The sequence below is a fragment of the Muscardinus avellanarius genome (assembly GCF_963383645.1).
Source record: "Muscardinus avellanarius genome assembly, chromosome: 14".
Taxonomy (NCBI): domain Eukaryota; kingdom Metazoa; phylum Chordata; class Mammalia; order Rodentia; family Gliridae; genus Muscardinus; species Muscardinus avellanarius.
Window position 1 is genome coordinate 37,323,577 of NC_137800.1, and position 144,179 is coordinate 37,467,755.

The 144,179-nt window shown below is 38.6% G+C and overlaps 1 protein-coding gene across 1 annotated transcript; it reads right to left on the minus strand.

Annotated features, from left to right (window-relative positions):
• Nucleotides 1-3,621: 3,621 nt before the first annotated feature.
• FAT1 (FAT atypical cadherin 1) lies at nt 3,622-111,277 on the minus strand (the record flags this gene model as incomplete). The annotated part of the gene is made up of 26 exons (XM_080710535.1): nt 3,622-4,250; nt 11,029-11,166; nt 12,836-13,467; nt 14,946-15,056; nt 15,436-15,589; nt 17,636-18,098; nt 18,972-19,129; nt 20,500-20,631; nt 20,759-21,560; nt 22,114-22,311; nt 22,908-23,051; nt 25,899-26,036; nt 26,524-26,738; nt 29,053-29,442; nt 30,703-30,936; nt 31,652-31,805; nt 34,553-34,749; nt 35,443-39,510; nt 44,961-45,171; nt 45,300-45,575; nt 50,568-50,707; nt 53,526-53,736; nt 54,085-54,414; nt 57,242-57,303; nt 73,971-74,285; nt 108,013-111,277. 26 exons carry the CDS (start codon nt 111,275-111,277, stop codon nt 3,622-3,624), a joined length of 13,767 nt encoding a protein of 4,588 aa, XP_080566661.1.
• Between the last annotated feature and the right edge of the window lie 32,902 nt (nt 111,278-144,179).

The window sequence follows — 144,179 nt, forward strand, 5'->3', positions numbered from 1 at the left end:
ACAACTTGATTTCAACCTCATGAGATGGAGCAGAGAACCTAACTTTTGATCTGCAGAATCAGGCCGAGCAACTAGGGGTTGTGTTAAGCCACTAAATTTATGTAATTTGCTATGGTGCAATATAAAATTCATCTCTCGGTGTTCTTCCCAGAGCTAGAGACCAGTGGTCAAAAATTTATTATTGCAGACTTTAAGTTTAAGAGGGCAAACTATTACTTTTCTTTTCTTTTTTTTTTTTTTTGGTGGTACTTGGGTTGAAACCCAGGAGCATTCTACCTCCGAGCTACAACCCCAGCCCTATTTTTTATTCTTTATTTTGAAAGAGGGTCTCACTGCATTGCAAAGGGTCTAAGTAGCTGTTTACGAATAGTGATCCTCCTGTCTCAGCCTCTCGAATACATTTCTTGAAAAACAATCCCACTTTAAAATTGCTAAAAATAAATAAAACATAATTTTAAAAAGGGAAACCAACCCAAAACAGAAAAAGGGGAGAAAAGCAAGTCCATTTTTTAAAGAGCATTGTCAACTCCTAACTAAAGGACAGGATAGGAAAATGAATAGCAGGTAGAGTGAGAAAACAGGACTTAGCAGAGAAGAAAAACAAAGACAGACAAGTGGGTGAAGGATGGGGTGATTAGCAGTGTGTCTATTTTAATATTCCAGTCGTTAGACCCCTGGTGCCCAGCTCTCTCCAATTTGGAAACCACAGTAAAAAGTGCAGGGAATAGGAAGTTGCCCGGACTAAGAGAATGATAAGACTCCCAGTCAGCTGACCAACACTGAAAAGCATCTAGAAGGCCCCTCCCCTCCTCTAGGGAAATGGAGACCCTTCAAAAGGAAGACCTCCAGAAAAGTCAGTGTTAGCCACCTGTCCCGCCTCATCACAGGGAAGTCCAGGAGTCAATGAGCGCCACCTTAGCTTCAGTGGACTGGAGGGTCCCATGAAATAGAAAGCCAAGAGGAAAGCTTCCCAAGTGGGAATGAGTTCAAGGCCAACTAAAAGAAATGTTAAAACGTTCAAAAGATAACAGGCAAAATAAAGCAAAAAAAAAAAAAAAAAAACCAACAAAAAAACCCCCAAAACAATTAGAAACATGGTACTGTTATAGAAAAACACTATCCAGTCCAAGTCCAAAATCTGAAAAATTAAAAATGGTAGCTGGAATAGAAGCCTAATGTAAGGAGTAATCAGAATTAAGACTAAACTATTAAAAAATTTAAGCTACAATACCTAAAGCTGTGTGTGTGTGTGTGTGTTACTGGGGATGGAACCCAGGGGGCTTTTTTTTACCTCCAGAATACATTCCCAGACCTATTTTATATTTTATTTAGAAACAGCCTCATTAAGTTGCTGAGAGCCTCACTAAGTATCTGAGGCTGGCTTAGAACCTGCGCGCTCTTCCTGTTCTCAGCCTCCCATGTACTGGGATTACAAGTGTGTGCCACCACACCCGGCAAAATGTAGGTTTTAATGGAATGAATGGAAGATAGCATTGGAATGAGTCTTTAAGGAAGTAGAACACAAATACAAAGGTAGACAATGTGAATTCAGTAAAATATTAGGAGGGTCAATTTAGCAAGCCCAATAGCCCATAGTTATGAGTCTCAGGAAGAGAACTGAGAAGAGAGGCAAAGAAATTATCAAAGAAATAACACAGAAATACTCCCCCAAATGGGGGTCTCCACAATTAAATCTGAGTAAAAAGACAGCGATAAAGGCCACAGCAAGTACATACTCTGGAAACCCCACACCACTGGGGAGAGATTGTCCCAAAAAGAACATCCAGAGATTTGTGAGAATCTTAGGTCAGAAATAATAGGCTGAAGCCATTTTTCTTTTCCTGAGTTTCTATTCACACGGACTCTTCTCTTTGCCTGGAATGCCTGCTCACCAGGGACTCACCTGTTTTACCCCTCATCAATTTTAGGATTTAACGTGACACTGCTTGTAACAGTGGCCTTCTCAAAATGTCCATCTCTCTTCCCCTCCCCTAGGAGTTTCTGAAATCCAAATTTTTCCCCTTTAATACTCATTACTCTATACACTATTGTATATTTTATTTACTGACCACTACCTATCTCCACCAAACTGAAGTCCCAAGAAGGCAGAGATCTGTCTTTTTAAAGAGTACACATTAGGTAAACAAAAAATATTTTTGAATTAATAAATGAAATAAGCAACTGTGTAAGAATGAGAAGGCTGTAAATAGAAATAAAAACCATATACTACTTAGCTCAGCATATATACCTATATATATGTATATACACATATATATTTGGGAATATTTACATATAAAAAAAAACACTGGCTGCGCATGGTGGTTTATACCTGTAATCCCAGTACTTAGGAGCCCGAGACAGGAGGACTGCATGTTAGAGGCCAGCTTCAACAATTTAAAGAGGCCCTGAGCAACCCAGTGAGACCCTGGTTCTCTCTCTCCCTCTCCCTTTCTCTCCTCTCTCTCTTTCTCTCTCTCATTCACACACACAGAATCTAAAATGTATGCTGTAATTAATGGAACAATAAGATTAATGGAAATTTCATTAGAGAGAGGTGCTTCTAAATGGGCAATAAGTATTAATAAGTTAAAATGTACAAATGAAAATATTTATTATAAAAATTATCCTTTAATAACCACATACTGCCACCTAGTGGCTGCATTCGTAAATACAGCCTGGCTTTAGCAACCAGAAAGCAGCTTTTTAAGATTTAAGCCACAGAATACACGGATATCCGTCCTTCCATCTCAATTCACCACCTGAATCCTAAATAGAGACATAAATACAGAAGAAAAATAGGCAATAAGGCTAAAGTATTTTATTAATAATTTATTGTCAGTAAGAAAAGACTGGCTAATGGTAGTTTTCAGTAAAAACCTTTACAAGACCATTGCATCACAAATATACAGACACTATAAAAACTGTGTCATGATGGTTTTGGTCCTAAACAGGTCTGCAGAAGGTCCCCATACACTTTCCAAATAATGAAAAATGTTTATAATTCTAAAATACAGCAACCCATTTAAGACATGTCCATGTATCAGATCTTTCCTCATTCTATATGTACAGCAAGAAATAAGTTGACTATATTGAAATGTGTTAATGAAATGTCATACTTCAGTTGAAGGGAACATATAGTGAAACCCTGGTTACATTAAAAAAAAAATCAGGGTGCTAGGTAATGATATCAATACCACCAAAATGCAGCCGGTAACAAATGCACAAAGCAGCTTGAAAGCCTAGTTAAAACTATGAAAAATCAAATCTGTACAGAAAATTTACAAAAGACAGGAAAATTAAAATAACCAAAATCTATATAAATACATGAATCATGCTAACAAGATGGTAGGACTGATTTTTTGTTTCATTATTCAACAGACAAATGTAAATACAAAAAAAAAAAGGGGGGAAATGACAGCCGATGAAAATCTCATCCAATTACAGTAGGTTAGGACACTGGAAATGGCTAACATATCAAGAAGCGCGCGATCCAGTGCAGCCATGCCCGTGGGAGCTCACCGAGAGAAAGCGTAAGCACTGCTGCAAAGAACGACGCAGAAGATTATTGATATAATCTCTAGGTTTGTTGAAGTCCAGGCACTTTGGGGGGGAGTGTGAGCGTCAGACTTCGGTATGCTGTTGAGAATCGAGTGGGGGAACAGTCACCTCTTCAAAGTGGCCTTCGTCCCCACTCTCATAGTCACTCATCATGACCTCAGACTCCACTTCGCAGCACGCCGACACGTCAGAGCAGGAAGCTGTGGAGGCGTACACAGACATGGGCATGTTTTCTACAGTGGAGGGTTCAAAGTTTCTTTGATACCCTGGAGGGTAAGGGGCGTAGGGTTCTCTACAAGTACTGTTCTCGCCAGTGCCTTTTTTTTGAGGTTCGGACAAATCGACGGGATAGAAATTGGGCAGATACTGATTCAAGTTGAACCGCTGCCGGTTTCTGGATGAAGACCCCAAGCTACCCGCAGCGGGCATGTCTCTAGGTGGGTGGATGGATTCAAACTGATCGCCGAATTCTGGAGGCAACGGTGGTAATTCGTCAGGCGCAGGGAAGTCTTCCGGTGGTGGTGGAAAATCACTTTCAATGTCATAACCTCCAGGATAATAGTCTGTATCGATGGCATTCGGATCTGCTGAGTACAGGGGTGTGTGCTCATCAATGACCTCATAATTGGGGAACTCTTGTATATCTGGCAAAGGAACAGTCGGCATCCAATCTGATGTATCCCAGTGGTACCCTTGGTAAAAAAGAAAGAAAGAAATTTTAACGTGTTTTCTGCTAAGTGTTTGTGCCTTGGTAAAAGAGCTTAGTGTATGTATCAAAGACACAAAGAGACAAAAATATTTATGCATTCATTCAGAGCCGCATCGCTTTGGAAACCCTTTGTCTTTGCCTTGAAGACATGCCCCACCTCGACCCAGTTTTGAAGGTCTCTTATCAACTAGGTTTTATTTCTAAAACATGATCTTATGGTTTTCATACATATCCAACATTCAAGGAAATGAAAAGAGTTCCAACAGAAGCAAAGCGCAGCATCTAACATTGCATGCACTTACTACAAACGATTCCAATCGCCCTTTCAACTGTTCTGTAGTTGAGAATTCATTGCTCTCTATGACAAAAGTATTAACTCTGTCTTAGGACATTTGTTAAGAAGTTTTCTTCCTTCAGAAAGAAGGAGCCTTTAATGAGTAAACTAACAATGTCGCTGGAGCGGTACTACTTTGTCATTAAAAATATACATATACTAGTTAATGCAGCTTGTTGAAATAATAACCTTTAACATGCTAAAATCTAGAAAACTTCCTTTAGAATAATGTTGTACATCAAATATTTAAATGCAGTGTTATTTTTCATTAGCCCTAAATAAAATAATAAATTATCATAACACATGTATCTTTTAAAGCATGCTTCCCAATTCAAGCAACTATAAAATCAAGTGCTAAAAAAAAACTATTTTGATAGTCGACAATATTCTTTGCTACTTCTGAATGGACAAAGGACAGTGTTAGATTATATAAAAATATCATTACTGGGGACAAAAAAAACTTCCCCATTCAGGGATAGTTTTTTTTTTCCCCCTCTTTCTTAGGATTTTAAAATCCTCTGGCAAGCAATACGTGCTTAGAATGCAGTGTTCAACGGCCACGGACTTGTTGCTGCCACAAACACTGAACAAGCAAGTGAAGCAGGTCAGCTCTGAGGCCAAATCTTTACAGTTTTTTTAGTGATTATCAATGGACAACTGGCATGCATAAGTCACCTCTTGGTTTGCTGAGGTCAGGAGCAGCCAAAGATTCTTTTGGTGGCAGAGTAGAAAGAAAAGAAAACATGGATAATTAAAACAGATAGACAGCTGAAAAGGCAATAAAGATAAGTACACGGTACAATGTGAACTGTTTGTAAAGGCCCAGTCAGCCATAGACCAGGTCTTTATACCACTGCCCATCACAATTCCAAATGACTGAGCAATTTCTGTAGTACAAGTAATATGGGATTATGGGAGTGGAAGGAAAAGATGAGTGAGGATGAACTAGGGACTTGGCCAGGAAACTTAGTTGTTTTCATTTCCTTTCCTTGTTTCTGGCCATTTAAACCTGGAAACAATTTTCTTAGGAATAATTAGAATCTAGAGGCTCTAGCTGGGCATGGCGGCACACACTTGTAATCCCAGCATTTGGGAGGCTGAGACCAGAGGATCATGGTTCGCGGACAGCCTCCGCTACTTAGTGAGGCCCTCTGCAACTTAGTGAGACCCTGTTTCAAAATAAAGAATAAAAAATAGGCCAAGGGGTGTGGCTTGGAGGTCAAATGCCTCTGGGTTCCATCTCCCCAGACCCGCAAAAAAAAAAAAAAAAAAAAAAAAAAGAATCTAGAGGCTCTAAAACCTATAGGTTCTAATAAAATATAAACTCATCAGGTTATTCAGGTGATTCAAATATATTTAAAGCTACATAACATACTCAGAAAGTATAAAATTTATGAACTTAAATACTTATAGATAACTAAAAGCTAAAAATCTCTCCAAACCTTATTAATATAGAATATGCTGTTATATTTATACTGTTAGGCTTTCCCTAGAAAGATCAGTGTCTGTAGTTATTCTGCAACCTCCTCACACCTGATCGGTACTGACACTTTTTTCCAGGGATCTCATTTACACCAACTATGGCACCAAGTCAAAGGCAGGGGACGTAAACCTCAGGGTCATGAGACACTTACCCTGGCTAACTTTGGGATCTCACTGCAATGGAGTTAAATATTTCTTAAGAGTTGTTATGAATATTAAACAAGATGATGTAGATGAAGCACTGTTTCTGATAATTGTGAAAGGAGTAATCATGGCAAAAATATGGTCACTTGAGTGATTCCTAAACAAGGCCAGTGCCTTCAAGGCATTCTATAAAGTGCTTGAAAACCCCTGCATGTAACAAACTAATATGGAATAAATGATACTGGGTTCAAGGTTCTTTTCTAGGAATTCAAATAAAAAATTAAAAAGATTGTGATGGTTCTAAAAATTGAATAAATCACTATTTAGAAAACATATCAATATAATTTTTTGAAGTTTATTAAAAATATAGTACTTCCTCTAAAAAATGAGAATTGGCATTTTTTGTTACTACACAGGCAGTTGATAATCCTTAAAATTTAAGCTAGCTTTAACTTTATATTCTATTTCTTAGGTCAAGAATAATTTTCGGCGAAGGAGACTGCAATGAAGAATTTTTAAAATTCTGCTTCTTTAATCTCCACCAATATTTTTAAAATGTTGGAATGTCATTGTGTTAAAACTAAAATTTACTGGAAAAAAAAAAAGATAGCCCTGATTTACCAAGTAAAAACATGGTATTTCTTAGAAAAGTAGGTATGCCTCTCATCAGTAGCTTTAATTATTAAAAAGCTTGCCCCAGCCGGGTGTGATGGCGCATGCTTGTAATCCCCACGCTTGGGAGGAGGAGACAGGATGATTGCACAGGTTCGAAGCCAGCCGTGCTGGCTTGAGAGAACCTGTTTCCAAATAAAAAAAGTATAAAAACATAGGTCTGGGAGTGTAGCCGGGAAGTAGACGGGTTTCCAGGAACCCCAGTACTAGGAAAAAGAAAAAAAAAAAAAAAGCTTGCCCTACCTCACCCTATTAAATCTGGCAAGACTTCCATTTATGTCTTGAGCACACATTTTCTGGCAAAAAGGATCATTTGAGCTTTGTAGTAATGTTTGTGTACTACTGAAGGCCTATGCAAATAGCTCTTGAACTAGATCCCTAAATTAGAATTAAATGGGTCTTGTCAAAAATGTAAATTCTCAAGGGCCAGACCTACTGGATCAGAGGTTTTGGTGCTAGAAACCACCAGCAAGCAGACTTTTAATAAATTCCCTAGGTAATCTGATTTACATTACAGTTAGGACACTATTGGCCTGTGCATCTCACATGTACTCTAATCTGATAATTAGCACTAATACAGGGCTAATTAAATTTCAAGTAAGTTGAGGGAGGTGATCAATATTCTTTCTTAAAATCTAAACAGAAAACACTTCAAATAAAATGGCTTCACCAAATCAGGTATGAAAACCTACCCACCAAATCAGATATGAAAACCTACCTCTTACCACGTTCTACTCTTTTCTTTAACCACACTCAAAGAAAATCGAAAAGAGTCAGTTTTAGATAATTATAAAAGTTTTCTGGTATTTGATCTTATTTCTGTTCATAAAATAAATTTTACATTAAAAATTTTAGGTAGTTAAAATTACTTCTGAACTTCTTAGCCATGTACCCCATACAGACAAATTCTCAAAACCCTAAAGGTTATTTCTGATGTCAAGATAAATCACCACAAATAGTAAAAACTAACAAAAAGACATAACATACATAGAAATACTTTTGCAATGCACATGACAAATACACACGCCTTCACAGATTTAAAAGTACTGAAATGAAACCTCCACAAAGCATACACTACTTTCTTTTTTTAACCCCACATAGGCAAAAGCACATTACTCCAGGGATATGGTAAGGGTAACACAGAAACACAAAGCACAGGCATCTATACCTTCTTTATTCACCGTGTCAACTACAGCATTGACAAGGTGTATTACAGTCACTATGGAAGCTTGTAAAAAGGTACAAAAGGAGTCAATTAGGACAATCTTCAGTTAGTTAGAAAACAGTGCATGAATACAATTTCTTAATGTTGACTTCTGCTTTGTAACTTAAAAATACAAAATGAATGCTTTAATAAAACCCTATAATTTACATCTTATCCCTATAATTTTTCTGTTAGCTATGTCTCAGAGAGTATTCTAATAAAGTTGTTTATTTGCTATCAAAGGAATCAAAGGAATGGAGTAACTATGCTTTACTGGAATTGAGGAACATATTTTTATCTATAAACTGGGTTTTTTAAGAACTGGTTGGAGCACAACAATTCTTATTTTAATATTTCATGAAAAATGATTTCATATTAAGGAACTTGGTATATGGGCCTCTGAACAAAGACACGTAAGAAAATACACATGCAATATAAATTAAAAAAATGGTTTTACTCTTGTTTGCTCCCACCCCAGATTTCTTATCTTTTTTCAGATAGACTAACAGCTGGTAAGCTAACATACCAGCAGAGAAGTACACACTACTTGGCTATTTCCTGGGTAAATTCCTTTTTCATTTGTGTGTTCTATTTTTTAAGCAACATCTATGCCAAGATAAATACGTATGTGTGTGGTAAGTAGAAGAATGGCCCTCAAAGATGCCCGCACCCTGATCCTGGGAACCTGTGAAAACGTAACCATACATGGGGACACTAGCACAGTTAAGCTAAAGATCTCCTGATGGGGAGATGAGGAGTGTTCCTGAGTTATGTGTGTGGGTTAAATAAATTAACAAGGGCTTTTAAAGGAAAGAATCTTTCTCAGATACGGCTAGGGGGAGCCTTGATAACAGAGGACTGGTCAGTGATATGCAATGTTGCTGTATTTGAAAGATTAAAAAAGCCACCTCTAGAATCTGGAAAAAGAAGCAAAGAGAGTTTTCAGAGAGAAATGCAGCCCTGTGACACCATGACTTTAGACCATGGAGACAATAGGTCAACGTCAGGACAGGCTTAGAAAACTAATGATAAAATATTAAGTACAGAAGCCAGGCTTGGGGGTGCATGCTCAGATCCCAGTGAGACTGAGATAGTAGGACCACAGGTTTGAGGCCAGCCTCAGCAACTTAGTGAGGCCCTCAGCAATTCAGTGAGACCCGAGTTTTAAAATAAAGATATAAAATGGGCTAGGGATGTAACTCAGAGGTTGAATGCCCATGGGTTCAATCCCTAGTAGCAAAAAATTAAAACTTAAAAAATATATGTGTGGACTCTTGGCATGGACTTTAATTTTACCATAAAATGATTAAATTATGATAATTAAAATATGCCACTCCTCGCCAGGCATGGTGGCGCACACTTGTAATCCCTGTGCTTGGGAGGCAGAGACAGGAGGACTGTGCAGGTTTGAAGCCAGCCGCACGCTCTGGCTTAGGAGACCCTGTTTCCAAATAAGAAAAATGTAAAAATAGGTCTGGGAGTGTAGCCCGGAGGTAGAAGGGCTTCCAGGAACCCCAGTACTACCAAAAAAAAAAAAAAAAAAAAGCCACTCCTCGACTTGTCTTTTCCTTAGACTGTGTTATCTGGCAATTAATTTTTCATAACTAATTTGGTCATAATTTATTAGAAGTATTTAGGACTATTAATAGAAAAATGTGATTCCAACAAAACAACCTAAGGAAAGAAAGAAAACTACTGAGAAAACTCTGAAGTGTATTTATGAAGAATATTTAGGGGCCAAAATATAAATTATTATGTAAACTGGTAATATGAACTTTTTATACTTGAAACTAATGAAAAGAATTCTATTTTGTTTTTGTTGATTTCACAAGTGAAGCTGTATCTATATACCACCATACATAAACACAAGTATACTCTGGTATCATATATAATATCCTTAAAATGAGAAATGGATGGAACGTATTTATAAGTATCTTTAGTTTGGAAAAGAGCATTGTAATGTATTATGAATAATGAGGATTTATGAACTATACAAATAAATGCATTATGAACAATTTACTCGAGATTATGGACTATTATTACTTTGGATCAGATAATTATTAGTGGATTAATTCTTTCCACCAATCAAATGTTTACAGTATGCAAGCATTGTCATGTAAACATTATATTTTTATGCAAGAAAAATATTACAGTTAAGTCTATAAATTTTAATGGTCAAATACTTTAACTACAAATACACTTTACTGTGTTACTGAATACTGACAATTTTCTCTCCTGATATGTGTATAAATAAGGCAAAGCTGGTGATCAATGCAATTTACCCTAGGGACATCAGATAAACATAACTGGTGTCATGGAACCCGGTGTCCAATTTTCTTCATTAGAAATATAATCAAACTTACTAGCAATCTCTTAAACTGCTCTCAGTCAGTACGCTCTGATCCAAATGGGAGCTGGGGCCGCAGTGGGGTGGGGGGAAGAGACAAATAAAACCTTGTAATACCAAAGGTGCGACTGAAACCGAACATTTCAGACTATCACATCTCTCCCTAAAGGGTGCGTGCATACGTGTGTGTGTGTGTGTGTGTGTGTGTGTGTGTTGTGTGGTCAAAAAAGTTAAAACAGTTTCTGAAAAGACCCACAAAACTTCCATAAATTTTACTATTATGCAAAAGGGTAATACAAGATTAGTCAATGAGATAGAAATGATTTTCTAGTTAATTATATTTTCTTCTCTATGACTGACAGGTTGCCACAGTTAAAATACCTATTCATTAAGAACACTTTTCGTATTTTCCCCAGCAGATATTCATGCAAGTATGCAGAAGGTATTGTTTAAGGAAGCCAAGAGAAATGTGGCAGCATTTTTAACACTCAGGGGACCCAGTGCATCTACACTGAACATCCAAACACGAGCAGCACTGAGCACCGCACGCCAGCGCAGCCCGCAGCACCGCCACTCACCATTGTCCTCACAGGACTCAGACTGGAAGGAGCTCAGAGACTGCACTTCCGACAGGCTCTCGCGGGCACTGTATGTCTGAGAAGGCTTCTCTTCCAAGGGCTTCTTGGAGAGACAAGGATCGAGATCCACCACTTTAGCTGAAAAGAAAAGATGACAGACGAACAGTAAGTGCCATGTGGACCAGGGTTCTGTTTGTTCACTGCTGTGCTTTGCCAAGGGATAGCCTGATACTTATTTTGTTTTTTTGATGGAATCTACTTTAATAAACAGGTCATCTACATGTAATATAGTCACAGTATTTCCTGTATTACAACAGAGAAGGAGAAATAATATGGGCCTTCTTCAGATTGAAGGAAACATGATAATAAAGCAATTAGATTGAGTACTCCAACTCTGTGCTAGCAGAGAATGCAAGTAGACAAAGGCTGTGCTTTGATTAAAAATCAATTATTAGTGTATACTAATCTACCAAATTCTTCACCTAATAAACTTTCTTATGAGTCAAAAATATAAACTCACAGTCTAGGAATTATGTTTTCAACTGTTCTGAAGAGCAAAAATCATAATAAGCATTCCTAAGATAACAAAAATAAATGGCGGAACAAATATACTTCCTTACAAGTTTCACATAAAAAATTTTAAAATATAATCAATGTTTCTATGCTTTTAGTACTAATTTAATCCCAAGATTTCAAAAGTAACACAAAGTACTATTACATGAGAATGAGCTAATGGCAATTCAAAAATGATTAACCACTGGGCAATTTCAATAACAGGTTAAAAACCCAGGACATGACGACTTCTCTAGAAGGAATAAAAGATTTGTTTGTTTTGGTGGACAGTACTGGGAATTGAACCCAGGGGCATTCTACCTCTGAGCTACACCCTAGCCCTATTTTTCACTTTTTATTTCTGAAACAAGGTCTCACTAAGTTGCAGAGGGTCTCACTAAGTAGCTGAGTCTGGCTGCGAATCCACGATTCTCTTGTCTTAGCCTCCCAAGAACTGGAATCTAAGACAGGAGGATCTGACACTTACTTTATAAACTATGGAAAGAAAAAAAGAAACATCTTAAAAACAAAGCAACAAAACCTACAAATACTCTTGGAGGCTTACAGAATAGATTTTCTCTATAAATAAACCATGGATATCATTAGATGATAAAGAATACTAAAATTCTGTTTTAAAACAGCACAAAGCAGCAGTTCGTGGTGGTGTGCACCTGTAATCCAGCTAATCGGGAGGCTGAGGCAGGAGGATGGCAAGCTCACCTGGACAACTTAGCAAGCCCTTGACTCAAAATAAAAAAGGTTAGGGTGCTACAGCGCCCCTGGGTTCAATCACCACCACTGGGGTGGGCGGGAGGGAAGAAAATAGGGCTTTTTTCTTAAAGCATCAAATAAATGTGAAGCTGATAATATAAATACTGCTACTTGTTCTAGTCATGTCAAAAGAACAATTCTAGCATGAAAATGCTCCTCTCCAGTTATTTTTATTATAATTATAATAAGCCCACAAAGATCACAGTTGAGAACTTGTATCTGTTATGAGAATGAATATTTCTAGAATACTAATTGGATCGTGACTAGATTTTCAATTCCTTCCTTAAAATAACATCACAGCCACAATACTCAATCAGAACTCAAGGCATCCAAGAGTTTTTTCAAATCATCTGGATTTCAGATTTGGAGCATATTTATCTCTCACACAGACTCTGCATTTTGACGTGAACTGTCAGTGGCAAAACTCCTAATCTCACTGCTTATCATGGTGACATTTTAGGGAGATGCAAGCAGTTGCTCTTACTGTCATAGTCGAAGTCCCAGTTAGGCTTCTGTATGGAGTCACTGTCGGAAGGCGAGTTTGAAGGAGGCGGTGGAGGCAGGTTCGGGGCTACACTGCAGACGGCCACTGCTTTTCGGTGTCCGTGCATGGATTCAGGGTTGAAAGTACTGAATTCTGGGTGCTCTGGGATAGCAGATCCTTCAAAGGAATTTCGGTCAAGGTTGTTTCTGGAGTCACTCGGAATGCTAGGAGTGTAGGAAATAGGACGGACAGGCACCTGGGGTGGTATATCTGAATAAATGTTCTTATTGAGCTTTGAATCGAAATATGGCCTTTGCAAGAAGGTTGTGGTCGGTCCCAAGTGTTTGTCTTCAGGTTCAGGCTGATGTTTCTTCTTCTGATTAATCATCTTACGGCAGAGGACAAACACCACCACCAATAAAAATATCCCTGCTATAAAAACAACGATTCCTATTCCTTCGGCCAGCCCGATATTCCACGGAGTGGACACATACTGGTTGGGAGCAGAATCCTCACAGTGCTTGCCTCTGTACTCCTGGCTGCAGTTACAGTGATAGGAGCCGTGCGTGTTCTCACAAAGTGCCCCGTTGCGGCAGGGGTTTCCAGCACACTCGTCAATGTCACTCTGACACCTGCCAAGAAAGCCAGGAATGAACACACGCCTTGGCAACACAGGTCCCTGGCTTACAGTCCTTCAGACTAATGACTATAAATCCCTCCTTAGTAAGATACGCCCAAACAAAATCAAATATAAACAACCTGCAAACAAAATATCAACAACAATAACTACAACAAAATCAGGAAGTAATTAATCACTTGATTGGATGCTTGGAATGTGTATGGGACATAAACTCACTGAGCCAATATTTAACTGCCATTTCTTGAGGATTCGACAAATTACTAAATCCATTATCCCATCAGCTGAACACCAGTTTGTTTCTAGTTCCAATAGCCAAGCTATCTTTCAGAAACCTGGACTGTGCATGTTGGTATATTTGTACTCTGCTGTAAACTTCTAATAAGCTAAATTAAAATTTAAGAAAATGTTCCTATTTTAGAGTATGACAGAACCATAAAAAAAGTGAAAAGATAAAAAGCTATTCTGTTTACCATTTTAAAATGCTATGCCTTTATTAAAACCTTCTCAGGCTCCTCACCCCTTCAAAATAGGTCACAAGTAAGCACCCTCTGTTTTTCCAAACTATGTACTATATACTTATGTAGATATACCTGCTCCTTCTCAAACCTTTCTTCCTCCTTTAATAAACTTTATTTGCTATCCCTCATAAAAATTCTAATTACTATTAACATTTTTGTCAAATATATCCAGAGTACTCACTAACTACAATTAGAAAAGTCTATCTATGAATTAAGGTTATGGGACTAAGGGCAATATTCAGGATTATGACCATCACAAGGATAACTCTGTAGGGAATTCCTGGTAAGTAGGTCTCAGGAGCAGCCTAATAAGACTGATAGCAAAGGCTTATCTAAATGCACTCTACTAAGCACTTACAGATAGCATGCACTGAGTGATTTTTTATAATTAATTGGTGAGAAGTCTCACATAAAATAGCATCTGAAACTAAAATCTCTGATCCACTTTTTTAAAAGCATATAATGGGCACCTTCATGTCTTTTTTTTTATCACCTGGAAAATAATAACCACCTCTTAGGATTACAGTAAGGATTACAGAAGATAATGAGTTTAAAAAAAGGGTTCTTGATGCCATATCCATGTTAGTTCTAGCATATTATGAAAAAATAGCAGTCATTATCACTGCTCTCAGGCTGGGCTCAGCTTCACAGGCATTGCTTTAGAAAATGTAATAAACTCATGTCACAAGCACTCGCTGCCTGCCAAGAACCCATACGCTCTTTGTTTATAAACAACACTTCCAAAGTACTGAAGTAGGTTTCAAGTATAATACATATTTATCTGCTTGCTATTTTCTTCTATTTCAAAAAATAAAAAGATAAACTATAAAAATGTCAAGGATCAGCAAACTCTGAAGCAATATAGTCTGAATTAATTAAGTTTGGTTGTGTCTGCTAATGAGTATGACACTACAGAACGGTAGAAATGTAAATCTTGAAAAAAACCATTTACCTCTCTCCCCTAAAACCTGAATCACACTGACAAACAGCCCCATCCAAACTGTCAAAACATGTTCCTCCATTTTTACAGGGTTCATCTTTGCAGTACGGACTGAGCTGGCATCTGAAGAAAAAGGAAAACAAGATACATAAACCTCATGATTCCACAGCGGAACAGAAAATACAAGGGAAGAACCGAGGCTTTTCACATGCAGAAATCTACGTTCAAAAAGATTTGAAACCAGGCGTGGTGGTGCACACCTGTAATCTCAGCATTCGGGAGGCTGAGACAGGAGGATCGCAGTTCACAGACAGCCTCGGCTACTTAGTGAGACCCTGTTTCAAAATAATGAATAAAAAACAGGGCTGGGGGTGTCACTTGGAGGCAGAATGCCCATGAGTCCCATCCCCAGTTACACACACACACACACACACACACACACACACACACACACACACACACGATATTGTAATTCATTATGAAAGAAGAAAAATATACATACCTCTGGCCAGTGTATAATCCTCTACATTGGCAAACAAAGTCTCCATTGTCCACAACACATGTGCCACCGTAGAGGCAGGGGTTGGAGGAACACGGGTTGACGCTCACCTCACAGTATGTACCGATGTGTAAGGCGCTGCACTTGCAGTAATAACCTACATTAGTAAAAAGGGAACCAAAAAACCCCATCATTGGATGACTCAAAAAGTGTTATGATTTTATTGGTTTTTACCTTTATGTTTAAGTGAATATTTAGTTCTCCAAAATCTATAAAAGCTAGTAAAATTTCCATTCCCTTTGCGTGAAAGTTTGTCCATCTGGTCAAGCTTTCTTCTGCTGGTTCAGATTGGGTATCTCTTATCCAAGATGCTGGGACCAGAAGTATTTCAGATTTCTGAGTCTCTTGAATTTTGGAATATTTGCATAAACTTTATTGGTTAAGCACTCTTAACCTGGAAATTCAAAATCTAAAATGCTCCAAAACTTGAATTTTGAGTATCATGTTGATGCTTAAGAAGTTTTAGATTTCTGAAGAATTTCAAATTTTAGATTTCCTTTCTTTCTTTTTTTCTTTTTCTTCTTTTTTTGTGGTACTAGGGATGGAACCCAAGGGCTTTCTACCTTTGGGCTATACTCCCAAACCTATTTTATATTTTATTTGGAAACAGGGTCTCACTAGGTTGCTGAGAGCCTCACTAAGTAGCTGAGGTTGGCTTTGAACCTGGCATGATCCTCCTGTCTCAGCATCCCAAGTACTGGGATTACAAGTGTGTGTCACCATGCCCGGCTCAGATTTTAGATTTTCAGGTAGGGATGCTCAATCTATTTGACCACAACAGAAATAACTGAAGTATGAACTCATAACTAGCTTTTAAAAATTATAACTTATGTAAGATGATTCAGCCAAACATGAGCATGACTATGTACACAGTGACTATGTACACAGTGACCATGTGACTATGTACACAGACAATACTACTAACCATGTCAATTTATTTGTAGCTCACAAGCATTTAGGACTTCAATGAGATGCTAATTTAGGTGAAGAGCACTTTACAAACTATAAATTACCACTCAATTTTAAAAGGGAAAGCATCAAATCCATCAAATGAGCACAAGGAGTGAAGACTGCAACACTCAGGCAGCATGGTTGACCATTTCTAATGGTCCACCTTTAGGGAACATGGCAGGCTGGTATTTCCCTGCCTGCTTTTTGAAACCGGTCATGGTTGAGGTTTTTTCTTTGGTCAAAAGACTGTGGCACTTAGGGCTCAGTGCGTGAAGAGTCTGTGTGCTGGGTCACACCATGCTCCTTTTCTCTAGTTTCAAAGATCTTGGTAAAACACGTCACAGAATGCCTGTCTCGGCCTCGTCTCTAATGGACATAGTGAGGACAGCCTCCTTGCTGCCCTGATCTGGACGTGTACTTAATGTGAGCATAATGTAAGTTTTTGTTGTGTCATAACCATGAGATTTTCAGAGTACTAATGAAAAAACATGGCCTACTCTAACTTTAGTGAGTATACACTTCTGAAACAAAGCAATAGAAAACCATATCTTTTGAAATTTCACTTAAAAAGTATTATTTTCTTTTCTTTCTGAATTATACCAAGTTCTGTTTATATGGCAAAAGAACTATCATTTTTCCTAACTACATTCTATAAGTGGCCCAACAGGGATCCAGGATCCAGGAGCCTTATAATACCATATTAGGCTCAGGCTTCAAGACACAGATATGGCATTATTTCAGGAGGGTTTAGAGGTCTTCCAGAAAAATCATTCTCCCATCTCTTATGGCTAGCAAGACATTAGCAGGCCTCTGTACTGAGCCAACAGATAAAAGGTGATACAAAGAAACAAGAAATCAAGGACACTAATTCTAAATTCCCCTGGGTCAGCGTCTACAGAGAGTTAGTCTCTGGTTCCTGGTACAGGATGAGCTCTGTACAGAAATAGGTCCTGCATGAGCACCTGGGACATGACTGCAAAGGTCCAGCAGCCGGGGAAATTGATCCTTCAGCTCAGTTGCTGGGCAGAATTCTAAGCCCCACTCTGCTCTCTTACAACACATACTACTCAATCCTGACAGCAAGATCTGACAAGATTACTTCAAAGGAAAACCAGCAAAAAATATTTAGAGAACTTCCTCTTAAACACACACATGTGTAACACTTTGAAGATGGTAATATTATGAAACCTACCTCCAGTAGGTGATGGATTGCATATGCCTCCATTCTGACAAGGGTTACTTGAGCAGTCTTCTGTAGCTGTTAATAAGCACCCAGGAGATATATCCACCGACTCTTCGATGTGTGCATAGTTCCTTGGCTTGCTACTTAAGGGCAGCTCCTGCCCATTCAAATAAATGGAGTCCATGCAGCCCCGGAAACCATTACCAATTTGGGGACTTCTTCCATGTCTTGTTCCTTGTTGACGGATATGGCCACCAAAAAACACATAGTTATCCAGGTTCAGGGTTTTCAGAGTCCCGGGGGCTGTACCTGATGCGGTATGAACTTGGTCTAGAACCAGTTTAGCATAGTTTCCGTTCACTTCCAGAGATATTGCATGCCACTGTCCATCATTGACTTGAATGCTCTGAACAGACACAATTCCGGGGCCACTTCCACAGTCAAATTTATACTGCAGTCTTCCATTATGAATCTATGATAAAAATATTACTCTGATCGAACCTTCAATTATAGTCTCGGACCAAAACTCTATAGAAAAGTTGTGTTTAATGAATGAAGACAGAAAAAAAAAGGTCTTGCATTTAAGGACTACCAAGCAAATACTCATCTGTTTATTGTACAAATAATACAAATGGATCTTTTAGGGATATGAAATTTTAGCTAGACATCCAAAAGTATCATGGAAGTGACTAATAATTACCTGTAATTCAGCATATACGTCAACACACACACACACACACACACACACACACACACACACACACACACGGCAATCAGGAAATGGGAAAAGTTAAAATTCAATGTTAGAGAAAAGGCAGATATGAAAATTATCACTTCAAACATGCAAGATCTCTCTCTAAACTCATTATGACATTAATAGGATGCAATATCCAGGACTTGAATGTAACTATCACATATGTTTGTAAGAATCAGAAATAAATCTCTAAATTACTCCAGCACAAAAAGAACTTTTCATCCCACAAAGTATAAAACTTGTACAGCCAGCAATGAGCACTTTAAATGTGGAATTCACCCACCTTACATATTTTTTTTAAGTACACAATCAAAACATAAAATGGAATTTGTGTGTGTGTGTGTGTGTGTGTGTGTGTGGTACTGGGGTTCCTGGAAACCCTTCTACCTTGGGCTACATTCCCAGACTTATTTTATATTTTTATTTGGAAACAGGGTCTCTTAAGCCAGCAAGGCTGGCTTTGAACCAGCGCAATCCTCCTGTCTCTGCCTCCCAAGCGCAGGGATTACAAGCGTGCACCACCATGCCTGGCTGGAATTTGTATTTTTAAAGTTGTCACAACCTGAGGTACAAGTCTGTAGAAACACATACCTCCAAGATGCTATAGTCAGTTCCCCGAGCATACATCACAACTGCATGAGAAGAATAGGTTCTCAGCCTCATTGTCAATTTCATCTCTAATTTGTTTTCATTTTCCATTAGGCGGTATTTCACAAAGCTATTTCCAGTAAATGTCATAGATGAACTTCCTATGAATCAAAAAAATGAAAAATTATGTCACAACCAAATTTAAGCATATTTTCAAACTATAATTCTCCCTTAGAGACTGATATTTACGATTATATTATAAATTAAGCTCCATAAGCAAATGTCTGTTTAATAAGCAGTGTAACTGGCTCTCCATTTGGAAGAGAATAAATTAGACAACTGCATTAGAGATATGAATTCTAAAATAATGAAAGATCTAAATATAAAAATGTTCAGTTTAAATTATTAGAAGACAATTTCAGAAAATGGTTACATAGCCTCAAGGTAGTTTGATAAACCTTCAAGCAAAATAAAAAACAACCACCATTCTTCAGAGTAGACAAAAATGGTCTCTCTAGAGGTAAAAATTGTTAAGTAAAATTATACAGAATTGACTAGAAAGAAATTAAACTTCAAAATGATAAAAGATTTTTAACAAGCCCAAAATCAATAATATACAGAGAAAACTGTAACAAACTGAAGTTAATACTCATAATACACAGAGCTCTACACACTGATAATAAACATAAGATCATATGCTCTATCCATTCAATCAAACAAATAAACACAGGCAAGCCACACACGATAAAATGTTAATAGGCAATGGACTAATGAAAAGATAACTCCCACAAATGGCCAGAGAAGTAAAAATTAAATAATGAGACATCATCCTTGCCCATTAGATTGGGGTTGGGGGAGTGAAAGTTCTCAATACTAGCCAAAGACTCAGGAATGAGTCCTTCATACATGACTGGAACAAATAGGAATTTGTCCAACATTTTGGGAAACGAACACAATGGTATCTTAAATCTTTGACAGAGAAGATCCTAGTTTTACAATCTCCTGCAACAGAAATTAAAACACTAATATCTAAAGATACACGTTAAAGAATATTTTTAAAACAGAAGGAAACAACAGTAATTTGAACCACTATATATAAAGAAAATGTTAATTAAACCTGTTATAGCCAAGCTAGAAATACTATTTGGCTATTAAGAAATATTAGGTTTACGTATATTGGCTTAGAAAAATGTACTCAACATACTATTAAATGAAGGCAAAAAATAAGATGAGACTGACTGGGTAAATATAAGACACTTGAGTTTTTGTTGTTACTTCTTTTAAAAAGAAGAGAGAAAAAGGGAAAAGCTCTGATGTTCACATAAGGATTGATAACGCAGGAGTCACCGCGCTGGACAATGGGTGTGTGAAGGAAGCATTACTACTGTCATTCTTTACTCATGTCTACATTTGACCTGTTATAATAAACACACTTCATTTCATGCTTTTACTCCAATAACGAAAACAGTGATGAGAAACCCTAGAAGTGAATTTTTTGAAATAAAATTAAGCTTCGTCACTGAAGGCTCACCTGGGCACTGACCAAATCTGCCACCAGGACAGACACAGGTGTATGTCCCCTCTCTGGAGTCAGCAATGCATTCAGATCCTGCAGGGCATGGATTGTCTTCGCATCCAAGATGGACAGGGGGGCATTTTCCCTCTTCATTCGGAGAAAAGAGGGGATATAAAGAACAAGAATTTCAAGAAAATGATCGGTACTTGGAGCCCTCAAAGGCCAAACATCAAATATTCTCTAACACCTGTTTTGACATAATTCAGTGTATTACCTTTGCAGAGGCACACGGCTGCCCTATGGTGACGAGGAGTCACAAAACTCAATCTGGCCGTGCTATGCGTAGACATAACATTTTCATCCACAGATACCTTTTCATCGCAGAACTTCCAAGGGCAATCCAGTCCTGCACAGAGTTTCTGGAACACATTCAGTATCCTAACACCAATGATTTCCTCAATATCAGTCACAGAAGAATTAATCTTGTGCAGAAGTTGTTTTGTTGAAACCTGGGCACTATCTGATTTCTCCACAAAAAGTAAGACATCCAGATGTGGATGAGGTTCGGAAGGCTGCAAACTAACGATCTGTATGTCGTTCCTCCTCACGCCCAGGATGTTCCGTAGAGCTCGCTGGAAGTTGCGCCAGTAGTCACCAACAAACTCTTCTGGTGTTAGGTTGGCAAAGCGGATGGCGATGGTGTGGTTCAACATTTCTTGTGTTATTTGCCTGATATACACTGTGATGTCAGCCACTGTTGTAAACTTCCCATCTGTCACACTGACATTAAGAAGGTACTGTCCTATATCTAGCTTTTTGTGGGCGATCAGCTTGCCCCCCGTGCTGGAAACAGAGAACAGGTTGTCCATTTGGGGATCAAGACTGTAGGTTAAAGTGTCATATACATCTTGGTCAGTTGCATGAATCTTCCCAATGACACCACCGGAGTATTCCTCTCCAAAAGCAGTAATGAAAATCTCCAGTGGCAAAATAGCAGGAGGATGAATGCTCTCCTCGATGACCCTGATGTCAATATGTGTCAAAGATGACAACTGAGGTTTTCCATTATCTGCCACCTGCAAATAAAGAAAAATCAACTTTGTTTTGTTAATTACTCTTTAATAAAATATATTTACATCATCATCATGGTGGTACTGGGGATGGAACCCTCCGAGCTATTCTATTATTTTTATTCTTTATTTTGAAACAGGGTCTCGCTGAGTTGCAAAGCTTGCTAAGTAACTGAGGCTGGGTGTAAACTGTGATCCTCCTATCTCAGCCTCCCAAATGCTGAGATTACAAGTGTGTGCCACCATGCCTGGCTTTACATTAAATTCTAAAAAATGACCAACTAGTCGATGCCTATTCCTCATTGGCAGGCTTCTCATGGGCCATTTACTAATTCATACTGAAACTCAGTTCCATCATTTATGATGAAGAAATTAACCAAATGCCTAAGTGAGTCCCTCAAAGGTGGAGGGACAAAAATCAAGGTGTACCAAAACACAAAGACTGCAACTGTATAGTTTTTGCTTTCCCCCAAAATGTAGACTGTTTAACAAAAGAAGTTAACTGCTAGTAGCTCTCCTCTGTGAGTCCACCTAGAACCATCAAGAAAGACCTCAATACCTTAACATGCAGGAGGTAATGGTCCTTCACTTTCCTCTTTATGACAGCCGCAGTCAGGAGGACTCCTTGCTGGCTCACTTCAAAGGCGTTGTCTTCATTTCCACTCATAATAGTAAAGTAGAAGGGCGGGCCATTGTGAGAAGAATCTCTGTCTGTCACTACTAGCTGCAGGACACTGACACCCACTGGCTTATTTTCCTGTACAAAATTAAAAACAAAACTATTTCAACACAACCAAATGTACATGGTAAGAGACACATGAGTTTTTTTTAATAATATAAAGTATATGGGGGCGAGTCTTATTGCTGATCCATATAAAGTTAGAGGGAAAAGAGAAGTGGGGATGGGGGAGAAGAATATGGGGTAAGGGGCTTGTGTAAGAAGGGAGTGTGTGGGGAGGAGAGGGATATAATGGAGGACAGTAAAAGAGGGGTGAGGAGAAGAGGATGTAGCAGAAAACTGGCTGATGGAGAAAAAAATGAAAGGAAGAATAAAGGCCAAGGGAGGGCGGAAGGAGACAAAGTAACAGTGGCAGAGGACATAATTACTATGCAAGACTCTTAGTCCTAGGATGGCAAGGATATCTTAAAGACAAAGCACAAAAAGAAGGGAGATGAGAGCCTGAATTGTGAAAATACCCATCCTTTAATACTAACAGAGACTCTAATTTTACTTTTTCTGCCTTTCTAAAATGTAGTCTTTAGAAAAGAAAGCTATTTCAAGCAAACAACTGAGTCCGACAAAACAGCTCATTTCAACAGGACCCCAGGGACCCTGTGTCTGTCCTGGTTCACCTGGATGATCACACTGTAGTTTCCCTTGGAGAAGACAGGGGCATTGTCGTTGACATCAGACACATCAATATTCACGGTTGTTGTGTTGACTCTGGGTGGACTGCCATTGTCCGAAGCCTGAACTGTGAGTGTGTAACCTGAAATCTTTTTTGAAGAAAAGTCAGAGAATACAGATTCATTTTTTACAAGGTCATTTTCAGTCAGGATTAACTGTCATCATTTGCTTTATCCTGCTTCTGGGTAACTCCCTAACCTACAAACAAGTACACTACAAATAACATGCATTTTCTCAACAGAAAGAGCCATCAACAATGATTAGACTCCCCAATGCCTCTCAAAAAACACTCATCTTGTTAAAGAGCTTTAATCGTCAAAAACCTGTAGTTATATTAGCAGAAGACAGAAGCAATACAAATAATTAGAAACAAATGTTAACATTTCTCAAGTTCTGTTGCTTTAGTAACAACACAGAAGGCAGCCATCTCCAGGGCCAAAATTTTCTGTGGTTGTTTGCAGTACTGGGGATTGAACCCATGGGTGCTCTACCACTGAGATACATCCCCTACCTTTTTTATTTTGAGGCAGAGTCTCCTTAAATTTCTGACCTAGAACTTATGATCCTCCCGCCTTAGCCTACCAAGTAGCTGGTATTATAGGCCAGGTCGAGCTCCAAGGGCCCAAATCTTGTTCTTGACCAGAAGTGGAAAGACATGAGCTGCCTCTCACCCTCGAGTGCTGACTCCTGTCTGACACCTTAGGACCTGCACATCATCCTCACCCCTCCACTTCACACCTGCACCTGCACATCATCCTCACCCCTCCACTTCACACCTGGATCTGCACATCATCCTCACCCTTCCACTTCACACTTGGACCTACACATCATCCTCTCCCCTCCACTTCACACCTGGACCTGCACATCATCCTCTCCCCCCCACTTTACACCTGGACCTGCACATCATCCTCTCCCCCCACTTCACACCTGCACCTGCACATCATCCTCTCCCCTCCACTTCACACCTGCACCTGCACATCATCATCTCCCCCCACTTCACACCTGCACCTGCACATCATCCCCTCCCCCCACTTCACACCTGGACCTGCACATCATCCCCTCCCCCCACTTCACACCTGGACCTGCACATCATCCTCTCCCCTCCACTTCACACCTGCACCTACACATCATCCTCTCCCCCCACTTCACACCTGCACATCATCCTCTCCCCTCCACTTCACACCTGGACCTGCACATCATCCTCTCCCCCCACTTCACACCTGCACCTGCACATCATCCTCTCCCCTCCACTTCACACCTGGATTGTGCTCAGCTGTCTAAATTCCTCAAGATCATCTCTGTGGCCTCTTATAAAAGAATCAATTATTGACCTTCCCTGTCAGGACAGTTCCCTGTTAATCTCTCTCTTCTAGAATGAGTGGTGGAAAAAGCCAGAAAGCTGGCTGGATTCTAGAGTAATATTTGTAGAACAGCAGTCCTACAAAATGTTCCAACCAAAAAAGGTTGGGAGGACAAATCAACTCAGAAACTTTAGGGCCTTTGCTATCTCACAAGACAGAAGTCTACTGAAGGTCTGGTTTCTTCAGCCCAAAACACTAAATTCCAATGCTCAGCAGAACAGCAACCCTACATATAATAAGCATGCTTCCTAAATTTCTGCAAAGTCCCCAGCTAAAAATAACAGGTTAAAAATTAATAAATTGGGACTTTAATGAGATATTATCTCCTCTAATTCCTCTAATCTTAAATATACACACTTTTTCCCTGAAACTGCATCCTTTATTATCTCTTATATTCTTCCCATTCCACAGACCAAGGCGTCCTTCATTTTTTTCATCACTACTAGTGCGAGGTTGCTCCTGCTTTATTTTCTTTCATGTTGTTGGAGTGGGGAGAGCTAGGCTGGAGCTGGACAGTCAGTGGTGGGCCATTCAGTCGGGCCTGCCTCAGCTCATTTATTCACATGTATCTGAGTCCTTCAGAAAACTTCTACACTCAACAAGTGCAAAGGCTTGTAGGATACCCACATGTCCAGCTCTCAAGTCTCTAAGTTTGATTAAAATCTCCAAATACTGGCCAAATATGCCATTTCATGCTAAAAACCAGCATATCAAAAACTACACCCCTGAACTCCGCCTGGCCCCTACGAGTATATAGGTCATAACTTTCTGACCCCATAGCAAGACGGGCAGAGCTCTCTCATCTCTGATCCGCTGCTTTCCATACAAGGCTGTATGGACGCTAGTCTTTCCTTTACAAAGATTCTCCACTTGGCTTCTCATTCCACTCTAACTGCTCTTTTCCAGTTGAGGGTCTTGTTGCCTAAACTGACATAGTCTTCCTACCTCTCTGGGTTTCTGAGCACTCTAAAGTGCACTTGGATCTACTAAAGTCCGAGTCCTAATCTTCCAAAATGTTTTATTTTAACATAACTCAGCTCCCAAACATTCAATAATTCCCTAATTCCTGCAGCACTAAAAGTCTGAACCTCTGGTCCTGATCATGTGGCTTATTATTTGTTCCTAACCTCTGCTTCTTGGTATGATTACTCTAGTAGAACTGGGTAATATCCCTTAAATTAATTATTTTCTTTTTCCATGCTTTAGTTCAAGCACTTTCTCATAAGGAATTCCCTTCTCTCAACCCCAGTGGTTTTGCAAATCTCTTGCTATTATTTAAAATTCAGCTTCTAGTTAGGTGAAGTATCTTGGGATGCTGGAGCTGACTATAATTTCTTCCTGAATACAAACTTTTACTACCTAAACTTTATAATTAGTAAAAGCCTTATTTCTTATATTCTTGAGATTTTCACAGTGGAATTGCATTTCAAATATTTACATCTTGCTCCTCAGTTCCCGAAAAAAAGGCTGGTTCTACCCTTCTGGTACTTCACATTATATCCAGCATATAGGAACACAAGGTGCCTCTATTTATCAACTTGGTGATTTGTGAATAAATCAAACTTTTTCACTTACTGTTTCCCGGTCTAGAAGTTTGGTCACTTTCACTTCTCCCTTGACAGGGTCAATTGTAAACGGATTTCCTTGATTGCCTTCTATAATTGAATAGTGGATTTGGCTGTTTGAAGGTCCATCAGCATCATCAGCCACAACCTAAAATATCATACTCTTGTTTATGAGATAGCTAATGAAGGCACAGAAGGCTACAAATTCCTGGCATTAACTGCCAGCTGTTTTAAGGCAATTACTTATAATAAAGTTAGTAACCAACTTGCCTAACAAAAGACATGGTCATTTCTTCAATATATATTTTCTTTTCTTTTCTTTTTTTTTTTTTTTTTTTTGCGGTATTGGGGATGGAATCCAGGGGTATTCTACCTCCGAGCTACACCGCCAGCCCTATTTTTTATTCATTTTAAAACAGGGTCTCTGAGTTGCAAAGAGCCTCACTAAGTAGCTGAGGCTGTTCATGAACCGCGGTCCTCTGGTCTCAGCCTCCCGAATGCTGGGATTACAAGCGTGCATCACCACACCTGGCTTCCAATACATTTTCAAATAATGCCATTACAGAAATTGGATAGATTTTACTAAAAATTATTGCGAATATCTAGAAGAAAGCTATAGGCGGGTAAATACATACCGTAAGGACAGACTGCTCAAGGACAGCATCTTCACTGATCACCGTTGTGTAGGTGTCCTGGCTGAACACTGGGGTGTTATCGTTGATATCCGTCACGTTAACGTTCACAGTGGCGACATCACTGAGTGAAGGTGTGCCTCCATCAGTGGCTTCTACAGTCAGGTAATACTCGTGGGAGCTTTCATAATCCAGACTCTCAATGATAAATATGGCCCCTGCAAGAAAATCAAAATTACTTTTGGTACTTTATAAGGCCACCATTTTTTCTTACTATGACTAAAACAGGTAAACCTTTTAAACAAATTTAGTTTCCACTTTGAAAGTTTAAGTAATTATCACTTATGCATGTTTTCTAATTTCTTTTTCTTTCTCCCTCCTTTTCTTTCTTTCTTTCTTTCTTTCTTTCTTTCTTTCTTTCTTTCTTTCTTTCTTTCTTTCTTTCTTTCTTTCTTTCTTTCTCTTTCTGCAGTATTAGGGATTGAATCCAGGACCTCAAGCATGCTAGGTAATACTTTACCACTGAACTAAATTCCCTAGATCTTTTTAAATATTTTAAATTTTGAGACAGTGTCTCACTAAGTTGCCCAGGCTGACTTCAAATTTGCAATCCTCCTGCCTCTCTCTCCTAACTCTGCTTATAAGTGTGTGCCACTGCATCAAGCTGTGTTTTCTAACTTCTTTTGTTTCAGGGAAGGTGTTTACTGGTGACTGAACTAAAGGGGCATTTCATCTCTGAGCGATATCCCAGTGCTCTTTATTTTTATTTTCAAACAGGATCTTGCTAAATTGCTGAGGCTGGTCTTAAGTCTGTAATCCTCCTGCCTCAGCCTCTCAAGCACTGGGATCAAAGGCATAGACCATCATGGCTGGCATACTTTTTTCAACAAGTCAAAAATTAGGAATTTGTTCATCGCTGGATCCCTATTTATTTCTCTTATATATTTTCCTGATATTCCTTGTATATATATGTATGCATGCATTTATTGAGATAGTAGGTGTTAAAACTGGGAGGGGGGAGTTCTACCTCTGAGAGATACCCTCAGCTCTATTTTTTATTTTAAAATAGGGTCTAAGTTACCTTACACTGTTTTCAAACCTGTGAGCATCCTGTCCCAGCCTCCCAAGTACTAGAATTACTGGCATGTGTGCCACCATGCCCAGCCCTTATATTTATTTAATAATGCTTTACTTTAATATATTTATTTAATGGCTGCTTTTGCAGTCATTACCTACATTCATGCTATAAAAATGATCATCTCTCATCACTTTTTAGCCATAGTTACAACAAACTTTAATAAAATAAAATTCTAAAAACTTCAATTCTATGGGGTTTTTTTGTTTGTTTGTTTGTTTGTTTGTTTTTTTTTTTTTTTTGGTGGTACTGGGGTTCCTAGAAACCCTTCTACCTTTGGGCTACACTCCCAGACCTATTTTTATACTTTTTTATTTGGAAACAGGGTCTCTTTAAGCCAGCACGGCTGGCTTCGAACCTGCGCAATCCTCCTGTCTCTACCTCCTAAGCACAGGGACTACAAGCGTGCACCACCACGCCCGGCAATTCTATGCTTTTTGTTTCCTTTCCATTCTCATTCTTCATAGAAAATGAGAATTCTTGCATTACATATGTATGTATGTAGGCATGCAATTATTGAGATGGTGGGTGTTAAAATTGGGAAGGGTAAGTTCTCTGAACTATATACCCTTTTTGAAAAATATCTATAAAATAACCCTCTACTTACATTCTATCATTAAAAATTCCTTTTTAACAATTTTTCTAATATCTATCCTTGTCAGTCCATTACTGTCCATCCTACTTAAAAAATGGAATAAAAGAGCCCTAAACCTAATTCTATGAATTCTATGATACGTATTAAACATATCTTTTAAAATAATATCATCACACACCTATTCTTTATCTGAAAGTCATATACAACTAAATATGGTTGAAAGGAGCAACTTTTAAAAATGCCCTAAGACTAAAAGCTATTTCAGACCCACAGGTTAATAAGAAAAACCAGTGTTTATATAGCAGGAATCAATAGCACCTCTGACTTTTGACCTTGTTGGCAGTCAGCCTTCAGTATGATTCAAAAGACTTCCACTGTTATACATAACCACCATAAAAAAGACAAGTTAATGAACTGCCAGATACTCACTATAAAAGCTACGTTCCAAGAGGCTGAAACTATAGTTTTACCTGAGAAACAAGTTCATATATGGTTTGACATGGGGATAAGGGAGTAACTGCACAAGGTCCTTCACTATCAGCCAGTCTTATCTTTACTGACCTAGGACACTTTGCATTATCATTAAACTTTAAGAATGTGATACGTCAACCTGCTTTTAGTTTATAACAGATATGCCAGAAATGTACTTTTTAATAAACAACAACAAACAGAAAACTTGAGTTCTGTCTTTTTGAAAATCTACTAACCATGTGTCACTCGCAACTTTGTATAAGGTAGGCCAGGAAGATCTAATTATTGTGGTGAAACAAAGGGCTTCCTCTCATTTACAAGGTTAAGTTACCTGTTTTAGAATCTATGCTGAATTTTCCATGTTCATTTCCACTGATTATTGAGTAGGTGATTTCTGCATTTGCTTCAATATCCCGGCTTGCTGCATACACTTGGAGAACTTCTGTTCCAATTAGAATGTCCTCAGACACTGTGGCACCATATTCACGGTATTCAAATACAGGTGGGTTGTCATTTATATCCAAAACCGATACAACAACAGTGCCAGTAGCAGTTAACCTCCTTGGCAAACCTTGGTCTACAGCTTTCAAAGTAAGGGTATATACTGCATGTAGTTCTCTATCCAAAGGCTTCTCTAACTGGATAATTCCAGATAACTCATTAATGGAGAACTGGCCATCAGCAGAGTCCATCAGTGAGTAAGAAATCTTCCGATTTAGTCCTGTTGAGACACGAGATGTCAGAAACTTTAATATCAAGACACTTACATGTAAACTTAAAAGGGACACATATACAACATACTTTGAAGATGGTAAAATGCTAATATGCATTATTTTAAAGTTCTTATGAATACAATCTAGAAAAAGCAAACTCTTTGAATCACTAATTTAATGAGATAAAATCAATCTGATTTCATAGATTGTTGGCAGTATAGGCTAGTTTACAGAAGAGCCTTTCCTGTAGGACAAAACAGATCCTTTAAATATCTATTATTTAGCTATAATGGCAAAGAATTATATGAAAAGTAACATGGTATGTTATTCTTCAAATTCTTCAGTATTACTATGACCAGAAGAAGTTATTTTATTTTATTCTCTATCAAAATGCTAATATGTATCCTATACCATTATTTTGTCCAGGAAAATTTTTAAAAGATTTGTAAAACTGTAACAATGTATTAACTGTTTCTGTTACATTCTTGATACTAAAACTTCATGATACTAACAGTTTATTCACACACAAAAAAACCCACTACTAATTAAATCAATGAGATACAAAGATCAGTTCATGAAGTCCCTAACCAGAATTTGAGTTATACCAAATACCAAATGAAAGCAGTTACTTCACTAGGCAAAATTTTGAGATCAAATATTCATTAAAGCTAGATGTGGTGGCACATGCCTATAATCTCAGTACATAAGAGGCTGAGACAGGAGGATTGCAGGCTCAAGGACAGCCTTAGGAAGTAGTGAGACTGATCACACCTAGTGAGACTCTGTTTCAAAATAAAAAATAAAAATAAAATAAAATGGGGCTGCGGGTGTAGCTAGGAGATAAGAGTGGCCCTGGACTCCATCCCCAGTACCAAAACAAAACCCCAAATATTCATTAAAATAAATAAGTTATTCTGAAAACTTCATTTTTTTTTTTTTGGTGGTACTGGGGTTCCTGGAAGCCCTTCTACCTCCGGGCTACACTCCCAGACCTATTTTTACATTTTCATTTTTTTGGAAACAGGGTCTCCTAAACCAGCGCGCGCGGCTGGCTTCGAACCTGCGCGATCCTCCTGTCTCCGCCTCCCAAGCGCGGGGATTACAAGCGTGCGCTACCACGCCCGGCTGAAAACTTCATTCTTATGGGGACGAGCTCCTGCACTTGTACGAGGCACAGTGAGTTAAAAAGGGTGTACTTGGGATGCACTTTAAAACAGTGGCTCCTAAGTCCTGTATAGTGTAAAGGCACAGAAGCTTCTAGAAGATACCTGTGTCTGCATCGGTGGCCTGCACCCTGGTCAGCAATGTTCCAGGCTCCGTGTTTTCAAACACGGTAATGGTGTAAGGGTCGGCAGTGAATTCAGGAGCGTTGTCATTCACATCTTCTAACGTGAGCACAATATTAGCTTGACAGAATCTTCCACCTCCATCTGTGGCCTTGACAAAAAGATTATACACTGCTTCCTCCTCACGGTCCAGAGGGGCTAATGTTTTCAGTTCACCTAAAAGCAAACAAAAAGAAACGGACATACTTGACATTTAGGGTGCACCTTACTTTTTTCTCTTACCATTGCAAAATGTGAATAACCCCTTTTATCCAGAGAACAATTTTACAATGAAAGACACAGCCACTGCATGTGTGCACTCGGTTCCAGGTTTTCCAATCCTGCCAGGTGCTGGCTCTTCAAGCCACAGAGACTGAGGCCTGGGCCTCCTACACTACAGGCAATGCCCAAAAGAGAAACAGCTGCCTAATTTAGCAATTTTAAATGTTTAAAAACTGACTCAAAAATCAGACTCATGTGTTCACAATTAGTTAATTCTTCAGAGAGGAAATAAAGCTTAATAGAAAACTGTTACTTGATCCCAATTTTAGCACAATACAAACTGTAAGAGGAAAACAACTCTACTTAAGAAGAGTAATACATCATGGATCATTTTAATTATGGAAAATATTAAATTATAAACTTATGGTCACACAGTCAAAAGACATGCTTAATAAATAAAATATATAGAGCAAAAGTTGTATATCTCATCCCAAATTTTATACTTTGAATTACTGTTTAGATTTCTAAAAGATGCTAACTCCACAGCATCAGACACAATCTTAAATGTGCAAAATGTAATTTCAAATTCTGTAGTTTGTGAACGACAATCACCCACATACATAATTTTGTTGGAATACACAATTAAATTTTCCTCAAACTCCATCATTACCTGTGTCTGGATTTAGTTTGAATTTTTCTGCACCTGGACCAAATAGTGTGTAAGTAATTTCAGCGTTGGAACGGATATCTGCATCTGTAGCAGAGACCTGCATGATCAATTTCCCAGGAAGGGCGTCTTCAGGAATGGTGTCTGAGTAAAGAGTCTACAAAGATTTTAAACATTATGGTTAGAATAAAAACATTAGAAGTCAGCAGTGACTGCCAAGAGAATAATGGAAAAGAAATCATTTCATTTTGGCCGCAGAAAACACGAGAAATAACTGACGTTGAAACGCAAAGAGCTTTTAAAACCATTTCTCTTAAAAATTCATATATAAAGACCAGGAAATAGTTATACTACTTTCATACCCCTGAGTCTGACCTGACGTATAATCAACAGAATACTGAATAATATATGTTGTTGAGTCAGCTTCACATTTAAATTCTTATAAAAAAGTGTTCCATATTTATTTCAAAAATACTTATTATATCATAATTACATATTCCCAAGTATATGGATTTATTATGTCTAGTTGTTTGTCATATATAACCAAATAACTGCAGTTGGGAGAGAAGTGATCCTTGCATTGTAGGAGAAAACAAAGAATTCAACAAAAAATTCCCCGAGGCAACAGAGGGGACAGGCAAGGCTCAGACCCTTCCGTAATTCTGCTTGCTCCCCTCTCCTCATATCTGCCCTAGCCTTCAAACACAACAAACAGTTATTTCTAGCTCTGATAAAGGACTCCATGCCATATACGAAGCCTAAGAGAAACATTAAAATTTTGTTGAATTTGCTTTCTTAATATGCGCTTAGTTATATGTTATATAAATATATAATTAAACATATATATGTGTACATATATACATATCTGTAATATGTGCATCCTCTTCTTTTTTTTAGTTTCCTCCCAGAGGCAGGGATTGAACTCAGGGCTTTTGCACATGGTAGGCAAGTACTCTACGACTAAGCTATATCCCCAGGATATAAATCAGGATATTTTGTACTAGTGATTAATTCTCATAGTTTAGTGTCCTAATTTTATCATTCCCAAAGATGATATAGCATTACATTCAAATATAGGAAAGTGCTAAAAAACAAAATGCATATTGTTTCTCTAAGCGAAAATACAGAGTCTCTCCTCCCCCTCCCCCCAGTTACAAAAATTCAGGTTGGAATTAATTCCTGATCCTTCAGGAGTCTCACTTCCTCTCAAGATTGAATTTTAAGTAATCCTTTCCCTGAGAGCCATTCAGTGACTTCCCAAAGTGACTCTGCAAAGCTCTAACACATCTCAGACAGAATCTGCAGCATTCGCCACCTGCTCTGTCACTCTTCATAATCCCCTCCACCAGCCTCACAACCTAGCACATCCTTCTTCCTTCCTTCCTTCTCACACTTCTTCACTGGCCAAATCTACCTCCTCATTAATGTGCTCAGTGTGATCTGCAGCCCAGTGTTCCTCCACATGGCAACCCCGAGACCGCCCTCTCCAAGGCAGGCGCAGAATTCCATTTTTCTGAGCTATGAAATATCTCTACCTGCTCCCTACCTCTTACAACATCTCATTCTCACCCCTGATGACACTGCACCAGTATCATTTTCTTCTTTCCATCTCTTCTCTTGGGGAATACCCATCTCTTCTTTTTCTTTGCTCTTGTATCCTCTCCAATTAACTCAATTATCAGCTTCCATAAATACTGACAAGTTTATATATCCTTTCCTAATATCCATCATCCTCAATTCTACCATCTCTAAATGTCTAAAAATTACATTTAACTAAATGCCCCATTGCCCTAAATTTAACAAATCCAAAATGGAACTCGACATGCTTCCTCTAAAACCAACCCACGCCAGGCTTCTCTTTGCCACCGTGTTGCTCTCCCTCCAGATATTCCCACAGTAAGAGTTCCTGACCCAAGATGCTACGCTTGCTCTGCTGTCATCCAGGTTGGGACCGAGTAATAGCTCTCGTTTTATGTAGTGTCTGTGGGCCTTTCATTCTTCTGCTGCCTTCGCCTTACTATTACTCCCTGGCTTTCATTCTTCCTTATTCAAATAATGGACATCAACTACCAAACTGAACTCTCTTAAGGAACTTTTAGGTCATATCCTATCTTTCAAATGTAAAAGAATTGAGAGCCCCTCCCTATTTTCTCAAGGATAGAGCTCAAACTCCCTAGAATGACCTTCACATCCCTTCTTGATTCAGTTTATCCCTTTGCCTCCTCCCCTCTCTCCTCTCTTAGGATTCTTAACAGGATTCCCCACTTTTGGAAAACGATATTACCCTTCCCACACCTCTGTCCACTCTTCATGCCCCACCGGCTTTCTGCTTCTTTCTACTCCTGATCACTAAATCACTACCTCCTAAAAGCGGAGCCCAAGCTCTGCTCTATAGGAGCTGCCTTCATCTTCTAGCTCCTGTGATCACTTCTGCTTAAACCCCATGTCCTCATCTTAACCTTGGAGTGAAGAGGCTCTTTTCTGGGCTCTATGTAAAGCCCACAGGTACGGGAGGCATTTCACTAACTCTTGGTTTCTCTGGTAAAGAAGAACGAGTGCCCCAAATGATGTGTTAAAGCAAAATAGCTTTGCAGACCTGCTGGCCAGATAACCTCTAACTAACTTTACCCTTCCTAAAGTTTATAAGGCATTTTTAGAGTTAGACACAATTGTAATCCTGTCCATAAATTAGCTTTATTTAGAACAAGGCTTTTTGGCCTAGTTAGCATTTCCCAAAGTAGTTCTGCAGCTTTTCCCAGTTTTGTGCCATTTAACACGTACCTCTTCCTAAACAGTAAGTGATTATAACACATTTGAGTTACAACATGGCAATGGATGACAGTCCTCCAAAAGGATAAGAAATTTTAACTCATAATCTGCAAACTTAAGCAAAGAGCAGCCTACCTTTTCACAAACTGGACTGTTGTCATTTGCATCAAGAACTTTCACTTCAACTATCGCTTTGGAGGAGAAGGTTCCATCAGTTGCAGTGATAGTCAAAAGATAATTGTCCCTTTTTTCTCTGTCTAGAGGTTTCTTCACGTAGACCTTCCATTCATTCTGTATATTTTCAACAGCAAACTGTCCCAAAGCATCACCCCCTATTGTATTAATGAGGGAAAAATGAGTTACATTGGTTAAATTTTAAGAAAAATAAACTGTACAAAAGATGTACGTTATGCTTAAAAATTTCTTAAATAACTAATTTAAATTTGGTATATGCCAGCTTTTCTATTTACAAAAAAAAATATACTTTAAAATCTACCCATCTACCTAACTACCTACCGTACTGGGGACTGAACGTTCACCAGGGGCATTCTACCTCTGAGCTACACCCCCAGCTTTATTTTATTGTTATTTGGAAACAGGGCTCACTAAGTTGCTAAGAGCCTTGCTAAGTTGCTGAGGCTGGCCTGGAATCTGTGATACACCCATCTCAGTCTGTCAAGTACTGAGATTACTAGTGCGTGACACCACACCAGGCTTAAAATGTATATTTAAATACAGCATTAAGACTAATAAAATATAAAGACTATAAATATAAAGACACTGAAGCTGTAGTTATTTCCTTTTAAATTATTATATAGTAAATATAAAGCTCAACAGGATGAGTCAAAAAATCAAAAGCAATCTAATGAAACTAATAGATATGCTCAGGTAAAATATCGGAAATGCACCTTAACCGATGCTTATAGATATTCTTAACTAAAACTATCCCTTTACTGTATTTTGATAAAATACATACCTAACATGCTTCTGATACAATTTAACCCCATTGGTGTGAAATTTCTTACCTGTTATGAAATATGTAACTTGTCTGTTAATCTCTTCAGAATCAGCATCGGTGGTACTTAAGATGGCGATCACACCACCTGGTGGGTCATCTTCACTCACAGTTCCTTTGTAAATCTCTGCGGTGAACCGTGGAGGACTATCATTGACGTCAGTGACCGTAACATCCACGATGGCAGTAGAGGACAGCTGAACCTTTTCGCCATGATCTGATGCAACCACTTTAATTTGATAATTGTCCCGCTTTTCATGATCAAGTTCCTTTAGAGTTGTAATCCAGCCAGTTTCCACATTAATGGCAAATGATTCAATAATGTCTATACTTTGTGACTGATCTAGACTATACATAACTTGGCCATTAGTTCCTGAATCTAGGTCAGATGCCCTAATCTGGATGACTCTGCTTCCGCCTGGCAGGTTTTCAACAATAAATGCTTCATACGGATTGGATTCCAAGACGGGGCTGTTATCATTTGCATCTTTCACCTGGATACTAACATCTACAGAAGCTACCACCTCATAGTCATCATGAGCGCACCTGGCGAGGATGGAAAACTGATACCACTTAGTTGTCTCGTGGTCAAGACTTTTCTCCAATTTCAATCTCCCACTCTGTCTGTCAATGACAAAGAACTCGTCTCTATTACTTTCTGGAGTATTCCCTTTGATCAGGCTGTAAAGAACAGTCCCGCTGTGTTCTGCTCGGATGACATCTATTTCTGTTCCAATGGCCATGTCTTCTGAAACCGTGTAAGTATAAAATGGTTCTGAAAACTTTGGAAGCTGGGTTTCTGGTGGAAGGATTTTAACATAGACAGGAACAACAGATTCTTTTGGTGGGGACCCATTATCCACAGCACGAACAAAGAAAGTGAAGACCTCATTTTCTAAGCCAATTAAGCTTTCCTTTGTGGTAATTACGCCAGATAGTTTGTTAATTTCCAGGTTCTCCTTAACACTTTCAGAATCTGCTTCTATGGCGTAAGTGACATCGGCATTGGATCCCTCATCAGCATCACTTGCAAAAACTTTAATGACTGACGTCCCTTTGGCAGCATTGGATCTGATGTTCACTTCATACTTGGTTGCTCGAAACTGTGGCGCATTGTCATTGTCATCTGTTAGGATGACGTTAACGGTGCAAAAAGCAACTTTTCCTCCAGCATCCTTAGCCATTAAGCGAACTGAGATGACTTTCTCTGCTGGGGTCTCTCGATCAAGTTTTTCCAAAGTAAATATCTGTCCTCTCTCATTTGTGTAAAATCTGTCTTTGGCAAAGTCATTGACAATATGGTAAGTAATGTGACCATAAATACCAGAATCCCGATCAGTTGCTTTAACCTCAGTCACCAAGGTATGTAAAGGAGCGTTTTCCGCCAGTTCCACTTCATATTCATTCTGAAGAAAGACAGGACTGTGCAAATTGCCTCCAATTACGGTTACATGGACCTGGGCTGCACTCCTAAACACCCCGTCAGAAACAGAAATGTTAAGACCGTAAAATGGCTTCAATGTGTGCCGGCGCAGATTCGAGAGTGTGATAATCCCTGTTTTGCTGTCGATGATAAAATTTTTATGTTCATTGCCAGACAGGATGGAATATTCCAACTTGTCTAGGTCAGAACTGTCTGCATCATAGGCTCTCACACACATCACAAAATGCCCATGAGCGGCATGCTCGCTAATTTGGGCTTCATAAATGTGTTGGTCAAAGAGTGGTGGGTTATCATTGAGGTCAGTGACATCCACCATGACAATCACATCACTGCTCAGTGGGGGCATGCCTCCATCGAAAGCCCTTACAAAAATCCTGTGCTGCTGGAACTGCTCGTAATCCAGGGTTTTGATGAGTGAAATGAGACCAGTGCTGCTATCTATATGGAAATGGTCATGACTCTTGCTATGATTTCCAAACATTTGGTAGGAAATTCCTCTATTGGCTTCTGAATCAGAATCTGTTGCTCTAACTTGAATGACAGATGTTCCAATTACAGATGCCTCGGACAAGGTTGTGGTATAAGACTGCTGAACAAACACAGGAGGGTTATCGTTCACATCTTCTACTATTATGTCAACAAATACTTCAGCATGAGCACCAGTCAAGGAGTCTGTGGCTCGTATGCTCAGTTTATATGCTGGGTGGGACTCGAAATCCAGAGGGGCTATGACATTTATAACTCCAGTATTGAAGTTAATAGTAAACTGGCTGAAAGGATCTCCATCTGTGATGCTGTAGAACACTTTCAAGCCTTCTGGACTGTTGGCTTGTATGTGGACAACAGGGCTGTGCATTTGGATATTCTCTGGAATCTCTGCACTGTAGAAAGGTTTCTCAAACACAGGCATGGCTTTATTCATAACAGTGATTGGAACGATAACTTCAGCCGAGAATGCTGGATTTCCTCTGTCTTTTGCAACCACTGTGACAAGATATTCTTTATTTAAGGTATCAAGTTCAAATTGCTTTTTCAGGGAAATTTCACCTGAGGGTCCAATTTGGAAGTGGTCGTGATGTTCCTTAAGGAAGTAGTGCACTTCCCCATTTCTGCCACTGTCTCTGTCTACAGCAGTAACACAGCGAATGACATGGCCCACCACAGTGTCCACTTTAACAACAGCATAGTAGGGAAGGTTCACAAACACTGGTGCGTTGTCATTCTGGTCCTCTACAGTGACTTTCACAACAACATGGGCCACCACTGAGGGCTTATGTTCTTCTGTCACTTCTACGACCACATCAAAGGCTTCCTGCTGTTCGCGATCAAATGGTATGCCCGTGGTGGACAGCACTCCTGAGGTGCGGCTGATTTTAAACCTGCGATCTGGGTTAAGGATCTGATAAAACAAAGGCTCATTGATTGGATTCCCGATAGCGGTGATGACAGCTAATGTTTTGGCTTCAGTGGAGTTCTCTTTCACTACCGCGGAGTAGAAGTCTTGGGTAAACTTTAGTTGACTCTCTTTGCTTTCTTTCACATTAATTTTAACAGAGGTAAAGCTGGCAAATCTGCCATCAGAAGCTCGAACGGTTAACTCATAGCGGCTTCTTAACTGGGTTGTGTTTTGTACAGTTATAGTGCCAGTCTTGTAGTCCATAAAAAATTTCTCTCCGATGTTGCCTTCAGTGATGGAGTACATTAGCTGCGAGTATGCACTGGAATCAGCATCTGTAGCATTTACTGTGATGACTTTTACTCCTCTGTATGTTGGCAACAGGAGAGATGCTTCATATAGTGATTTGGAGAACAAAGGAGGACAGTCATTGATGTCAATTACATGTATAGTCACATTAGCTGAATGTTCAGCAAATAAACGTGGTGTTCCCATGTCATGCACTTGTACGGTAAAGTGAAAAACACTTGTTTCTTCATAGTCCAAACTTAGTACTGTATGAATAGCACCAGTGCTAGAATCAATAGCAAAATATTTGTGCGCAGATGGTTCAACAATGTGATAAACAAGCAGAGCATTTGATTCTCTATCTGCATCAGTTGCTCGAACCACAAGTGGGACATTCCTGTCTGTTAGGACCACACTGTTGATCGAAGCTGATTCGCTAATGAGTCCTGAATATTCTGCCTGCATAAAAACTGGCAAGTTGTCATTCTCATCCTGAAGATGCACTAAAACAGTTGTGTTAGCAGACAAGCCTGCCATGTTGGTTCCTTGGATTGTCAATGTATACATGGGCAAAGTTTCAAAATCCAGTGCTTTCCGAGTTATAATACTTCCAGAATGTGGATTAATATCAAAAGCATCACCTGTATTTCCATCTTTTATTTCATATACCACTGATGATTGACTATGGGCTGTAACCATTCCAACAAAACTCCCAATGCTAATAATTTCACTAATTTCAACAGAGTATTCTTTTGATGTAAACTTAGGAGAGGCATTGTCAGCAACAGTGACAAAGATGTGCACAGAAGTAATTTCACTCATTGGTGGACTGCCTTTATCTGTAGCTTTTACCATTAAATCATATTCCACTTGGTTACTTCGATCTAATTCTTTGGCAGTTTTTATAGAGCCCAAGATGGGATCAATTGTAAAAGAATTTCCAATATTTCCTAGAAGAGGAAAAAAAAAAAAAAAAAAACCAGACATACACACACACACATTAGAGAAAAATATAAGGAACAACAGAAGTAAAAGCTGGAAAAACAGAAACACAGAGATCTTTAAAAATTATATTCTGAAATTAAGCAGAAATACAGAGGATATCAGCATCTGAATGAAACTGTCAACTGTCTATTTAATTTTTATCCACATGCTTCCCAGAATTCTGGCTATAAATTATGAAAAGAAAGAAACAAGAAATATTACTTTGTACCTAGAGTTCAAATTCTCTCTCTGTTGGCTGAACTGGAAATGTACTGTGGAGGACATGGTTTTTCTTCCACAAAGAAAATGAGTTAATTATTTTCAAATGGTCCCTTAAGATCTTTCTGGAACATATTTCTATATTCAGCATATGTCATTTGCAAATTTTCAAGATTCTTATTCATTATGAAAGGGAAGATTCAAATTCACTAAGAAAATTTATATTAATCTTCAAGAGAGGTTGTCCGTTATTTTAAATATTCAGGGATCTGAGAAATAATTTTGTGTAATCCACCTTATTTATAGTTTTTGAGGATTTCACCAATAGTCCCTTAACTTTTTTTCTGGTCAATTTATCATGTTGTCAATGGTTCTCAACTAGGAGTGCTTTTGCTTGCAAAAGACAATGTCTGGACACACTCTGGGTTGTCAAAATCCAGAAGGAGAGAGCCACGCATGGTGGCGCATGCTCGTAATTCCAGCATCCAGGAGGCTGAAATCAGAAGATCACAGTTCGTGGACAGCCTCAGTTACTTAGTGAGGCCCTTCACAACTCAGTGAGACCTTATTTAAAAAAATAAAAGGACTAAAATAAAAAGTGTTACTGGCATCTAGTGGGTAGAGAACAGGGTCACTGCTGAATATTCTGACACACTGGAAAGCCCTCTACAACAACATTTTTCCTGGTCCAAAAATGTCAATGGTGCTACAGCTGCGAAACATAGGACTAGCACAGATTGTTTTGGCTGCTTTTCTTTGGATCTTTTCAGAATATACTATATATTTAACTGTAACCCAATGCCACAATATCCCATCGCTTTGAGTCTTAAACAATTACTTCTCTCTATAGCATTTTTTGATAGATCAGTGTGAGGGTACTTAGGTTGGAACTATCTACATACAAGTCCCTTTTCTGTTTCTTAAACAAGCATCCAGAATCCATTATCCTAGTCACTGACTTTCCCCAATGAACTATTACACTTTCTCAAAATAAAATCCACTCGCCACTTAATGGCTTTCTTAAATTCTTCGTTCTCTACTTAGTATGATCTGCAAACCAGAGATTAGCCAAACCCTTCTTTCTCCACATCATTAACAGTAAACACTTCCTCTATTGTCATCATTTCCTTCCTTTAATACATTTTCCAAAAATTCATGAAAATTTTGTGAAGCCAGACCCAGCCTGGTTTTCATTAAGTTGGCCTGGCTCTGGGTCCAGGCCCCAAGGCACTGCCTCAGTCCTCTACAGGGAGGAGGCCCTGGCTTCTCCAGGCCCCGAGGCTCTGGGCTGAACCCTGGCCCAAGAATGGGGTCCTGATGCCTCTGCCAGCTTACTCAGACACTAATTTCCGGCCTGTCTGTATTTAGGAGAGTCAATGATTCCAGATTCCCTATCATTGCCTTTTAAGCAGTCATCAGAGCTCAGAGCTCTTTCTCTCATCCTACCTGTGCATCCACAATTATGACAAGTCGACTGGCCTGATGTGGGGCAACAGTAAGCTTTGGCGGCTGCCCAATCCCTCAGACTCTCCTTTGTCTGCACTTAAAAAGCCGCTGACCTGACAAAGGTCACGTCCATCATCATATGTATCACCGTATGTATGTCTGCCTTATCTTTCTATAGTGAAATCTTATTTTGCTAGTAAACTTTCAAACACGCATGCCCTCAAATGAAGGAATGCATTAAGCTTCGTGGTGCCGAAGCATGCAGGCTGGCAGTATCACAACACCCTACTTCCTGCACAATTTGTTCTGAACCTCCAGCTACACGGGGATTCACTTTGCTCCTTCATCGGGAGAGCAACTCCCACCTCAGGGCATTTGCTTTTGGGGTGTCCTCTCTCAGAACTGACTTCCCTCACTTTTCTCAGTCTTCCTCTCTGTTTTTTACTCACTTATTCATTCATTCATTTATTCAGGTTTCACCTGAATGACGCCCACTGGTGAAGGCAAGGCCTTCCTTGACCCTCTGTATTCAGTATGCCTGTTTCTGTCCTTTACTTTTCCTTTATAGTATGCATGACAACCTTACTCTTTATCAGCCACGCGAAATTCAGAAAAATCTTTGTCATCTGAAGTACCTTGACTTTGATAAAGATGGCTGAATTTGTCACAGATTTAAAAAAATAAACAAGAACTCAGCTAGATTTAATATGTGGATCTCTCCACACCTATGTTAAGGCAGAAAGCATCAGATTTCTAGAGGGGAAAGCAACATCAAGCTTTTGTAAAAACAACGAGGGCTGCTGACTGGCTTAGGTATGCTCCTGCTAAAAGGTATATTCACCAAACACTGAAATACAAGTACGGTATTTATGAACCAATTAACACTGCAGTGAGTAGCAGAAGTTTGCACTAGGCTAGTGGCTTATTTCGCTTTAGCAGAACTATTAGAATCTTAGATTGTTCTCTGTATTTAAAAGGGAAATTATCTAGACAAACAAGCCAATTGTTGCTCCTATGCTACCACTATATTTTATCACCCTCACAGAGCACGTAAAAGAGATGGGCAGGGGCATCTGTTACTTCCCACAGTTGATGCACTGCACATGTTCATTAAGGGCCTGTTGCTACCAGTATGGCAACCTCTACCAGCTTCAACTGCAATTACATTTAACCTACGTCTGGAGAAGAAAAACAATTCTAATCAATAAATATATTTACTGAGTGTCTTCTACTTCCAAGTGTTTTAACAGTAGTGAAGCAGTGCTATAATAATATACTTTCTAAAATAACATAAAGAGAAACATGCTTCATATAGCCCAAAGTGTGGCACTGTTATGTCTCTGGTGCATAACCCAATCCTTACTGAAAATATCACTTAATTAAATTCCTTTTTCCCTAAAGACTTCTAATCAGACCAAACCTTTTGCTCAATAAATTGTTGCTAATTAAACATGCAGTGTTATGGATGGAATTTGCAACTAGTCCTTTGAACTTTATTAAATGTAATCTGACACAAATTAGAAGCAGCTGATTATGAATAAACTGCTAAGTGAAAGGCAGTATGAACGTTTGTAGTTCAGACTAAGACATATACACAATTCTACCGCATTTTAATGGTACTGGTTTCCTGTTAAATAATTGTTTAGCATAATTTTACACTAACAAAACCATAAAACTTTTAAGTCCTTACTCCACAGTGGAATGGCCCGTTGGTACTGTCTACTCTTTGAGGGGAGATGAGAGTTCCATTCTTAGAATACCGAATTACTAATCCCATCAGTCATTACAAGCATTTGAAGAATGCACATGCCTTTACTCAGACACCAACAATCATATTTTAACCACCCAGTTGTTGAAAATTATGTGAAAGCTAAGGGAAAGTTTAACATTTTCTCCTACATAAACCCCGTCAGTTTGTCTATGACAAAATTACTTTATTGAAATGCTCAGGCATGCACAAATGGAATGCACTGTTTTTCTAACTGCAAAATTTCTGAACCAGTAGAAAAACATTTCATCTTTATCCAAGAAACTAACTACACTACAATGCATTTTAACACTGCAATCACAGGCAGGACATAAAATCTTATTTATGAGTAATGAACTCAATTTGGTAGTTTTAAGGGAAACAAATGAAATCTCAACTATGTAAGGAAATAAAAATAGTTTAAGCACATAAAGCAGACTGGTAAATATTCTGTTAAAAATTACTCTCCATTACTCAGATTTTGGTTATATGACCTATAGATGATCAACACTGCTAAGAAATCTCATGCCTAGGAAACATCACTTCTAAACAGGTAGAGCTCTGGATGTAAGGACAGCAGCAGCAACAAAAAATGTCAAGGAAAGCAGACTTAGATTTTTTAAAGCCATTACAAAGAAAGAAGAGAGGCTGTACTTCCTGTACTAAAAATGGCAATGAAGTTGGAAAAGTAAACTGCCTTCTCAATATTCCATCACTACTCATCACTACTGCGGTATGAGCAGGGAAAGTTCCAAAGCAATGTAACTTCTAACTGTGTGGTTGTTTGCTCTAAAGCAGAGTTCTTTTAGAACACAGATAGCTGTGGACCAATGGTAACCTATACCTATCAAGCACAAGTTTGAATACTCTGATCATGGCAGCTGGCACCTAATATAAGCTTAAGCTGTCCAAGGAATAAACAAATGCATGAATAGCTGCATAAAAACAAAAACATTTCACACTGTCATAACTACTTTTTGATTGCTATCCCCATTATCACTGGCAAGACCCTGGATCTCTCGCCAGATCATCCCTCGAATCACCCAGGCCCAGGGTTCCACTTGGCCTTCTTGGCTACGGCTGCCTCGAGCCCAGTGATGACAGCGGCCCCTCAGCCTTTTCTGCATTTCTTCTAGTTCAGACCCTATACTATGGCCTACTGCAACAACCCAGTTCCATTTACGACACTCACATGTACATGGGGCTCTGTAAAAGCTGGGGGAGTGCAGCCAAACCTAGAAGGGGAAGGAGAGGCAGGATACTTTTCCTCTGGAAACTGACCCAAAAAGGATTTGATCAGTCAGTACTGTCATAGAATTCCTGGCTTAGTTCCAAAAGAAAATGCTGATTCTCTGACTGAAAATGCTAAATTATTAAGCCATTATTTTCCTGAGTGGCTCATAGTTTCGAGGTTAAAATATTTGAGAAATATTTAATTGGCCAAAGTTTTTCTTTTTTCCTGCATGACTTCTCAATCTTGAATTATGCTAATATTGTGAAACTCCAAGAACTCTTGGTACTCAAATGTATTAGGACTTGACCACTGCTTTCTGATGGGTTAAAAAGAAAAGAGGGGGCGGGGTGGTGGTGGAATGTTTCTTCTTTCTAATGTATAAAAAGGTGGCAAAAGATCAATTTAAGCAATTTTATTTATTTATTTTTGGTGGTACTAGGGGTGGAACCAGGGGCTTTCTACCTCCGGCCTATACTCCCAGACCTATTTTGTATTTTATTTGGAAACAGGGTCTCACTAAGTTGCTGAGAGCCTCACCAAGTAGCTGAGGCTCGCTTTGAACTTGTGCGATCCTCCTGTCTCGGCCTCCCAAGCCCAGGGATTACAAGAGTATGCCATCATGCCCGGCCAATTTAAGCAATTTTTGGAGTTGATATACATACACGATTTGATATCTTTAATTAATTTAAGAAAAGAAAAACTTTGATACTTTTAACTAACTTAAGAAAATACTCTGTAAAAAGTTAAAAATTTAGTGTTTCAAAAATTACCTGATTCAATTGAGTACTGTACTTCAGCATTTTTCCCTTTGTCCTTGTCCAGAGCTGTAACTTGCAACACAACTGAGCCCACAGCTGCTGATTCATAAACTCGCCCTTCATAGGAGGAACTCGTGAACCATGGGGCATGATCATTTGTGTCGCTGACGTTAATGACAATCCTTGCAAAGTTGCGCTTTACAGGGACATCCTGATCCCGTACCTAGAAGAATAAACATATTATCAATCCTGTTGGAGTTTACCTTTTCATGGGTTAAAAGTCATCATCACTCACAAACACATGGAACCTTCAGGAACTAAATGGAGACGGGCAAACAGGAGATGCCATACCATCACTGTGAGAACATGCTGGTGAATGGCTTCATGATCAAGCTTTTCAGAAGTATAGAGGGCGCCAGTTGCAGGATCAAGACGAAATTTCCTGAGACTCAGTGGGTCTATACTACTCTGCAGAGTGTAGATTAGTTTGTTTTTCTCATCCTTATCCACAGCACTGATCTGCAAAATTTCTGTTTCTGGCACTGTGTCTTCAGGAATAACAACTTCATATTTTGATGTAGAAAACTGAGGACGGTGGTCATTTGTGTCTATTACTTTAATGAATACCTATAATGAATAACAAAATGAATCATACAATGTCCTCCATTTTAAAAATCACATACACTGAAAACACTTAATATTTTAGCAAAATGAAATACAAATATGAGAAATAAAAGCAACGTAAGTCTATAAAAAACACCTTTATATTTTTTCATTGATATATTACTTATTAAAAATATGAGTAAGATAATGAAGACCTTCCTGAGTCCTTAAAACTAACTTTGGAGATTTGATGGTATTCACAGTTAACACTTCTTTCTGGTATGTAAATGTAATTTCTTTTAGGTCTCCACAAGGAGCACAGAATGTATGGAAGACTCCTTCCCTATATTAGATTTGAATCTGTAACTATGAGTCTACTGAGGAGAGTGAAATGTGATTATGCTATATAACTTTCTCATTCCAACCCCAGGTCTCCAAATTCCTGTGAAGTCTTTTCTTTGGTGGTACTGGGGATTGAACCCAGGAGCATTCTACCTCCATGTTACACCCTGTCCCTACTTTTTTTTTTTTTTAAACAGGTTCTAACTAAGTTGTGGAGAGCCTCACAAAGTAGCTGAGGGTGGCCACAAACCTGCAATCTTCCTGTCTCAGCCTCCCAAGTATTGGGATTACAAACATGTGCCACCACGCCCAGATTAACATTTTTAATATATAAAAAGAAACATTAGAAATGCTTTTGGACTGGATTTTTAACTCAGTAGTAGAGTATTTGCCTAGTATGCACGAGCCCGTAGGTTTTACTCCCGAACACCATCAAAAAAAAAAAAAAGAAAAAATACTTTTTAAATTGTATTTTTGTAAGTTCAAATCTGATATAAGTAGTACATATCTTTATTTCCTAAAAGTATTTTAAATATATTGAAAAGAAATCTCTCTTAAATGTCTTAATATAAGACAAAAGCTTTAGAGATAAAAAGAATGGATTTTGAAAAATTCGTGCCTAAGGTAAATTTAAAAACCAACAAAAAAAATTACTTTGACAGTGGATTGCTTTTTTGAATGAAAAAATATACAAGGCACAGTAGAAATATGTATCAATCACAGAAGATAGTTTATGAGCAAGAAACCTAATCTTCATTGGTTGCTATGGAACAAAGGAGTTTACTAGTCCAAGTGGCCAGCAGGCCCAAGTCGTAGCAATACACAGGCAAAGCTGTTCGGAGCACTGATGTAGGTGTATGAACAGCCGCAGTTTCATGAGACCATAGCAGAATTCTCACAAAACACTGCAACACCAATTACAGGTTTTTGGATATTAAATTTTACGTAAGTAAATTCCCCAAACAATGGAAAGATTTTATATGCAAGTTATGTAAACTTTTAAAACTGCAAATGCCTCCTTTTAAGGTCAAAGACAATCCAGAAGGCATGGCTGTAATCTCTTATAAAGAATCAAATCAAAATATATTCTTTTCTACTATAAATTTAAAACTTTTTTTTTACCATAGAGTAGATATTAGGAAGAGAAGTTTAATCCTACTCCAAGATCAACTAATCAATTAAAGGGAAATAGAAGAAAGCAAAAACAATCCGTTTTAACAATGCAATTTTAACTACAACATTCATTGGGCATTTAAATGCTCAGCAAATGCCTACATAGGACTGAGGGTGTAAAACAAGTGTGTAACGGTCCCTTGTCCTCATGAAGCTCTCAAGGTCACAGGCAATTTCTTGCACCCACAAAACCTACTCTGTCTCCTGTGCCATCAAGTAAGTTTTTAAGAGTCCAACGACCAACGGGTACATTCAAAAAGCAAGAAGTAACTTCTTTTTTGAGTAGGTTTGAGTTTGGTAGGTGAACATGTACTGGGAAGAGCTTGGTCAAGAACATAAATGAAGGAATGAGGAGAGATCAAACACCCTATCCTTTAAAGTATGAAAAGAAAGACTCAGAACCAAGTGATATATAGTAAAGCAGCAAGAATGTGGAATGAAATATGTATAGCCTTGCCTCCCAAGCTGAGAAACACACACACACACACACACACACACACACACACACACACACACACACTTCTCTGAACCTTTTGATCAGTGAGGTAGACTACTGGGGTAGCAGACAGTGCAAGATGAACTGTAATGGCAGACAGCGGAGAGAGGAAGGAGAATCAGGTGTCAGGGTAGGGTGAAGCAAAAGAGCCCTAAATGGTTGTGCTGATACACAGCTACTTCAAGGACACAGAAGGTGACAGGCCACAGTAGCTTTAAGAGCAAGCATTCTTTGTGTCATGTTTCTTAACTCTCTAAAAACTGCAAGGATCATTATCACTAAGTGGAGAGAGGGTTAAAGCTTGCTCAAGGATAAAAGCAAGAGGTGGAGACGAGATTCCAACAAGTTGCCCGCTACAGAGCATGCGATACTCATGCTCAGGAGAAAGTGAAAGAAAATCTGAAAGCAATGCTGTCCCAAGGCAGTCAGATGTTAACTGGATTTGGTGAGTTATCTGGAAAGACAAGATAAAGCAAAGTGGCTCAAGTTAAGGCTGGCTGGCATGCCAAGCAGAAAACCGCAGGACACGGAACAAGGAGAGGAGCGGCTTCAGCAGGGCAGCGGCCAGTACGCTGCCACCTTCCCACTCGCACTTTGCAGAAGACGCACGCTGCTTGCTGCCAGCGCTCTCACAATGTCTAAGACTTCTTAAATCTGACATCTGCTGCTACTGACCTGACTGCATAAAACCTGCTCTGCTGGTTCCTGAATGCTACCTACAAACTCAAACCTACCTGGCTGTGTCTCAGAGCCTTATCAGCACAGTTCACATTCCTGTGTTCCTCTCCATGTGGAATCTGCTCCTCCACTCTCTGCCAGATTCCTATCTCCCTGTTCTCAGTTCCAGACTAGAAACCTAAACCTAATTACTGATTGTTCCCTTTATTCCACCCCATGACGGATCAGCCTGGCCTCTGTAACCAGTCTCATATGCTGACTACTTTCCTTGACAGCAATTCACTAGGAATTATCGAGACCTTTGAAAAATGACTTAAAATAAGTTACAGAAGTATAAATGAATTGTTGAAACTTAAAGAGAAAATAAAACTAGAATATACTTGCTGTGTTTATAAAATTTTAGTAGATGTACACCATATTTGATACTAAACTTCTAACTGTACTATCTAAAAATACAATTGTGGGCAAGGGGGTCCATTGCTATTCTTATTGATAAATGCTGCAGGTGAATGTACTGTTGGTAGCGTTGAGAATGCTTGGCACACACAGACATTTCCATTGCTGATTAAGTTCCTGTTGCTAGATTTCTGGTTATACTCGTTAAACCTTTTTCTTAGAATTATCCTTTTATCCGGGTGCTTATAATCCCAGTACTGTGGAGGCTAGGACAGGAGGATAGTGGTTTGCAGATAACCACAGCTGCTTAGTGAGGCCTTCTGCAACTTAGTGAATTCTTCAAAATTAAGAATAAGAAATAGGGGTGGGGGTATAGCTTGGAGGTAGAATGTCCCTAGGTTCCATCCCTAGTACCACAAAAAAAAATAAATAGAAAATAAAAAAAAAAAGAATTATCCTGCTTGATTACACCCCCCCCCACCCAGTACTGGTGATTGAACCCAGGGGTGCTCTATGACTCTATAGCTATACCCCAGTACTTTTTATTTTTTTATTCTGAGACAGGTCTTTTGTTAAGTTGCTGAGGCAGGGCCACAAACTTGCCATCCTCCTGTCTCGGCCTCCCAAATCACTCGATTACAGGCATGTGCCATCACCCATGTTAGATTTATTACAACTTTTGGTTCTTATTTTTATAACTAACAGGTGAGAGAAAATCCATTGATTCTGCATGTCTTTAGAAAGAGAAAAGGCACCAACAAAATGAAAACTTTAATACTGTACTAGAACTTTAACATGGCAATCTCAAAATGAGCCCAGAAGCCTACTGTATAGCATACAATATCAATTTTACTAACATTAAATGTCAAAAATGTTAGGGGAAAGGAGTTTCCTTAAATGGCACAAACTGGCTAAAACATTATCACAACTGGCTTCAAGTTATCTATTCTTTTATTAATTAAAAATACAGATAATCTCTCACTTAGGATTTGAAATAGCAACATCTAGAGATATAAAACTGAAACTCAGAAGCATATTATTCTCTATCCTTTTAACTTTTTCTTTCTTTAAGGACATATATGTAAATCATACTCAAGTCTTAAGCTTCTACCACCCTCACGCAAGCTCCAAGGAGGCAGAATGTTTGCCTTTTGTTACCCACTATTTAGCTTCCCAAACAATACCTGGAACATAACACGTATTCAACAAGTATCTGTCAAATGACTCTATGAATAATGAATGAATGAATGAATGAATGAATGAATGCCTCTCTGCCTTCCCCTAAAACTCCTTAATGATTCTTCACCCAAGAACAGTTGTTCTTTTGGTAAGTTACAATAGCCCATACTAAGAAGCAGAGAAAATAAGAAAATTTAATTTATAGGGTTTTAACATTGAAGTTTGAAAGCTCAGCAATCTGGTCATGTCTTAACCATCAGATAGGAACAAATAAAGGATTAAAAAAATTGTTAAAACAATTTTACCGGTCATTTTTATACAACTTTAGTTAGCCGGGGATGGGGGGGATTTTTTTAAGGTGATCTAAAAGATTAACCATTTTAATCAGCTTTCATGAAAATAACTTGTACAATTCCTCATCAGTGATATACTCTACATTAATATAGTTCAAATGTAATTATAAAATTAAGAGGATTTTGATGCCATAACAACCATGTGGTTCTGTCTTAAGCCTTCTGTAAAAAATTTTTTATGGCTGCTTAATTACATGCAAAACCCAAACCAGGATTTGCAGTCAATTTTCTTTCTCTAAATAACAATTCTTGTTACATATGTGGTAAACATTGACATACTGACTTCTGGCTTTAGTACCTCTGTGAGCAAAATCAATGGCTGGTAATGTGTGTAGACCCCAAATGATGAGGTTATCTTAACCATCCTCTGACAAAAACACCATTAGTTAACTCACTTACCTGAGTAAAGATAGTGGTGGTTCCATCTGTGGCTTCGACCGTGAGGTTATAGTTTGAGTTTTGCTCTGCATCAAGAGGTTTGGCAACAATGATAGTCCCTGTGCTTTTATCCACATCAAAGTGACTGTCATAGTTGCCACCTAGTTTAAATAAAAACAATGATAAGAGTTAAAACAGGTTCACAATGAAAACTTGTCATTTATCTTGTGGCTTCTAATATTTAATGGCAGTGAAAAGAGACTCCTAATATTAGAATGATCAAAATGACTCCAAAGGGCCATCATTTTGAAAGGCAAGAAAAGAGTGGCCGGTTAGAAAAATAATGCCTGCAAGGCAAAACTGAGCCCTAATTGGCAAATCTGCCAGGAAAGCAACTCTGAAAATAAGAAAACACCGCCGATACTGCCATACTTCCAATCTGCTTCTTCAGAGAGTCTCAGTATTAATTTATATGTCAAGTAGGTATATCAAAATATCACTGGCCATTTAAAAGTTTGTTTAAAAAATATTTGAGTTTCTGCCTTAATCAACTACTAAAAACATGTTAACTTGAAAAACCATAGTAGTAGTTAACTCTAATCAAACATATTTTGAAATTTTTCTCATTCTTATCAAACAGAGCTTAATGAAGCAGTAGTTTCTGTCCTATTAATACAACCCAAATGTACACCCACTTATATTCTAAATACAGGTATCTTTAAATCCATTGAACTTGAGATGCTTATAGCAAATGAGATGACAGAAAATGAAATTAAAGGCTCAACATGACAATGAAGTTCTACTACTACATCCAACCAAAAAGCAAAACAAACACACACACAAGCAAGGTTTTAAACCAAACCTAAAACTACAGGTCTAGGGATGATGGAAAGTCAACATGTTCGAAATAAGAATGGGTGACCATGTGTACACTGTGAAAAGAAATGGCAATGGAAAGTCATTGGAAATAAAGTTCTCAGAAAAACCCATGCTTTTATCTTAGATCTCATAATCTGAGGCAAATTATGTGATCTCAGCAGATACCTTCTGCTGTACAGTTCAGGTCACAAGTCATCGGAAAGATGTAAAAAACTTCTCTAGCAAGTGTATCTCCTGGCACAGCCAAAAGAACAAGCAAGCATGGAAAGCAAGCAGAGAAGATCAGTCAAACCAGGTCCATACACAGCGAGAATGCAACAGTGAGGTCAGGTACTGCACAACAGCTCCCTGCTTGTCTGGAAATGCGATAAAAGTTAAGAGAAAGCACAAGAACTACTTTGATTGCAAGGTAACTATGAAAATAAATGAGCTTTTCTCCTTAAAATCAACTGTAATGGTTTCAGAGATGTCAACAGCTTCAGAAAATTGGGGGAAAGAGCCCAGCCATTTAGTGTGAATGTTCGAGGCAAAGCCTACACCCCATCTTTCCTGTGATTCCCACACCCTGTCCCCCACCAGCTCCAACTTTCTAAAACAGCACTTGGGTGCTGGGCTAAGGGGTAGGGGTGGGAGAGGGATATGACATTTCAATTGGAGATGAATCACAACACATACTTCTGATCGCCTTGTAACTAAAATACTGGAAAGAAACAATAAAAATATCCAAGATGTCATTCTTATGTAAATTTTTAAAAGTATGTTGGATAGGGTATTAATTCAATGTTGGAAGTGTTTTAAACATAAGAGGAAAATTTGAGCAAAGCATGTAAATTATATAAAAGGGTGAATTAATCTAATGGACAGTTTCCTGTTAAAAATGAGGCAAATAAAACTAAAAAGGCAAAGTTGAAACTGTAATTTTAAGTCATACAAATTAGAATGTATAAGCTTATTCCTTATTCAACATGGTCATATGATTGTCATTTAAGAAGAACTACTTCAAATTCTGTAGGCTTATTCTTTATTCAATATTGACATGAGACAGTCTTTACCTAAACATAGCTACCTGAAGTGTTCTAATCAAAATCACTAAAAATAACATACCATATGTTACACACACACACACACACACACACACACACACACACACACACACACAGAATTAAAGCCGGGCACTGTGGCACACAACAATAATCCCAGTACTTGAGTGGCTGATAGGACGATCACAGGTTCAAGACTAGCATAGTCACTTAATGAGATTTTGTTTCAAAATACAAAAATACAAGCTAAGAGTGGTGGTGCTTGCTTGTAATCCCAGCATTTGGGAGGCTAAGACGGAGCACTGCAGTTCGCAAACAGCCTCAACTATTTAAGTGAGGCCATTTGCAACTCAGTGAGAACCTGTTTCAAAATAAAGAATAAAAAATAGGGCTGGAGGTGTAGCTCAGAGGTAGAATGCCCCTGGGTTTAATCCCTAGTGCTGCAAAACAAACAAACATACAAACAAACAAAACCCTAAAAACCAAAAACTAAGAAATACAAAGAACTGCAGTGTAGCTCAGTGGTAGATTGTCCCTGAGTTCAATTCTCAGTACCACACACATACATAATAAAAATTTGGACCAAAACATTGAGGTTTCTAACTCCCTGATGTACTTAAAAATAATAACTTTAAAAAAATATTAGTGACTTGGTGGATAGAGTACTCTTTCAAAATTAGTGCATAATCAGTGTATATATATAAACACCACATGGTACTTCATAAGTACATACAATTTTAATATGCCAATTAAAATCATAAAATAAAAAGAATGCATTTAATAATAAAATTTTAAAAAATAAAATAAAATTAGTGCATAATAATTATAATTTTGGGGTTTCGTTGTGGAATGTTCATATATATTTTGAACAAATTTAATAAATGTTGTACATTGTAAAAAATTATTCAATCAAGATACTACAATTTAAAGTAAATTCTACACCTGTAAGTCTTGTCCCAATTTTAAACTCTAATATGTGTACAAAAATCAGGAAACCATATGCAGGTTTCTCCTGAGCGTGACCTAGACAAGATCACTGAGAATAATGATCATTACTTACCAATGATATCAAACCAAAGAGGGGTTCCAGGAGGCTCAACCGATATCACTCCAATCATATGAGCAACTGGGTCACTTTCCATTACTGTAAACGTGAAAAATGATTCTTCAAATGAAATTGGTTCCAGGGAAGGCTTGGGTTTGGAGATCCATTCAATATGGAGTCTAGTGGTTGATGACTTTTGAGGGTGACCATTATCAACTGCCTTAATCTATAGAACACGAAGAGAACAAATAAAAACAGCCAGTCTAAAGATACATCCTTTAACTGAAGCATAGCCTGGTTGTCTTAAACCGAGACAATTTCAAAATTTAAGATTTGCACGTAAGTATACCATGTATTTAATGCTCTATGAAAAGGTAAACTACTTCACGACCACATAGAACATAATTAATAAGCGGTTGGAGTGAGAGTTGAAAAGAAAAACCTTCATTTTCAAACATAAAGCACTGTTGGGTCAAAAACACTGAAGTCATTTACTAAATACAGAAAAGATAAGAGATACAAGACTAGCTTTATAATCAAATTGAAAAAATTCAAAGATAAGATCTGAACTCACTGAAAGAATATCATATTCTCTGGCTGCAGAGAACTTTTTGGATGAAACCACTCCAGTTTTGGGGTCAATAAAAAATTTTCCATGTTCATTTCCTTCCTCGATGCTGTAGAAGATTTCCGCATTGGGACCTTCATCTTTATCTGTAGCTATCACACGATACAGAGGCTCTCTTTTGACGCTTCTTTCTCGTTCTGGTTTTTCCCGCTCTGGGAGTCTGATTTTGTAGAACTTCTGCAGGAACTGAGGCTTGTTGTCATTTTCATCAAGGATTTTCACAATTACTCTTGCAATGGTTGATTTGGGCGGAGTACCATGGTCTGTCACAGTGACCTGTTTTGCAAAGGTAACAGAACAAATGTTTTAAGATATATAAAAAGTAAACACTGTTCTCCCTAATGAGAATCAGCATTTGTATAAGTTTCTACAGTTCACACAGCACTATGCCCCATACCATCTCCTCTTATCCTGATAACAACCCTGTGGAGAAAGTAAGGCAACTTTTCCCAGTTTTACAGATAGGGACACAGGAACCTGTAACTAACCAATAATCAGCTGTTACTCCTTACTCTTCTTAATCATGCAGTCTCTTCTCTTGCACTATTAAAACTGTAAAGTTAACTTTCCCAAAACAGTAAGCTACCAAAAACTTAATATATTTAGGTCATGGAAGAGATTATACATAAAGATCCTGCTTTAAATATTTACAGCCCTCTTAAAAATACATTGTGTATACTTAAACTCTCCATACACTGCATCTAAAACCTGTCAATTTAAGCTTCACCAATAAAATATGCTACCTCATCATTTTAAAGTAGGGGGTAAGTGTTACACATTTAAATACTAGTAACCATTTTATTTTGTTTGCCTGTTTCCTTGACACAGAAGTCTTTAATGTTTAAGGAGGTAGACATAAACACTGAAATTTAAGACCAACTTAACATTTTTAGTAAAAAAAATGTAAAATAACTTCCATTTTAAGTAACGAACCCATGCATTAAGTTTAGGGATAAAGATGGGAGATCCTTGAGGACAGCACTAGTGACTATTTCTTTATGTATAACTTAATTTCACCCTTAAAAGTCCACATTTACAGCAATGTGTACATTAAAAGTAATGACCTCAAGTAATGATGATTCTCCCCTCACCCACACTTCCAACCTCCTTCCAAATTACTAAACTCCTACCACCATTAATAGAGATGAAGTTTTCCATGAAACAATTTTCTCTTTAAAACTTGGTAGATGTAAATCCTACTTATAAATGTTAAGTACATCCTGATGATACTTGCCAAGAGTATTTAAATAAAGTAGTTTTACTACTGAGTTTTTTGTCAGAATAAAACAAAATAAAAATATTATTTTTAACCTTTCAAAACATTTCCTTTTGACCAGTTTTCATATGACCTTTTCAAAAAAAAGAAAAGCAAACAGAAATAACCAAGTGAAAACATATGCTTTATATCTTTTCCCACCCCACCTTTAACATTCATTGGGGAAAAAAAAAGAAGGGTGTTAGGAAGTGAGTCGACAATTAATGTGGAACTTGAGTCATAACCACGTGTGGATGGGAGTGAGATCCCAATGCTTGTGACCTACTATGCTCAACATTCTGCCATCTGCTTCTTTCTTCAATACTCTTCTCTTCTGTCAATTCCTATAGTAAGTGAATGAAAATTCACAACTCTGCTCTACCATACAGAACATAAATTCAAGGAAACTATACAACTTATGAAATAAAATCTCAGATGTGATACACAAATTACCAATGAGGAGAGCACTGTGAAGCCACCTTTTCTTGAGAAGATATTTAAACTCATGCAAATAGATATACTGCATAGCTATTTAAAACTATTTTACTGATAAAGTTGGGGAGAAATGAAATTAAGTAGACAGTATTATGAACAATCATATAAACAGAGGATTAAAGAAATGACCAGTTAGAATTGCTTTTATTACCCTCTATGTTAGAATGAAGAGATGCACAAGTTGCTTTACAATTAAAGGAAAGCGTCTAGCTTTTCCAGGTCTGATTCCAATAATCAATGATAGCTTTCAATATGCGATAGGGAAATGTCCACAGAGGTATAGGTTTGTTCTGCTGGGTTTTCCTTTGCCACAGTGCCTTTCTCTTGGCTTTTCTGGGTTTTTAAACAATAGCACCCAGCACTGCCATGCTGTACTCTACTTTCCTCCTCCAAACGTAAGTTTAGCCCTCATTCTACAACTTACTTTCTTCTAGCTAAACATAGGTGAGCAATGAGATGAAGTTGTTTTTACCCCACCACCAAAGATCAGAAGGTATTCTGAATTAAGCATGAGAATGAAAAGACTGTTTAGGAGAATGTCTGACTTCCAATTTATATTTACTTCATAAGATTTTAGAAAAAATTAAAACCACAAAAAAACCCCGTAACTTTTTAAATGCATAACAATGCCATTAACTAAGAGTGAAAAACATCTGGAAACAAGATAACTACAGTTCAAAGGTTAATCTATAAATACTAATGTATTTCAAAGACATATTAGGAAAAAAAAAGCTGAAGAACTTATACAGAAAAATATCACTTAAATAAGTGAAAATGAATCCCAAATGGCATTGTTATTAGTTGAATTGCTGTGTTTATTTGTGCATGTGTAAAGAACAAAAATTAAATAAAACTTATGACAGTGGTTGTACATTATGGGGATGAAATGGAAGATGGGTAGAGGGGACATGAGCTATATTCATTTTTCCTTTATTTTCTTTCTGATTAATGGCCAGAAGCATATAACAACACATTAACAGCTGGTTAATGGGACTAAGATCTTTCCTTCTTAAGATATTTACAAGCTGGGCATGGTTGCCCACACTTGTATTCCCAGCATTCGGGAGGCTGAGACTGGAGGACTGCAGTTCACAGACAGCCTCAGCTACTTAGTGAGGCCCTCTGCAACTTAGTGAGAGCCTGTTTCAAAATAAAGAATAAAAAAATAGGGCAGGGGGTGTAGATCAGGGGTCGAATACCCCTGGGTTCCAGACCCGCAAAAAAAAAAAAAAAAAAAAAAAAAGATATTTACAATTTCCTTTTATACAATTTGATATTTGATATTTACAATTTTCTTTTCTTAGATATTTACAACTGAAAATATTTAAAACCAAAATATAAAGAAGTGCTTACTTCTAATATATGTTCATCTTGCTGCTCTCGGTCCAGTTTCCTTGATGTAGTTGTAATGAGACCTGCAAAATGATAAGTTTATTAATCTTCATAAAATAAGGTCAATTATGAAATAAAAGTCTGAGCAAATCTTTAATCTCTTACGAAAAAAAGACTACTACAGAAATTTAGTATGGTTGGTTATTTAAAATAGCAACACGGCTTTATACTTTTTCACTTTAATCATTCTTGGACAAAACAACAATAGCAGCAAAACAAACAACAAAAGCCTACACTGCAGCTAGATCTGAAATTTCCCCCAAACCACATTTATAAATTAAACCAGGCTCAAGAAATATGCTTCACACCGTGTAACAATGTGAGAATGCTGCCGGGCATGGTGGCGCACGCTTGTTAACCCAGCATTCCGGAGGGAGGCTGAGACAGGAGGATGGCGGTTCACAGCCAGCCTCAGCTACTTAGTGAGGCCCTCTGCAACTCAGTGAGACCAAAATAAAGAATAAAAACAGGGCTGGGCATGTAGCTCGAAGGTAGAATGCCCCTGGGTTCCATCTCCAGTACCGCAAAAATAAATAAATAAAAAAAGACAATGTGAAAATGCTGCTCAATATGACAAGAGCTTGATTTTCATCAGTCCTAAAAACCTTTTAATCTCTTTTTTTGCTATCAAAGGTATACTAATAGCTTTTGACAATGGACTTAAGAGTTCAAAAAATGATAAGGAATTAGTCTCATTTCATTGTCCTAATGTGCCCATCAAAAAGTTATCGCCAATGATAACATCATATAGGGGTCAACGGCATAGGAAGACCCCTATATGATGCGAAATCCTCTCTGGCACTTCATCACAAACCAATAGCTCTGCACAAATACTCGTTAACAAATAATTTTCCCACTTGACAATTCACGGCACAAAGGATTACTAACAAAAGATTTCTCTTTTTAATTTTTTAATTAATCATTTTGTGGTTCTAGAGATGAAACCTATAGACTTATTTTTCATTCTTTGTTTTGAAAAAGGGTCTAAATTGCAGAGGGTCTCACTAAGTAGCTGAGGCTGTCCATGAACCTGTGATCTCCTGTCTCAGCCTCACAAGTACTGGGATTACAAGCCTGAGCCACCATTCCCGGCTTCCCAAAGGACTTCTTATATCCATATTACCAACCAATTCAATATAAAACCAAAACGTACACTGGGCGTGGTGGCGCACACTTGTAATCCCTGCACTTGGGAGGGGGAGACAGGAGGATTGCAGAGGTTCGAAGCCAGCCGTGCTGGCTTAAGAGACCCTGTTTCCAAATAAAATATAAAAAAATAGGTCTGGGAGTGTAACCCGGAGGTAGAAGGATTCCATCCCCAGAACCAAAAAAAAAAAAAAAAAAAAAAAAAATTACTTGACCTCCTTTGTAGGTTTGAAATTATTTACATATTCTATATCCTTTCTATTTATTCTCCTTCATAACCCAGATGGAACACTGATTCCATTTGATTGCAATGAGTTGTAAAGTTCTTTTTTAAAATCCATTTTAGCCTCACTGTTCTTATTTATTCCTTCACATCTTAGTTTAAACTCCTATCCTGGAGTCCTCCTACTGAGTTCTCTAAGCCCTTCTATTTCTCTATCCTAAATAATATCAACCCATAATATTATGGCCACTCATTTTAAAATCTTCCTTTCTAAACCAGGTGTGGTGGTGCACGTTTGTAATCCCAGCATTTGGGAGGCTGAGAAAGGAGGACTGCGGGTCATGGACAGCCTGAGACCCTGTTTCAAAATAAAAATAATTTAAAAATAAAGATGGGGGTGTAGCTCAGGGGTGGAATGCCCCTGAGTTTTATCCCTAGTACTGCAAAAAACAAACAAACAAAAAAACAAAAACAAAAACAAAACAAAACAAAACAAAAAAAAACAAAACCAGCTTCCTTCCTATACTGTAAAACCCTGGGGGCCAGAATCTCTGTCTTTCTTGGTGAGCTTGCTTAAGTCATTTTCTTCTCTCAAAAACAAGAAAAAAAAAGAGGTGAACTTAAAAATCAAGAAATATATAATATTAAAACTATTAAAATTAAAATGTATATTAGAGAGGATTCTGAACCTGAAAACGATACAAATTTGTAGTACATAGAAGGGCTAACTAACAGAAGATGTGCCACGTACTGAGACAGGTGGTCTAGGTGCTGGTGGTGTCTGACTGACCTCGAGGCACGGACCTGAAGTTGAGGAAAGTGGTCAGAGGCCTACAAACAGATCTAGTCTACTACTCTATGAACAGAGGAGCGAGAAAGGAAAGAGAATGATGGGCCTGCAAGAAAAAAATAAATAAACAAAATGGATGGGGGAAATCTTAAGCTTGAGAAGTCATGTGTCAGAAGAAAAGCCCCACTGTTTTTCAGAAGCCAAAGATAACAAAGCTTGAGGAAGTATCTCCTCCACATATTTTGGAGGGGCTTAGAAGAAAGAAGCAGAAATAAATTTCTAGGAACTGTATTTCTTTTATGAAGGAGAGATTTATTCGTCATTTTAAGACAAATCCCCTATATGACTGTAAACAAGAGAAAATAAAATTTCAGACCTGAGCTAACGAATGCCATAGTGACTACCTTCATGGGGCTACTGAAATTCAAATTACTTAAAATTAAATAAAACTTAAATCTCAGTTTCCCAATCACACTAGCCATATTTCAAGTACTCAACAGTCACCGGGCTAGTGATCCCACCATGAACGAAGAGATGTAAGGCTTTCCCACCATTGCATAAAGTTCTACTGATCTAGACATGAAGTACAACCCCCAAAGCAAGGTCCTGTAAGAAACCTACAGGTTTGATTTGCTTCTATGTGGAGAACATACAAGGTATGTTCATACAAGGTATGAGATGGCAAAAAAAGTCTGTCTTTCTAGATTCCTAAGATTCCTACCAAATAGAATCTTATCAAAGGTGCCCCAATGTTTCTTCTCTAATTTTTCTGTAACACCACTGCCAGAGAGTCTGTGCTTCTACCTTTTATGGGGGCAGCACGAGGTGGGGTCCCCCATGAAGAAGGACCCATGAACTCTTGAGGGGAAAAAAATTTTCTAGCCGGGCGTGGTGGCGCACGCTTGTAATCCCCGCGCTTGGGAGGCGGAGACAGAAGACAGAAGGATTGCGTAGATTCAAAGCCAGCCGCGCTGCCTTAAGAGACCCTGTTTCCAAATAAAAATATAATATAGGTCTGGGAATGTAGCCCAGAGATAGAAGGGTTTCCAGGAACCCCAGTACCACCAAAAAAAAAAAAAAAAAAAAAAAAAAATCTAAATATGGTAGAAAGATACTATAAAAACTGTTTGTTTGGTTTTTTATGCTTTATCTAACAGCTATCAATCAATCATATTTACTACCCTGGGAAGATTGTCCAAATATCCTCATTCTGGCCTGAAGAATTTATTCATTTATTCTACATTTACATTCATTCTCACCCTTGTGCTTTTGCACATCTCAAACCCTCCCCCACCTCTTGCCTATTTGACAAATAACCTACTTTTAATATAAATCCAAATTATACCTTCTCCCTATACTTGCTAAATTATTTACCTTATTGATATAAACTATCCTAAGAATAGTATTAACCATTTCTTTTGTTTCACACATTTGTGTTCACCTGTGATGTTTTTGGCTAAATACCAGAAAGAGATATATATATATATATATATACTTGATAGAAATGGTATAGAATTTCAGTAGTCAAGATTGGGTAGTTAAGGCCAAGTAAAGTTAATCTTTTCCAAGGTCACCTGTAAGTCATTAACAAAGCCAGGATTAGAATTTAGTTCAACTAAGGCTCCAACAAGGTTTTTTTTTTCTCCTCACCATACCAAAATGCAAAACATACTACATTGTGGTATTTCAACTCTCCATGGACTCTCAACTATGACTTCCATAAAGCTTAGACCATTAAAAAAAAAAAAGCAATGAGTAATCATTACTCATTTTAATAGGTCCAAAGAAGCAAGTTAAAAAATAAAATAGGACAAAAGAGAAAAATGCACATGCAAGTGCTTCCTTTCTAACTTTGTGTCTTATTTTCCTTTTATGCAAGCTCTTTTAAATTAAAAATAGAAATGAAAGGACAAAAACTAGAAATTTTTCTTCCCTTGGTCGGGAAGAACACTGCATTTTTGTCTACTAAACTTATTATGTGGGCAGGCTGAGAGAGCAGGTGTAGTATCTTCTCACCAAAATCAGGAAATTACAAATTTACCTCATAAATGTATGCAAAGCTAAAGGGCAAAACTTTATTGCACCTGATGGATACACTTATAATATGTAGCCTTTCAATGCTACTTCACACATTAGAGGATTTTTTAAGACAGTGATGTTAGATTAACTGTAATGCTTACTATAAAATTTTACCCTTTTCTATTTCTTATAAATCAGTATTCTGAAACTTCTCAAAATTCAAGGGATAAAATGAACTTTAGAAAGTAAGATAGTACATCCAGATGAATATTAAAAAGAGTAGTAGGTGAAGTTGGGCATGGTGGTATATTCCTTTAATCCCAATCCTTGTGAGGCTGAAACAAGAGGATCAGGATGGAAGGCTAATGGCCGGCCTCAGCAACCTAGTAAAATCTTGTCTCAAAATAAAAAAGAGGGGCAAGGGAGTAGCTCAGAGGTAAAATGACCATGGGATCAATTCCCTGGTACCAAAACAAAACCAGTACTAGTAGGTGAAGATAGTAAGAGGCTGTCCACATTGATGGAGCTATACTTACGCATTTACTTAATTATTCTGTCCTACCTACTCAGGATGCAGAGATGATTATGTTTTCATGAAACAATAATGAAAGTGAGAACTTGGCAAAGACTACATTGGAGAAAGACTAGAGTGTTCATATTGAAAACAGGGAGAGGAAAAGACCTCTCCCTGAGAAATTTTAATCCAAGAAAACTTGATTTGGTCGGTTGATGAGAAATGTAGTTTAGTCATCCAAGATCAGCCATTTGCAAGTCAAGCAAGGGACTGACCACCATTGTAAGAGAAATAAGCTAAGCCTGGATGAAGCCAAAAATGCCTAGCAGACTCCTAGACAAACAATGGCTGTTGTTTTAAGACACAAGTTTTAGAATGCTCCTCTACAAAGTAAAAATTAAAACACACACACACACACACACACACACACACACCGCCTCATCTCTGATGGCCACTGAGCTTATTAAGTACTGTGCCCTGGTCTTTAAATACATTAGCTCATTGAATCTATTTATACAGTAATATCTCCATTTTTCATGGAGTCAGAGAGATTAAGTTGCTTACTCAAGATCACTTAGTAAATTGAGAGCTCAATACACTCAGGCCTTCAGAGTCTAAAGTCCATGCTGAAAGTGAGAGAAGTCTAAGGAGAAAGGAAGGACCTGGTACTAGAAAAACCGGTTTGAACAACAGCACAGCAGTTACAAGATGGCAGGTGGAAAAGGAAAAGTCGGGATTTCTGACCAGGACTGACTATTCCAAGTACGTATGATCTGTAGTGAGTGTAATCAAAGAACAAAACTGTAAGAGCATGGTCCCGATTCTGGAGGACTGAAAACTGTGCATCCACATTCACCTTGCTTAGCAGGAAACTTACTTTAAACCATTTTCCTACTCTTCTACTTGAGAATAAGAAGGAGAAAGATAAAGGAAAAAATTAAGTCTACATCCACATGCTACTGCTCTGATTATTTTCTTCCTAACCTCCTACAACTACATCAGCTTTTCTAGCCTTTTGCTTATTTTACAACGTAAGAACCATAGTAATCTGTGTTCTAGGAAAATCACTGTCCAATAAAAGTTTGGGATGACTGAAATATTCTCTCTTCTGGACTGTTCAATATGATAGTACGCAGCCACATGTGGCCACTCTGAAACTGAACTGTGGCTAGTGTAACTTAAAGAACTGAATTTTTAATTGAACTAAAATAATTTAAATAGTCAATCATTTTCTCTACTCCTTAAGAGCCCCATATTTCAAATGACACATATTGAAAACAAGAAATTTAAAGTTTATGATACCAAAAATCTTTCCCCCCGTGGTTAAAATCAGAAGGAACAAAACAATAGCAACTATAGTTGTTATCAAAACCCAAATTCCATGAGCATCTGTTTAAGGCCCATATGGTTAAAAAAAATTGCAAAGTTTTCCAGGATTCTGTGGCTGATACTGCTCTGCCATGCTCCCTCTGGCACTCCTCGTCCCCAATACTGGTCTCCACCTCACCAGGTTCAGCGCAGATGAAGAAGCATGGCCTACTGTTATTAGTTCACAGTTCCATCTAAGATCCAAAAATCAAGAGTCTCTGAGGTCTCTGAGTTCAATTATGATTTTTGAAAAAGCATTAATATGCTGGGCGTGGTGGCGCACACTTGTAATACCCGCGCTTGGGAGGCAGAGACAGGAGGATCGCTCAGGTTCAAAGCCAGCCTCCCTGTTTCCAAATAAAAATATAAAATAGGCCTGGGAGTCTAGCCTGGAGGTAAAAGGGTTCCATCCCCAGTACCACCACCAAAAAAAAAAAAAAAAAAAAAAAAAAAGCATTAATCTACCAATTTATTTATCTTTTTTTTTTATGATGATCTCTTGTTCAGGACTAGTCAATAAACTAGATGAATGTTCAAGAACAGTAATGATGCTGTCCTAATATTTACCAGCTCAAAGTCCCTCACTTGTTCAGTCTGCATTGCCATTCAAATCACATTTCTGAATGTTTTACCCAAATATGAGTGAGAGACACATAAAAGTCTAAGCATACAGGACTGTTTCCTCAAGGTCAACAATTCATTTAAAGAAACAACCCCTATACCTAAAAGGTAAAGATGAGTATTAGACTATTTCTTTCATATTTCACTTTTTGTTTTTTGTTTGTTTCTGTGGTACTAAGAGTTGAACCCTTCTGCCTCCAGGCTACATTCCCAGCCCTACTTTAGTTTTTATTTGGAGAAATAGTTTCCCGAGAACCTAACTAAGTTATTGAAGCTGACCTTGAACCCATGATCCTCCCATCTCAGCCTTCCAAGTACTGGGATTACAGACCTGTGTCACTATGCCCAGTTTCATTTTTCACTTTTTTAGCCAACACTGTTTTCTAATAACTAGATCTTGAATAAGTAAGAATTAGCAACATTATGAAAAATTAAAATTAAACACCTATAACATAGCACTGAACACACTATAAAGCTTACACTGCTTAAATATATTTTAATCTGAGTACTACAAAAGGTTAGATGTTGATGTAAGATGTACATATGTATGTATGTGTGTGTGTGTGTGTGTGTGTGTGTGTGTGTGTGTGTGTGTACATAAGAAAGGTTAGAGAATGTGAATAGAAAGTTTTACAGGCTAAACTCCAAATGATTACCTCTGGTTCTTCCTGGGAAAGGGAAGAGGTGGTCCAAGGAAGGGGCAGGATAAGGAAAATATAAGAAACTTTAACTTTTTACTCTATATACTTCTTTGCTGTGGTAATCACTGTTTTTTAATGTGTACATTAAAGAAATTTAGTAATTAAATTTTTTGTGGTGCTGGGGATTGAACCCAGGGACATTTTACCTCCAATGTTGTATCTCCAGCCCTATTTAGTTTTTATTTTGAAACAGGCTTTCACTAAGTTGCTGAGATTGGCCTCAAGCCTGTTATCCTTCTGCCTCAGTCTCCCATATACTAGGGTTACCTGTGTCACCATACCCGCTGAATTAGAATATTTTAAAGCTGAGAGCAGGGTATGGGGATGTAACTCAGAGATAGAATGCTTGAGGCTGGAGTTCTATCTTCAGCACCGAGGGCAAGGGAGTGAGCTGGGTGTGAGCATGCCGCACTCCCTTGTAATCCCAGTATCTGAGAGGCCGAGACAGGAGGATCACAGATTCAAGACCAGCCTAAGTAACTTGGTGAGACCCTATTTCAAAATAAAAAATTAAAATTGGAGCAACTCAGTGAGACCCTGTTTCAAAATAAAGAATAAATAATAGGGCGAGGGATATAGCTCAGGCTGGGTTCCATCCCAAGTACCACAAAAACAAACAAAAAGGCTAGGGAAGTAGCTGAGACGTAGAATGCCCTTGGGTTCAATCCAAAAAAGAAAGAAAGAAAAAAGCAGGAATAGTCTTTATTGGGTGAAAACTAATCATAGGCTGAAAAGTCTCAAACAAATGATTTTTTTAAAGCCTGAAATATATGGCCATGGACATAAAAACTTAAGGCTTAGAAATATTACAGTGGCATATCTTTTACAACATTTTCTAATGTTATTTAGTTGAAGCAAACTTTTAATGAAATGTATCATATATTCTAAAATATCCTCTTACTGTAAAAACAACATTTGCTAGAACCAGGGGGTCTTTTAAAATCCTCTAGTCCAAATCTTTCATTTTTAAAAATGAGGAAATGAGACCCAGGAATGCTAAATTAAGTCTTGAGGGCCAGAGTTAAGAGCAGAGTTGAAACCAGTGTTGAGTTCTTAACTAAAAAAGTGTTCAGAAGTCTCTTCGCTAATTTAGTCCTATTCAATGTATCAAAATCATGAGGTCTGAACCCACTTCCTCCTTCCCAACCCTGCATCAGAGCCACTACATCACAATCTGCATTCATGAGGACCCAGCTAGTATACTTCCACATAGGTTTCAAGATAATGTGGAATTGTATCCCATGATAATCTCTTGAGTGCTTACTGACATTGAAAAATAAAAAATAAAAATCTACTCCCCTCTCATTTTAATAGTTTTGTTTTTAGCCATTGCAGTAATCACTACTGGTCCTATATGGTACAGAGTATGTTATCTATATCTTCAAAATGCCACTTGAAATACAAAAGTAACAGGATTACAAATGTATGAGAGAGAAACAGTACTTAAGAACCATAATTAACATTGCAGAAAATACGTCAAAGTGGCTGGAAGAGCTGACCTGAAGATTCCATCTGCTCTTAAATTACTTATGAAAGCCTAAAACGTCTCCCAGAATCTTCTTGATAGGTCAGCAACTGCAGACCAAATCATTAAGTCCTGTTACAACGTGAGTTAAATGAAATGTAGTCTCTCTAACATAAGAAGAAGTCATATAAATGGCTACATAAATTTCCACCGAATAGCATATTTTCTATAGTTTTAGAAATTTTTTTGTGGTGGGTTGAATAGTAGCCCCTAATCAAATATATACCCAACCTGGAACTTGTAAAAGGGACCTTATTTGGGCCTTTTTAGAGGCCATCTTTCAGAGGCCTCTGAAGATGTAACAATGGGGCCATCTTTAGAGGCCATCTTTCAGAGGCCTCTGAAGATGTAACAATGGGGAGGACTTTTTGAGATGAGATGGCCCTGGATTCAACAGCAAGCATCCTCCTGAGAGAAAGGCAAAGGCAACTTGAGCAGGAAAGGCAGCCGCCATGTGAAGACTGGCAATGGAGCCATGCTGTCACAGCCCAGGAATGCCCAGAGCCTGGGCCCCAGGGACGGAGGCCCTACTGACTTGACTGCAGACCCCAGGCCCCCAGAACTGAGGCAGTGAACACCCACTGATTCAAGGCACACAATTTGTGGCAATTTGTTAATTTAGCCTTAGGAAATTAACACATTTGTAAAAAGTTATCAGCTTTATTGAGATATAACTGATATACAAAAACCTACACATTTAATGTTTATAATTTGATGTGTTCAGATTTGAGTTTGATTCATTTTTAATTATTGATATATAAGGCATACCAAAAATTGTTTTGGTTCTATCTTTGAATATATTACTTCTCACACTTCTTCCCCCATAACAGAATTGCCTAAATACTTTCAGTAATTCTATTAATAGTTATAAATAATAGTTTAATGCCTATGAAATACAAAGTCTAAATTATAAAGTTGTTTCAACAAAGGACCAAGAAAAGATCCTTTTATTCTGAATGAACCAAAATAACTTCTCTGTGTTCTCAGGAGTCTTGCTTAACAAGCAATATAAAAGGTACAATGAAATTAATCAAGAAAATTGTTTCCAAAAATAATTTACCTTATAAAATAGTTTCTTTAGTCAGAAAAAATTTACACATGCTCACCTGCACTTGCCAACACTATCTTTACTATTTTAGCCATTGTTCCTCTTATTCAGGGTCTAAGAAAAAACAGTAAAATGCCTATGAAAAATTATAGCCGGGTGTGCTGGTGTATACTTGTAATCCCTGTGCTTGGGAGGCTGAGATAGGAGGATTGCAGGTTCAAGGCCAGCCCCAGGAACTTAGCAAGTCCCTTCCCAAAGTAGTTGAGACTCTGTTTCAAAAAATAAAAATAAAAATCGGGCTGACGGTATAGTATAATTAGGAGGTAGAAGAGTTTAATCCCCATCACAACAAAAAAAGAAAGGGTTATGATCAATTATTAAAACAGATATAGAAGTCAACATTTAAGTAAAAGTGTTTTAGAATTTCATGAGACATGTATTTCAAACCTTGGACTCCTGAATAATTTGTTTTTATAAAATCCATTGTGTACTACTGAAATAAAACATGCTTTGAGTTAGTTAAGCTATTAAAGAACTACATGGACTATTCAAACATAAGGAAAATAGAGGGCAGAAGAGTTAGTAATTAACACTTTAAATGAAGTATTAATAAAATAAGATATCAGGAGACACAGACACAGGAAACAACCACCAGAGAATTCCATGTAGCATGTGAATAAGCACTCTGTCCACGGGACTAGTCTGTGCATCTGTACTAAATTAGTTTCAGTAAAATAAAACCAGCCTCCAAACTAGGCTGTTTGCTGCAATTTACTGTGATCACACCTGCCATCCTCAGAACTGTACAGTGGATGGATGAATAGATAGACAGATGACACCAGACAGGCATAGCAGAGGAACAGAACTCAAGCCAAGGACAATATTACCTGTTCAGACTTTTAAGGTTCTTACAAAAGGTGAACAGGAAAATTATTCAAATTCGCTAACCTTTAAAATATTTTATTAGTTCGCTAGAAAATAAGTATGAAGCAGCCACACACACTCGCTATTATGTCTGGTTCTACAATGGATACAATAAATGAATGAAGGAAGGTCCTGGCCCCTCAGGCACTGGAGCCAAGATCAGATCCTCACAAAACACAGGGAAGACCAGAACCCACACTCAAGTCACAGCTGACTTGTAAAGATGGGAAGGGAGGCAGGGCATCGCTTCTCCATACGCCCCATCCTAAAAATATGGACTGCTTATGGGCCAGGAGCAAGTGTTCAACTTTTTCTATAGTTATCACTCAGCATCCTACTCTTACAGCTTTTGACTGTGAGCTAAGATACACTGCAACACCACACTGCCTTTATTTAGGTGTTGTTCTAAGACCACATTTAACTTTGGCTTGCAGGGAGCTCTTTTGGCAGCTGCGGCCATCTGAGCAGCTATTGTTTGTCACGGCAGTACTGGTGCCGGCAGGATTAGGCTGGGAGCCAAAAATGGAATTCTATTCATGGACTGTCAAGGCTGGAAAGCCGCGCAGAATTCATTTAGTTCAAACTCTCAGAACTCCACAGAAAACGCTAGTAAAATTAATCAACTGACCAGTCTAAAGTCAGGCAGGAGAATGAAGATGCAACCTAGCTTCACAGACTTCTCTTCTGGTTTCAATTCTCTTACTAGCTGTTTCTTGTTGAAAACTGATGGCATTAAAATACAAGATCAAAAGTCAAATTCAATTTACAGAGAACTGCCATCTGCATTCCTAAAAATGTCAGCTATGGCAGGGATATTAAAAGAGGAGAAGGTACCCAGCCCATTACAAGGTTATCATCATGCTGACATAAAGAGTACGCTCTGTCATTTACGTGCAAAATCTTCAATATAATTTTAGTAACAATGTAAAAAAAATACTCTGTGATGTAATTTATTCTAAGGATTCAATGAAAACTGATTTTTGGAGAAAAAAATATCATCATCAACATGGGCAGAAAAGGCACTGAATAAAATCTGACTTCTTTTTAGACTTGAAAAAAAAAGAAAGATTCTTTCTTTAAAACTGTACTATCTTGGTTGAAAACCACAAACAGGGAAACTTTTTAAATGAATTCCTGCCATTGTAACATGACCAGCCCTTCATTTCCTTCCTTTGGGGCTATCAAATGTTACCGGAAACACTTGGAAGTTGTTTGCAGTTGTAGCTATTTCCTATTGCACTTTGCTCAGTCTCTGTTCCAGCTACAATAAAATGCCACTTACTTTAGGTCAGAAAAAAAAGCTGCCATGTGACACGGAACTAGAAAATGGATGAGTACCTAATATTCCTAGTGGCGATTAATGCATTTTGTGATTTTATTATGCTTTAGGGATTACTACATATAGACCATATATATCCACTAAGTTTATCTGCAATCAAATGATATTTCATACATTGAAGAGTCATATCTCTTGCAATAAATAGAACAGTACTTAGGTCAGTGTATATACTATGGAGCCAATATGACCTTTCCTATTATGTATACTATTATGTTACATAATATAGTAGTATTAACACATATATTATCCTACATGTAAACAAACATGTGAAAAATCAGTCCACTCTATGTTATTGTCCTCTATAAAGCATAAGAAATTGTAATTTAGTAATGTGAGTAGGCACCACTTGATCCAGAAAAAGGAATAAAAAGTAAATAGAGGAAAGAGTAAATTGATAATATACATATACTATGTGAGCTGGTATTTGCAATTCAATTATTTTTAACAGGATGTATCAGCAAAACAGGTATACAAATTTCAAAATTTAGGGATATTTTATATTCGAATGGCTATTTCTCAAAGCTGAAGAACTGTGACTAGAAGTTTGCCATCAACTTCCAACAGTCTACTGTGAACTTGTAAATGGTGGGATTTCAATCCTGATAATGAATATCCTAACTGCTATTCTTCAAGAAGAATTATAATAAGCGGAGAAACAAACACATCATTTTTCCATGGATTCTTGTTTATAGCATGGGAAAAACTTTTAATTCTTACTTCAGAAATGCCAAACAGTCACCTCCTCACAAAGAAAAATCCCTAACTAGTTCCATTTACTATTTCCACTGTAAATACATCAACATATGAGATGCCATGAAACTTCTGCTAATCTTGTATTGACTGAAAGCTGAGAATGGCTTTTACACTTTTAAATGTCTAAAAAAAGTATTTTGTGCTACATAAAAAGTACACAGTACAAATATCTCGTTCAATGCCCATAAATGAAGTTTTACTGTGTATCCAAAAGTAGCAGTTAGGAAACCCCATATCTGGGAGTGACGGCTACACTCACTGCTTGATCGTGGTGGTGTTTTCCCATGTGCAGAGATATGTCAAAACTTATCGAACTGTAGAGTCCAACTACATACAATTACTGTATGTCAATTAGACCTCAAAACAGCGTTTTACAAATAAAGAGCATTACTCGCTTCCTATCAAGAACTTGGAAATACCACACAAATGAGATAAGACCGTGATCTTTTCTAAGGCTAAAAGGTAACCTTCAAAATTATCTGCCAATTATAACTTGCATATCACTCCTCAAAGTTCAAGTAGATAACTTTAACTAAAAAGGCCCTCTGCAAAGCTAGTGTCAGTTTCCTGAGGTTACTTGTGGATAAGGAAACCTGTGAGGCTCACACTATCCCTTCTGTTCAGGGCTCTCTTTCTTCTCAGTAACCTTGACATACCACAAAGCTGTGACGCTCTTGTCTGCAGGAGCTGCTGCTGTCAAGGCTCCAAACAATATAACATTCTATGCTCTTGTCTCTGGCCTGCCTTGAGCAAAAACACAAGTTACGTTAAAAGAAGCAAATGTGCCCTAATTGATATTGCACATAACCAAACAAAAAAATATAGAAATTCCTGTTGTCAGCAAAAGTGTATATAGCAGAGAAGAAAAAAGAATTAAATCTTTTGCTTGTATATCTTAAAACAGAAAATCCACTGCCACCCTACTTGTAAACAGGAGAAAGAAAAAAAAAAAAAAAAAACTGCTGGAAATGTAGAAAGACGGCTCCTGGTACGGTAACTAAGCATGAAAGCTTTGACCGTAAGAAAAAAGTGTTCAAAACTCATTCAAACGTATCGCTAGGAACCTAAATTCAGAAAAATCACTGAAGCAAGTTCTAGGAAGATAATTTGTTTTAAAGAAGCATTTTGTCATATATGACAAAAGGAGAAAAAGGTATTGAGATGCTTTCCTTAGTTCCAAAGTGACTTTATTGAGGTCATTTAAGTGTATATAAAATGTTCTAAGGAACTGCACACAGACATTTCAAAGTCGTAACATAGAAGTCGTAACATAGAAGTAACATAAATATAATCTTTGACGCCCTAACTCTGGTTTCCAGTGTAGCTATACCACCACATACAATATTCATCTAACTTTATCTCTTGGTCTCTAACTATTTGAATTGTCCCAACATGACAAACAACCTCTACCTGTATCCCTCAGTCTACTTTTACCACCTTCAAACTCAGCCTGGTATCTTTTCCAAGGTGTCTCATTTTCCTCATTTCTCTCACCATGAGTCAGTTTCCCTCTTCTCTCAGATATCTTCATTAGCACCTGTGCACACGATCTTATACCACTCCTTTCCTGGCTACTTCGCTTTGGTAGCTACACACTTTCAATGCACCTCTTTAAGGTGATATGTTCATAGAAGCTCAGTAAATCCTTGATTATGTAGTTTAGGGTAAGAACTTTAAGTTTTCTCTAGTCTGCTGGATGTATGAGAGTCACTAGAGTCTCAAATGTATCTTTACCACTAAGAAGCAAGTTCACCCATTTTATGCTGTCAAGTTTATTTACCCAAAAGAAATGCACACATCTATCAACCTGACTAGAATCCTGATGGTCTTAACACAGTGACAACATCTTTCCAAAGATGGTTCTGGATATTCTGCATACAAAAGCCATAAGAGTACAAAATGTCCATCGCTGATCACAATGTAAGGGCCTAGAAGTCTGTTTTCCGCTATACTGCTGATTTGTAACCCAGACATTTTTCTCTCTCAATCATTAATTACTAAGTAACATGATTTGGGGTCTTCTGGTGTTACTTCAGGTCAGTAAGTCACAAGATCTTTCTTCCACCCACTTTTCTTTCATCAGTTTTCATAATCTAGCTCCCATTGTACTCACCTAATAAAAATAAATCTCCTTTAAAGGTTTTAAGAAAGACAAGGCATCTGTCTACATTTTGGACATGAGGATCTGTTTCAATTTTTGCTAAGTGGGGAAAATTGAATCGTCTAGAAACAGCTCTCAAGAAGCACTATTTACTATACTCGCTAATAATGCCCATAACTAAGATATAGTTATTTTTTATCTTTAGAGATCATAATATACCTTGCATTAAGTATTCTTGTGTACTAAGTATAGTTCTTCTCCACTATTATCCGCCTTCCAGTCATAAGAACATAAAACCTCTCTGTAAATGCTGATAGGGTTTCTCCTGCTGTCCTGCCAGCGGGATGCATGTGCTTCCCACCCAGGGGTGAGAGCTGCCTTCAGCTCCTGGAGAAGATCTATTCTTGCTGAAGATAAGGAAGAGTACAGAAGTCTCTGCAGATCTTTTCTTAAGGGTAGCCAAGACAGAGGGATTCAGAAGGGAGAAGCACTGCCATATCAATCAAGGTTCTACGAGACATAACAACACAGTGGTGATACTATTTTAGAGGCCAGGGGGATAAATAATCAAGGTTTCAAGGCTCCCCACAATTTCCTTAAGTTTCTTTCTCCTCATTCTCCTGATATAAATTATGCCCAGACGTACAGTATTTGCTCAGATAATCAAAGGGACATTCACTGCTTTCTCTCCTTGAAGGGAACTTAATCTAATCTAAAAGAGACAGAAGGCTGAAGAAACTTGGAAATGTTTTTTTTTTTAAAGTATAAGTCATCTAACAACACATTCTTGAATTACTAAATTTCTCCCTCTTTTTTCTTTTTCTTTCTTCTTTTTTTTTTTTTTTTGGTGGTACTGGGGTTCCTGGAAGCCCTTCTACCTCCAGGCTACACTCCCAGACCTATTTTATATTTTATTTGGAAACAGGTTCTCTTAAGCCAGCACGGTTGGCTTTGAGCCTGCATGATCCTCCTGTTTCCGCCTCCCAAGCGCGGGGATTACAAGCATGCGCCACTACACCCGGCTAGATTTCTCCCTCTTAATGTTATGACTACCTCCTCCTTCCAGGTACATTCTCTGGAACCTAAAATCCAATACTTTCTTCTTTTGTATTTGACATTTCCTTCTGAATTTTTGGTTGTTAGATCTTTCACAAAACAAGGAGGAGGAATTTAGTTACTATTTATGAAATAAAAACAATATACAACCATACTGCCCAAACATGCCTTTTTTATTATCATTTATGCCCAGTCTCAAATTTGCATGTTCTCATCTTAATTCTAACCATTTTCGGGGGGCTCACACTTATGCACTCTATTTCCAATGCTTCCGTAAAGAAAAAACTCTCAGATCCTATAAATTTCTTTTCCATATTATTAAGTTCTTCTAAGGTTCAATTAGTCTTCCTAATCCACACTTAGTTTCTAAGACTCTAACTCTGCTAAAGGAACATACTAGAATTTTCCCACTGAGCTATAATAAAATTGTCTCAAAACAAAAAGTACGTGGAAAAAAAAACATTTACAATAAATCTTTAAACTTAAGCTTACTTCTAACAATCAGTTAATTTTCTCCTAACGAAGGGAGTATAAGCATAAGCATAATAGTATTAACACATACCTGATTTAGGATGTATTGAAAAGAATCCCTGTGGGTTTCCACTTGTAATTTTGTACATCAGCTTGTCATTAGAGCTGGAATCTGGGTCAAATGCCTCGATTTGGACAACAGACATATCCTTGGGAGCATTTTCCATGATTTCTGGGTAATACACAGGCTCTGATGTCTGTGGTACATTGTCGTTGACATCCTCGACCTCTATGTAGATCTCTATGAACGAGGAAAGAGGCACAACACCCTGGTCGGTTGCGTAGACTGTCAGCCAGTAGTGGGAAGTCGACTCCCGGTCCAGTCGATCTGAAGTCTCTATGACACCTAGAGAAAGAGAGGAAAATCATGAAGTGGCACGCCAAAAGCAAGGACAAAAAAGGCCCCTTTGGGAAAATGTCAACCCAAAGATAATTACTAAGGACTTTTGTGTCGCTTACTAGTTGCAGAATCTTGAGCAAATTATTTAAAACCTCTCTGTGCCTCAGTTTACTTCCATATATAAAGTTCCTCATGGGTTAACTAAATAAACTCATGCATATATAATTATTATACAGCAACACAGCATAAACTCACTCCCCCTCCCTTTTTTGGTGGTACTGGGGTTCCTGGAAACCCTTCTACCTCCAGGTTACACTCCTAGACAGACTGACAGATATATATATATATATATATATTTTTTTTTTTTTTTTTTGGAAACAGGGTCTCCTAAGCCAGCGAGGCTGGCTTCACTGGCTTTGAACCAGCGCGATCCTCCGGTCTCCGCCTCCCAAGCGCGGGAATTACAAGCGTGCGCTACCACGCCTGGCAACACACTCCCTTTTTAGGTGACTCTCAAAGTCCTGAATGAGGGATTGCTCAGGTTTCTTGAATGCTGAGGTTCTTCCATTTCTTTAAATCACTTTAAACAAATGGCAAGAACCAGTGACCATAAAAATATAAATTCTCCACTTATGCTAGAAACTGCAGGAATATACATCCTTCTCAAGTCCTAGTATAAGACACAATTACTTATTAAATAAATAAGTACAATGCATAAATAGCTGAGGCTGGTATAAGAAGTCCTCATTTGAGTCCCAAACTAAGATATATTTCTTATGGCGTCAACTAGTGAAAGATGGAGTCTCATGACTCCTCAAAGGGTTAGACTATTTATATAATTTTGGTCCAGCCACTGAAACATGTCAGAAGCTTAAGTAAAGTATTACCTCTCTCAACATAGCTAAAAGTAGAAATATTGATTTATCACAAGCAAACTCTACCTTTTCATTCAATGATATAATCTTGCCCTTTTGCTCCCCAAATACATCACTAACACTTTTTTCCTCAAGAATTGATCATTTTAAACGGATACTTATAGTGTTTAGTATCATGGTCCAGGTTTGACTTTGGAAATTCTCCAACACCAAAATCACTAAGGTTTCCCATTCAATATGAAATATTAATTTAATCTATGTTCAGCAATTTAAATGTATTTAACTCAAAGTTACATTTCTTATTGATTGATTGATTGCAGTACTGGGGATAGAACCCAGGGGCATTCTACCTCCAAGCTACACCCCTAACCCTATTTTTTTATTCTTTATTTTGAAACAGGGTCTCACGGAGTTGCAAAGGGCCTCACTAAGTAGCTGAGGCTGTCTGCGAATCGTGATCCTCTGTCTCAGCCTCCCAATTGCTGGGATTGCAAGTGTGTGACACCACGCCCAGCATATATTTCTTATGTTTAACCAAATTACATAGACTTATTGTATACAATATGACATTTTGAAATATGAACACACTGGGAATGGTTCAAATTAATTAACATATGCCTTGGCCCATTGCTCTCAGTAACTTCCAAGAATACAATACATTGTTATTAACTATAACTAAGTTGTATAACTAAGTTGTATGTTATTAACTATTAACTAAGTTGTATGAGCATCTGTGATCATTATTCAAATTTATTATTTGTGTATTTGAGGTTGTTAGTATCAGAAAAGCTCACTTATACTGAATGCCAGAAACTAAACATGAGATAAACTGTCATAAGATGAATGTGCATGGCTACTCAGAAGCATTCTAACTATTCATACTATTGTTTTATTAATTCTCACCGAACTCTTCAAAACAATCTATAATACTTCTAGAAATACGGGATGAGGCCTCAAAACTAAAAGGGAATTAATTGGTCTGGTGGCAAACAACTGAAGATAAACTCAGCCCAAAACATCATCTATGCATATACAAGTCCTTCACTAAATTACTAAAAGTATATGTTTGTAATCTGAAAACAATGACCTTTTCTGGTTTCTCTTATTCATCAGGTCCATCACCTGAAACTAATCCAGGAGCTCCAGGATGTTCTCTCTACAAGGACTGCATGTAAGCGACATAAAAATACATATGTTCCTCTTGTGTTCAGCTCCTTCATATTAACTCAACTGAAATCACTTGACAAATATTAGAAAATTTCAAGCAATGAGCACATGGTAATTTTCTTCATTGCTCTTTTAGTTCTAATCCACAAACACTTCATGCTACTATGCATCTTAAAAAACTATGTCCCTCTAGGTGTTATTATAAGCATTTAAAAATAATACTAACCACGGAAACAATTTATTCCATGTGCAGGATGTGCCAAGCACTCTAAGTATCTTATATGAATTATTTATTCTTTTCCTCCCAACTTGCCCATACTGTGGGGCTATTATCCCCATTTCACTGATGAAAAACTCTGAGATAAGAAACTTTCCTAGTGTCTGGGGACATGGAAAAGCTGAAGTTTAGATACCAAAAATCACTGACTTCAGCACCACCAAAATTCCCTGTCCTATGGTTGGTATGACAAAACTGGAAAAAATAAAACTTGATGTGGTAATAATGAAAGGACAAATCAAACTTCCTAGTTCATCCCCTTTGTTTGCACGTCTGTATTCAGAAGAAGGGGACTCAGTGATCATTTACATGCAATAGCTTTCTCTCATCTCATGGTTAAGGAGAAAATGAAAACTAAAATGCAAATACAGCACGAGGCGTATAATTATAAACAAAAACATCTATTTTTGTGCCTTGTGTTCTATTTCTTCTCAGGTCTGTAATCTTGTGGACTGGAGAGGACTTCTGGGAACTGCCTTTCTTTCCCAATCAACTGGGCATCTGAGGGAACAGCCATTGTCTTCCTGACCAGAACCCCTAGCCAGGGACAGGAGGGGAATTCCCGAGCCCTGGTGACCGCTGGATTTTACTAAAGTTTAAAAATGAGACAACAAAATGGTTCTATTCAAATATGAGAAAAAACTAGGACTGCATCAATTAGAAATTAAATATGAATATGGACAGGCAAAATGCCCAGTATTCCGTGGAATGTGCAGAGTTTAGAATACAGCCTTAGAATGTAACTCCTTAATCAGGAGTCCCAGGGATTCTAGATGGCTGGCATCCACACGTCTGACTAGAAGTTGTGTTTAAAGTCACTACGGGCGCCCCTATTTCTACTCTTAACTGTCCCCCTCCTACCAGTCCTTCTAAAGCCACATTTATAACATTTATAACATTATGGACAGACTTCTTCTGCAACTTCAGCAGTCACCTTAATTCAGTAAGGAGAAAAAAAATTCTGAGTTTCCATTATGAAAAATTCTAATTAGTACCTTTAAAATAGAGGGGGAAAAATTTAGGCCCCTCCTAGCCATCTCTGGGTATAAATCAAACAGTTGATTTCATTCTCAAAATTTTATTTCCATTTATTTCCTTTATTCCACAATTGTCTACAAATCAAATTTCAATTACTTTTTATAAATTCATTTTTCCTGGGAAGAAAGTAAGAACCAACAAAGATTCTATTTCTACAGATATTTTTCTTTAACACATACACAAAACATTTTATTTTGGGGGGTGAATATAAACATCCATCTACAAAGTGTTTTCTAGAGTTTTTCTCCTGTCTTCAAAGGTTTCTCCCTCTTCTACTCTCTTCTTTCTCAGCCACCTCTGCTCTTCCCCATTTCCTCTTTCCTTTCAGGAGAGGGCAACAAGAGTGTGCAACCGAAGGTAGTTAAGGCCAAGCAGTCGAAAGGGAGAAGGAGCAGCCCAGGCCTTTCACAGAATGCAAAGAGGAGCAAAGCCAGGAACAATAACAGAGAAACACTACCCTTCCTACCAGGAGATTACAGTGCAAAAGCAGTGCGTCCAGGTAATAGGGCTACAATGTGTATTTTCAGCAAAAACAAGTTTAGACATGCCTGTTCTGTGCACCACCTAGTAGTCATCAGGAATCCTTTACTTCAATAAAGTATTACAGAAATAATAAATGCCTGACTTTCCAACCTTCAGAATACAATGAAGACATTTTCAAAATAGTTGTTAATAAGCTGAAAAATTCTACAGACTGGAAATCTGGAGCTATTAAAGTAAAAATATTTATCATTCCAATCATACTCTAGGATTTCAAAACCGCCACCAGATGTCACTATGGAAACTGATTTTATATATGCATACAGTAAATATAACTAGCCTGGTGGGGGAATAAAAAAATGTTTCTAAAAGACTTTAACACATATAGTTGAAAATATAGTTCACAGCAAAATTTCTTTCTGATTCACTCATGTCCATATATTTAACTAAACATATGTTTAATTAAATGTTATCTTTCCATAGCTGCATCACTCCAAGTTTAGAGTGAAATATTAGATGCTCAAGTAATTGGTCCAAAAGTAAATAAAGGTTTTCAAGCATAACTAATTCCTATTATTGATCAATGATAGATGATATCTCAAATTTTGCCCTTGAATAGGAAAGGCCAGCATTCCCACCAATCGCAGAGCAAGATGTTTTCAATATAGTAATTTTCAAGATAAAAATAAAGTTATAATAGTCTCTTTATCTGCCAAAAATAAATAATTTCTTCCTGGTATTTTCCTATTTATTTAAGCTGTAATGCCGAAGCTTTTGACAAAATCTCGTCACTTTGATATTTCTGATTCCACAGCTACTCCAAGTCAAAAATATTTATAATAAGCAATGACCTGGAAACCTGAATTTGCAAATCAAACCCTCCTTTCTGATATTGTGTCATATACATTTCTTGATTTTGGGGAGGGGGTTGTTAGCTTTACATTACTGTAACAAAATATCCAAGATAAACATTTAAGAAAAAATATGTTTATTTTGGCTAGCAGTTTTAGAGGATTAAATGTAATACGGAATCTGGACCAGAAGGTATATTAGGTAAAAACTAAGCAAATCTGAATAAACTATGGACTTCAGTTAATAAAAAGAATCAGTATCAATACTGATTCATTAATTGTAACAATGTACCATACTGTAAAATTTAACAATAGAATAAACTGTGTGTGTGGTGGGGGAAATCCATGGTAACTGGGCTTTCTGCTCTATTCTTCTGTAAATCTATTTAAAAATTTTAATTGATGTCTATCACAGCTCACAATATGTAAATTTCCTTCCTTCCTTACGTGAAAATACAATTCTTTGACCCTGTATTTTTTATCTTGTTCCATTAAATAACAGATGTAAACTGATAATGCTGTTCTATACCTTGATGATACTTTGACAGATCCTGATGTAAAAAGCTTCCATATTAGGGAAAAATATTTAAATAATACTCTAGTTTAAATATTTTATGTATCTGTCTATCTACTTTGATTCAGTTTATCAAAAGTTTAAAAAGTTACCTATTTGCCTTGATAATTATAATGTGAAAAGTTTTAAGATGAGTTTCTTGATAGTAAAAGCCAAATTTCTGACATTTAGCTCATCTTTGAAGTAACTTTACCAATTGTGCATATAAACATTATCCAATAAGTCAAAACCCTCGGATTCTTTTAGGAGCATTAGCACAGAGAGTTCACTGTGTGGGCGTGTGTAAATATACATTTAAGGTTCCTGGCTGCTTAGGCTATTAGTTGGCAGAGTTGTATTGCCCTTGACCCAAAGAAAAAGAAATAAAAAAGGAAGAGTCTGTTAGGATGAAGGAATTTAAAACTCTAAAATTCAGTACCATTTTGTTAGAGCATGACACAAAAGAAATACTTTCAGTACTAACATAAAATGCTTATGCTTCCTCTTTACCTGAAGTACACAAGATATTAGTCCTTATATTTCACAGGTATTGGTAATCACAAAACAATGATGAAGATGTAAAGATTGATGTTTTAAACTTCTTTTTTGCAGAGTATTAAAAACAAACTTTAGTACTTTTTAAAAATAAAATGCATAAATATATAAAAATTTTAATTTCTCTGAGGCTACATGAATAAGGTAAATACTGTATGCTTTTGATAATCTTAAAAAATCAAAATAAGTAAAGGAATATATGCTAGCAGTTTACTTGACCCATGAGGGCAGTGCACTGGTGTACTGGAACAATCCCCCTGTCCACTTATAGGTAAGAATACAGTCCACAATGTATCATTTCTACCTCTCCAGCTTAAGGGAAAACATGCTACTGATTACTACAACTCAATCTTCCAAAACCAGTAACCCATAATGAGTGTTACTTTGTGAGAAGCCATTGTGTCTGGGGGATCAAGCAAACTGATAATGGTGGTGGTGATGAGGAGGAAGACAATGAGGATATAATAAAAGCATAAACACATTTAAGTGCTCACAATGTGCCCTCACACCTTCATATCTGCTACTTTGGAGGAAATGAGGACATAGACATTTGGTGACAATATTTATCTCATTTAATTTGATCTGTGCATGCTTAACATATTCCAACAGCTTCAATGATTATATGTAAAATGACTTACCAAGTTGTTTAGAAAATTTCATAATTATATCACCACCTAGGGTTAGGTCATTTGTTAATGATTAAAGGGAAAAGGTTCTATGTAGGAACTGTCAACCTCTTTTTCAATATTTAAATTCTTTCCCTTTTTAATTTATTTTTTAGTTTTATGTGGAACAAATTAAAAATGGCATACATTCAGACTGAGTTTGGTGCCCTCTCCCCCTCCCCCACTTCCCCTTCCCCCCAACAAAGAGTATCCAAGTTAACCATGCTATATTCATACTACTACACATATCAGAACGTAGCTCCTCCAATAATCAGCCTCAGCCTTCTTCCTCTCCTATCCTTCCATTCTAGCTTTGCTGGGGCTTCCCCTCCATTATCTGGAGTCCCTCTGGTATCCCCGATGCTCCCTAGCTTGGGCATATTAGAGAGTACACAGTCCCTTCTCTTTCTGTGCCTAGCTGATTTCACTTAACATAATGTTCTCCAGGTCTTTCCATCTTCTTGCAAATGACATGATTTTCTTCTTTATAGCTGAGTAGAATTCAATTGTGTGTATTTCTCATAATTTTGCAATCCATTCATCTGTTGATGGAGACCTAAGTTGGTTCCACAGTTTGGCTATTGTGAATTGTGCTGCTATGAACATGGGTATGCATCTGTTACTGTAGTTCTCTGATTGCAACCCCTTTGGACAAATACCCAGGACTGGTGGAGCTGGATCATATGATGGATCTATTCCCGGTTTTCTAAGGAATCTCCACACTGATCTCCATAGCAGCTGAACTAGTTTGCACTCCCACCAACAGTGTAAATAAGAAATGTATATACATATATGTTAATTCTTTTAGTTAAAATTGTTGCAATAACTTTAATTGGCTGAGGAAGCATTTTTACTTACAAACTTACTAAAACTTATATTAATTAAGTTCATAATCAGATTTTAAGCATCATGTTCAAAGCCCGGGGATTTCTTTAGCTTTGCAAAGTCATTCCCAGAGCAAGCTCTACAAAACCATGTTTTCATCCTCTGTGGAGAAATGATTCCAAGTTCTGATTTCCGTTTCGAGAATCATTAATATTGCTAATGAGGGCTTTCATGGATAAGTTCGCTTTTTAAAAGAGGATCATCCTTGGGTATTAAAAGTTATCCATCTGGACACCTATTAATTGGATAAAACTACATATATAAGACAGCTTTTGAAAGCATAAAATACAAAGGACATATTTTACATACCAACAATGATTCTAGAAGCTTGCCTTAATTTTTAAAAGATACAGAAAGCAGTTTGGTAATGCACACCAAGAAGACAGCCAGCTGGGCTTGGTGGCCAGCACAGCCATAAATGAATGAATGAATGAATGAATGAATGAATGAATGAATAGGGCTGGGGGTACAGCTTGGAGGTAAAATGTTATTGTGTTCCATTCCCAGTACCACAAGAAAATAAAAATAAAATAAAAATTAAAAATAAATCACAATATTATTCTGAAGACAGGAAAAAGAGGATATACATTAAAACTGGTGGGTTATAAGAATGAGTGAATATTATTTTTCTTCTCTGTTAGTATTTCCTATTTTTTCCAGAAGAAATATTTATCAGAACTGTACAAAAAGGTATTTTTAAACTACATGTATAAAAGTTTAATCCAAAGTGATATCAACAGAACTTAAGAAATTTCAGAGTTGTAAAAGCAATCTATAAAAGTTAAGAGTGACCTACAGGTTTTCCTAAGTTGAGTAACAACTGCTTTAAGTATCTGTATTGCAAAGTATGTGCTCACATGCAGACAAGGCACTATTCAGTGATTAAAATGTCAGTTGAAATGACCAAGCCTCCTGCCAAACTCCTCAGAGCACTCCCTTGCTGAAGGAGGAATGGAATGAGCCCCTGCCACAGTCCAGCATCACACTGGCCCTGTGTACACACAGCTCTTTCCAAAAGACAGTTGTCTACACAGTCCTAGAATCCACAAGGCTGACAGAAGAGCAAGTTTCTCTTTTTCTAAGGTTTGTTTAGGTTTCTGTAAAAGCAAATTTTAAATGCAGAAAATGGCAACTGTTTTACTTAAAATAAAACCAAAGACTCATGCAATTTGGTTATGCAAAAATGAAGGCGTGTTCTACATGAACTGAATACCAACTGAAGCAAATAAGTATCTCATTTACTTTTCCATTCCTGTGTAATGGACTTGTCTAAGCTCCCCTCTGCTTTTCCTATCTTATCCACTCCTAAGTGCCCTTTCTTTTATTTGAGCCTGTACTTTCATCACCAAATAGAAAAAATCTATTTAAGTTGTACTTTAACCACAAAGACGTTTTTAAATTTAAAAATTCAAAATACTTTGCAAATTTAAGAAAAATACATTGTAGGTAATATTTTATCTATTTTTAATATCCAATTTGCTACCAAGCCCAACATTGGTTAAGAATTCAGAAACTTAATTTAGGTAAAGCTGAACTAATAATAACCTGATTTACTGACACTGATAACTTACAAGAGATGTCAAGTGTCACTTCTTATACTAAGAAACATTTTAAATCAAATGCCCCTAAATAATGATCCATGTACTGAAAGATTTGACTAAGTTGTAGTAAATTACTACTTCATCTCTTTTCTAACTTTACTTTTCTTACAAGAAAAGTGACCTATTTGTATAACTACAGACTTTTTTCTTTCTTTGTTTTTGGTGGTACTGGGGTTTCTAGAAACCCTTCTACCTCCGGGCTACACTCCCAGACCTATTTTAAACTTTTTATTATTTGGAAACAGGCCTATTTAAACTTTTTATTATTTGGAAACAGGCCAGCGAGGCTGGCTTCGAACCTACGCGATCCTCCTGTCTCTGCCCTCCCAAGCATGGGGATTACATGTGTGCACCACCACGCCCGATGTCAAACTAAAGACTTTTAATTTGATTTTCTAATAATTAAAAATAGGGAATACTTGTATATATCAGTGGATTCTAGAAGTAAAAAGTAAACATTCAAGTGTTACTAAATTTCCTAGAATATCTAGTATATACTCACAAATTGAATGTCACAATCGGATTTCTCAGCATTAAGTGTATTGCATAGGTATATATTACTTAATCTGCAGTATTTTAAACAAAGAGGTAAATATTTCATGAAGAATTTTCTTTTTTTTTCTTCTTTTTTTGGTGGTACTGGGGGTAGAACCCAAAGGGTTTCTACCTCTGGGCTATACTTCCAGACCTATTTTATATTTTATTTGGAAACAGGGTCTCACTAAGTTGCTGAGAGTCTCACTAAATAGCCGAGAGTGGCTTCGAATCTGTGCGATCTCCTATTTCAGCCTCCCAAGAGCAGGGATTTTAAGTGTGTGTGCCACCACGCCCGGCTCATGAATTATTTTCTAACTCTAATTTGAAGCAGGTGGTAAAAGATTATTGCCAATTCATCAGTTTAGAGACTATGAAGGTAATTCTTTCTTAAGAAAAGGAGGGACAAAATAAAAATAGATTGGTAAAGTCTTGAATAACTGACTTAAAACAAAGCAAAAAACTGAAATTAGAAAAAGTTCAAAATACAGACTAAACTGTTGTGGTGGCATACATCTGTAATCCAGTCTTGGGAGACTGAGACAGGTTCAAAGCCAGCCTCAGTAACTCAGGCCTCTCAGCAACATTGTGAGGCACCTTGTTTTCAAATAAAACAAGGGCATAGCTCTAAGGTAGAATACCCCTGGGTTCCATCCCAGCAACACACACACTACAGTAGTTCTTATCTGTGTTCTTAATTCCCCCCATTAAGGCAATGTTATATTTAATAAAGCTGTTCTTTAACAAAATAAACATTCTGTTAAGATATAAAATATTTTCTCCCTTAATACTCCTATTAGTAAATAAGAAAATAAAAATTTTAAAATATGAAAATTTATATCACGGGGACCTCATGTAGCCATATACATTTAAAATGATGATAAAAGTAATCACTAGAAGAAACAAAAGTATGCAACACTTAACTAGTTGTAATTAATGAATAAAATGGTTACTGAAATATAAGTACCAGAAGATAAAAATATATATAATATCAATAAAAAGTTTCTTGAATAAAGGTGTAATTGGTTGACTATATAAAAATTAAAAACATATCAGATCTTCCTCAACAGTAAAGTAAATGGCAATTTGTTTGTTTGTTTATTTATTTATTGGTGGTACTGGGGTTCCTTGAAGCCCTTCAACCTCTGGGCTACACTCCCAGACCTATTTTATGCCCTTTTATTTTTGGAAACAGGGTCTCTTAACCTGTGCTATCCTCCTGTCTCTGCCTCCCAAGTGTGGGGATTACAAGCATGCCCCACCACGCCCAGCTCAGTAAATGGCAATAGAATGGCAATAATTCAGAGTTTGGTTTGAAAATTATCTACACTTTCCAAAATACTTTTTTTAAAACACATAGTTTAAAAAATTATCTCTTAAAGTTTTTCAAAAATAACTTAATTCTAAATTCCTAGACAGACTTTCCTCTTTATTCGTTTATGAAAGAAGTGGTAAGCAATCACATTTTTTCCAGTTTTACTGTAATTAGCTATTTGTTAAAAATCTAAAATTAAAAAAGTATCACTTAAGTCACTTTATAATTTGGTAAATTCTCAATCAACCAAAATTCAAAGACCCAAATAACTCACTCACTTTCTTTCTAATTAAAACCATTAATAGAAGATAAAATATAAATATTTCCCAAATGATCTCAGTATATATTCAGAAAAGAAAAAAACAATTGCATATAAACTTCTTGCCTCGATTAATTTAACCAAATATTGAAGGAATTTTAAAGATATTCAACTTTCCAAGCCTATTCTGAAATAATGCTGGCATATCCATGGATTTGTCTTTACAAAAGAAATACAATTCAGCCGGGCACAGAGGCGCACGTTTGTAATCCCAGCATTTGGGAGGCTGTGATGGGAGGACTGTGGTTCAAGGACAGCCTTAGCTACTACTTAGTGAGGCCCTTTGGAACTCAGTGAGATCCTGTTTCAAAACAAAGAATAAAAAAAAATAGGGCTGGGAGTGTAGCTCAGAGGTAGAATGCCCCTGGATTCCATCCCCAAAGAAATACAATTCAACAGATTAAGTTAATCTGTTCAAAAGAAAAGACATGCAAAGAAGTGACAGTAGTAATAGGCAAAGGTTAAGCCACCTTACACAGAACTGATGTGTCCTACCCAAAAAGAAAAAAAGGTGACTCAGAATAAAGCACACACAGCAACATACCCATGAAATATCAGGCCAAATTTACATTAATAACTACTGACAACACCAGCATCTACACCTTGAACAGATCTCCATTATGTATTGTCACTTCTATAAGTTCCTCTCCTCACCCACCTGCCCTCCTCTCAAAGTAAACAATTGAACTCACCCACCCATACCTTTCCAAGGAACATGTAAGGCAGGTGTCCTCTTATGTGAACAAACCCAAGATAACCTCTGAGGCCTAACATTAAGTTACCTTAGATCACCAAAATAAAGCAGCAAAAAAGATTTAAAAATGTAAAAAGTAGAAAAACTAAAGCAATAAAAATCATGATTGCAGATGACGCCAAAGTCCAGAGGACAAATGACTGATGATTAGATTTCGGGGCTTGAATCAAAACCATTACTGGAGCCCAAGTATCTGGAAGTTCCCACGTGGGTTCAAACATAACGCCCAGTATAGAAGTATGTGTTGCATTAACCCAATTCCAGCAGGAATGAAATAAGGCATCTATGATCTGCGAGGGAAATGATTCATGCCAGGAAAAGCAAGGGTCAGTGATATAGCCTCACAGTTAATGATTTCCCAACGAGTCCTAAGAAACCTTAAAAAGTACCCTGGCCCTGCTTTACCACAGTATCAATGAGTCTGTCTTAATCATACATTCCAATCATTACTCAAGAGTACTATAACTATTTCAAAATGTGAGAAATAATTAAAAGAATGCATTTTTTTCTCGAGCTGGGCGTGGTAGCACATGCTTGTAATCCCAGCATTTAAGAGGCTGGGACCAGAAGATGGTGCTTTTGCAGACAGCCTCAGCTACTTAGTGAGGCCCTCCACAACTTTGTGAGACCCTGTTTCAAAATAAAGAATAAAAAATAGGGCGGGGGTGTAGCTCGGAGGTTGAATGCCCCTGGGTTCCATCCCTAGATTTGTTAAAAAAAAAAAAATGCAATTTTTTTCTTTAAGTCTGCTACTTACAGTACTAGTCTTCAAGCAGAATCATCAGTCATTCTGATGATACTGCTGCCTGGATGCTGCATTTTAATAAATGTTTACCCTTGGCAATTTATTACCCTATGTCTTAGCTTCTTCATGTATGAAGTGGGGAACTGATAAGTAATCAACACAAAAATAAAAATCATAACAAGTCTATTTTAAATGCTTGAGACACTAAAGCAAAACCAAGATTTGCAAAGATAAAGAGATATGATAACTTAATCTCTAGTCTCTGTGTTTATAAGGATGCTATTATCATTGAACAGAGAAAACTGGCTAAAAGAACTACATTATCATGAAAGCAGTGTTTAAAACAGAACAATCAGAATCACTTAGGGTAGAGCTCAGGTGACACTCATTTAAAGACTAGTGGCCTATACTGATTCTCACTTACAGACAAGTAAGCTGGGAATAGTGGCACACACTTGTAATCCCAGTACTTGGAAGGCTGAGACAGGAGGATCATAGGTTCTCGGCCAGCCTCAGCTACTTAGTGAGACCCTGTTTCAAAATAAACAATAAAAGGCTGGGGGTGTAGCTTGAGGTAGAATGTCCCTGGGTTCCATCCCTGGTACTGGAAAAAAAAAAAAAAAAAAAGACAAGTGACTAGCCTTCCAAACTGAAATAGAGAGGTACAAATTTAGAATCAGTTATTTCAATTGACAATACTACTAAAATATGTTAAATATTTTAGTGGCATGCATCAATGCTGTTAAAGTGAGAGCTAAAGTCTATCCTAAATCCCCCTCACCCGCAGAACACAAGCAGGTACACAAGCAGTGTATCAGACATTATAAAGTTTCCTTTGAATATAAAATGATAAACTGTGGTTTGCCTATAGAATGTCTCCTGGAAAAGCTCATGCATTGATGTTTAGAGTAGGTACAATGAGGGTTGTAGTCTCAATGTACTGAGTGGGTACCCTTCGGCAAGCCGGGTGTGGCAGGGGGCGGTGTGGGTTTGGAGACTGAGCTTGTGTCTCTGAATCCCTTTGTGTGCTTGTCATCTCTTGCCTCCAGCCTCCACGACGTGAGAATGGAGCCACTGTTCTTTCTGTCTGTCTGTCTCTGCCCCCGTACCATGCCCTGAATGTTTCCCCAGGCCTCACACAGTCTGACCACCTGAAATCAGTGAGCAAATAAATCTTCCTCTAAGTGGTGGTTGTCAGGTATTCTGAATTAAAGGTGTGAGAATGCTGACCAAAACACTAATCAAAACTAGGAAACTTCAGGTCAGAGATTTCTGGGGTAAAGAAAATAAACTAGTCCCAGTTTGCCTCTGATACTCTTTTTTCCATCAACTGTAGCCATGAGTGATTTTTAAACATTTATTTTCATAATTTGTTACAGCTTTACAAGTTGAAACTAACCAAGTTCAACAGAAGTTATTCTTAGGAAATACCCTAAAAAAAAACCCTTAAAAGCTTAATTTTATATTTGTGTATAAGTTAATCTTTGGTTATCAAATGTACAAACATATCAATATCATATGGGAGATATAAGAGACATGTGAGGATCTCCTTGTCTAAGGGCTGCAAAGAAAACCTAGGTTCATATCCAAGTATAGAAATATCAAGTATAGGCCTCCCAAGAATTTCTTCTGAATTGCTAAAATTTATAAATGTTTTAACATGACTTTTAATGAACTATTTTGGGCATAAAAATTGATTTAAAAAACATGCTTCTGAGAGAAAATAGCTTGTTCCTAATGATTCTTTTAAGTAGTTAAAACAGCAATCTTATTTTGAGGGTTTACATGCAAAAGAAAGTTCACTGACCAAGAGGAAAACTTTGGTATACCATCAAAACTAAAAGGAATAGTAAGATAGACTACTCGAGAATTTTCTTCTTTTCCTGTCGTTGGCAATGACAGGTATCACAGAGGCTCCCAGAAAGGCAGGCATAAAGCTTGGCCAAAGGTAAAAATTATCCGTAGGTTTTCTGGGACAGCAGGACAGTCGGCAGCAGGAGGAAGGACGGAGCCACAGGGCAGGGAGGGCAGGGACAATGCTGGTCCTGTCAGGGGACGGCTGAGCGCTCCCTGCCCTGACACTCCCCGCAGTCACAGACCACAGCCTCATGGCCCGGCCTCATGCCCACCTCACCTACCGCATGTCAGACTCCCAGACACACAAGCTTGTTTGTATTTGGGGCTACTCTCCCCTATTATCCAAAGCGGTCTTCAAATAGCTAGCTCTTCATTAAGTTCCTTTGAGTCCTATCTCCTATGTCCTTCCTGACCATTCAATCTAAAGGAGGCCACACACACCCTACAAGAAACACTACCACACTGACCACAGCACTCCTAAGTCCAATGCACGCATGTGTCCTGTGTATCTCTATTTGTTGACTAGCTGCCTCCCCTCGCCAGAAAGCAAGCTTGGTAAAGACATCCTCACTTCCCGGAGGCACACTGGAATCTGCACCAGCCTGGACAGGAGGTTCTGGCATGGAGGAGACGGTCCATGAACATTAATTACCAAACAAGGGAAGCGTGAGTGAACTCTTCACCTGAGCCTTCTTTCATCGCCTGCAATCTTGCCTCTGTGAAATTCCTTCCACCCTTTACTTTCAAGGGCTCTTGGTGATTTCCGCAAAGTCCTCACCCTTCGGGGACCCACCTGGGTACCTGAGACAGCTGATGGGCGGCCCCTGAGGATATGCACTTTTCAGCCCATTCTCCCTCCCCACAGCCTTAGCCCAGGCCAATTCAAAAACTGACTCTGCCACGGTGGTGGCGCAGGCTTGTAATCCTAGCACTTGGTAGGTGGAGACAGGAGGATCTTGCTGGCTTAAGAGACCCTGTTGTTTCCAAAATTAAAAAATATAAAAAATAAGTCTGGGAGTGTAGCCTGAGGTAGAAGGGTTTCCAGGAACCCCAGTACCACCAAAAAAAAAAAAAAAAAAAAAAAAAAAAGACTCTGCCCAAGTCATGGATCCATTAAGGATCATCAGCCTGAAGAGTCTGGTTGTTTTTTTTTTATTTACTTTCTGGAACTATTAATCTTTTGAGGGATCCTCTGATCCCTATGAAAATGGCTAAATTCCTTCAATAACACTCCCAAAATCTCCACAGGGGAAAAAAAATTAATTACAAAACATTGCATAGAAGCCGGGCATGATGGCACATGGAGGATCATGGTTTCTGGACAGCCTCAGCTACTTAGTGAGGCCCTCTGCAACTTAGTGAGACCCTGTTTCAAACTAAAGAATTAAAAAAATAGGGCAGGGAGCAGGGCGTGGTGGTGCACGCTTGTAATCCCAGCATTTGGGAGGCTGAGAACAGAGGATAGCAGTTTGAGGACAGCCTCAGCTATTTAAGTGAGGCACTCCATAATTTAGTGAGACTGTTTAAAAAAATAATAATAATAATAATAATAAGGCAGGGGGTGTAGCTCAGAGGTCGAATGCCCCTGGGTTCCATTCACACACCGGGAAAAAAAAATGCATAAAATCCTAATAAAACCGAGTTTTCCAGTTTTTAATAAATGCGTATAGTAAGATTACTACTTCATTAACTGTGCTGAGACAATACATAATTCACTTATACAAATAACCAAAGAAGCAAATTTACAGTTTAGATAAAACTATAAATATATGTTCATTTACTTAATAAGCCAAAATTTAAAATGGTCATTGTACTAAAGAATGTATTAAATTCATAATGAGGATTACACAGGAGTCTTATCTATTCACTCAATTAGATCAGTATGAAATATGCATACTGGGTAATAATAAACTACATGCTATTTTCTGACTGTGTAATCTAGACTGAACCTTCTCTCCAACTATAACTAATATCCCATCCCAGACTGAGGTTCCGCTGTACAGTTCATATTTGTTCTTCCTGCTTGACACCATGGTTTAATGGGGCCAGAGATACAGATGTGAAAGGAAAAAAACTGCTTTTATAAATTTCTTGTTGGCTCTCATACAAGACTCAGGAGCTACTGTTACCTGGGCTTCCTTCCTAGAAAAAATGTGCCTTCCTTCCATACCTAAACATTCCAAGGCATAAAAGTGAAACTGACACTTGGCCCATTTTCAACAGAATGAAATAGCTATCAAACTTCTTTAGGAAACTTTAAATAATTGCCATGTATTATCCAAAGCAATCAACATTCCTCCCACAAGTGAATGACCATATGTTAATCATTAACATTGAGGTAGCAGGAGGCGGGAATCTAGCATCGATGGCAGCCCAATAAGACATCTTCAGGCAAATAATGTGAACAGGTTAACGAAATTAAACATAAATTTAGCAAATTTAAACAAAAAGGGTAACCTTTGGATAGAATAACATATTAAACAAAGGAGGTGTGGTTTTCATTTAATATTCTGTGTTCAGTTTTGACTAGCTGGAAATGTCAATCTCTTATCACTCTGACAACTCCTTTTATGTCCAAAATCAAGCCATGAATTCAGGAATTCATTGGGCAAGTCCCTTTAGTGCAGGAAACACTGTAGCTAAAAGCAAGAAAGACAACCAGTGCCCTCCCTAATCCCCTGGGCAAGAAAGGTGAAGTTCACAGCCAGAGTCTCAAAGCTAAAATGACAGAGGTAACCAAGGAGCACATTCCTTTCTTATCTGGCATGACTTTGATTCACCTCACCTTTCTTTCATTACAGAAAGAGCACTCCAAGGGCATTATATTTCTATTAAACAAAGCACCCCAAAAAGGCAAAGGCATTCATATGAACCTCTTCTCACATGGAAAGGAGAACAAGCCTTAAATTTCATAAATGAATAAGCTGTAATGAAGAAATTTTGTCTGTGTCCTTATAAATTCAAATGGCTTACAGTATATGGAACTGCAATCAGAGAACATTAAATGTCGACTACAAGGAGACAGCAATTTAGGCCAGATCCCCTATACATGATGGTACATGCCTGTAATCCTAATACCTGGGAGACTGAGACAGGAGGACTGCAGTTCAGGATCAGCCTCAACAACTTAACAAGATCCTCAGAAACTTAGTGACTCTGCTTCAAAATAATGATGATGATGATGATGATGATGATGATGATGATAATAAAAAAGAATTTAAAATCAGCACTGGAATGTTTTAAGTGTTTCTAATTACTTCTTAGGTAAGGATTATTCTGTCAACGTTTTTTTTGTGTTGTTTGTTTTTGTTTTTGTTTTTTACTACAGTAACTTTACCTTTGTCTGCATCTCAGAGGTTCCTTTAACTTTTCAAACCATTTAACTAGCAAAGTTATTTTCAACTTGTGTAATGTTTTCTATGTATGTATGGGATTTGGTAATTAAAACATAATTCTGATTTCCATAAAGCCGACATACATTTAGTGACTGTAAAAGACGGTAAAGACCTTTCGTTAACTTCCACAAGAGACTATTTTATCCCTTCCGATTGAGATTAAAAAAACACCATTCCTTGTACTATAAAAGAAAATGCAGGCAGATCCTGAGCTCTCAGTTCTATCTGATAGGTTGCACCATAGATACCAAAGATTTCCTCATGCATTTGTAGGTTAAGAGTTCATTACTAAGCATTCAACAAACTCTAAGCACCCAGACTGTGGAAATCTGATATTAGAAAATCTATTTTCCTTACTTAAACTGATTGTAAGATTACAAAAACACTACCAAAATAAATTCATCAACCTCAGATGCCTACTCTAAATTCTTTGACTCTGACTCATGAAAATCCCTAAAGCTAGAATTCAAATATCTATGGGAAGTAAGCATTTGGAAATAAAGGCTGAAGAGCTGTAATCAACCAACTGTTCCATTAAAACAGACAACTACTGTCTGGTTTAGAAAAATAATGGATTTCTTACTTCCAGATGATTAAAGATGCATCCATTCAGTACTGTGGACTTTACAATGAGCCCCCCCCCCCCCCCGTGGCGCAGGAAGGAAGTCTATATATGTTGTCAGTATTTGTGAATTTTCTTCTCCACCCTAATTCTGAAGAAAACATGGGTTTATTTTCCCTATCTACTTCCTCCCACCTTTCATCATTTTACAGTAAATGAGACTCAAAACTGCAGTTTTTATTAGTTACCAGAATATGAATGTTTTTTTCCAAGGACTCAATGAAATCACCTCAGCTTATTAAAACTATATAATAACCTCTTAATACCTGGACTTTACTTGCTCAAATGGAGCACCCTGCCTCAATCCAAACATTATTTTAATATTTAATTCTTGAACCTCTTGCCTAAATTAACTCAAAACCTTGTCATTTTTTTTGTGTTTTTTTTTTCCTTTAAAAGTTCTTTACCCCATTTCGTGTCTTTTATCTGCCTCATAGTTTTTTCTATGTTCTTAACATGAGTTAGCTACCAAGGAATTGCTTATGGCCTGAAAACAAATCTGATAATCTATTCTCAAACTACCCCATGAAGAAGATACATTTGTTTTGATTAAGTCACTACCCTGCTGAGTATTAATAATATAGCATTGTGAATTTATAAGAACCATTAAGTGAAGGAAAAGAGAAGTCATATTTGAACAGTAAAGTCATTGCTTTTATTTGAAAAGCCCCATTATTTGAAAAGCAGCTAAAAGAACAACATATTCATCTTAAATATGTGATTTTATAGAATAAGTAGTACCTAACCAAGAAAAAAGGAAAGCAAAACCCCATTTTAGTTTTGTTCTGTGTATTCTCCCACAAGACATTTATTTGGTACAGGGGAGATACTGACTTTAAAAAAAAAATAAGCTAATGTAAAAAAAAAGAGCCTGAAGATGTCACTGGGAAAAAAAAGTTGAAAAAAGCAAGTTAAATCAGAGTTTACTGTCCCAAGGGTTGGTTTATAAAATTCAGGTTATTCCAACACACAAAAACAATCACTGTTTCAATTATGACAGTTCCTTAATTAAGGTGATTTTTTTAACTCACAAAATTGGAACCATTTTGGCTTTCATTTTTACATTCAAATATTTGCTAGCATCAAGAGGGCAGAGAAATGAGCAAACTGCTGATGGGACCTTTATTTATGGTCAGAAATGCAATTTGTATTAACAGCTTTTTATACTTTTATACCTACTGACCCAGTAATTTCACTTCCCAGAATTTAATCCTAGGGCAAGAGAGATATAACACACAAGCCAGGAAACTAAAACTTTTATGCACAAAAACTGTAAGTTATACAAATTATAGGTTATCTCAGTGATGGAATACATTATTACCCCAAATCATGAATACGTTAAAATGAAAAAAGGCTATGAATATATTAAAAACTATCAACAAATTGGCACATATAGTTCATGTCAGTTTTTTAAAACTTTAGCACAGAGTGCTGGAGAGGTATTTGTGATGCGCCCTTACACACAAGTTAAAATTTTCAATTGTCCTCTAGGGAGTGGAATTGCCTTTTGTTTTTACAATAGAATGCATTTCCCCACACTTCTACAATAACCATAGTTTTAAGGGGGGGCAATATTTTAAAAATAAGGGTACCTCTTTGTTAATTTTATCCCAATGCTATGAAAAATCAACTCCTCAAGAAAAGGACCAACATTATGTAATCATTTTCAAACTCCCTTTTCCTAACCTTTAAAAGAAGACTTCTAAAGGAGATGGATGACCCAGCAGGAAATAAATTTGCAATTCAACAGATGTACCCAGAGAGATAAGGCAAGATGTACCCTCAGTGGCTTGGGCAATAATTTCCTTTTATTATTCCTTTGCTCCCAAGCACTTTCCCAACCCAAAGAGAAGCCTGGAGAAGTTAATAGGTCCTTAATATGTACTCTGCTGCCCACATTGATTCCTGTTCATAAGGTAATCGTGAGACCCCCAAGTGGCCCTTTCACACAGGCTTTAGCAAATCCCCTGCAGTGAGATGGCCCCTGGGCAGCTCTGTTTTCACCAGAACAAGCAGTGACCTAATCAATAGGGCTCCAAGCAAGACAATCCCTACATTCACCAACCCAGAAGAAATGAAGTGGGAGGGGGTTCAAGCTTTACTGAGGAATGCTATTTACCTGTCACAGTGATGGTTCACCCAGCAGGCGTTAGAAGGAAGAAAAAAATAAATGTTCAGCTGCTACAGCAGGATTCCCTGGCCAGCAGCCAGCACAAAATAAACATATTTACTTAAGCTTCATTCACAACTTTTGATGTGAAACTGCTAAAGTCCAAATGGCAGATTTGTGAGATCCGAGGTTAGTGATTACAATACGGCATAGTAGGTTTTAATTCTCCATGTAAACCCAATGACATGAAAATTATCATGATAATACTATAGAAAAAAAAATCATTCCAGGGTGCACATCCCAAAGTTTATGTAGAAAATTCTACAAACCTGAAAACTGTTAATTTTTTAATTAAAAAGAATAAACAGACCATTGAAACACATCAAGTTTATAGGACAGCAACTACATTTCACTGATGCTTAATTCCAAACAGAAGAGTAAATTATACAAGTTAACAATTTTAGGAGCCCATAGGACCTTGCTAATTACTAAAGGTTTCACTTAAAAATGATGGGCCTAGTCTAAATAAGTCTTTTGAAAATTTACATTGTAAAATATTACTTTAAACCATCACACTTCCCTATAAAGGTCTATGATTCCCAGGTCAAATCAAATGAATATCAAACTACCAACACAAAATATGCCCTAAAGAGTTATTTGAATGGAGTGATTTCAGTAACAGATGTTTGCCCTGAGAAAAAACATTTGATTTACTCAGAATTTTACAAAAGCTATCATTAGACAATTTTTAATTAAGAATAAAGTTCTGATTTTAAATTAATTGCTGGGCTGTTTTCACTCATCTACTCACACAAAGAAACAAAGGAGCCCATGTGGAATACTACAAAGTGAGTTTCCACCTAGTGTTGACACTAATTTAATATAGCAAGAATTGCTTTTTAAAGCATTGCCAGGATCTAGACCATCAGCATCTTTTTATTTTTGGTGGTACTGGGGATTGAACCCAGAGCCTTGCACAGGGTAGGCAAGTGCTCTAACACTAAGCCACAGCCCCAGGCCTTTTCAGCATCTTTAACAAAGAAATTTTCTGCAACACCAACACAATGGGCTTTTAATGTGCTGTTTGGACAGCATAAGAACAGGGTACCTGGTACCCACACCATGCTGCACTCAATATGCAGAACTAACTTCATCTCCTCTTTTCTACAAGGTTGTACCAACTAATCATGGAGGATTAGACCATGGGGACATCACCTCACTGAAGTGACTAGGCCTCACTTTGTTGATGCCATCTCTCAATACCCATGAGAAAGTACAGGAAAATTAAGGTACCAGATAACTCTCTTTGATAGAAGAACTGGAGTCCCCTCCTTACAAGAAATACTCATATCTACTTTTTCCCATCACCAAGTTTTCTTCACCATCTTATATTTCTTAATTTCATTGGATACTTTCTTAGTTACTATTCAAGTATATTTTCACTTACTCCACAAGAGAGTAGAAAATACCAAGAAACATTAGTCCCTGCAATGCATTATACAAGAATATAGTAAGCCAGGCATGGACCTGTAGTTCCAGCTACTGGGGAGGCTGAGGTCTGGGCAATAGAGTAAAGGAGGAGGAGGAGAAGGAGAAATATATATATATATATATATATATATATATCATGGTTGGATCTAAGGTATTCCCCAAAGGCTTATATGTTGAAGGTTTGGTCCCCAGTGACAGGGTTCAAAAAAATTGACTGGATCACAAAGGCTCTGGCCTCATCAGTGGAAAAATCATTTGAAGGCATGATTGTAGGAACTGTACATGATTGTAGAACTGTAGGAAGAGAGACCTGACTGAAGTAGGGGGCCTTTATGGAGAGTGCCCTTGGGACTTTATCTTGTCCCTGGCCCCTTCATTCCTCACCTTCCACCCTCTCCTTCCTGTCATGAGCTGAGCAGCTTTCCTCCCCACACTATTGTGCCATGATGTTCTGCCTCATATCCTAAGCCTCCCAAAATGTATCATACAAAATATTTATTTTTTGCAGCTGTGCATCTGGTACTCCTCAATGGAGAGATAGAGCCATCTGACAAAGCAGGTATAGAAAACACTACACTACAGGTTATTATTTCACTTGAAATAGCCTTGAATGAATTTCTGTTGAACCACTTTAGATCCATGTAAAAAAAGAGCAAAGATTTTCTATTGTAAAGGTTTATCTAGCTCATTTATGTAACGGAAATAAAAGCTATGGTATTCAAAGCATAATAATATTAGATTAAGTGCCAGATAATGTATGTACAAATATCTGGGGGCTGAAGAGCACCACACAAACGTGTCAACATCACTGCTGTCATCACCACTCTCACTGTTTTCCTTATCCTCTGGTTCCCCGAGAACTAGGAGGCTGGCAACTTTGGAACCTCTAAACAGAGGGACTGAAACCCAAGGATCAAGGACACTGAGGTCCATGAGTTTAAGTTCAGCACTTCATGAACCTCAGGGGATTGTAACCAAATTGCTATATCTCTGAAAAAAGAACACAGAGTTTTCAGAAGATTCTTAAAAGCTTCTGTGATACCAAAAACATTCAGAACTGCTATTTAGGAGGTCTAGAAATAGGTATCTGGGCAGCAGAGAAGTTTTGCTTCACAACTGCAATTACATGTTATAATCAGTTTGCTTGCTAAACAAATGACTATGCACTGCCATGTCAGCCCCGGTACTCAGAAGAGAGAAGGCTGATTAAGGCTGGACTGTCCTTGAGTTCAGGAAGATGGACATGAAAGTGACAGATAAAAAGAACCCTAGCCAGTCACCACCTCCTCTTAATGAAGTGAAACAAAGACTCCCTGGTTCTAAATAAAAACTTCTCAACAAAGACAACAATGGCTTAGTAGGCCAATCTATCAGAGTATTCACTGAGTGTTATATAAATGTAGTAGTCAAAGATTTTGACTCTACTCACGAGTTAACAATCTGTAGGAAAGGGACATGTAAAAGAAAAGTACATAAAAAAGCAATATAATTAACTTCTTGTAAAGAAAAAAGATGGTCAAGAAAGCTCTATGAAGCAAGGGCTATTGGGAATAATAAGAATGCAACAAGTGGTCAATATACCCAAAGGCAGAGAGACAGGAAGCAGTGGAGCGTAGGGGTTGCAGACTGCCCAAGGCAGGGGAGGGCTCTGTATAGCTAACGCAAAGCAGATTGAGAGCAGGTGAGTGAAGGCAGCGCGCAGAGACTGAACTGGGAGGGCAACAAGTTGATTAGAGCGCTAACAGGCTTCACTACAGAGCTTGGACTTTATGCAATGAAAGACACTGAGAAGTTTGAAGGAGGAGTCCATAAAGATAGAACCTTCTTCAAAAATGATCTCAGCATTACAACACCCTCAAATTCATCACACATTACCCTATATAGACTTCTATTACACTCCTTAATATTTCAAAAGAAATATAAAGAAAATATTAAAAAGAAGAAAAGGAAGACTATTTCAAAATTCAGTGGGACAAATCAATGTGCAGCCTCACCTCCCCCATTACTAGTAATTATTTTTTAATGGTACTGGGGATTCAACCCAGGAGCATTCGACCTCCAGCCTATTGTGTGTGCGCATGCATGTGGTATGGTATGTGTGTGTGTGTGTGTGTGTATGTGTGTGTGTGTGTTACTGGGTATGGAACCCAGGGGCCTAGTACATTCCCAGACCGATTTTATATTTTATTTGAAAATGGTCTCACTAAGTAGCTAAGAGTCTCACTAAGTGGCTGAGGCTGGCTTTGAAACTGCACAATCCTCCTGTCTCAGCTTCCCAAGTCCTGGGATTACAAGCGTGCACCACTACAGCCGGTCACCCCCAGCCTATATTCTATTCTTTATTTTGAAACAGGATCTCACTAACTTGTGGACGGCTAAGTAGCTAAGGCTGGCCATAAACCTGCGATCCTGTCTCAGCCTCCCAAGTACTGAGATTACAAGTGTGTGCCACCACACCTAGCTACTCATCGTATTTATAACTTAATACAGACCTACATGGACAAAGTATAATAACATCTGATTTTACTCACAAGTTACCTTGAGAATCCCATGAGACAGTCTATTTACAAAGCTCATCATAAGAGTGGTACTAGTAAGTACTCAATATTCACAATAATTATACACTGATAAGAAGAATAAAAAAGCTTAGTAGTGGCACAAATATGGTTAAGCTATCACAAACTAATAAGTCTTAAGCTATAAGATAGCTGGCTTTCACTTTTAAAAAATTAATGAGTCTAAATCTAAAAAGTTCATGTCATAGACGCCTCCCATTTAAAAAAAAAAAAAAGTCAATTTAAAGAATCTCAGCCGGGCATGGTGGCGCACGCTTGTAATCCCAGCATTTGGGAGGCAGAGACTGGAGGATCGCGGTTCTCGGACAGCCTCAGCTACTTAGTGAGGCTCTCCGCAACTCAGTGAGACCCTGTTTCAAAATAAAGAATAAGCCGGGTATGGTGGTGCACGCTTATAATCACAGCATTCAGGAGGCTGAGACCTGGAGGATTGCGGTTTGCGGACAGCCTCAGCTACTTAGTGAGACCTCTGCAACTCAGTGAGACCCGGTTTCAAAATAAAGAATAAAAATTAGGGCAGGGGGTGTAGCTCGGAGGTCAAATGCCCCTGGGTTCTATCCTAAGACCCACACACAAAAAAATAAATAAATAAAAAATAAAGAATAAAAAATTGGGCAGGGAGTGTAGGTCAGAGGTCGAATGCCTATGGGTTCCATCCCCGAATCGCAAAAAAAAAAAAAAAAGAATCTCATTCAACAGGGTTCACTCAGACACTCAAGAGACCCAGAAATGAAACAGGTTCAGTACAAGATCAGATATCCTGAGAAGATATGGTATAGTTTAATTAGCAAAGCAACCTAATTGGTAAGACTAGCCCCTGAAGCATATATGTGAAGTTTCTGGGATTTTTCTGTTAAAATGGACAACCGCCAATTCAACAAGTAGAGGCATGTGCCATCAAATAAGTAGTCTTCCCAAGTCCCTTTACTCCTAGTCATGAAAAGACATGCTTTGAGGCCATTGTCTTGTATAGTTAGCATGGAATATTTATAATTGGCATGGTGTTTTTTTAATGCCATAAAGGTAATTGCAAAGTAAAAGAATACATAAAACACCAACTAATAAAATAATAAAAGCTTAACAATTTCAGCCTTGTGGACAAAAATAATCCTGAGTCTAAACAACAGAACTATGAAAAATCTCCCAACATGGACAAACGCCCAAAAGTTTTTAAATCTATTCAGTTGTCTTAATTGTGTAAGGGAAGTGATAAAGAGCAGACCAGATACTGCTTGAATGTTAATTCTCTATCCACACAGGCTACTCATGGAAATTATGACCACCTAACCCTTAAACATTCTTAGAACATAAAAGGTCCCAGCCAGTAGATGAGAAGGGAACCGATGTTCACTCTGGCTTTCTAATCATCTAACAGATGACTGGTGGAGACAGCTGCAGAAGCCAAGGCCTCCGGAGGACAATGCCTGAAAACAAAGGCCACAAGTAACTCAACTCAAAGGGGAAGTATAAATGAGGCTCATTGCAGCTTCCCTGGAGATTAAACTAGTTTTGAAGGTTAGCTGGCATCCTAACAGCCATGTAAAACATTGTTTTGACAAGAAAAGGCTCCAAACAATTAACTACCTCTACACTGCAGAGGATGCATTTTTACTGATGATGAGACCTTCAGTCCCACCTGTTTGTCTCTTCAATGTCCCGCTAGACAGCGGAAGTCCCTATGTACTACCGATTCATTATCTCACTCTCTAGTCACTGACTTCTAATCACTTTACTGGACAACTCTTAAATTGTTAAAACCATCACTATGAACTCTAAAATCCTGTTTTCCTCAATAAGCCAAACAGCAATTTGTCATTCACAGAAAAAAAAAAAAAAAATGCCAGAAGATTCTTCAAGAATCCTTCAAGACCAAACTTCAAATGCAGGGGTTCATAGCTCCAACCCAGTCAGGTCTGGAGTCCCACTGAACTAGAACTTTTAAAATGAGCTTCTTTCCAGCATTTCTAGATCACTCTCAAGACTGAGAGACAATAAAATGTAGCTCTGCTGCCAGTACCCAAGTGGTTTTGGACAAGTTACTTACCACTCTGTGAATGTTTCCTTAAATGAAACATAAGGGTAAGAGAATTTACCTGAGTCAGGTGTGGTGGTGCCTGACTGTAATCCCAGTACTTGGGAGGCTGAGACGGGAGGATCACAGGTTCCAGGCCGGCCAGCAATTTAGGGAGCCCTTGTTTCAAATTTAAAAAATAGAAACCACTGGGGGTGTTGCTTGGAAGTAGAATGCCCCTGGGCTCAACCTTCAGTACCAAATAAGAGTATTCATCTGAGCTGGACATGGTGGTACATGCCTGTTTAATTCCAATACTTGACAGGCTGAGCCAGCAGGATCACTGGTTTACAGCCAGCCTCAACAACTTAGCAAGGTCCTGTGCAACTTATGAGATCCTGTTTCTAAATAAAAAATAAAATAGGGCTTGGGGGTGGAGCTCAGAGGAAGATTGCCCCTGGGTTCAATCTCCAGTACCACATATTCAAAAAAGTATCTGTTTATAAGAATTAACACAGAGAGAATGCTTAGAACAGTACCTGGTTGTAACATTCATTAAACGTATGTAGTTATTATACTGATGCTCATCATCACCACTGTCCTCGAAATCAAGGGCCAAACATCAAGCTTTAAGTAAGTTCTTTTCAACCTATACTCTCTAGGTCCTGACTCCTACAGGTGATTTAGAGTTATACAAGGACACCGGCCACTGTCGCCATGTTCTGCTTCACAACATAATACAATCTTGAGCCACAACTGTTTATATCCCAACTAGATTTATTCACTCAGTGCTTAGAACAACTTTTTAAATAGCATACACATCTCTAAGGAAAAGCTGATCTTGTTTTCTTTCAAAACAAAATGGAATTTCCTTAGGATTTCTAATTAGATCCTACTTTCACCTTAAAAAAAAAAAAAGAAAAAAAAAAGCCTCCTGCTTCAGAGGAGGACCCTTTCCCCAGCAGAAATTATTACTATGCCCGACCTGACTCACGATCACATACAAAGAGCAGTTTTTAACTCCCAAACACAGCAACAGCACACTATCATAACATCATTTCTGCCAAAGCCTGACTTGCGATCTCACTGTGGCTGGGAAGTATGCTTCTTTTTTCTTAAAAATTTCCTAGGAGAACAAAAAGAGAGGAGAGGACAGCAGCTGCTGCCACTTAAGGGAGGAGACAGCAATACAAAAGCCCTTTCACCAGCAAATTTCTTAACTCCCTAACCAGGCCTCCCACCACTATCTATTTAAGTTCCTGCTGCCAGGAATTCTAGACCCATTGGGGAGAATTGCCCCCACCACAGTTGACCGCCCAGCTCTTACATGCTCTTACAGACTTCTCAGCCATGATATATGGCCCATTAGTATCCTTTACATTCCATTTCCTGTCATGACAAAATAGACTGTAGGGGAAAAAAGTGGTAACCCTACACTATATACAGAATATTTTAATTAGAAAATGCATTTTTAAAAAAAAATTGGATAACTAAAATATTAAACTATCCAGAGTTCTGCAAGCCAGACAGAAGCTCCAGGAACATTTTCCCTCTCAAGGAAGTCAGCAATCATGTTAGCCTGGACTGAAATCCACCCTTCTGTTTCTACTCCACAAATGCACTCAGCCTGTATCCACCTAACTAGGGAATCCAGAAGCCAGTCTCTGAGGGGGTGGCACGAGAATGAATGGTGAAGCAAAACTTCCCTACAATGAGAACATAGTAATTTTCTCTTAAGAAAATATGCATTCCTCATTTTCCCACCCATATTTCATGAATGGAGATTTATCTGGATGCAAAAGCTATACTTCCATATTAACTAATACCACGTCTTTCCATAGGAACGTACCTAAATATTAATCCAGAAAACAACAATTAGGATTCTCTAAGAATAACAATGTACTAGTAAATTTTAAAATTTGCTCTTATCTTAGTAAAAACTGTGGTTTCCCCAAATAAGCAGAGTCAAAAGGAGAAAACACTGCTAAGGGGTTGTATACTACTGACCAAACACTGAGTGGAAGAACTACTCGAAACTGAAGGGGAAACTTACCTATGGGCATCCCACTGCCATACACACATCAAGGGAAGAGACTACCAGACACTGCTTCCACACAATTTTCCACTAACAATTACAAAAATCTTTTGGATTAAGCATTTTTTCTGGACAAGCCCTAGCTTTTAAAAATTAACAAAAAGATGCAACTTTTTCTTGTTCCTCAAATAATAATTAACTTGATGGGTGCCCATTAGCCAAGACTAAACAATTTATTCCACAAATCTGTTAGGAGGATGCTCAAGTCCTAATGTACTTCAACTTTGAAGCGTATGAAGCAACCAAGAATATATGTGAAGTAAAAACAAGGTGAACCATGAAAATTAGGCAAATTGAAAGCTAAATGTGATATTACACACGCATCCAAGAACTAAATATTTTTCTTACATCTACTTCATAATCCTTACTATAGATTTTAAGCAGAGAAATTTAAAGAATCTTAATTAGAGCTCTAGAGAATGGCACTCTAACAAGACTGACTTTCCAAATAATTTTTTATGTAATATTCTACCCTTCCAAACCTCAAATGGAAGGGCAATCATACAAGTATGGATTTGTCAGAACAGCTCACTAATGCCCAGAGGCCTCTCCAGAAAAAGCGTATGATACAGCAAGAGATTATCAGGTGAGCAAATGACTGTCAGCCCCACATTACAATATGTTACCTCCCTGCAAAGCCAACTAGCAAAACATGTAAAGAAATCCAGAGTTAGTAGACTACACATATTTGGTGACACATTCTAGGTAACTCATAGAATTTTCACTTTTTTTTTTAACTTTTACTGGTTCACTGCACTTATACATCATACTGCGATACGAAGAAATCGGATGTACATGTATACAACACTTAGTGGATTTCCCTCCATATTCCATCTCCTCCTATTCGCCATACAGTTCTTTGAGATTGGTATTGGTAATTTAATAGATATACATTACATAGGACTGCTTCAACCATTACCTTCTTTTTTTTTTTTTTTGATCGTACTGGGGGTGGAACCCAGAGGCTTTCTACCTCCAGGCTATACTCCCAGACTTTTTTTTTATATTTTATTTGGAAACAGGGTCTCACTAAGTTGCTGAAAGCCTCACTAGGTAGCTGAGGCTGGCTTTGAACCCATGCGATCCTCCTGTCTCAGCTTCCCAAGCATGGGGATTACAAGCGGGCGCCACCACGCCCGGTTAACCATTACCTTCTTTGCATCTCTATTTCCCCTTCCTCTCTCTCCCCCCTATACCCCTCTGCCATCACTCCAATGGAGTCTCTGCTTCTCTATCTAAGGTTACCCTTGTTTCCCAATTTCTACCTAGCTTCCACATATGGGAGAAAACACACAACTATTTACTTTCTGTGACTGGCTAATCTCATTTAGCATAATATTATCAAGTTCCATCTATTTTTCTGCTAAAGACATTAATTTTGTTCTTCTTTATGGCCAAGTAAAATCCCATTGTGTGTATTTGTGTGTATATACCAGTTTCATGATACATTTGTCTGTTGATGGATACCTAGGCTGGTTCCATAATTTGGCTGTTGTGAATTGTGTTGCTATAAACATGGATATGTATGTATTTCTGTAATATTGACTTGAATTCTTTTAGAAAGATGCCCAAGAGATGTATCACTTGGTCATATGGTAGTTCCATTCCCAATCTTTAAAGAAACCTTCACTTTTAGCAAAATATGTACAAAAGACAAGACATATTTAATAATGTTGAAATAGTTAAAACCACCACAAGAGTCTGGTCATGTTATTCAACCAACACTAGCTGTTTAAAACCAAAGGCAAGCAGCAAAAAGTTAAGCAGACAGATTTTTGGTGCCCAGAGCCAAAGCAGTCCTGCACAGGCCTGTTATCAATTAGCCCTTTATTAAAATGCATGACTGTTAGGGAAAGCAAGAGCCAATGGAAATGAGCAATGAGCAGAGAGTGAAGCTCTAGAACAGTGATAACCAGACCTGAGCCAGGCAAAAGCCAATTCACATTGCATCTTAGTGAAGCCTTTTGTGGGGTTCCCACTGGTACTTCTAAACTGTGCCTATTTTTCTTCTTTGGACAGATATCTTTCCACACTTCCACAGTGCCCAGAAAAGTAAACTCCAAATTTAAAAATTAGTTAATTTTAGCATTCCTACATAAATCAGGGTTTTACTCTAAAGAAATGTTATGCTCTGCTACTAACTGTCCTGACCAGGAATCTCTCAAGTAACTTGAGCAGATAATTCTATCAAAAATACATCTTATAATACATACAAATCCAACATGTAAATATATCACTCCGTTTTAAAAAGCATATATAAGTAAATCCACCAAATACTGAGAATTTTTTTTCTATAAAGCAAGGACCACAGAATACATAATCTAGAAATTTATAGCTTCTCTTTCACTTTTAAATATCCTTACTTATATAAATGCATAACAATTTTTCGTATTACCAACCACACTACCCATAATCCTAACACCCCCTCTTCCCTCCCGCTAAATTACCACTGGAAAAGTCTAGCATTGCCTTTCAACTCTGAAAACTACCACATAGGCCTACCTATTTTAAGATGATACCTTGTCTGTCTGATTTGCTGGTTCCTCCCCCTCCCCATAGTAAGAATAACGAATTTCTTAAATTTATAGGTGAAAAATACTAGCTTCTACATGATTCTTTTAAAAGCAACAATAAAAATACTCTTTTCACTAGAAAGAAAAACCTCAAAAGGCAGTGTTCATATAATTTAAGTCACAAAGAGAATGTAAATTAAGGTTTGGGTTCTATTTTCTGACTCAACTTTAACTTGTAACAATAGTTATTTATAGGTTTTGAAACCTACTTTGGAAGTAGAAAAAAAAAGGAAATATAATTGTTCTGAGAAAATTTACAAAAATACATAGTTTCAGCTTTAATTGTTAATTGTGAGTATTTTTCTACATTCACATTTACCTGAAAATTCTAACTTATATTGGACAGTATGACCAAATAAAAAAAGGCACTGAACTCCTTAGATAAATGTTTACCAGACACTATTTATTCATTATGCTACTTTCTTATGAATTAAAACTATGAGAATTTTAGATTAGTGATATGAAATTTGTAGACTTACTATATTTGACATATGTTAACATTATATAATCAATTAGCAAAAGAATGTCTTGAATTAATAAAAGCACAAGAGCCAGGTATGGTGGTGCACACTTGTAATCCCAGCATTTGGGAGGCTGAGAGAGAAGGATTATGGTTTGTGGACAGCCTCAGCTACTCAGTAATGCCCTTTGCAACTCAGTGAAACCCTATTTCAAAATAAAGAATAAAAAATATGGCTGGGGGTGTAGCTTGGAGGTAGAATGCCCCAGTACTGCAAATAAATAAATAAAATAAAAGCACAATAAAAAAAATCTACAGCCTCCAAAACAACAATTTATAAGTAATACTTTTTTTGTGTGTGGTACTAGGGATTGAACCCAGGAACATTCTACCTCTGAGTCTACACCCACGCCCCCATTCATTTTGAAGCAGGTTTCACTAAGTTGTGGAGGGCCTCACTAAGTAGCTAAGGCTGGCCTCAAACCCATGCTCCTTTTTTAGCTTCCCAAGTACTGGGATTACAAGCATGTGCCTCCACCAGGCTTTCTAAAGTTATATTTTTATATGCTATGTACCTTTGGATACCAGTGTAGGAACAGAGGCAAGTGTGCAAGGAAGAATTTTATTATTTTTATATGTGTGGTATTTATGAACATGTAAAGCTTTAACAACAATGGTCCCTTCTAGAATGGACAGATTTATAGAGGAGATATTAATAAAATTAGTAAATAAACTAAGACCCACCTATCACTGCATAGAGCAATTACCCAGCTTCCTTCTATTACCATGCTCAGAGGGCAGGAACTTCAAAGCCAAAACATTCATTAATTTATTAATCAATTATTTTACCATTTATTAAGCAGCTTCTACATGCCACTATTTCCTAAGTGTTGAAGCTAGAAAATGCATGAGCTAAAAAAGCCTGACCTGGAAGGCTCATACTCCATCAGAGAGACTGATATATAACATCTGTGTAGCTAGAGTGAGGTATGCACAAAGTGCAAAATAGTATGCACTCACATGAACTAGCTATCTTGGAGGTACTGGTTTTAGAACCTTATTCTAGGAGAAAGAGTATCATGATAAAGCATTGCTAGCCGGGTGTGGTGGTGCACACTTGTAAACCCAGTACTTGGGAGGCAGAAACAGTAGGATTGCAGGTTCGAAGCCAGCCACAGCTACTTAGTGAGGTTTTTCTGCCCCCTAGTGAGACCATGTTTCCAAATAAAAAATAATCTGGGTTCAATCCCCAGTGCCAAATAAATAAATAAATAAATAAATGAATAAATGAATAAATAAATATTGGTACCCTTTCCAAAAGATATTAATAAATCTAACACATGCTAGAAGCTTTCTTATGTTATTTCACTCTATCCTCACATACATCTTGCAGTAATTTTGAGTGTCTCCATCTTACAATCTGTAATAAACAGATCTGTAAAAAACAAATAAATAAATATCATATTATAGAAGTTTTAGCACATCATCTCTATTCACGGTGCCTAACTTTGCAGGTGTGCAATAACCTCTGGATGGCATGCCTGATAGTGTTAGCTGTTGTTCTAAAAGCCTGCAAGCATATTAGCTTGAAAAAGCTCAGAAAGGCTTCTCAAAGCTACAACAAAAGCAAAGTGATATTTTTGATGACTGAGTACAAGCTTAGAGATGAGTATCAGTACTAACAATTTCGATTCTTTTACTCATTTTATGCCCACATAACCATCTGAGCTCCTTTGGTTCCATCTTCATCACTTACTACACATAAATACACCTACAAAAGGCAGAAGGCCAAAAACCATGCCAGTGCACTTCTAAACTGAGCCCTAAGAGAGATCAACTGGGAACGATGAAGAAACCATCAGAGATCAGAGCATACGTGGAATAAAATAGAAGGGCTATATCAAACCAGAGTAATAAAAACATACTTACCTGTTTCTTCATCTATCTTGAAAACACCAACACCGGAACCATCTCTGATAGAATATCGGATCTCCCCATCTCTTCCCGAGTCCTCATCATGAGCGGATACTGTCATTACTGATGAACCAATAGGCACATCTTCTTTCACTACACCCTTTTCCACAAAGCTGGAAAATACTGGAGGATGTAAGTTCTCATTCACATCAACTACCTCAACTTCCACATAGCAAGTGGAAGACAGGGAAACTGGCTTCCCTTTGTCTTTGGCCCTCACAGTGAGATTATACACTTGCTTCTTCTCAAAGTCCAACTGTTGTACAATTCTAACTGCTCCACTGAGTTTATCCACATCAAAGTTACCTTCTCCGTGGTCCATAAGACTGTATCTCACTTGACTAGACTGACCTAAATCAGGATCATAGGCTTCTAGCCACATGATTATGGTTCCTTCTGGCAGATCTTCTCGAACTTTCACACGGTAATTAGGTGGAATAAACTTAGGTGGGTTGTCATTAACATCTTCTAGTGATACCTTCAAAAGCACTGTGGAAAACAACTGGGGTTCTTCCTTAGCTTGATCCCTGGCTTCGATCTTTAAGTAATACACATGGTGTACTTCGCGATCCAGAGGATGCATGATCTTAACCACGCCAGTCTCACTGTCAATTGAGAACTTATCTGTATCTGTAAGAATAGAGTATGTCACATGTCCATTGAGGCCCAGATCTTTATCAGTGGCTTCGACTTGTATGATTTCACTGTTTATCTCCTTGTCTTCGCTCACTTCAACAAAATAGCTGTCCTGTAAAAACTCAGGTGGATTATCATTGGCATCCAGAATGATGATGTCTAGAAGCCGCCAAGCTGCCTTCTGGGGTATGCCAAGGTCATATACAGTAATATTCAGGGTGTATTTGTCTGTTGTTTCACGGTCAAGTGGTGATAGGATTTTTAGCATTCCTGTTTCCATATCAATAATGAAGCAACTATCCTCATTTCCTCCAGAAATAGCATAGACCAGTTTTCCATTGAAGCCAGAGTCAAGGTCAGTAGCATTCATGAAAATTATACTGGCACCCACAGGATGATTTTCTTTTACCTCAATACCACTTGGAAGAGTACTCCTAAACTGTGGGACATGAGCATTGACAGAGTGAGAATCAAAGAAAATGTCCTCAACCTCCCCCTGGCTGTGTAATTTATTTGCCTGCAGGAGTTTCTCTGCCAACATTTTGGCAACACCAGTCTCTTCACACTGCAAGTTGACTGGCTTCCGGCTGGCAGCCACAGTTATGTTGATATATAGCGGTGTGGCAAAATTTTCCCCATCTGTAGCTGTAATTCTTAGACTATGAAATGATACCTTTGCACCTAAGCCATCCATGAGTGACTGCTTTAATGACAGTACTCCAGAGCTGGGGTCTAAGCCAAATAAATCTAGTTCATTCCCAGCTTCAATCTGATATCGTACCAACTGAAGTTCATCAGCGTCAATGGCAGAAACGGTAGTTATTTGCTCTCCCACACCTAGGTCTCTGGGAATTGTTCCTTCACAATTTATTTTCTCAAACAAAGGTGTGTTGTCGTTCAAGTTATTGAGAGTAATTGTCGCTAGGACTTCAACCTCCCGGCGGTATGGCAAGCCCCAGTCTGATGCTCGAATTCTTAGGGTATAAACTCGAGGCATCAGTTCATAGTCCAGGTTTTCTGAAGTACTCACAGCACCAGTGAAATGGTCGATGACAAATGGCACATGATTTAAGTTTGTGATACTGTAAGTGACATACCCATTCTCACCCTCATCAGGGTCGAAGGCACTCACTCTCATGACAGTAGTACCAAGGGGCATGTTCTCATCAAAGGATGCTTTGTATGCCGTCTGGGTGAATTCTGGGGGGTTGCTATTTGTACCTAAGACTTTCACCAAGACTTTGGTAGAGGCTTTTCGGTCGCTTGTTGTTACTTCAAGTTCAAACTGGGATGCCTGCTGCCTTTTAATTGGTTCTAAAATGGAAATGAGACCAGTATTGTGATTTAAACTGAATTTAGCTTTTCCGGGTGTACTCTTAAAAACATACCTCAAATGGGAATAACTAGGAATGGCTTTTACCATGACCACGGGTGTATTGGGAGGAGCAAACTCACTTATTTCTGCTCTGTAAACATTCTTTTCAAATTTGACTGGCCCGGCTTTGAACTGTGGAGATGTCACATGAATTACTTTTACTGAGGAGTACTGGGGAGGGATTCCTTTATCTTTAGCCTGTAGTGTCAAATTGTAGCCAAAAGGATGACTGTCCCAGTCAATGCCATTAACGGCTTTAATTTTATATTCTTTACTCCCTGGAAAGGATCTTACTGTTCTAAATTGTTGAAGGAGGTCACCTGCCACAATGCTTAAAGAAGCAATTTCCCCGTTGGCACCCTGATCACAGTCATCCACAGTTACGATAGCGTATGTTGGGTCCCTGTCCAGTTCCGAGGGGGACAATGTCACTGCTGTTATCACGGGAGCACATTCATTGGCCTGTTCCACATGAACTGTCAGCTTGGCCATACTGCTGATCCCACTGCTGCCATACAATTTCATTCCACGGTCCACAGCAAGAATTTCCAGCTCATAGAGCGGAGTCTCTATGTAATCAAGTCTACCAGTAAGAACTACCGTGCCACTGGTTGGGTGAATAGCAAACATGTCTGTTCGGTCTTTGAAGCTATAGTAAAATTCTCCATTGGTTCCTATGTCTGCGTCTGTGGCACTGACTCTTGCGATACTGGTCCGTATAGCTGTGTTTTCAGGTAGGGAAACGCTGTATGAGGTGGGAGAGAATAAAGGTCTCAAGTCATTTGTATCCAGCACTTGCACCCTGACCTTCGTTCGTGCTTCAGCATTCGTGTTTTTCTCAACTGCTTTGACAATCAGCGTATAATGGTCTTTCACTTCTCTATTAAGAATAGCTGTGTTTCCTCCTTTGGTCCTTATTCTTAGAAAGCAAAAGTCTCCAAGAATGTACTCTTCAGCTTTGAACAGGTTTTCATTGTCTCCTGAGACAATTTTGTACCTTAATTCCCACAAAGGATTTGTAATGTAAATACCCATCTTTACAGGATGCCCAACATAGGTTTTAGCTGCAGAGTTCTCATGCACAGTGACATTGTAATGGAAATGTGTAAACTGTATAGGAGGCTGTTCAAGTCTTTGGCTTCCATCACTGTCTCCAAAATGTTGGAGAAGGAGGAGCAGGAGCAGAAGGAAGGCCAAACGTCTCCCCATTGTTTAGCTCTCAGGAATCTAAAAACAGAAAGAGAAATGAGAATTATTACTTTGGGGAAATGAAACAAGCAAAAAAAGTATAAACTGTCTGAAACCCATGTTTTTTGGGTGTTTCTTTTTTGGTGGTACTGGGGGTGGAACCCAAAGGCTTTCTACCTCTGGACTATACTCCCCGACCTATTTTGTATTTTATTTGGAAACAGGGTCTCACTAAGTTGCTGAGAGCCTCACTAAGTAGCTGAGGCTGGCTTCAAACCTGTGTGATCCTCCTGTCTCAGCCTCCCAAGCACTGGGATTACAAGTGTGCGCCACCACACCCGGCTTGAAACCCATGTTTTAACAAAGTACTTTCATCTATATGAAACATAAATAAATGAAGTGATTGACTTTTCTTCTGATTTCCAATAAGTATCAACACTATTCAAGGTTTCTTACTCAAATTCATTTTTCATATTGATAACTCGAGAATTCTAATAAATATATGGTAAATTATCAACTGTAACAACTAAATCCTTTTCTTAAAATCTTCAAGGCCAACATAAGCAGTTATTAAATATGCAGGTAATGAATATTGTTTACATTTACTTTACACAATGAACTAAATGCTCAAAATGTTTATAAACTTAATATCACTATAATACTGTCAGCATATAAAGCTTCTAACAATTTAGGAGAAAAAACTCAATTGCAGTTTTATATGACTTTGTGTAATGACACCTTATAATCTCACTTCAAAATTTATCCTGAAATTATTTATTTATATGAATGATTAAGTTCATTTCCTACATGAGAGTTTATCTCATTTAATACTATATAACTACTTAACGGTATTAAAATAATTATATCATAAAGTTTGACACTGAAGTAATTTCAAAAACAGCAACATGAAACAAAAAAGAGCAGTTTACAAAGCAAAAAACCACAGTTCAGTAATTTATCATGAGTTTTTCTTAAGTCAGCAAACAAATATCAACTATAGCAATATTTTACCATCACTGCTGTCAACAACCAGTTGTTCATTGTCTCTACTGTCTTCGGGACACTGAACCACCTGTCACCCAGGCAACCCCCACTAGAAGACAAACTAAATACACAAAAAGTAAATCACCAAAGTTAGCACAAGTAAAGGGTCAAATCAATGGAGAAAGGTGGCAGGAGCTACAACAGGGTCAGAGGGTGGCTTGGGGAGGAAAGAGGGAAATTGAAGAAAAGGTTGCCTCCAACAAGTACAAAGGTAAGCTAAATCCCCTGGACTGAGGCCTGGTCAGAGAAACAGGATAATTCTTTTTTCATACCAGCTGTTCTCTATCTTGCCAACAAATCCTTCTTATAAATCAATGCAGTTTCACAAAAGCCCCCAGGACAGCATCGTATCCTTGCAAAGTAACCCTCAAATTAATGTTCACAATATGTGACGGCTACTAAAGTGAGAGAAACATCAGACTGGAAGGCTGGTTTATTGGCCAGGCTGAAATTAGCATGGCAACAATAGTATCTTAACTCAGCCACTGCCAACTTTGCCATATTTACGGGGGGGGGGGCCGACCCCATATGCTTAAAGCAATTAGAAGATTAGAAGATTAATTGATATTGAATCACATTCAAGTTGGGTACCTTAACTTGTTCTTTAAGCTATCTTTGCTTCTTTAGCAGATACGATCAATGAAACTAGACCTTCGGACTCTAGAATAACAATCATTTAAACAAAGTAAGAAAAATTTCTCCCAAAACTAACTTTAAAATGCCGGGTATAGTGGTGCACACTTGTAATCCCAGCATTCAGGAGGCTGAAACCGGAGGATGGCGGTTGGCAGACAGTCTCAACTACTTAGTGAGGCCCTCCACAACGCAGTGAGACCTTGTTTAAAAATAAAGAATAAAAACTAGGGCAGGGGGTGTAGCTCGGAGGCAGAATGCCCCAGGGTTCCATCCCCAGACCCGCAAAACAAAAACAAAAAAAATCTATCTCTATAAATATCTCAAGTTGGCCAATGGTTCTATGCTTGGGGAAATGTGAATATTATAAAATGATCCAGTAATTTTAACAAAACAAATAGAAAACTCAATTCAACCTACAGGCATTAAGGACCTGCTTTCAGACAGCATCATGCTAGGTACACAGAGTTAAAAGGCAAAGATCCCTAGACATTTACAAACTAAGAATAAAAAGTACACATAAAGAAAATGCTCTAAAGAACATTTATGAAGATGATTTCAAATGTAAGTTGTCTTGGTTTGAGGAAACACAATTATGTTTTAGGAGATAGTATTACCAATATCCTCTTTACAACAAAATATTATACCAAGATTCTACTAAAAGCATTTAAAATATTGTTGCTTAATTCTACATGTAAATTATGCATCCATCAAAAAAGAATAAGATAGAATTTCGTGTGTTGATACGCAAAGATGTTCAGGATATATTAACTAGAAAAACTAAACTGATCTCCTTTACGTTTGTGAGGAAGAGGCAGATAAATGTGTGTACAACTACATGGTACACGAATATGTTCAAAAATAGAGAAAAGCTCTGAACAGATAAAAAGAAACTTAACAGTGGTAATTTCTAAGAACAAGAGGAGGGAATAGATAGGTAAATATACCTATCTGAATTGTGTGTGGTGGGGGGTATGGTACTGGGGAAGGAACCCAGAGACATTCTACCTCTGAGGTACACTCCCCAGCCATATTTCTTCTTCTTATTATTATTTTTTTTGGTGGTACTGGGGTTCCTGGAAGCCCTTCTACCTCCGGGCTACACTCCCAGACCTACTTTTACATTTTATATTTGGAAACAGGGTCTCCTAAGCCAGCGCGCGCAGCTGGCTTTGAACCTGCGCGATCCTCCTGTCTCCGCCTCCCAAGCGCGGGGATTACAAGCGTGCGCCACCACTCCCGGCTCCCCCAGCCATATTTCTTAGGCCTTTTTATGTTTGAAACAGGGTTTCACTGACTTGTGAGGGGGCTAGGTAGTAGTTGAGGCTGTCCGCGAAGGCCGATCCTATCTCTGCCTCCCAAATGCTGGGATTACAAGCGTTCCCCACCATGCCCGGCTACTACCTGAATTTTTAAGCATAAGCATATATTAATCTTTATCTTCTCCTCACTCTTCTAACACAAATATCTAATTTGTTAGATTCAGAGCACCTATTCTGAATCAGGTCAATTCTATATTATCAAATACCTAATCCTGATGAAAGACACATCCCTGGTGAGAGATAGACAAGCAAACATACCAAGAGTATATCAGATGCTGAGAAGTAAGGGCTAAGAAGAAAAATAAAGCAGGTAAGAAAGATTAGCCAGAAACCTGAAAGAGGGAACCCTAAATTCTAAAGGACTAGTGTCCCTCAACCTTGGCACGTTTGACATTTTGGGCATATAATTCCTAGATTCTCTGGGCCACAGAGGGATGTTTGGCATTGCTCCTGGTCTCCACCCACTAAAAGCCCGTAGCATCTGTCTCCAGCTGGGACAACTAAAAGTGTCCACGCACATGGCCCAAATGTCTTCTGTGGCTCAAAATCACCCCAGTAAAGTACTAGTTCAAGGGGGGGGTGGGGGGGACAAGAGATCAGCATGCCTGCAGCACAGTGGTGGAGTGGACAGCGGTAAAGGACAGCAGGGGAGAGAAAAGATTAGGAAGAACAGGGTTGTTGTTGCTGTAATTAACTTTTCATTCTAAAATTGTTTTAGGTTTACAGAAAAAGCTGCAAAGATAAATCCCCCTGTAAACATCTTACACTAATGAGCCAATAATAACATATTATTTCCTGAAGTCCGTAATTTATTCAGATTTTCTTAAATTTTTCCTAATATCCTTCTCCATTCCAGGATCCCGGCTAAGAATCCACGTTACATTCATTCACCCTGTCTTTTTAAATTTCTCTGTTAGGCTTCTGAGACTTCCCTTGTTTTTAATAACCTTGACAGTTTTGAGAAGCACTCATCAGGCTTTTGTAGAGTATTACTCAGACAAATTGACCCTCAAGTGGAATTTGTCTGATGTCTTTCTTATGATTAGACCAGGATTTTGTTTGGGAAGGATGACCACAGAAGTGTCATTTTCACCACATCACATCATAGGGTATAAGCAACATGACTTAGTGAATGTTGACTTGACCTTGTTCACTTGACTGAGGTTGGGTCTGTCAGGTTTCTGCACAGTAAAGTTTTTCCTCCCCCTTCCCCCATCCTTTTCTGTGGAAGGAAATCACTACATGGAGTCTACATACACCTAAAGGGTAGAGAGCTGTGATACCAAATGACTCAGAATGCTTCTATAATGTTCAATTGTCTAGTCCCCCCTAATTATGTATTTATTTGATCATTTTTTTAGGACTCTGAATTTTACTACAAATAAAATGAGAAATCACCTGAGAATTTTGAACAGTAAAGTAACAAGATTTAACTGAAGGAGGAAAAGGGTTACTCTGGTATCTGTGTTGAGAAGGGAATTGTAGAAGAACAAAGACAAAAGCAGAGGGGGTCTAGCCACGGGCTGCCAAAGTACACACAGGGAGAAGCCAGGGTGGCTGGGCCCACAATGGGAGGTGGAGAGCGGGGCCAAATTCTGGATCTATTATAGGATTTGCTAATGGAGAGAGGCAAGGAGAGAAAAGAAAGAAAAGGAAGTATCACAGAAGATTCTAAGGATTATGTGCAGAGCAAAGAGAACAAAGCTATCATGTACCCAAGAAAAGATCGACAAGAATAGGCTTTGGAGGCTAGGGTTAAAAGTTCTTGTTTTGTTTTAAACAAGATAACTTAGAAATTGCTATGGTTTGAAGTATCCCCCCCAAAGGCCCATCTGTTAAAAAGCTTGGTAACCAGCAGTCTGTGGCACTACTGACAGTAGAGATGGTAGAATTTTTAACAGATGGGGCCTACTGGAAGAAAGTTAGGTCACTGGAGGTATGCCCTTAAAGGGATACTGGGATCGCAACTCCCCCCCCCCCAATTCCCATCTGCCCAGAGGTGAACCAGCCTCCTGCTCCTCCCATTAAATAAGTGCCATCACAGGCCCAAAGCAACAGTCCATCATGGACTGAACCCCCTGAAGCCATGAACCGAAATCAATCTTTTCTCCTTCTGAATTGATTATCTCAGGCATTTTTGTCATAGTGACAGAAAGCTAACTAACATGGGAAAGCCTATTGACTAGCCAAGTAAAGATTTCCCATAGGCTTTTGAAGTCCAGCCTGGAAGATTTGGAGTGTCAGAATAAAAAAGGCAGTATTTAAACCATGGAACTGAATGTGATCACAGATAAGAATGAGCACAGATAAAGAAAGAAAACCAAGAATGGAGCCTTGTTGCCCCCAAGGAGTAAGCAGAGGGAAGATAGGACAGAGTAGTTCTAAGTAGCTAAGAAAGTAGGTAAGTAGGTAAGAAAGATTGGTGTGATAAGAAATAGTAAGTAAATAAATCTTTTCAAGCATTTGAAACCCATCATCAGGACTTGAGCATTAAATACTGGCTGGTGCCATCCAAGCAAGACTGCTGAGAGATCCTGGGCCCCACTACATCCCCCAAGTAATAAGGTAAAGGCCCAACATATAAAATTGCTGCAGCTGACCTCCCCCCATGCTTCCCAGTCACTCAGTCTAACCACTGCCACTGACACTACCCAGCGGGCTCCCCCTACACCGCAGTCACCTTCTACAATCCGTCAACCACAATTCTCATAGGACACATCGCAGCTGGAATAAACCTTTTAAAGCATACTCGTAGCTTTTAAACCCTGAATTTATCCTGCAAACTTGGGTAACAGAATGCCACTATAATTACAATAAAAGGTATTAAATACAATCTTTGCATCAGAAATAAATCTACTTTTTAGGAGATATTATTAACCCTTAAGTAATAGAACCAAGAACTGTGAACTCAGGTTTCACCATAAATTACCATTACCAAAACTATGGCTGTTCTCAGGCCGGGTGTGTTGGCGCACGCTTGTAATCCCCGCGCTTGGGAGGCTGAGACAGGAGGATCGCACGGGTTCGAAGCCAGTCTCAGCTACTTAGTGAGACTTTCAGCAACTTAGTGAGACCCTGTTTCCAAATAAAATATAAAAAAGGTCTGGGAGTATAGCCCAGAGGTAGAAAGCCTCTGGGTTCCACCCCCAGTACCACCAAAAAAAAAAAAAAAAAAAAACCTATGGCTGTTCTCTATGCAAAACAAATGGGAAAGCTAAATGGAAAGAGGGGGGAATACTAACACCATTTTCCAAAAATTATGTTATTACTTAAGAGTTCATGGTTATGAAAATTAAACTCCATAACCCATTTTTAGCCCAAGGCTATGCTACACTTTGATATTTAGAAGGTACTACTTGAATCACTGTAATTTAGGATTTCTAAAATATATCTGCCAAAGTAAAAACAAGGAGTGTTTACTTAGTTCGGCCTTCAAAGAAAAGAGCCTTGGGTCCCAGTGCTTAAATATCTTTAGTAAAGATTTCTGGAAATCTATAAACACATGAGAAAAAATATTTTTTCTGGTAAAAATAAGATATTAATATCCTCATATTTCTTCATTAGGGAAACTTTCATGTTATGTGCCAATCAATAACTGGACACACATTTTTCACAAAACAAAGATGCTTTACTGAGAAAATAACTGCATATGGTCACATATTTAAGTCTAAAGCCTAAAATGTAGAAGTGGTTCTTATGCTTCAGAGACAGACTAGTTGGTGGGATATAGCATTACACACGCACAAGTTCCGCTATACATTAGTATATCTGGTACTGAGAGATCAACATTCTTATATGAGCAGATAGTCATTTTATTTCTTTTACATAGAGAAACATTAAACTTTCCATTCACAAAGATAAAAATACACAAAAATGTTAAAAGAACTTTTATTCTCCCTTATTGTACTCTCCCCCCAAACTCAGTTTCCATCCACCTCAGTGACCAGTGTCACTAGAATTTTACTTATAGGAATTTATAGTGTTTTTTTTTTTTTTTGGGGGGGGGGTTGGTACCGGAGATTGAACCCAAGGCTTCATGAATGCTAAGAGCACACTCTACTATTGAGCTACACCAACACTCAGCCCTTACTACGACTTTTAAAGAATTTTTTTTAAAGATCTCTAACTGCAAAGATAACCAACCACATTTCAAGTAAATATCACAAAGTTGTTTTTTAAAAAAAATGTGAAATGTAAGTGACTTGTATTTTTAAAATATTATATTTAGACATTCAGTGATTTCTTAAATTATTTAAGGAATCAAAAAATTATGTATCTTACCAAAAAGGTTGTTTGCTACTTAGCTATATATCTATTCATAGCTTTCAGAAACATTTATAATAAATTCATTTTTTAAATAAGTTACTGCTGGGTGTGGTGGTACATGCTTATAATCTCAGAATTTGGAAGGCTTAGACAGGAGGTTTGCAGTTCACAAACAGCCTCAGCTACTACTTAGTGAAGCCTTTTGCAACTCAGTGAAACTCTGTTTCAAAAATAAAAGAAAAAAAAAAAAATAGGGCTGGAGCTGTAGCACAGAGGTAGAATGCCCCTGGGTTCTATCCCCAGTACTGCAAAAACAAACAAATATATGTTATATAGTCTTTTAAGAGCTCTCTGAATAACTAATGAGTAGACCCTATTTGTTTTCTAGGCACAGGCTAATTATTTCTAACCCATCTTAATAGATTTATTTCAGTAAAAATGGGAGGAAGCTATGAATCTAAAAACTGAATGACACTTTTAGGCATAAATCTTTTAATTACTTTTGGTAACTCCACATACATGTTAGTTTTGAATGGCATTATAGTGAATCTGGTTACTCCAGCAAGATTTAATTTAAATACTGCCTTCAAATGATTAATTAACTCTAATATGTTCTTCAAAATACTGATACTGACAGTAGAGAACTATAAATCTGACTTTCTCAGAACTTACTTTTGCATTTATGTTTTAACTAATTTAAAATAAAGTTTTAAAAGCATTCTCATCCTTAAGAAAGTTAGAACAGGTTTTCAATAACTTCTGTATAAAATCGTACTGACCTATGGCTACGCGAACCTATAGAACATTTCTACTAGTATAACACAGGTAAGTGTTTCGAGTTGTTCTATACTATTATGAAAGTCATGACAGTAAATGAGGGCTGGGCATACATTTTGGCTGGACAAGGCATCTCCGCGTTCTCTCCCGTCTTCACAATTGGAGACATGATCAGACTATACAGTACCTAGTACCTATCCTCCAAGCACCATGTGCACATTCCAGGACAAACTGCCCAGAAACTCAATAAACAGACTGCTTACCTCTCAAGATTGAAGATCATCTCACCTAATGTATTTTTTCTATAAATAGAAATAATTTAAATGTTTTGGAAGGGTGGCCTGTAATTAACACTGGCCACTTCTTCCACTCCCAAATTAGTAAGGTTTTATTATGGGTCAAATTATGCTTCCTGGGCACTTAGGTACACACACCGGCATTTCACTAAATAATAGATTAGGTATGTGAATGTGCCATGTATAGTAAATGGAAGTCACCAGGTAGAAAGTTGCTCATCTTCCTTCCTCTCCTTAAAAGGAGGCTGTGGTTGTCTATTATTCTCCTCAAACCCCAGAAGAGACAGGATCCACCCTACCTGCAAATAGATATCCTGAGTGTTATAAAATCTGCCTCTTCTGTAGCTCCTCTCCCCTAAATGATCTCAGGAACACAAACATCTTCAACAAGCCCTTTACTATTGCCACCTTCTCCCAAATCTACAAATAAACAGGTTCTTCCCTATTTTAAAATAAACAACTCTCAAACCTGCACTTCCTCCTTTAAACTATTTTTTGTCTTTCTTAAACTGTCAAAGATCTAGGGGAAAAAAGAAGCTTCTCAGCATCACCTTGACTTCCTTAGAACTCGTCTAAACACGAGGCCACCCTCAACTGCTCTACACAATCCTTCAGATCCATCCTGGCAACAGAAGCAGCTCCTTCTTACATCACAAGCTAATGTCAAATCAAATGACCTTTTCTCAGCACTCGTCTTCCCTGATTTACAGTCACATTTGATGCTACTCACCCCAGCAACCTAGGGTCCTTTATACTGTCAGAGTGCCTGAAACAAAAAGGCAAACCATGACATGTCGAGAACAAAAGACACTATGCTTCCCCAATTCTCTCTGATGCTCTTCTATAAGAGCATCATTTCCCTTAAATCTTGGCGTTACCAACTTGTGACTTCCAGCTCCTCCTATACATGCACATTACTTCGCTTAAAGATCTCACCCACTCCGCCTCGATCATGAAGGATCATGGATGAACCCCATACTCCTGCCCTATTCTTGGAACACTTTCTGATGTATACCACCAGACCTAAGTTATATAGATAGACTTTTTGTCCATTTTCTGTTGCAAAGTAACAGTTCTGGTACTTTCCTAGTTCAGTGAGGAGTTTTACCAATTCCTCAAACCACCCAAGTTTGTAACCTAAAAGAACCAAAGAGAAAGGAAGAGCTGAGAGACACAATACCTGATTCACTAAAGAGACCACTAATCAATCACCTGAATTCAAGCAATGACTCCCGTGCGGTCTATTTCTTTAAGAAACTGGGGTTAGAACTAAAATTGTTATCATCTTCTACTATCACCAATACATCTTCTTCCCTTACCCCCTCAAATTCCTGCCAAACTTTTTTTTTTTTTTTGTACTGGGAATTGAACCCAGGGGCATTCTATCTCTAAGTTACACTCCTTGCCCCATTTTTTAATTTTGAAATGGGGTCTAAGTTGAAGAGGGTCTCACTAGCTAGCAAAGGTGAGCCACAAACTTGTGATCCTCCTGTTTCAGCCTCCCAAGTACTAGCACTATAAGCATGTGCCACCACTCCTGGCCACTTGTTAATTATTATTAGTGTGCTGCAATTATACATCATAGTGAGGTTCAATGTGATAAAAACATACAAGCACAAAGCTCTTCGTTTATTTCCCCCCCATATCCCACCCCACGTCCTTCTCTTTCCCCACTGGTATTAGTGACATTGGTAATTAGACCTCCACATATTGCCACAGTATTATTTGAACTATTTCTTCATTAATCCTCCTTCTGCCCTTCCTAACTCCCTCTTCCAACCCCCTTTTCTACTCTACAGGTCTCCAAATTTTCATTTCTAAAAAGTTATGTAGACTTGACATTTTCTTCTTCCTCAACTTCTCAATACCATTCCTTTTCCATTTCTGCTGCCACCACCTGGTTCCTACGTGCACTTGTTTATGCACGGTGCTCTAATCATCTTTTGATAGTCTGCTTTCTAGCACCCATCCTATTCAAATTTATTATTTCTCTCTAATTAGAAAATATTCAAAAAAAGGGAAACACAGAATATTTCCCCTTGGCCTAAGTATATTTTTCTTAGTCTTGTATTAAAGACTTCTGACACTGGAACCTCTTCCTATTTTCTTAATCTAATCCCAGCATTACTTACTATTTCAAACCCAATAGGTATACTTTCCACAAGCATGAACCAAGCTGGGCAACCAAACTGCCTTAAGTCAGTGACACCAGCAATGTTTGAAGCTCTGAACTAATTCAACATCTATAGGTCTTCCATATAACAACTCTTATATTTTCCTGTCCTCTACTTCTCATATACACTTATTTTCACCTTTCTCTAAAACATTCCCTTCTTTTCCTATATCCTTAATCTCTGCCATCATCCCCCGATGCCTTTAAAAGCCAATTTAAAACACTTAGATTGTTCTACATCCTACACAAAGAGATATATCATAAGTCAAGCAAAAATAGAATTAAAGGTATACAACAACGTCAAACTAACCAACCCTTTCCCTATAGAGAGTATGGGAGGTTAGGTTTCCTGTCTCTTCTCTCCATTAATTACATCATAATTCAAGCCACAGCCTGCTTTGCATGTTATTTCCTCTCCTTCAATTATTCCTTTCTGATCCATGGGACCCCATCCTGTATTGAATCTACCTACCCAAGATCCCCTAGCTTGTCTGAGGTGCTATGAAGGACTATCATGACCCAAATATAACACACAGGACTACCCGTTTTCCCTCAACTAGACTGTAAGAGGCTTAAGGGCAGGAATCCTGATTTGTTTGCCACTGTATATTATGTTTAGCCCAGTGTTTGGCAAAAAGGAGAATCACAGTTGTTGGATTGGTGAATGGACAGATGTATGAAGGTTTAAGAATAGAGAATGAATGGCAAGACTAAACAGAGGGGAAGTAGAGAGGGATAATATGATAAAAATAATACATTCATACCTCTCAACAGAAAATCCAAACACAGCCACCAGGCCAGGAACAACACTGCAGATGGCCCTCTAGATGACTCTGATTTCCAGCAGCCCCAAAAGAAGACACCACCCACATCAAAGTGCTTCAAAATTGTCTACAGGTGATGCTACATGAGTGTCCTGCACACCCTACCATAAGTGCTATGCTTTAAAATTCTATGAAGGACAAAAGTTAAATTATGACTGATTTGCCTAAGAGGCCTAAAGAAGACAATTAGTTACATTATAGACTTATCTCAACATATACAAAGGACCCTTGGAATTAAGCAAAAATTGGGGCAATATTTAAACCTGAGCCTTTCAGGAAAAGAAAGTTTTTTTACAAAACTTAAAAATGTACAATATTCAAATACCTAATCTGGTTGAATATATAATTTAAGTTAAACATTTCTCTCTGATATGAGAGGAGAAAACATCAACTTTCTGATCTTAAATTACATATCCATTTAAAAACACCTTCCCAGGGTTTAAGCATAAACCAGCACTTGTGAACTGAACAGTTTAGGAAGTCCAAAAGCTAGAACTTAGTTGGCTCATCATCTACGTAATTTGCTCAAAAGAACACTTTCCTACTGAAAATCCTCATTCATACAAATTAAAATGCTCAGAGAGCCTTATGCCTTCCTCTATTAAATCCGAGGTCCTTTAGGCCACTGAGATAGTATTTAATGCAGTAACAGTGTACTGATTTGATTTAATTTATTGATTCTTTGTAAAACCAGGCAAACTTGGGTAGAAAACAGGTGACAGCAGACTTCTTAAGAAAGCTCACACAGCCAGCCGCATACTTGTAATCCCAGCATTCTGGAGGCTGAGACCGGAGGATCGTGGTTCGTGGACAGCCTCAGCTACTTTAGTGAGGTCCTCTGTAACTTAGTGAGACCCTGTTTCAAAATCAAAAGAATAAAAAATAGGGCATGGGGTATAGCTTGGAGGTCGAATGCCCCTGGGTTCCATGCCCAGACCCACAAAAAATAAAAAGAAAAAAGAAAGCTCACACAGATAATATCTAAATCCTTTTCACTTCTAACACTAGAAAAAAAGGACTACTTCAAAGGCGGCTCAAGAGCTAAATCTAAAGACATACTCTAGAAAGGAAGGGGCTCAGGAGGGGGAAAATGGCATTAGTTCACACAAAACAAAATCATGGATCCCACTGGTCCCCTAAAACATGAGAACTTAGTGAAGATACATGCAGTGATTTACTAAAAGACAAATGAACCAGGAAGTGATAGTGCCCGCTTGTAACCCCAGTACTTGTACACTGAAACAAGAGGATAGCAGGTTCACAGCCAGCCTCAGCTGTTAGTGAATGAGGCCCTCCACAACTTAGTGAGACTGTTTCAAACCAAAAAATAAAAAATAGGGCTGAGGAGGTAGAATGCCCCTGGGTTTAATTCCCAGTACTGCAAAACAAACAAACAACAACAACAAAAAAAAAGATGAATTAATATACAGGTGGTAAAAGTGATTTTATGAAGTTCTCTTAACAATGCTACTTCCTTTCACAGTGACAAAGAATTTGGCTCATATAAGATGCAAATTTTTCAAGAAATGAATACACAAAACCATTTTTTTTTTGGTACCAGGTGCATTCTACCTCTGAGCTATACCCCCAGCCCTATTTTTGTTTTGAAACTGTCTTACTAGGTTGGTAAGAGTCTCACTACTTGCTAAAACTATCTTGGAATCTGTGATCCCCCCCTCCTATCTCAGCCTCCCAAATACTGGTGTTACAAATGTAATCGACCACACCTGGCAAATGCAAACTTTTAATCAAAACTTACATTGTTTCCTAAAATGGCACATTTGACCTAAGTTATACCAATTGTTTTTAAAAATGATATTTTAAGTATCTGTACAGCTTATGCTTTATATAACACAAGGGGGAATATTTGTAATTGTGGAACCAGAGCTATACTAAGGCACAAAAACAACGATAAATACCAGAATTAACCTATATAAGTAGAGAAATATCTTTTAATACAACAACTGAATGTGCTGGATAACATAAGCTAAACTCTTTAAGAGTAATGTGAAAAGCATCGCAGCTACACGTTCCACACATGTACCTTCTTAAAACTATTAAATAACTGAACATGGGAAGCCTTAGGGGTCTGCGTTTGAAAAAGGTAAATAAGTAACTGAAAGTTATATGCCTTTAAAATCTTTTCCGGCTTTTAATAGTCACTGTAAATATGCAGTCTAAAAAAAAAAAAAAAAAAAACTCCTCTACCAGCCTTCATGAAATTGCTTTTAAAATAAAAAAAGCTACTCTAAATTCAGACACATGCAAAAATAATAATAACTGCATAGAAAATATCTGAGTTTACTTTCCTAATACTCACAATTGCACCCCTGTTTCCAAAGCTCTGCCATTCACATCAGTGGGACTCACACCAGAAGAAAGAGAAAAAAAAAAAATCTTAGAGACAAGAGAAAGTTAGCTTCCCCAAAGAAAGCACATTGGTAAGAAGTATTGAAAAAAAAAATCACAATGTCTTCTTAATAACGCCCTTCCAAGCTTCTCTGCCAGGGAACATAGAAACAACTGGCGAAGCCTTGCACCTGGGGCTCAGCCGGGTCTGGCCCCGCAGTGGACCGACCCACCGCACCTCTGCAACCCGCATTCAACCAGTTGCATTCAACCCGCAGGGCGGTCGCCTTCGGAGCGCGAGCTGTCTAGGTGAACTCTGCGACTCCATTTCCAGGATCCCACTGTGGGCGCCCGGCCTTCCTTTCATCTCCGCCACCGGCTCACGGTTTCCTAGACCCGGTGCTGAGTGCACCGGGCGGGCAGCAGCGCGAGCTCCGGCCCCGGCTCCGGGGCAGCCCCCGCGATCCCCATTCCGCTCACGTCGCCCAGGATCCCCGCCAGCGCCTCCGCCTGGGCATCCTCCCAGCGGACCAGCGCCGCGCTGAACTTTCCAAGGAGGAAGGAGAACTCGGGTCCCTGCCCCTTGGAGCTTTTAATCTGATTGCCGGGACTCCGGGGAGCCGCACACACCCGCCCGGCCGGCCGGCCGGCCCTGGGAGCCGCGAGCCCGCAGGTTGCGCGCATCCCCGACCGCGCGCTCCCGCCCCGCCCGGCCGCCGAGCCCCGCGCAGCGCCCTCGCCGCTCTCCCCAACCAAACTCACTACTCCCGGCAAACTTACTGCAAAGTTGGCCCCGAGTGGAGACCGCTCTCGGGGCGCGCACCTGGGCGCCTCAGCGCGCCCCCGAGCGCGGGCCGGCTCTGCCCGGGAGCTGCCCGCGCCCGCGCGCCCACATGCTGCGGGATCGGCCTCGCGGACCCCGCGCCGCGCTCCGGGCCCCCGCCGCCGGTTCCGCGGCCGCACGCGCCCCAGTCCCGCCGAGAGATCCCTCCGCCGGCCACGCCCGCCCGCGCCGGCGCTCGTTTCTCCTGCGCCGAAACTCGAGCCGACTCTCTGCAGCCGCCCAGCTCCGGCCCGCGGCTCCCGGGCCTCAACGCCCGGCTCGGGGGTCAAAGCAGACCTGGTCCCTACCGAGGGCGGCCAGCTCCGCGAAGGGAGGAGGGCAAGCACGCGTGGTGATCTTGCAGCCCTGCAAGTTCTGGGCATGTTCTAATGCTGAGGTTAGTTATGGTCAGAAGCTGGGGTAAGGCAGGAATATGGAATGTTTCCTGCTAGGGAAGGGGAAATGTTAGCTTAGCTTCAAAAAAAAAAAAAAAAAAAAAAAAGGGAGGGGGAAGTTAGATAAGGCTTAAGAGAAAAGCTCCCCACGTAACCCTTGAGCATTTTTTAGAAATGTCCGAAAATTACTGAATCAGCAGCATTTGAAGGCGGGGGTTCAGCGTCTGCAACTGTTTGGGGGGTAAAAAAAAAAAAAAAAAAAAAAAAACTACAGGTCTCAAATGGAATGCAATTAGATCGCAATCTACTTCCTTCCAAAGTCCACACTAAGTCTTGGGAAAATGGAAATGTTTACTCCCCGACCTCTTTGTGTAGAGCTGATTAGACCCCAGAACCTCCCGGGTCGCGGTACCAAGCACCCAACGCCGACCTTCCCTGGAGGACACCCCAACCCTCAGGTCTGCGGGACAATGGACTGCAGAGCAGCCTCGTGCACCTTCCCAGCTTTCAGCCCGCCCCGCCAGGCCAGCAACCTGGGAATTTGGTCTAACACCTACAAGTTCCCTGGAGAGAACGGGGAGCCCCGGGCATCCAGACGCCCCACTCGGGGAACTCCCTCCTGCGCCCAGCGCCCAGTTTGCTCGTCCGCGGGCGGCGAGCCTTTCCCAGGCGCCGCCGAGCTCCAGGCGCCGCCGCAGCCTAGGGAGACTCGACTGAAGCCCGCCGGAGCGTTCCAGATCCTTAGGACCTTCGGGAAGTTTGTGTGGGGCTTGAACGTCTTAACACAGCGAGGGCGAAGAGGTCCGATTTCCCTGGGACCGGTGCAGAGGGCTTGCAGGGTGAACCGCGAGGCAGATGGGGGCGAGAGAGTCCTGTCTGTGTTCGGAGACTATTCCTTGGTTCAAAGTTAATTTAGTCACTTCATAAGCCATCTTAAAGAAAGTGACTGGGAAAAATAAATAAAGCTGCCTAGCGTACTAAGGCCGAGAAGGGGAAAATAAAATTATGCCAGCAGAATATGTGTGCTGATTTGGAGTACCGTCGTCCCCGCTCACTGTTTAGAAGGCACACAGCCTCTCAACGCTCAATCAATACCATCATCCAAACACTTGTTTGACTCCCTCTATAATAGTGCAAAGTGCTCCCGGAGTCACAGGTCAATTTCTTAGATGGAACACCTCGAAAAATAGGTGACCTGCTCTCCAGGCTCAACCGGTTTGCGCCCCTTGCCGAATTCCAACTCAACAAAACACAACCACACAGGAATGCCAGCCGTTTTGGGGGCTGGGGAACGGAGAGTACGAAGAAACCTAGGAGGAGAAAGAAAGGGTAGAAAGTACAGATACCGTTCTGTAACATAAGATTACAGGATTTCCTAACTGGCACAAAAGAATTCCTGGACAGAATTCTCTTCGTTAATAAATAAGAGCGCTTACTAGGGTTAAAATATCTGTTTTGAGAATCCCTATTTTTTTCCAGTTAGATTTTAATTGCCTGGAAAAAGTTGCACTTCGTCGCCGCAGGATCTGCCAAGAACCGGAGATACAGACTCCGGTACTGCCAGGATTTTACAGATGCTTCGGCCCCAACAGAATGAAATGGAGGTTCCTTTGCTGCTACCATCGAATTACCTTCACATAAGGGAGAAAAATGTGGCTCAAGTTTCACGTCTGTCCTGTAAATAGTAGACCCTCCCTAGCCGTGTCCCCAGAGCCTCCTGAAAATCAGAGAAAAAGGGGACGGTTCCCAAATCTAAAAGCCTTTTTTTTCTTCAGCACTACCTCTGCATCCAGTCCCCCTTTGCTTATTTTCGGAAACCGGGTAAAGTAAGGGCCGGGCGGATGGCTAAACGAAGGCTGGGGCAGTGGCCACAGAGCTCTGGCCCGGGTCCCTGGAGCGCCGGGCAGGTCCAAGTTCGCCGTCCGCGCGGAATCGGGCAGGAGCGCGCCTCGGCGCGGCCCGAACTAGAGGGCGCTGCTCGCCTGCAGATCACGCGGTCCCCCGAGCGCCCTCCCCGGGCACCATTTCTATATTAAGTTGCATTCGAAATCATGCACCAACGGCATCGCTCCTCAAGTTCTTTTGAACAGTGCTCTGTGTATTTTATGAGTTCCCAAAGCGATGCACACAGATCTCTCATTCCCTAGACGCGCACAGGCCGGAGGGGGTGTGCGGCTCCGTGAGCCCGTAAAACGCACACACACCCCACACTCGCTCAGAGCCAAGCACTCCACGTTATTTCGTTTACGTTTAAACTTCAAAGCCTAAAAATAAAATTAAAAAATAAAACAGACATACACTAACAAAGAACTCACCACTCTAGCCCGATGCTCGGGGCTCCGCTTCCCACTCCCGGCAGCTCGGTAATCCCCACGCGGTTTGGGTATTTGTTAAAGAGCGCCCTGTTTGAAGTATCAACTTTGCCTCTCTCGGATCTTCAGCATATCCCCGACCCGAGTGCGATGCGCCCGCGCTGCCGGGACCCGGGTGGCCACATCTCCAGAGGCTTCCGAAACTTGGGCACCAAGAGGAGGCAGAAGAGCGTGCGCCAGGGCCGGGGAGAGGCCAAGTTGGCCGGGACCTGTCCAGGCGGCCCGCCGCCGAGTTGGGGAGTTGCAGCGGGAGCTGCCTCTGGTCCCCACTCCTCCTCCCCGAGCGGGGGGAGGGGAGGTGACGTCACGCCCCGCCTCGCCGAGGCTGGGCGGCCGGGCTCCGGGGCTGGGCGGCTGCGGGGGCCCGGGCTGCCTCGGGCTCCTCCGGGGCGCGGTGGTCCCGGGCGGGCGGGCGCGCTTCTCCAGCCCCCCGAGTCCGCGGGACTCCGCCGGGCGCCCAGGTGCCCGGCACCTGAGCACCCCGGGGGCCGCCGTGCACACCTCTCGGGCTCGCAAGCCCCCTCCGGCTGCGTTTCCCACGCCTCGGGCTGCAGGTGATGCTCTCCCTCTTCTGCAGCTGAAATTCGTCGCGACGCGTCGCCGGCTGGGATTCTGCAGGGCGGAAGCGTCTCTGCAGATTGGACTGGACGACTTGTACTTTGGAGTCCTCCAACTTCTGAATGTGATATGTTTTAAATACTTGTGCTCTCGCGCTGTCTGTGGTCTTCTTTGGGTTGAGAATCACAGAGCCGTTGTTTTAATTTTCAGATCCTTTCCAATAGGTTCCTAGGTCTTTAGACCGAAGGCAGAAGCAGAGAAGGTTCCGAGGGGTGGGGGAAAGAGATGGGGGAGGAGCCAATTTTTAATGTGTTTTACTAGTCATCCGTAGCGATGGGGGCCAATACACCAATCAGCCTTCTACTCCTCGTAGCCATATAGATTTGGATAAACACAAGCCCTGTGGAAGTTTAATTTATAAATCAATGCGTCGGTTTATGTAAGCGTCCAGTCTCCAGGAAAATATCTGCTGTGGATTATTTCTAATGCCGCTAAAGTACAAAAATATTCCTCCTGAGCAGCATGAGATTCTGAGGGAGTCGTTTCTGTGAGTTAACACTGTCCCCAAAAGCTTGGCATTATAATTGGGAGAGCCCTGGAAAAGCGGGAGGTGGCGGAGGAGGGATCCTATCGATATATTTGCATCCGTTTGTGTAAAATCTATTGGTCAGTTTAGCTGATTGTTCTCTTTGAAAGGTAGCAAAGACAGGTGAGGAAGCCGGGGGTTAAAACAATAAAAGACCGAAAAAGATAAAGTGGTTGGAGTATTGTGTGTGTTTAGCCTTGAGAAAGTCATAAAGCAGCTCTAAGTTCCAGTGTCTTCTGTAATATGGAAATATGTTTCACATGGTAAAAATGTGTTTATCCGTGCCAAAAAGAACACCTATGGAACCCTCCTTTTTTGCCAGGAAGGTAACATTCGTGCGGGCAACTCATATTTTCCTAAACATTGCTTAAAGTATCTAACAAGTAGGTACTTAGCACCTTAGTTCTCTTAACTACCAGCCCCCTGGTTTGCAGCATTTCCCTTTTCTGGAGAGAGGGGAGGGCTCCAGGAAGCTGAGAGAGAGATGGGGGGGGGGGGCTATAGGAAAGGACCCTAGAAGCCCCAGCCGACCCAGGAGGCCCCCAGGAGGTGCCAGATTCCTGAGGAGGGAGGAGGCAGTCTGGAGGAAGACCTGCTTAAAAGGCCAGCGTGCCAGTGCCAGGGACCTTCTCAGGCTTCACCATATCAGCTACGGAGGATCACTCCTTTTATGTCAAGAGTTGCAATTAGAAAATGACCACATATTACAAGCCCTCAAGACAATGGCACATACATTCCCCCCACGATACTGCTGTGCAAGCTAATTTGGTTTTCTATAGTAGTCTATGGAGTTGTTCCAGGTAAACCAAGTTATTTCTGTTTAAAGAGGGAAAAGCACAAAGGAGAGGAACTTATGTACAATTGATGGTATTAAACAAAATCGCTATATTTAAAAGTGAACAAACACATTTAACAAAACCTTTGGGCCTGCACTGCCCAATATAATAGGTTAGTGACTAGCCTCATGTGGCTACTTTCACCTAAATGAAATTAAAATCTAATTCTTTGTTCTCTCTAGCTACCTTTCACATATTCAGTATCCACATGTAGTTAATGATTATTGTTTTGGTCAGAAGAGATTAAAAAACAATTCATCGGGACAGAGTTCTATCAGACAATGTGGACCTCTTTGAAACTTTGCTCTTGTGTTTTGAAAGGCTACCTCATGTATTAAAATTTCAGTGCCTTCAATTTTGAGTCACTTCTAAAGCATAGGGGTGGGGCGGAATCATGGAAGAATTCACTCATTCAGTAAATATTTGTCAAGTACCGACAATATACTAGGGAAAATTATGTAAGACTCAAAATTTAATGAGTTAGGTGTGTTTAGTGATTTCAGAAATATTAACATGGCCTTTTAGTTGCTTCAGATCTTTACTGAGTACAAAACCTAGGACAATCATAATTTAAAACAAAAATTCTAAGTCATTTTTAGGAATAGCCCTAGGAGTGTGGTGTGTGAGTGTGTGTGTGTGTGTGTGTGTGTGTGTGCGCGCGCGCGCGCGTGTGTGTGTGTGTGTGTGTGTGTGTGTGTGTGTTACTAGAGATTGAACCTAGGGGCATTCTACCTCTGAGCTACACCCCCAGCCCTACTTTTTTTTTTTTTTTTTTTCCTTTGAAACAGCTTTACTAAGTTGTGGAGAGCCTTGCTAGGTAGCTGAGGCTGGCTAAAAAAAAAACCCCTGTGATCCTCCTGTCTCAACCTCCCTAATACTGGGATTACAAATATGCACCACCATGCCAGGCTAGGACTAAATAAATCTACCGAGGCTTGACTGACTTCTGGCTTTCCATCCTCTCCGGGTTCCCTTTGGCTGTTTTTGCATCTGTGTGCATTCTTGATGCCTACACTTCCTGGAGGTGGCAGGAAGTGTCAGCTTTCTCCTTCTTCCCCACACATTGGAATTATTTACCTTTTGCTTTCAAACTCAACTCTTCTTTGTTATCTGCTTATATACTCTCCAAGGGGGTCGTTAGGATAGACAAGTAGTCAATCCAATGAGAATCAGTAATGGTTAACTATGGGTGTGAAAATCTTAATATTCTTCTCTCTTCCCCAGTATACTATCACAGGGACTTTCTTAAAACTAACCTTAATGATAAAATTTTATTTAGGTGCCATAACCAGTCAGTGGGGAAATAAAGATATATCTCTAAATTCAGCAATAACAAATCACCTCGTTTGGTTTTGAGAGATACCACAAAAAATGAGGATCATGACTACAGTATCATTATTCTGAATTTACCTACTATGGCTTACATGGTCATTCCTATCACAGCTATGAAACTTTGTAATATCAATATAAATAAGTAATATTTATTTAATTCAAAGTCATTTATGCTCCAGACTCTCTTCCAAGTTCTTTTTATATATTATCTCATTAATTCTTAACTGACTCATAGAAGGTATTAGCAATTAGTACCCTACCTCCGTTTTGCAGATAAGAAACTGAAGTTTATGGTAGACTAGATAATGCATACTGGGTTACCTTTTGTCCAGAAACCCATGGCTGGCTGGCTGCAAAACCAACATTCTTGTCTGCTATCATACACTACCTCTTTATAACTCACACCTCATTTGCACTCTGTGAATTGGGGCTATTTTACATGAAAGATCAGCAATGTTATGGTTTAAGAATTGGGCTAGAAGGAGAGCAAAAAGCTATCAAAATGATGGTAGAGAAAAAAAATGTTTCTTTCTAGCAGTTACACTGAATGTGGATAAATAATCTTTAGAAGTGGGTCCTTTGATCAGAGTGAGAATCTCACTGATTGTGTTTAGGAAGCGATATGTAATACATCTATTATCTGTTTGCGTTACTTATTTTTGTAGGTAGATATACATGTACTTAAACACATTTCTTTTTAATTCAAAATTGGTGTCTAAATTTTAACTTGTTTGGGCTCAACAGCAGAAAAATACATACCAGTGATTCTCAGTAAGTTCTGACATGGACTATCTCACAGGATTTCATAATCAGCATTTTGATTTACACTTTGCTTTTCCCTTTCCTGAACTGGAGTCACAAGTATTTTTTTTTTTTTATCTTGCCCATTCTCATTTATTATCATTATACTTCTCCACATAATATCAAGTAGTCGTACCATTGGAATATTTCTTCTATCTGTACTCTTTTGCTAGTAGATCTCATTCCTTTTCCTGGTAGAGTTATTTTGGTCATGAAAGCTAATCTTATATATAGGACCACCCTATTTGGGAAATGAGGTATACTCATACCCCTCTAGCATCTTATTGTCTACAGTTGATCCACATGCCCATGGCAAGCGGCATAGAAACACCATGAGGGCCTCTATCTCTTGTCATGGACATGCAGGTAAATTGTAGCTAGGGAGATGCTGGAGGAAGTATGCTGGAGGATTCTGAGGAAAACAAATCTCCCTCCTAACAAAAATCCACAGAAAACAACATTATCTCTATGGACATGTCAGGTCAGAATGTCATGCAGGGACTTCTATAGTTGTCTTGATTACTGAGGATGAGACCTAAACCAAGAAAGACAGATGACAGTCCTTCATGAAAGCATACATTTTCACACCATTTAAATGGGGTTGTGTCAGGATGTTTATTACTTGCAGCTGATCTATTACAGCTAGGTAATCTCTTTTAAAATGTACTAGGAAGCCTGGTGTGGTGGTGCACACTTGTAATCCCAGCGCTTATGAGGCTGAGACAGGAGGATCGCACAGGTTCAAAGCCAGCCTCAGCTACTTAATGAGGCTCTCAGCAACTTAGTGAGACCCTGTTTCCAAATAAAGTATAAAATAGGTCCAGGAGTATGGACCGGAGGTAGAAAAGTCCCTGGGCTCCACCCCCAATACCACCCCCAAAAAAATGGACTAGTAATTACTTAAGAGAAAAATAATAAGTTGACGTACTTCTTCAACCTATCAGTTAACAGGAATTGGAACCAATTCTAATGATAAGATCAAAAGATTCTTTAAGTTTTCCCTTAGTGGTGAATATATTATTTTGCATGGGTACCGTAACAAAATACCACAGCTAGGTAGCTTAAACAACAGAAATTTATTTTCTAATACTTCTGAAGCCTAGATGTTTAAGATCAAAGTGCCAACAGTGTTATCTACGGAGGCCTGTCCTCTTGGATTGTAGATGGAGTGTGCTTGAGGGATGCTCACATAGCCTTTCCTTTGCATTCAGATAGCGAACTATTGTGTCTTCCTCTTCTCATAAGGACTCTGGTTCTGTTGGATTAAGGCCCCATCCTTATAACCTGACTTAATCTTAATATCTTCAGAGTTACAGTGGAGACTAGTGCTTCAACTTATGGTTGGGGGCTAAATAGGGGGCACAATCCATTCCATAACAACGAGAAAGAAGGTTTCAGATAAAAAATTATTCTCTTGCAGACTGCCTCTTTTACTACCATAATGGCAAACAAAATTAAGAACACAAAATTTTATTTGTTCAACCAAAAGTTTTCTCTGCTCCCATGGTTCTTCTCAAATATCCAAAAGCTTTCAAGTATATTTTCTAATATTTAGGAGAAACTCTTAGGAGTAATTTCTTAGAGTCTACAGTGAATGTTAACCAAACCTGGATATCCAATAAATTATCAGTGGATAAACTAATCAGCTGGAAACACCTCTGTTAGCAAATCCATGACATTTGGAATTTGAATTTATTTGTACTTCCAGTTGCCAATACAAAATGCCAAGCCAAAGAATGAAATCAGCTTACATTCACTATGGCCCACTTTGTCCACACTTTGCTCTTTATTTGAAATGGAATCATCAAAAACAAAATTAAGACCTGTGCTGTGGTTTAAGATATGATTCTGTTTAAATGGCCTCTGTCGTTTTATAATAGGAAGGAAACACAGCAAAGATTTTGCCCTATCCATTTTCTATGCAAAAAGTTTCTTCAGAATTCTGTGTAGGTAGTTGTATAAAAAACAAATAATTAGTCACCTTTTCCTTTTTCTTGTTTAAATGCTGAGATAGACTATTGAAGACCATTGAGATAGCTGAAGGTACTACTGCAATGAGATTTTGCAGTAGAAAAAAGATATTGTGCTCTTTTGTATAGCAAATACAAGGACAAGAAGACTCAGACTCATGGCCAAGGAGTAGGGTGGGGTCAATGTATGGAAAATTAGGGGAGGTTCTGGCTAAACCCACTCACAGGATCCTGCTGAAGGCTGACCAGGTGATCAGCTATTCCCTGAGAGATGGTGGGAGATTAAGCAGTTTGGTCAGGTATGGAGGGTGGGGGATTATGACTAAACCAACTTGACAGGATTCTTTCTACAATGGGGCAGTAACATCTGATAAGAATACACACCAAGGTAAAAACCCAGGGGGTATGCAAAAGCCGAACTAGAGCTTGGTCAAAGAGAGAATCTTTGTCAGTAGAAAGTTCCTTCTATTCTCTCTATCCTCCTATAACCCTCCCTCTTCTTCCCTGAAAATGCAAGGAAAAAGAGTGTCTATTATTAATCAAGCTTCTGAGATCCTCTGAAGCTTAGCTAGTAATATTGGTAGGCTATTCAGGCTTGGTGGTGTATGCCTGTAATCTCAGTACTTGAGAAGCTGAGACAGGAGGATCGCAGGTTCAAGGCCAGACTCAGCAATTTGGCAAGGCTCTCGGCAACTTAGCAAAAACTTTCCAAATAAAAAATAAAAAGGACTGGAAGTATGGAGGTAGAATGTCCCTGTGTTCAGTCCCCTATACCCCCTTCCCCAATTGTAGATTAACATTAGCCTGTCTTTCTAAGAAAGACAAATTATTTGAGGGGGTCGGGGCAGCACCAAGATGTGGAAAGCAATGTGCAGAGGAAAAAAAGAAGTTAAAAGGCAGAGGATTTAAGGTCCAGAGCTACCTCTCACATTTCCTGGCAATATGGGCTTGGCGAGTTTCTTCACAGCCTAAGTGGCAATGTATTTAAGATGTGATCAGTGAGGACACTGAGATGGACACCAGTGGTCCCCACTGTTACCCTGTGTAGGTTCCTCTCATGTCTTACCAATCAGGTTGAAGTGTAGCAGTAGAGTAATCCAGAAGTGATGGTATGTCACCTCCAAGACTTGGTTACAAAACCCTCTCTGAGCTAGTGGTCTTTATCTCTCTATCTCTGTATCTCTCTCTCTCCTTCATATTGTCTTTCTCGTTGTTCACTCTGGGGCAAGCCAGAAGTCCACATGTCCAGGAACCTAAAGCGTCTGGAAGTGGATCCTCCAGCCCCAGTTCTGCCTTCACAGGACTACAGTCTCAACCGATATTTTGCAACCTTATGAGAACCTCTGGCAGATCACCCAGATTTGCTACTTTCAGACTCGTCGTCTTCAGAAACCAGGTGAGATAACAGACATTTATTGTTTTAAGCTGCTGAATTCTGTGGGTATTTTTTTACTCATCTATTGAGAAAGAAATTTAGGGCAATAGCTTTCTATCAATAATGTTGTGAGGAATTGGTAAAAGTGTGGAGGAGAAGACACTTGGTAAACAGTGAATGTCAGAGTATACAAATAGACTGGAAGAAAATATCTAGAGTAGCACTACCCAAAAGAACTTTATATGCTGATACAAATGTTCCATCTACACTGTCTTGTATGGTGCGATTGAGTTCTTAACATTTGGCACCTGCAAAATGAAGAACCTATTTTATTTTTGTTTAATTTTGAATCACTTGAGTTTAAATAATGCATATGTGGATAATGGCTACTATTTTGGACAGTTCATATATAGAGGTTTTCTACAAAGAAATTACTATTCTAAAACCAAGTCAAAGAGAACACAGTCCGCAAAAATCATGGGCATGTTTTTTTTTTTTTATCTCCAATTGTGACTTTTCTAAAGGAAGACTTGTGTTATTTATGAGGTCCACAAATGATGGATTGAGTTAAGTTAAGCGATTATTTCCTTCCTTCTATAAGAAAGAACAATGCGTTTTGTAAAACTGGGTTTTCTAAGACTTTTAATAGTTTTCTTTTGGTGTGTACATGTGCAATTTATCAGACATGAAACTATGGATTCAATTGACTTTCTCACACAAATGACTAATTTGCACGATTGATTGAAGATGCATGCAACAAATCGACTATACCCACAATTCCTTAACTACACAGGGCACTGCTGATCCTGCTGATCCATCCACCTGGTGGACTACAGAGCTAAAACCCAAGTCTTTCTTGGCACCACTCCAGTGATGTCATTTGGTAAGAATGCAACTCAAAGTACAGAACGAATTCACTAAGTTACTTGTGCTTATGGTTAAACCTGCCTAGAGATAAACTTCAGTGTATATAAAATTGTATGTTAGGGCTTCTAGGGTATCATGTATTTCATACTCTGACAGAGTATGTAGGCTAATCTGGATTTTCTTATTTTTTCTAAATGATATATGTTGAGTTGTAGCATGTAATAAAGCTAATTGTCACTTAAATACTGACTGAATCTCCGTGTCCCTTTGTCATGTCAGGTCATGCCTTTCATCCTCAAGCCTGCGGTCACATTCTTGCAAGATAATTGCAGCTGCTGTAGACATTGATCAAGATAGGATGAAGGAGAATACATTATCCTCAGCCAAGGAAAGATGGGAAATTGTACCCTTACTCCAGCTGTACAACAGAAGTTTTCTCTTGATGAATTAAAAGATAAAGCTATAAGGCTAATTGTTAAAAGATTTAGAAGAAAATAATGTATTTGGGGCTGTGGAAGAATTCACTATGTAAGACACAATGTTCTATACATGAAAAAAATTGACAAGTTCAATTACATGAAAATTAAAAACCTTTGTTTACCAAAAGACAAACAGGTAAAAGGTAAAAAATATACAAGCTGGGACAATATGTAGTTAATAAATAGAATTGATTTTTTAAATGATATCTTTTGATAAAGAAGTCTTATTAATGTACAAGAAAATGACTAAGTAGCCAGGTATGGTGGCACATGTCTGTAGTCTCAGTACTTGGAAGGTCAAGACAGGAGGATAACAGGTTTGAGGATAGCCTCAACAAACAGTGAGACTCTCATCAACCTAGAGAGACTCTGTTTCAAAATAAAAAAATAAGAGTAGGGCTGGAAGTGTAGACCAGAGGTACAATACCCCTGGATTTAGTCCCCAGTACCATAAAAAAGGAAAAATAAAACAAAATAAAATGACTTAAGTAAAAAAAAAAATTAATCCCAGAGTGGTGTAATTCCAGTACTTGGGAGGTCAAGAGAGGAGGATCAAAGTCTCAAGACACCTCAACAAAGTAGTGAAACTCTCAGCAACCTAGCAAGACCTGTTTCCAACCAAAACATAAATAAAATAGGGCTGAGGTGTAGCTCAAAAATAGAATGCCCCTGGGTCTAATTCCAGTACCACCAAAACTTAAACAAAAACAAAAAATTAGCCGAAATGGGAATCATTATGAACCCATATTTTAGGAAAATAAAATGTGAATGATAATTTGGGAGACCACTGCTTAATTGGTGGCCCCAAAAAATCTATGTTCATGCCTTAATCTCCAGAATTTGACCAATTGGAAGAGAGTCTTTGCAGATATAATTAAGTTAATAAGTATGCCGGATTATCTAAGGGAGTCCTAACTCCAAGGACAAGTATCTTTTTGTATGTGTATGTGTGGTACTGGAGATTGAATCCTGGGGCATTCTACCACTGAACTACACCCTAGCTCTTCCATTGACAAGTATAAGACACAGGCTGGGGAGAGACAGGAGGAGGAAGTCACAGGAAGGCAGCAGCAGAGACTGTGCTGTGACCACAAGCCTCAGAATGCCTGCAGCTCCTAGAAACTGAAGATACAAGAAAAGAGGCTTTCTTGGCGTCTTCAGGGAGCACAACCTGCCAATACCTTGATTTTGGACTTCTGGCCAAAAAGTTATAATGAGCTATGAGGGAATAGATTTTTGTTGTGTTAGGGTGCCCAGTTGAGGTAATTTGTTATGGTACCCTATGAAGCCAATACCCTCTTTAAGAGGAGATAATTTCATTAGTCATTAGAGAAATGAAAGTTAAAACATCAATGATATCTTCTTACACAAACAACATTGGCAAAAATTAAGATGTTTGGTTATATCAGAGGTAGTACGGATATGGACCAATAGGACCAGTATATAATAATGGGGAGCACTATAATTGGCACAACTAATTTGAAAAACAATTTGGTATTACTTTGTAAAAATTCTACTACTAGGTTTAGTACACACAGGAGGAAATCTATAATAGGTGAAGCAGGAAATATCTATAGGAAAATACATAGCAAAACCTACAAATATCCTACAACAGAAGGCTGGATAGATAAATTCCAGCATATTTACACTATGAATGTGTTATTCTCACATATATGAGTGATTCTTTTTTTTTTTTTTTTTTTTTTGGTACTAGGGGTAGAAGCCAGGGGTTTTCTCCCTCCAGGCTACACTCCCAGACATTTTTTTTTATTTTATTTGGAAACAGGGTCTCACTAAGTTGCTGAGAGCCTCATTAAGTAGCTGAGGCTGACTTTGAACCTGTGCGATCCTCCTGTCTCAGCCTCCCAAGTGCTGGGATTACAAGCGTGTGCCACCATCCCCGGCATGAATGATTCTTAAGAATATAATGTGGAGAGAAAAATAGGGAGTACATAAAACTTTCTCAAAACAGCAAAACTAACCATGTTTTGCTTGGGAAAATATACACAGGATATAGGGTATTCGTTTTAAGGCAGATACTGATTACTTGACAAGACTGTGGAGAATAGAATGAGAGACACTAGTCTTGAGATGTTTCTTATCAATTATATTCATTTTGAGCTTTATAATTTAAAACATTTTATCTAAACTCCATATACTTATTTATCCACTTATGTATTTATGTTTATAGTACTTGAGATTGAACTCAAGGGGGCTTACCACTGAGCTACATCTGTCCCAGCCTTTTTCATTTTGAGACAATGTCTCCCTTAGTTGCTGATGTTGGCCTTGAACCTGTGATATTCCTGCCTCTGCTTTCTGAGTCACTAGGATTACAGACATGAAGCCACTATGCACAGCTTAAACTCTTTTTAAATAAATTACTATTAAAATATTTAATGTCACATCAAAAAGTCACAGAAAGGAGAATGTTGGCAAACTAGACAAAATCACATGGAGGTCATCTGTAATCTGATCACTATCAATATGTCAGTTTAACACCTTTTTGACAAGGATTTGAAGAATGGAGGGGAGCAATAACAGATATAACCTCACATACAGAAATGGAAGAAAAAGACACTGCACATGTGTTGAAGTGAGAATAACTGTTCTGTGGGTAGTAGAGAAATGGGCCATAGATCAGAGGAAGGCCATAGTGCTGCTTAGATAAAAGTCAGATCCATCACAAGAAAGCTTTCTTAGACACCTCAAGGCATGAGAGTCAGGCTTGAGTAAAGATGAGTTAGTGTGATGAAGAAGGCCAGGCCAGCAAGTGCTCTTTGGGAGAAAAACCAAACGTCAAGTCATGGCCTATATAGCCAGGATACCTTCCTGGGCCTTTTAGCTGGTGTCCAGATGGACGTGACCTTGGAACCTGAGCTTGTGTCAGCCCTTTTCAATGAGTGCGCGTGGAGGTGGAAGGAATTCAGTTTCTTACCTGTGTGCTCAGGTCTTTAGTACAAAACCTTAGGGCCTAGAGAGGTTTGCACGTTCACTGATTGGATATGGGGATGTATCCTATTTGAAGTATGCCATCTGTTTCCAGTTGGGACCCTAACTGATACAAGCAGGCCTATTAATTATCTATCTCAAAGCAGCTGTTGGCAATTGTGGGAGTGGTTTCCTGGCAGCAATGGCCCTCTACTATTTGACTATATTTTCTGTAAACAATCAAATGTGTCTCAGACCAGCATCATCATCATTTCCTGAGAACATGTCAGAAACCCCAATGCTCAGGCCCCACCCAAGACCTACTGAATCTGAAACTTTGGGAGTAGGAACCAGCAATCTGCTTTAATAAGCCCTCTGTGTGATTCTGAGAAGTGTTAAGGCATCAGAACTGTTAGTATAGAGGAATCACAGAGGTCAGTGAAGCTTATAACAGTTAAACAGCTGGACATGGCAAGAAGGGGGGAGGGAAGAGACGGGTTTCTAGGACCAAGGAAAAAAAAATTGTCAAATTCAGCCACCTCCTCCCTCAACCTCCCATCTGGGATTCCCACTGAACTAAGGAGCAAGGAATTCCATGGATATAGCCCACACATCTCAGTCTCTGGGGAACGAAGCAGCATGAAGAAAAGTAAAAGGTAGACAGGGAAGTGGGCAGTATTAGGTACTTGCCACTTTGTGTCTTTTATTTAGCAGTTCTTGTCCTGTTTCCTGAGATCACACTAGGAAATGGCACCATCTGAAACAGATAACTGAGATTTATGGAATTCCCCAATATCATAGATGTGGAAGAAATTAGGAGGGAAGCTTAAAGACTAGCAGAAAATGACTTTGCTCTAGATGAATTTAAAATGTGGTGAGTCTCAGGAGATCATTATACCATCATGTTAAGTAACTGAAAGGCTATTTTAACAGTGTTCTCAGTAGATTACTTTATTGGAGATTAATGAACTGAGGGATCCTACTGAAGAGAGTTGTGTTAATGGGTCCATCATCATCTAATTCTATATACCATACACTCTCTAATTTGGTAATGAGGACTGGGGTGGGGGAAAGAAACCTGAAGTGACGTCAGCGTGTATGACAGTCACTCAAGTCTCAGTAACAGAGAAAATGTTGGCCGGGTCTGGTAGCTGATGTTCAAGAAGGAACATGAAAACTCACTGAGGAGATAGAGTTCATGATGTTAATTCTGTGGATGAGTTATTACCTAATACATGAAGCTGTGACAATCAGGAAGGAAATGGTCTTATCTTCCAATAGGATTTGCCATTTTCAGAAATGCTCCAGATTATCTCAGCTCCTCCTACTGACTTTCAGTGCTTCGTGGAGAAGTGACAAGACCACAGTGTCAGCAGGTGACATTATTGTGTTTGGGAGATGTCACGCGAGCTCTAATACAGCTCCCTGAAGTCCTGTGCATCTCAGGCAATGAATTAAATTGATCCTATAAAGATACAGTTTTGTCAGGACCTCATAAATTATTTATAGTACAATATCCCAGAATTGCTGCCATCACCCTGGCTTAGCTTCCAGGAATAATTGGGGTTCCGTTTTTAACGTCTACTGTATGGGCTTGTGCAGAGAACCTACGAAGGCCTCATTGCTCAATCTTTAGCTTAATAGAAGTGTCTGTTTCTTCACTTAAAACATCACTTGATGGGAGGCGGGAGTCTCCATAATCATGTCTTTTAAAGACTTTGAGATAAAGCTCATTTTGATTAAATAACTGGTCATAAAATGTGTTTACATGTGTTTCTTTTGGCACCGACTCCCTCCTATCATCTTGCTTGGATGTGAAATTAAAGCTCTGAAGATGAATTGAGTACTTCAACTATAGAAGCCTTAATGGCCTACCTCTGTTTATTTTTTGGCTTTTCTTTTTTAGACTTGTAACATTTGTCATCTTTAGTCTATTTATTTTCATTGTTAAAGTCTATTTATTTTCACCGAAATAAAGATTATAATGTGCATATATATCATATGTTAATATATAATTGCATATATTTATTTTATATGCTTTTAAATAACCATTTTCCTAGAAATGTTCTAGTTATGAGATGTTCTGTTTAAGTAAAAAGTTATAATATGCTTTTAGACTGTGTATATGCATTTTTTTTATATAGTCCTGGGGTTGGAACCAAGGGGCATTCTACCTCCAAGCTACGCCCCAGCCCTATTTTTTATTCTTTATTTTGAAACAGGGTCTCACTGAGTTGCAGAGGGCCTCATTAAGTAGCTGACACTGTCCACGGACCCAAATCCTCCTGACTCAGCCTCCCAAGTACTGGTATTACAAACCTGCGCCACCATGCCTGGCTGTATATGCATTTTGAACATGTTTAGATTTAGGAACATTCTAGGTTCCCTTTAGGTCCAGATATTTCTTGTTGAGTAGTTAGTTTTGGATAGTGCATGAATGTTAATGTGTGTTTAAAATATAGCAAGTGATTCTGTTAAGAGGGCTCACTTTTTGGCATATTTTAATTTGCAAATTCAAGTAAAGCCATTTCTGAACATCTTCAGTATGTACTGGAAGCTTTGCTACATTTAATGGTCTAAAACGGATAATATGTTCATGTTTGAGTTTCACTTTATGAGCAGCCTCTATTTGGTAGTACATTTTGTTATCAATATTAATTCTATGAAACTTACCACAACAAGCCATGAGGGCATTTCTAAAAGAAGCCAGAGTTGCAGTACAGCATCCCAGGGTGTAGACTGCTGAGTACCTCCTTCCTATGTGCCGTCCCTCCACAAGCTGTGTGTTTAGGACACGGTGACTCCGATCCTGGTGCTTCTTGGGAAGGAACAAGATGGGGCTGGGATCCAGGAGAGTGACCAGGAATGCTTGCTTGCTATGTTCATTAAGCAGCATTTTCATAACTAATTGTGCTGCTGTGATCATTATCTTGGCATGTGGCACCAATTCATTTTTTTAACAAGATTACACAGCCAAATGTAGAAAGCTCATCTGAAATACTGCCCTAAAAAAAAAATTTGAATGATCTATGGTGAATGTTTTTATGCATTTTTGTGAAATTACCTGTGAATTTACTCTTTTAGGCTCAGAACTGTCCCTGGCTTGATTATGTTTATATTGTGCTTTCCATATGCCAAGACTGCCTTTTCATTTGTAGAAACTTCATGGAAAGATAGTTTTTCTGAAGTACAGTAATAAATGCTAGTGGTAAGAACATGGACTTTGCTGCCAGACAGACCCAGGTTTGCCCAATACTTGTGACTTGGCACAAGTTATTTAATAGATCTGTGCTTTGGTGTTCTTATTTAAAAATGTACAGAAAATAGCTAATAGTTTAAAGTGTATATGCAGCTAGCAAAGTCAAATAGAGCAAGTATTCAAATACATTGTTCCAGTGTTCTCCATTCTTTATATATTTGTTATCTGTTAACTATCATAAAATGTATTTGAATTCTATTTATTTGAGCAATAACCTAAAAGTCTGTTTTATATCTTTAAAAGGCATAGATAAGAAAATTGTTATATAGGAAATTTGATCTTCTAGCATAATACAACTCCTCGAGCTGAACCCTAATAAGCTTTCTTCCATGGATGTGGGTCTTTAAACTATCTTTAGCCCTGTTATCAGTGTTTCAGATAGAGCCATTTGGATGCAAATTAGCCAGAAAATGAACTCCAGTAGAAGTGTTCATTTAGAGACCAATATTGTAGTACTGTGATCCGAAGAACTTCCTCACAAAATAGGATCACGCAAAGGTCAGTACTAATAAAACAAAAACATAAATCAAAGTAGATTCTTCTGATAAATCAATAGCAATATACTAAGTTATCACATCAATCAGAATTATTTACCAATATGTCAATGAATACATCTCTTGATTATGTTCATGTTTAACAGCTTATACAATTTGCA